This window comes from Acanthochromis polyacanthus, chromosome 3 (assembly GCF_021347895.1).
Source record: "Acanthochromis polyacanthus isolate Apoly-LR-REF ecotype Palm Island chromosome 3, KAUST_Apoly_ChrSc, whole genome shotgun sequence".
Lineage (NCBI taxonomy): Eukaryota > Metazoa > Chordata > Actinopteri > Pomacentridae > Acanthochromis > Acanthochromis polyacanthus.
The window spans coordinates 1818157-1959904 of NC_067115.1; the positions used below are offsets into that span (position 1 = coordinate 1818157).

Here is a 141748-nt window from a genome sequence, read left to right on the forward strand (position 1 = left end):
GTTCGTTCTTTTTAACCTGTTTCGTGTCACTGTATTTTAATGTGTGTATAGATGTTTGTTTTTCCACATTAATTTAGGAAACCCAAAGATTCAGTTTACTGTAACAGAGTTGTGGAAAAAAAAACCCCAATATATTCCCCATCTAAGAAGCTGCAATCATAGAATTTACTTCCCCCCAAAACATGATAATTATTAATCATTGCAGCTGTTAACATTAATTACTTGTCATTTATTAGCCGTTACTAGTGGTCATTTCTGACTTCATTCTCACCAAATGTTAAATTAAGTTTCTAATTAGTTTAACTAAAAGAGTCAGCTTTGACAATTCCATCAGGATTCATAAATGTTTTCCATCTAGCCTTAAATGTGAACTTTTTTAAATGGAGTTTGGTTTGAAGGTTCATTCTGGAGCTGAGACTAATCATTACCTTCACTGATTCTTTTTTCATATGATTTAGGCTCTAAAATGTCAGGAAATGCTTTAAAAACAAAGATCATTGTGTTGTAAAGCACTTTCAATTCCATCTTCAGAGCTTCTTTTAGACGCCTCATGAGCCTCCAGTCAGTCATAAAGACCAAGCATGTCAGAATCAGTTGTAAATTTGATATCCTGGAGCATTTGTTTTTGTGAATAAATGGTGCTTCAGATCGGGTTTCTTTGGGCGAGGTCGTCTCTGAGCTGCAGAGAACGAGGTCAGCAGAGTCGACTCGTATCAGAAGATGGCAAGGCTTTTCTCCTTCCCCTCCTCCTCTGGTTGGACGACGGCCGAGCTCTAAGACTCAGAACAAACGTCAGAACTAGAAATGACGGCGCCACAGTTGTGCAGTTTTCAAAACCAGACGAGGATCCATCTGGTTCTGGGACTCAGCTGATGGTGTGATCGGGACAAACGGCCCATTCTGACATGTTTAGGGGATAATTATGAGGATACACATGATAGACTTTGCCAGGTAGGAGCAATATAAAAGCCAGTTAAAGTAAAAATCCTGAGAGTTCAGTTGAACTGCAGGCAGAGAATAAATGCAGCGTGGCTCAGATCCAGTAGATGTTTACAGCAGGATATGTGTATGAAACTGATGTGCAGAGTAGAGCAAAAGCTTTGTAGAGGCTGTCAAAATGTAGTTTAATATCTGTACTTTAATTCAACAAAGATAAACAAAGCATGAAATGATTAAAACATGGAGATTCAAAATTGGAAAAGAACTTTCTGAAAGACACAAAATAAGATGGGAAATGAGACAATACAAACTGTAAATGGTTGGATAACTTTATTTTTGGTAACACACTTTAAACATGTTGCTGATTCCTGTTTTATTCTTTATTTTTGGACGTCATTCTGTCATTTCTGAGTTCTCTGCTCTTCTGACCATTGAGCTGCTGCCTCCATTTATTGAAGTCATGAAGCAGATTGTATTCTAGTGTTTGGTTGTGTTTTTGTGTTTCCTACATGCCGTCTATGTGAAGAACTCGTGCATCTACAGATCAGATCTTCAGCTCCTCTGGTCTGCTCCATGGACAGTAGAGCTGAACGTGATTAAATCACATGAAACTTGAACTGACGATGGGACGATTAAGGAGCTCTACAACGAGCAGGACGCCTGCTCTGGACTCTTACAGACTGCTGCATCGTCTCTGGCAGTTGTTGGACAGATGTGGACTTTCTGGCCAGCGTTTGGATCTCCTGTGGACTCACTGCGTTGCACTTTAATGAAATGGGATTGTTCTTTAGCTGAGGATGACTCCAAGTTTGATGTCCTGAAAGTGGGACGAAGACGCTCCCACTTCAGAGGACGGACGAGGAGAGGAACCACGTCTGGTTGGAGAGCTGGAGATGACTGGTCATGGTTGGAGGACTTGATCTGAGGCCTTCTGATGGATGAAGATGGAAGATGCTGAGGAGGAAGAGGAAGGCCTGATGAAGACGCCTCTGTGACCCACTGATGTCTACAGGTTGGTTTCTTTCTCACTGATCTATTTAAGTTTCTGCTTGTTTCATAGCGTTTCCTGTGTTTGGTTCAGAAAGAAGACCTCCCTGATGTCACAGTGCTTCCCCTTGGTGGACTCCTGCAGCTCCTTCCTCCCTCCCTGATGCACGGTCAAACCTCTGCAGATGATCCAGAATGCAGCAGCAGCTCGTCCTTCTGGATCAAAGCTCAATGAAAATGTAGAATCCAGATCTCTGATTCCTCCATGTCACACAAGTAAAGTGATTGTTGGTTCTTTAAGACGTTACTTTTCTCTGCTTCGTTCTTTTTCTTCATCTCAGTGTGAAGAATTTCAGAGGAAAAAACTTTGTTTGTAGCAGAGTCAGGATGAAGATGTTTGGTTGTTCTGATGTGAGCTGAAGTTATGGTTCAGTTTTCATCATCATGAGACGGAACAACTGCAACTTAATTTAATATGTGAAAGATGGTTTCCATCATCAGTATTCTCAGCTACAAAACGGTGTTTTACTGGAAGAAATGCATGCTGGGAAGTCTGCTTCCTGCTGAGGTTTCTTTGGAACCTTTTCAACATTTAATTGCTTCATGTTCACATTGAAACCGACATTTACAGTTGAATTAATATGAAATTAAATAATGTGATACTTGGCTTTTTGGGAGATGACGTTTCTCAGACTTTGATGTAAAGACAGATCTGGAAAATGGAAACTTCAAAAAAACAGTTTTTCTTCAAATGAAAAACAGTGTTTTGGTAGGCAAGAAAATCTGAGAAGTTGGACATTTTTCTGTGACATGTTTTGGGAAATTGGGACATTTTTTTTGAAACTGAAGGTGTTTTTGCCAATTTTTTTTTTTTTTGAACGTGGAAAGTGACCATATTTATTGGACATGTTTACATTTTGTCTAAAGTGTGGACATTTTTAAACATATTTAAAACCTTTATTTGACAAGGGAAACATTTCTTAGACATGAATTATTCCTGGAAAGTGTTTGGACGTTATTTTATTAAGGGTGAGAACATGAGAATGTCCTGAGAAAAAGGTTTAAATAAGATTGAGGACTTTTCTGGCACATGCTCAGAAAGTGTCAGCGTTTGTCATGAGTGGACAGATCAGCTTCAGAGACCAGAACTGTTTTAGTTCCAGGCTGTAAACGGGTTGGTTTCTGCTGTAAAGTTGTTCACTGGAACACGGAGGTCGATGAGGATGGACTCTTTAGGAGCCAGTCTCCAGTGAACGATTGTTTTTTGTCCCTCTGGTGTTGGTTTTAGCTCTCAGCTCCAGTGGTTGACACTTTGGTCAGAACAGTCCTTTTAAAATAATCTATCATGAGAAATGATCCACAGTTTTCAGGGATGGACTAAACAGTAGGTTTGTGTGTCCTAGAACAAGCTGCAGATGGTTGGATGCATGTTCCTCATCCAGGATGGAGTTTATCCAGCAGAGCTCTATAAATCTGAACAACAAAGGATGCAGTGTGATGATGATGATGATATCAGCAGTAATGTGTTCCACAGGCTTTCTGTCTTGGTGCTGGAGTTTTCTGAGTCCTGTCAGCAGAGCACTGATGCATTCTGACTCTGACCAAAGTGTGACGTTCCTACTCATCAGGAAGCCACATCACCTGTAGAATGATGATGTCACAGAATTACAGGTGATTTTATGCACATTTTAAACCAAACCCTCAAGGTGTTAAAGTACGTGTTTGGGTGAACATCTTGTGTGAATTGGCTTCAGAAACTTGTGAACTGATGTTTCAAAGTTTCCTTGGAAACCAGAAAGTGATGGTTGGCGTCAGAGCGCCCTCTGTTGGTGAATGAGTGAAAGCAAACATTTTCCAGAGGCTGCATGCGGTCCCATCATGAACAGATTAGATCTAACAGTGACCATCATCCTGCTTCTGCTTCCTCATCACGTCTTTAATCATCTCATATCATTCTAGTTCAGCATGTTGGGATGGACTCAGCAGAAATTTTATCTAAATATTTATTCACCCCCTAACTGTGGAGGCTGAATACTCAGTAAAACTCTGTTTCCACGATAATCCTCGCCTCCACTTTCCCATAAAACCTCCTGATGTACATAAGTCAGTGTAACATCTACTGAGAGTCTGTTTACTAGTGAAAGCAGTGAAGTGTTTCACTGAGGAGGAGGAGGAAACTGATCCTGATGTCTTCATCAGGTTAGTTGGTAAAATGACAGCAGCTAGTTTAGCTTGTCTTTGCATGTCCAGCGGCTGTGTTCCATTTAGGTGTTCCAGCTCTGACAACACCAGGACCAGAAACGACATGACGCACCTAAATGAACGTCTTTGTCCACTTCTCTAAGTATCAGAGTTGAAGTCTAACACTGGCCTCAAGATGTTCCTCTGCGCTGAGGTCTTTTCTCCACCAGCGACCAAAACTCTTCCACAACATGCAGCTTTGATGCTGCTGATGTTTCATCACTGCTAGCTGCTTTGCTGACCAACTTTGTGTATCAGTTGATATGTCACTGTATCCAATAGAGGGCAAAAATATTTAAGAGCAGGACATGAATTCAAATGTTGAGACGATTATTTAATTTTTAAAAAATCTCTCTTCGTCCTTCCTGGGTTCAGTGAAACTCTCAGAACAGAAGCTGAATGTTTGAGTGTTTGTGAGCTAAAGATCTTAAAGTCACGCTTCATGGAAGCACAACATTGGTCAAATTCTTTATTATTATTATTATTATTAGCACTGACACTATAGATTACTGTAGTTTAAGTCGCATGCTGTCACACTTTGCATGTAGTTTGGATGTGGAGTTCCTGCTTATGGGATGTTTTCACAAATGATTATTGCACGTCCAAAAGGAAATATTTCTGCAAGGATTTTCAGGTTAATCTCTTTGGAAAGCAATATATTCTAATAATAGTTGTAGTTTCTCACAAGTCCCTCATTTCATTTCTTTTCTGTGGCTGTTTGTTCTAGATGTCATTAAATCAGTTGAGGGTGGATCTTTGCATGAACAGGTTTTCTTTTTCCAAACTACACCAATTTTTAAGGCAAAGAGAAAAACAAATGACTCACTGAAGAAGATGAGAACCGAAAAATGGCTGTAATGGATTGAATTCTTTATCTTCAGCAGGTTTACATCCATGTTCTGTCATCAGTGCTTGTAGTTGTTTCAACCCATGGATAGTTGTGGTTGTTGTGTCAGTGCTGCAGTGAACTACACAAAAAGCCAACGCTCTTCCATCGTAGTGTTCTGGAGGAATCCCATCTACTGAACGTGACAATTTTTTTTTTTTAGGTGATTTTGTGATGTTTTATGGACAGCTTGGCTCATGAATTTGTGAACACTTGCTCTGTGTTTTCTGTTAGAATATCCTCTGTACGTGACTCTAACACAATGTTTTGTCGTGCTGCTTTTGATCCGTCAGTGCTCTCTGTAGAAGCCACAAGTGAAATATTCTGTTCACTTCTAGCAACACTGTCAAAACTAAGCTGCAGCCAATTCCAGCCATTTTCAGTACAAAAATCGCTAATATTCTATTTGTAAATAAAAAATATGATGAGAAATACAGGGAATATTGGACGGGCATCGCGAGGTGCATTTCCTTGAAAACGACCGATTCGTGGATTATATACCGACTTCAGGACATGTTTTGGATAAAATAGTTTACTGGCTTGTGTCGTCTGGATGTCCAAGGTTGGATTATGGCCGTTTTTTGTGGAATATTTTCATCTGTGTGTAATAATGAACCCGGAAATGTGAGTCGCGCTGTGTGCGTTGAAGCCGTGTACAGAGAATGGATGGATGGATATTCGTCGTTTGTCGGACAAATGTGTTTTTCTCACCCGCTGTGGTAATCACATCTGAAAGTGGTTTATACCGGCGGATTCATGAGAATCTAAGCTTTCCATCGGTGTATAGTGTTTATATAATCGTGTTTGCAGCCGTCGGACATTCTTTAAATTCCTATGCAAATTAGTAGGTGTACCGCCGGCGGGACACTGAAGTTTAAGGGGTTAAAGGAATCCACTTAAACGAGGCTGTTTGTGGAATAACACCAGTAACTAGTCATGGGAAGAAATGCTGGTTCCCTCTCATGCTTTTTTGTCTTTTTTCTTGTTCTTTTTTGCAGGGCGGGGATCATTTTGATGCTATTCATTGACATATTTTTATTTGCATGTTGTTCTCCACAAAGAGACAGACCAGTCGACAACTTTGGTCTTCTGCAATGCATTCCATTTACTGATGAAGCTGAAGATGATTCAAGTACTAAAGTCAGTTTACATCAGTAAAGGAGTTTATAATGATGGGAATTCCAGTTCTTTTAATGGAACCAGTTCTGATGGCTCAGCTCACTAAAAAGAGACAACTCCTTCTGCTTCCAACTGGCTCCTGAGATTTTCTGTTTCTTAAATTTATTTATTACCAACAATGATGTAGAATTATGTGTACAAAGAAATCTTAATGTGCAACATACATAATATCAAGTGTCTATTATTTGTATGGCTGATTACACTCAAGATGGAACAGCGGGCAGCAAGAAATTAATTTTAAAGTATGAAAACGTATACCCATCTCAGTTTGATGAAAAGGTCCAATCTCTGATTGTATCGTGTTCATAAACTTTTAACTCTTTACAGTGAAACAACAGAGAAGCTTAAAGAATCACTCATCAGTCATAGCCTTTTGCACTAAATGTCTCAGACGGTGGAGGTGGTTGTCATGGTTACTGGATAAGCTGTAGACAAACTGGCACTTCCATGAGCAGCAGCTTCACTTCCACTTGTAATGTCTCTGTGCAGGTTATTTGTAGATCCTCTATAGGGCTGGGTGATATGGCCAAAAAATGAAATCTTGATATTTATTTATTTATTTTTTTTTTTTTAGTCACCTTGGATGATTACGATTTTAATGGATTTTTGTTGTTTCTTTGCGGTCTGTTTGCTATGGCTAGTGCTAGCCATGCCGCACTCCCGTAGCTGCAGCACTCTTCCCATTCTTTAGGATGCCTCTGTCCGAGGTGCTGAAAGAGGTTAGTTGTTCTGCTACTCTTCGTTTTCACAGTACTTTTGCAAACCTTGCACATGACTGTAGTTTGCTCTGCGTCAGTCTTGTCAAAGCCGAACCACTTCCATATTAATCGATGTAACATGAGGCCCTTTTCTCGACACCAACTCTTCGTCTGCTGTTCTGTCCACCATGACGGGGGGGTGAGTGTTTTAGTGGAAGGAGATGAGAGGCGGAAGCAAACGCCAGCGCACAAGTCGTGAAAGGCAGAAGAAGAATCTGTATTGTTATATATTTAAGCTCGCCTCGATTTTATGATTTGGCAAATTTTCAAATCGTCAGGTTTTAAAAAGGTGAATTAATCAAATTAATTCGATTTATCACCCAGCCCTAATCCTCGATATGAGATTTTAACCTTTCATACTCCACATCCTGCCTTTGTATTTTCCATGGAATTGAAATGCATCCAAATTTTACTGTGTTGCCTCTCTGTCTGTGTGTAGAAAAGAAATGAAGGTGTCATGGAGGAGCTGCCTCCAGTCATTCAGTTAGAGCTCTAAAAGCCTACTGACACATCACTAGTTCAGTTGGTAAAACGTTTACTAATAACATGTCATGGCGTTGAGCTCTGGTTCTAGTTCCTCTACAAACATCCTGTGACTTGAATATTTTCTTACATGTTAACATACAGGACATACGCAAATATATATTCAACAGAGTGTGTTTCTATCCAGTTTGCAGTCAGAAATCTAAAGTTCTACGCTGAAACTGTCTGAGGTCTCCAGCTTTGTGTCGTCTCCATGGAAACCAGAAGCCACTGGCTCAGCCAATAACAGGCGGGGTTCTGCACAGTCGCATTTCCATGTGGCCTGTTTAAGGAGAGACTCTTCTTATAGAAGAAGAGACCTCTGAACTTTAGATTTCTGACTGTAAACTGGATTGAGTATAGCGCTTACATATACACTGACTGATGTGTTTCTGAGCGTCCACAGAGCAGATAAACGTCTACTCAGTATTCAGAAGGTCCAAAAACAGTGACTTTTTTTTGTTCCTCAGCAGCATCAACAGTCTGAACTCTGAGATTAATTCAACTCACAGCATGTTTGTAGAGGAGCTAGAACCAGAGCTCAATGTTAATATCAATACACGTTTTACCAACTGAATTTGTGAATTTCTCATTTTTTTTCACTAAAAAGTGCTTTGAAACTAGTTCAGATTGAGGTTGGGGTTCAGAAATACATTTTTCTTCACAGTAATTATTATAATTTTCTATTTCTGTGCTGTTTTTGGTGTAGACTGTACCATTACAGCCCAGGGGAAGGGTACAACAGCCACTGGAATGATGTTAAATAACATTCTGTCAGACTGCCAGTTTCTTTGTTCATGGAGGGTTTGCAGACTTCACTGATCCACGCTATGAAATATAATGTGGCTGATTAATTTTGACAGTGTGAATTGAAGAAAGAGCAGCTCTGATTTCTTCAGTCCAACATGATGTGTGAAATGTCAATGTAATGAAGAAAATAAATCAGTGTCCTGCTCTTAAACAAATAGAGCAGCTTCCTTTCCATGCAATACCGCTGAGACCTGAAGAGCACCAAAAAAAAAGCTCTTTGAAAAACCGCAAACATCGTCATGGCCGCAAACCGTCTCATCTATTTGAATATCACACAAACAAGAAAATATCTAACATTAATAACTGGAGTCCATATAATGCATAGAATCAAAGGAAGTGTCATTTCCTGATGGCACAGCTCTGTTAAGGTCAGATATAGTCAGCTTTATCCCAGACATTTTTACATATTTGAATCACTATCAGGGATGTTCAGAGGCTGATCTGTTCGTTACACTCTGAGCTGCAGTTTTACATTTAAATGGACCTTTTCTGAGCTCAGCAGTTTTGGTTGCATTAAAAAAAACTGTTTCACATTTAACTCTGACTTTTGTTCAACTCATACAATCACATTTCTGTCCTCCTTTTCAGAAGTTTAGTTCAATGAAACAATAATTTATTGTATTTTCTAAATTTAGCAAAGCTTGCTTTACCAGAAATGCTTTTATATTTTATAATTTATATCTTATCACCAGCGATAGTTTTCTTGGCTTTGCAGTTTTTGACAGTAACTGTGTATCTTAGCAGTGATCAGTGTGGGAACCCTTCAGTGTTTGAGACTCTTTCCACATTTAAAGAAATAGCGGTGAAACAAAATTAAAACTTCTTCTTTTTTCATGTCTCTCTTCCGTTTACTGGAAGTGACAAAGACGGTTCAGGTTGGTTCTAACAAGCCTCAGACTAGTTTCTAACGGTGTCTGAAACACATCATAAAAAACAGTTTATATTTCCAACACTGAAGAGGTTCATTTGTTTTTTTTCTAACAGTATCTGACCAATCATGCATACAAATGAAGAAAAGAGGAAGGAAATCAGGCATATTTATAGAGGTATAACCAGAAGTTCCGTCTTCTGCTTACAGGCCTCTGGGGAAAGTTATCTTTTTAAGAGAACCTTCAGCGGTGTTAGTCATTGATTTCAAATGACATTAGTAATGTACAGACGTGTTTTACTGACTCACACTGAGATGAGAGCAGCAGATATGAATGGAACTACGACAAGCAGAGGATTGATGGAGCTTCTTCTCACTGTGACAAGTACTGCAGATCATACATCTGATCATTAACGGCTCTTCTGCATGTTAATAAGGGAAAAAGGAAGGAAGTGTGATTTTATAGCAGCATGAGCTCTGATTTCTGCTCACAGTCCTGACCACAGAGGACGGTTACACTTCCAGTCACTCCATCTTTAAGTAGAAGTACAAGTGTTTGACTGGACGGATATCTCTCGTCTTGGTTAATTTCTTTCTGACATGTTTTATTGCTGCTGAAGCCACCGGAGGAACAGCTGAGAGGAGCAGCTATGAGTTCACCAGCAGGAAGAAGTGCCTTTACAGTTTTCCTTCTCTTGATTCCAGGTAACGTAGATCATCATTTACACTGGATTTAGCTCACTGATTCACAGCTGCCATGAGTGGGATTAGAAACAAGATGAAACAGATCTGATGATAAGTTTTGAAGCCTGTGTCTATTCTTAGGTCTCAGGTTCATATACTGTCATCAGTTTGTGTTATCAGATGTGAAGTTATTTAAAAGTGCTCAGATGCTGTGTTTCATAATGAACACCTTTGTGTCACCTGTTAAAGAATTCTGCGATGTCAGGTGAGGAAACCGGGAGGCGAACTCAGGAACACTCAGGAGACACAGATGGCTGATGTTGAGATGAATAAGTTTTACTGAATTCAGGAGAATTGATGTAACAAGTGCATTGCCAGTATCAACTCTGCAGAGGCTCTCTGTCTTTGAGGTCGTATACTGTGTCTGAGAGGAAAGAGGCAGGCTGAATCTAACCTTGTTATTGTTACACTATCAGCAAATAGTTGTCTGTCTGAGCAGCCGGTGTGCTTCTGTGCAATTGGATCAAGGGATGACCTTCTGTATGTTGGTCCAGCAAATCTGTGATGAGGACTTTGAGACTACAGTCTGGTTGGTCTCAGGCTCTCAGTGAGATGAAAATGTGGAATAATTTCACTTCTCCTGCAGGTTTATGTACTGATGCACCAACAGAAAACATGAAAATCTGTCATTAGATGTGATTGTGGTTTGTGCTCTGTGTTGCAGTGGTTCAGGGTCAGAGTGGCTGGAGAGTGACGTACACTCATACTCACATCTGTGCTTTGGAGGGATCAACAGTGAACATATCCTGCACCTACACATACCCATCAACAGGAAATTACAGAGTTGAGAAAGCAATCTGGTTCACCAAAGTGTTTTACACTGGCCCTGTAGATCTGAGAACAGACTCAGACTACACAGGTCGTGTTCAGTATTACTGCGACCAGAACAGCTGCACTGTGAGAATAAGAGATTTGAGAAAGAGTGACTCAGCTGAGTACAAGTTCAGGTTCATAACAAACTATGACGGTTATACTGGTTCACCTGGAGTCACTCTGTCTGTTACAGGTAACATTTATACTTAAATACTTCTTCTGTTCTTTTTATCTAAGTTTTCAGTGTCATGGAACAGAGCTGTTGATGTGTGGTGGAGAAAAACTAAAAGATTCATGTTTTGATGACTTTTGGCTGAAATGTGAACTTTTGTTCAAATGAGAACTGGATGAATGGCCTTTTTTTCTCAGTTTTTAAAAGGCCATTGGTGCTGAAAAATTGTTATTTTTCTGTAAGAATACAGTAAAATATTGTAATCATCTGTTTAGACTTATTCTAATGCTGTCACTGGACTTTCCAACAAAAATTACATTTATGTGGTGCAGCCACTGTAATGAAAGACTCAATCTTTAGCTAAAGAACCACTGAGATTACATTCTTTTCACTTTCTGCTGTTCTCAGGGGACAAAAATGAGAATTATTTTTATGGGTGCTGTGAAGATGTTTGTGTGTTTACACGTGCATATGAAGAAAACATGATGTTCTGTTCCTTCTTCATTAATTCAGGTCTGCAGGTGATCAAATCAGTAACGCGCCCTTCTGGCTGGACACAATTTTATTGTGACAACGACTGTCAACTACCTGATTCTTCCTATGTCTGGTACAAGAATGGACAGAACATCGGGAGAGAAACATTTTCTTTTTCAGACTCCTTTCTTTCCACTGACAGCATTTCCTGTGCTATAAAGGGACATGAAGGTTTCCCTTCTCCTCCAGTGTGTGAGTTCACTCCTCAGTCTTTCACTGATATAACACCATCTGGTGGCACATTCTGCAAATTATTCTGTTCCATCACTGCACATATTCACACTATAGATAACCTCTGTTCCTCATTCTACACCATCTTCTTCTATTCAGCTCTACTAATGCTGCTGCTGACAGTAACACAACAATCATATAAATGCTCTGTTTTACTGCTGTGACACGTTTTAAAAGTTCTATCCTTAAAAAGAGGTTTTGTCTTTCAGGTGTCCATGGTGAAACCTGTAACAGAGTGATTTATTCTGACAGAAGGATCTGTGCTGTCAGAGGATCATCGGTGGACATTTCTTGCACATATCAAAGCATCAGATCGATCAGATCAAAGTTCTGGTTTAGTTCTGAACAACGTCATCAGTGGTTGAATTCCTCTGAACCTGAAGACATCAGAAAAGACTCCCAGTATGCAGACCGTGTTGAGGTGATTGACACAGGAGGAAGACACTCCACTCTGAGAATCAGTGACCTGAGAGACACTGATTCAGCCCAGTATCACTTCAAATTCATCACAAACCAGGATGAATGGAAGAGCAGTTTACCTGGAACAACTCTGACCGTCACAGGTACTGAAACTATCTACCATTAACAGGGACTAGATGCAGGAATGTATATATTTAGTTGTAACTCATGTACAAATATTACTGGGTTTATGTCTTTATTTTGTCTTAGAATGTGTGTTAGTACGACTCTGCAGTAATTTATTTATGAATTACAAAATAATATGAACTATGTTTGTCATTCTGACGCTGTGTGTTCTGTGATACCAGTATTGGATAAAAGTCCAAACATTTTTATTCTGTTGTCCTCAAAAATACAGATTTACAAATTCTTGTGAGGAGATCATCTGAATACTCTTCTTATTGGTATACCTCTGCAACGTTGGAATGTCACAGCAGATGTCTTCTACCTGCTCATTATTCCTACGTCTGGTACAAGAATGGAGAGGAAACTCGGACCCAAACATCGACTTATTCAGACTCCTTTTATTCTAAAGACAGCATGTCCTGTGCTGTACGAGGATCTGAGGGTTTCCCTTCTCCTGCAGTGTGTGAGTTTACTGCTCAGTCTTTTACTAACACACAGAAACATCTGATGAAGCCTTTTCGCTGAGAATGGTGAAGAATGTCAAAGTTTTTTATTTACATGTGTTCTAAAAATGTCCTGTCCAGCTGATGCAGTAGTTTTCTATTCTTCAGTTCACTAGAAGTCACGGCTAAAGAGCTCAGTGAGCTGCTATGAAGGCACTGAGACAGAGTTGTTGTTGAGGATGCTCATAAGACAGAAAATGCCATAAACCAAGTTCAGGTGTTTTCAGGTTCCAGCAGCCACAGAGCAAAGCATCATAGACAAAGAGGTCCACACTGTGGAAAGTCTCTTCTAGAAGGTTTTTATACGCTTACAGTAAACCTGTTAATATCCTGAGTGTGTGTGCTCTAATTTCTATTTTTGTTTAAAAACACTGAAATATGCTTTTCTGTTTCATATTATTTAAAATGTCTTTAAAAAGAATCCCACTTGCAAACACAACCTCAGATAAACATGCAGTTAAAGTGATGGTTTAAAACGCTTTGGATTGTTTTTGCTGTTTTTTGTGGTCACTTCTGACACTTGGACAGAAGCTTCTGTACCATCAATGCACATTTCTTCTACTTATGACCATAAAAGTTCTGGTTCAGGCCTAAACTTAGTCATCAGTGGCAGAATCCCTCACAGGCTGAGGAGCAGCTCCTTTTATCTCTCAGTGCTGTATTCTTACACTGAGCCCTCAAATACTGACACTAATTCAACACAATGCTGTAGATATTTAGTCAGGAACACACTTTCCCCCCCATACCCAGGTCAGATGACCAATTTGCATGTCATTAATTTTTAGCAGCTTCACCAAATAGTGATTTTTAATCTGAACTTCTCATGTGGTTTCTTTAAAAAAAAGTTCAAATGATCTAACATCTCAGCAACAATCAAGCATCAGGTTTATAAATTCAAGTATATATGTGTATATATTTGTATATAAAAGTATGTGTAGATCCATCCATTCTCTATACACCACTTTATCCTCACTAGGGTCATGGGGGGTGCTGGAGTCTATCCCAGCTGACTCTGGTGAAGGCAGGGGACACCCTGGACAGGTCACCAGTCTGTCACAGGGCTACATATACAGACACACAATCACACTCACATTCACACCTACGGACAATTTAGAGTAACCAATTAACCTCAGCATGTTTTTGGATTGTGGGAGGAAGCCGGAGTACCCGGAGAAAACCCACGCATGTACAGGGAGAACATGCAAACTCCATGCAGAAAGATCCCAGGCCGGGATTTGAACCAGGATCTTCTTGCTGCAAGGGGAAAGTGCTAACCACTACTCCACTGAGCAGCCCCATATGTAGATATAGATATGTGTATTTATTGTTTTTTTGACAATGGTTATATTTTTTTTAAAATGCTGCATTCCGACTTTGTAATTCAAAGCGACGTTGGTATCCACTGAATTCTATTTATTGGACCCCAGGAAGAATAGCGACAGCTCTGCTGCTCTAATGAGGATCCCCTTCAATAAATAAATAAATAAATCAGAGGAAAAGTCTAAAAACTTGAAAACTGATTGAGTATCAGAACTTAGTTATCTTGTCTTGTTTCTCCTGTTAATCATGTTAAAAGTCCTCAGATTTATGTGCTGTCTCTGAATATAAAAGTGAACATGAAGGAGTTCAAACCTGCAGCAGCTCCAACAGTAACCTGCTGCTGACACACTGATGCTTCACTATTAATAACAGAACAATCTGTCAGAGCACCAAACCTCCACTTTAATACTTCAACTGCATTTTGCTGCTGATATTTATGTACTTTACTGATGTAGAAATGTTCTCACTGGACTTTAACTTGTAATGGAGCATTTTACAATCTTCTGTATCTAAATATGTGTGTCACCTCTGCTGCAGTTAAAGATGTGGATGATTAAAATCCATTTTATATTTCAGGTGTTCATGGTCAAACATGCAACAGAGTGGTGTACAGCAGCAGAAGGATCTGTGCTGCTAAAGGCTCTTCAGTGGACATTTCTTGCATCTACAACAGTCATGAAAATCCTGTTCAATCAAAATTCTGGTTCCGTCCTGATCGTAGTTATCAGAAGTTTCCTTCACAGCCTGAGAACATCAGAGGAAACTCTCAGTATGAAGGTCGTATTGAAGTCCTTGAAGTACAAGGAGGAAGTTCCACTCTGAGAATCAGAAACCTGACAGACGCTGATTCAGCTCAGTATCACTTCAGATTTAAAACACGAAGCTTTGAATGGAAGAACAGTTTACCTGGAACAACTCTGACCGTCACAGGTAATGTGAACACGACCATCTTGATGTAGGTTTCAAGTGCCTAGATGTAGGACAGACAGATTCAAAAAATCATGGGTCCCATTGGCCTTCTTAATACAGAACAGTTTTTAACACCTTTATAATGCACTCTTTGTGGTCATTTCAGCTTTCCTTAGGTTTTATTTTTATCTTTGTATCTTATTGCATTTTAATTGATTATTGTTATTGTTGTTGTTTCTGTTGTGTATTTTATTGTTGTGTATCACATTTTATTGTGTTTGTTTGTTGTGTTTGCTGCTGGCTGCACCAAAAATTGCCCTGCGGGGACAATAAAGATTTCTTGACTTGACTAACAGTCACAGCAGGGCACTTTTTACACCTCACCTAAAAACACCATCATGTAGAGGTTCCAGGTATCTCATGTTTTAGAGATAAACCATCACTTCACATAAATGTTTATAGGTTTGAAAACGAGTGTTTTTTGTGTTCAACGTTTTCTTTCCAGCTAAATCTGTGGTTGAAGTACTTCAATGATTGTGTCATGTGAAGTTTGTGAAGTGTCACTTTGAGGGAGGATCATCTAAATCGTACAGTACAGCACAATGTAAATGTTTTATAAAGTATACATCGTCAGAAAGTAGTTCACCAATCAGATTAGATGTTTTTAGATGATAATCATGTAAATCTGTGTTTCTGCGAGTTGTTTTCTTCTAACTTTAACCTCAGTTTTTTGCCTTATTAAGGGCATTAATGGCTTTAGTGAATGATGTCTGAGATCATGCTGTTCACAGCTGTTCAGATCATCTCATATTTGTGTTTTTTTTTTACTGTTTCCTCCACATGTTCAGCTCTGCAGGTATCAGTGACCAGAGTCTCAGTCCATCAGTCTCATACGGAGGCAGAGCTGAAGTGTCTCAGCAGTTGTAGTCCAGACGGTTCTCTTTCCTACGTCTGGTTCAAAAATGGAAATAAAGTCATGACTGAGGACATTTCTTATAAAGACCGGTTTAATCCTGGAGACGTCATCTCTTGTGCTTTGAAAGGACATGAGGACTACGGCTCTCCTTCAGTGTGTGGGTTGTCTCCACTTTGTAAATAACATTTAGAGAATCTGACCAACATAATGTTGTCTTGTTCATCCTTTAAACACCCTCATGTTTCCCCTTCAGATGTTCTGAAAGTGCCCTCTGTGTCAGTGAGTCCCTCTGCTGAAATCATGGAGGGAAGTTCAGTGACTCTGACCTGCAGCAGTGATGCAGACCCAGCAGCTAACTACACCTGGAACAAGAACCAAACTCTGGTGAACAAACAGCAGCAGCTTGTCTTCAGATCCATCCAGGCCTCAGACTCTGGAAATTATTCCTGTACAGCAGAGAACCAGCTGGGCAAGAGGACATCTGAAAACACATTTATTAATGTGGAATGTGAGTATATTTTTAAAAGAAACAAAACTATAACTTCTGCTCTGCCTGCTGCTCAGTCACTGTCTACTGCAGGATCTGACACGCTGAGACGTGACAATATGTGTCTGAGTTTTTAGTAATTTATGGTCCATCATCTCCTCCAGATGCTCCAAAGCTTCCCTCTCTGTCAGTGAATCCTTATGCTGAGATAATGGAGGGAAGTTCAGTGACTCTGACCTGCAGCAGTGATGCTAACCCAGCAGCTAACTACACCTGGTACAAGGAGAACCAAGCACTGATTAAAGGACCAGAACGTATTTATCGTTTCACCTCCATCCGCTCTGAGGACAGAGGGATCTACTACTGCAAGGCTGAAAACAAACATGGACAGATCAGCTCAACATCTCTGCTCTTAGATGTTCAATGTGAGCCACGTTTTCATTTTCTAATACAGGAGTTCTCCCAAATACTACAGTATAATATTAACACATTGTTTCTACACAAATTGTTTTGTTGTGTCTCAGATGCTCCAAAACTTTCCTCTGTGTCAGTGAGTCCCTCTGTTGAGATAATGGAGGGAAGTTCAGTGAATCTGACCTGCAGCAGTGATGCTAACCCAGCAGCTAACTACACCTGGTACAAGGGGAATGAAGACTCACCAATAGCATCAGGACAGACCTTCACCATCACTGGCGTTAGAGCTGAACACAGTGGTAATTATTACTGTGAAGCTCAGAACACCAGAGGACGTCATAAGTCCACCTTATATCTGACTGTATCAGGTAAGTTTCCATTCACTTTAACAGTCTGCAGCAGAACACATCAGTTATAATGCAGGGAGAAGTGAACCTCAGTAAAACTTTCTTGTGACATTCCACATGTCAACAATAGCCGGACTAAATGACATTTAAAATGCAGAATTTGTATCTTTGTATCTACAGCAAAAAAAGACCTTTTCATGAACAATCTCAAGCCATGTTTAGAATGAAGTCGGACAGCCCGTACAGCTTTTGTATAACTGCGATGGTACAAATGATGTCTTTTACCTGCATCTTGGTTTCTGTTGTCAGACTGGGTGCCAAGCATAAAACAGGGATTTTTCTCAGTGTAAGAGGGCAGCAATTAGAATTTGGCTGATTGGGAGGTAATAATGAAAAAATCTGTACTCAAATGGCTTTTTTTAAAATTTAGCAGAAACAGAAAACTTTGTAGACGAGAAGAACGCTGTTATAAGGTTGACTGTGTTCAAACAAAGGACTGATCATTGGACAGAACTTAAATTCATCGTAGTAATGAGGCTGTTTGTTCCCGTCTAAAGCAAATTATGCAGTATAAAATGTTTCTCAGCCAAAAAAGTTAAAAGAAGTGATTTAGCCTGAAAACGCTCACATAAACAGATTTCTCACATTTAGTCGACATTAACTGTGCAAGTTTTACCGTAGCTGCAGCCTTAGCATCAGGCTAGGACAGGCAGGTTAGCAAAAATAGCGTGATAGCAAAATAAATGCATCATTATGTTTCATACCTGAGTGAAATTAAGCAGATTAGTTGAACTCACATAGCACATGTTGATCATCACAACAAGATGTGGGTTTTTGTTGAGATAGATTGTGACTTGTAGAGACAGTGGCATGCTGTTGTTTTTGTTGCTGCTGCCAGTGCAGATATTCTCTACTTAGGAAACTGTTCATACAACAATTTCAAAATGAAGTTACAAAGTGCTTTAGACTTTAGCACTGCAGTGGGGAAAATAAGACAAATTTAGTACACGTCCTCTATGGAGGAGGCAGAGCCTGAAGACTCGGGGGGATCTTCGTCCATATCCGTGGCAGAGGTCGCTGAGGTAGTTAAGAAGCTCCTCGGTTGCAAGGCGCCAGGTGTGGACGAGATTCGCCCTGAGATGCTGAAGGCTCTGGACATTGTTAGACTGTCTTGGTTGACAAGTCTATACAATGTCGCGTGGGCATCGGGTACAGTACCTGTGGAGTGGCAGAACTGGGTGGTGGTCCCTATTTTCAAAAAGTTGGACCAGAGAGTGTGTGCCAACTACCACGGTATCACACTTCTCAGCCTCCCCGAGAAAGTTTACTCCAGGGTGCTGGAAGTGAGGATCCGACCGATAGTCGAACCTCGGATTCAGGAGGAGCAATGTGGATTCCGTCCCGGTCGTGAAACAGCGGACCAGCTCTTTACCCTTGTGGAGCTGCTGAGGAGGTCATGGGAGTTTGACCTACCAGTCTACATGTGTTTTGTGGATCTGGAGAAGGCCTATGACCGTGTCCCCTGAGGGGCTTTGTGGGGGGCACTACGGGAGTATGGGGTACCAGGCTTGTTGCTACGAGCTTTTCGGCCCCTGTACGACCAAAGTGAGAGCTGTGTCCGCATACTCGGTACCAAGTCAGACACGTTTCCAGTGGGTGTTGGACTCCACCAGGGCTGCCCCTTGTCTCCAATCCTGTTTGTGGTTTTCATGGACAGGATTTCGAGGCGCAGTCGTGGTGGGGAGGGTTTTCGGTTTGGGAGCCTCAGGATCGCTTCTCTGCTTTTTGCAGATGATGTGGTTTTGTTGGCATCCTCAGACCGTGACCTCCGGCACGCACTGGAGCGGTTTGCAGCCAAGTGTGAAGCGGCAGGGATGCGGATCAGCACCTCCAAGTCCGAGGCCATGGTTCTCTGTGGGAAACCGGTGGATTGCTCCCTCTGGGTTGGGTGGGGGGAAGGGGTTTCTTCCCCAAGCGAAGGAGTTCAAGTATCTCGGGATCTTGTTCACGAGTGATGGGAAAATGGAGCGAGAGATGGACAGGCGGATTGGTGCGGCATCAGCAGTAATGTGGGCATTGTACTGAACCGTCGTGGTGAAGAGGAAGCAGAGCCGTAAAGCGAAACTCTCGATTTACCATCCATCTACATTCCAACCCTCACCTATGGTCATGAGCTTTGGGTAGTGACTGAAAGAACAAGATCGTGGATACAAGCGGCCGAAATGAGCTTCCTCCGTAGGGTGGCTGGACTCAGCCTTAGAGATAGGGTGAGGAGCTCAGACATCCAGAGGGAGCTCGGAGTAGAGCCGCTGCTCCTTTGCATCGAAAGGAGCCAGTTGAGGTGGTTTGGCCATCTGATTCAGATCCTCCAGGGAGACTTCCTTTGGAGGTTTTCCGAGCACGTCCATCTGGGAGGATTTCTTTCACAGGTCTGGTTCTGATCAGGTTCTGTGTTGTTGACATTTGCCACAGATGGATTTATGAGTGAAGGATTACAAACATCCCAGCATCCTCTAAATGATAACTGTGATTTTCTAACCACCACCCAGGATCATGGAAAGCAGCAGCAGCTGGAGCAACGACTGCAGTCATCCTGCTCGTCATACTCCTGGTTGTCTTTGTATTGATTAGGTAAGCAGTTTATTGTCTTTACATGATTGTTTATTGAATGAATTGTGGTGTTTTACAGCTTGGATTGCTTTTGTTTTTCTTCTTAGAAGTAAAACCACCAACGTAATCTGTAAGCTCTGAGAACGTTGTTGTTTGTGAAGAGACATGAGATGCAGACACAGTGTTAAACAATCCAGTAGTTTAGATGATTTCTTCATTGCTGTGGAAAGCGACATAACTGAATCATTTTTGAACATGTGACTGGTGAAAACTGAAACAGAATGTCAGTTTGTAACCAGCTGTGGATGTTTTGGACAGATGGGGTATTGATTTTCCTTCATTTTTAATTTCCACTTCTAAATGGTTGGTACTCTGGACTTGTTCCTGAAACAGCATCTGTGTGACGTGTTGACGCTTAAAGCACAATATGTTCCCTGAAATTAAAACCCAAGTGTCTGAAACTGGAAGTTGTGTTTCAATGGATTTTTTTGTTGTTTCTGCCCAGAAGAAAGAGGAGCTCTGAGCAATCATCTGATCCTGTACAGAGAGCAGACAACAGAGGACAGGTGAGAAGAATAACTCAACTGCTGAAGAAGAATCTCCTCCTGTTTCTACAGTTCAGATCAGACTACTGGGTCATTCATAATCTTCCTGATAAACAAAAATATTTTCTTGATTTCAAAATGACCAGTTGAATATGCATCAGTTGTTCACATCTGCAGTATAACCTCTAAGACTGCTGGAGCTTTGCCCAGACTGCTGCTAATATCACGCTGTCATCTGCTCGTCATAGAATTACATAAAAGCTGCAGAGGTAGACTGATGTTTTGCTTTTTATAGTGTGCTAAACTCTTTGGTCCACCAGGCATAATTAAGCTGTTACCAGTCACTACCTTTGGCTCTGACACCATGACAGGCTAGGGCTGGGCGATATGGCCAAAAAATAAAGTCTTGATTTTTTTTTTTTTTAGTCATCTTGGACGATTACGATTTCAGTCGATTTTTGTTGTTTCTTTGCGGTCTGTTTGCTATGGCTAGTGCTAGCCATGCCGCACTCCTGTAGCTGTCAGCACTCTTCCCATTCTTTAGGATGCCTCTGTCCGAGGTGCTGAAAGAGGTTAGTTGTGCTGCTACTCTTCGTTTTCACAGTACTTTTGCAAACCTTGCACATGACTGTAGTTTGCTCTGTGTCAGTCTGGTCAAAGCTGAACCACTTCCATATAATCGATGGAACATGAGGCCCTTTTCTCGCGACCAACTCTTCGTCTGCTGTTCTGTCCACCATGACGGGGGTGTGAGTGTTTTGGCGGAAGGAGATGAGAGGCAGAAGCAAACGCCAGTGCACAAGTCGTGAAAGGCAGAAGAAGAATCTGTCTTCTTCTTTTCCTTTCAGCTTTTCCCTTCAGGGGTCACCAGAGTGAATCAATTGCCTCCATCTAACCCTGAGAAGAAGAATCTGTATTGTTATATATTTATTACCCTGTGCTCTGCCTTACGGACCCCCCAATCCTAAGACACCACACATACTTGTATATACACTTGGGTGGGTCACATTCACGGTGCAGGGCGAGTATTCACCAGTTGGGGAACTGGTGAACTCAGTAACAGGGCAACTCACAATAGTTTTACTGGCGTGATCTCCGGGGCTTCTCCCTGCCGGGCCCGAGGGCCTGGGTTGTTGCGCCTCCCCTGGTGCTCCTTCCTCTCCCTCCCTCCTCCCCTCCCTCCCTCCCTCCCTCCCTCAGGGTCACGTCTCTCTGGGCGGCCGGAGGTGGGCTGGGCTCGTCTGCCCTTTCGGTGCCGTTGCCCGGTCCCTTGGTGCTGTTTTCCGGTGAGCGGGTGGCCTCCCGGATTTGGGTGTGGGAGGGGTGGCGTGGGTGGTGTGGTTGGATGGGGTGGGGTGGGGTGGCTGGGCGAGGGGTGGGGGGGTGGCTTGGTGGGGGGGCGGGGGGGTGTTGGGGGTGGGTTGTGGGTGGGCGGCATGGTGGGGGAGGGGGGTGGCGTGGGTGGGTGGCGGGGGGGTGGGACGGTGGAGGGGGCGGGGGTTTGGGGTCTGGGGGGCGGGGGGGTCGGGTTGTGGGGGGGATGGGGGGGAGGGCGGGTGGTCGTGGGGGAAGTGGGGCTGTGGGCCGGTGGGGCGCCGTGGGGGTCCGCTATGGCCCGTTCTGCTGCCCGGGCCTTGGGGCTCTGGCTGTGTCGGGGGGGGGTCGCTCCGGGCTCCTGGGCTGGGTCTCCGCTTGGTGGCTCCTGCGGGGGGGCTGGGTGGACCTCCTTGGGCTGGAGGGGACAGCTCCCTCCTTTTGGTGGAGGTTTTCATGCATGCCAGACCCACCACACCGGCACCTACCAAAACTCAATAGAGTGTGTTCCTCCGGTTGCTGAGTCAGTGGAGGTTGCTGGGTTAGTGTCTGTGGATCTCACTCTGCTCTATCTATCCTTCTTGTGGTCTCCTGACATCTTCATGATTGATCCGTTGGGACTTTGTCGTATTAGGTGTTTGTGAAGGGTTTTAGATTTGTAAATGGTTTTAAGGTGTGAATTAAAGAGTACAAACAAATAAAATGCACCTTTTCTCTTAGAACACTGTCTATGCCTCACCTTTCTGTCTGTCCTGTGTTTGTTTAATGTTTCACTTGGGTGTGCACAGCCCTCAATGGCATAATGTAGAAAACAGCTTGAAATAAACATGATAGGTTAATTTGCCATGAGGGCCGGTGATGGTCACAGTCACAAAGAAGAAAAAAAAATTGCACATGAAGCTTAGGCAGTGGCACCATGAGTGGTTGGTGTCATTTTTTTTGAGCGGACTTGCAGACAAACAAAGAAAAAAAGAAGAAAAAAAAAAAAGGAGATGAGAGGCGGAAGCAAACGCCAGGCCCCAAGTCGTGAAAGGCAGAAGAAGAATCTGTATTGTTATATATTTAAGCTCGCCTCGATTTTACGATTTGGCAAATTTTCAAATCGTCAGGTTTTAAAAACACGAATTAATCGGATTAATTTGATTTATCATCCATCCCTGCAGTCTGGTGTTCAACAGACCGAAAATCTGTAGTTTATAAATGAGGACAGATGTGAGACTGTCAGAATCAGTGGTCATGCAGGCAGCAGCAATGTGGGAACTGTACTTTGATGCATTGATGAAGAGAGGACTCCTTGATCAGGATGAGCAGCGAAAGACTGATGAATAAATGACATAGAAGAAGTCATACAATAAGTCTCTAGACACTTAACAGGTGATTGGTAAGTCTGTTGCCTTCTTCTATTGGCGACCATGAACTGTAACGATCACCAAGAGCATCGACGTCCCTCACAATATTTAACAATAACTCTACCTGTAGCCCTTAAATTCAAGTTGACCTGAATTTGTGTTCATCAGCGCATCAATTCCAAATGTAAAATGTGAACATCGTCTTTCTTGGTCATGCAGGATGATCTTCACTATGCCAGTGTCCACTTCACCAACAACCAGGAAGAGTCTCTTTACGCTAACATCATGTCGACTCAACCCCAGAGACACGAGGAGAAAGAGGATGAAGGTGTTGTCTACTCCGCTGTCAGATGTAACGGTGGCAGCAGGTGAGCAGCTCTTCAGATTATGTGATTTTAATGACTTGGCGTTTAGTCAGACAGCTACGTTAGCGTTACATGTGCTTGTTGTTGTTCAATAATGTATTCCAAGATGCTATTTAATGTCCACAATATTCTCACCTGGTTGTTTTATTTCCCTAGTGGAACCAGAAGTCAAGAAGCTGGAGAAGATGCAGATGCTTTGTACAGCACAGTGAAGAAAACCCGCTGAGAACAAGATGAACCTGCAGCCTGGAGTTTAGAACCACCAGTTTGATTATTGAAGCAGGAAACCAGTGATTTGATATGTTGCTGTCTGAGAAAGCACCACTGAGATAACATTTAGACAACAATGTAAATAGAAGTTTTCAAATGAAATAATTTTACATTTCTGAAAATGATTTAGATGTTAGAGAATGTCTTTGAATAACCGCCTGTATTTCCTGTTCATATTTACTGAACTTTAAACTTCAGAGACTCTTTCAGCTTGGTTTCCTCCAGTATGCCATGCAACGAACAGACTGTTCTGCTGTTTATTATAAGTCCTTCTATAAAAGATGTAACACCCATGTGGGGGCTGCTCTGTGTGCTCTGATTACTTTTTGTTGTCATTTAATTGTTCCTCCTGCTCATCACAGCAGAAAAAAATCTTTGTTTGTTGTTATAACCAGTTGTTAAATCCTGGACGAGCCCCCACTTGTCATAAACCGGCTGCATGGCCATGACATACAAAGGGAAGATGCACACAAAACAATTATGGCCAAAACTTTTATTAGATGGCAAAAGATTAACTTAAACTAACAATGTGATGAGTCATCAGTAAAATCAGTAGTGTAGGTGAGTGCATGAGTGGAAAGATGGTGTTTGCAGTGTTGAACGGTGCAAAAAAGCAAATCATACCAACGCAAAGCAAGTGGCCATCTCAGGAGAGAGCCAGAATGATCACCAGAAAGGCTTTATAAAGGCCCTGACGCACACCGGGCTCAGGTGTGGCCAATGGCTGATTGTCAGGGACACCTACTCCTCCACTACCTGCAGGGAGAGGACCACACACACAACTACAGGCAGGATAGGGGAAGGGTCGTCACAAACACTCTCAGTTTTTAAAAAGAAAACACCAAAAAAAAGATCCCTAATGCACAGACTGTGTTAAATGAATCTGTGTACACGGTCAGTTGTCATCCTTACTCTAAATGTCACAGCAAAGTGTTGTGTTTGGCTGCTCAGGCGTCTCTACAGCCTGCAGGCGTTCACAGACAGTTCATTGGCAGCAGCATTCAGACTCTGACACTTGTTCTGCAGACTGGGACTGCTGGAGCACTCTGCAGCCGACGGCCAGCGCTCCACCCAGGTGTCCTTCCCCAACATGTAGATGAATCTGACACACAAAATGGAAACACAAGGAGTCAGTGAGGTTGTGTTCAGATCGGATTCTAAGACGTCAGAACGCTGTCGGAGCATGTTGGCTTCAGTGAGATGTAATCTCTTCATCTGGCCTTTAGGGGGCAGCAGCAACAATAATGTGAACAAATGACAGACGTCATCTTCTACAATGACAGAAATAACTCATTAGAGACTGTTAGCATCTAGTGGTGAGGCTGCAGATCAGCACCAACCAACAGCTTTTCCTCTCCAAGTGTGTAGAACCTGCAGCAGCTTCCACTTGAACATAAAAATGGGAAAGGCCCTCTCTGGTGCCAGTGTGTGGTTTGTCCATTCTGGGCTACTGTAGGAACACTGCACAGAGGAGGAGGTGCTCACTACCCAGACATGAAAGCTGATTCTAAGCTTCAACGAAAAGTCACTGACAACATGTCAAATCCTAAACACTGGTCCTTAAAGTTCAAGTTTCTTCAGTTTTTTGTTTCTGAGACGGTAATAAATAAAACATGGCTGCAGTTCCAGCTGCCATTTCATTAATTTACTGATATATTCTGCATGGAATTCATTTTCTTATGGTTTGGAGGTGTTAGTTTAACCTTTACAATTCAAGATTTCCAGTATTGTGATCAGCCACTTTACTGCAAGTGTCCCACTATTTTTGTAACCACCGATGTACTCAGAACATCAAAATGTTTCTTATACTGCAGGTGAACTTCCAGTCATAGTCCCCTGTCATGTCTATCAAAACAGCGTTTTTTTTTTTGTTTTTTTTTTAAAGTAGAGATTTTGCTGGTTCTCCCCACCTGTTGGTGTCAGTGTCAATGTTCCACTGGTCCTCTTTGGGGCCGATGATGAGGTACTGGGAGCCCTGCTTCAGACTGAGTCCATCTCTGCAGCCTCCATGAGACATGAAAAACCTCTTCTGACCCACTTCAACTCCAGCCTCCACGCCTGGAACATGGAAGATGAGGTTATTGTATGCAAAGTAATTTCATTATTGTGCATAAATCTACAAAAAAACCCATCTCTGACAAACAAGTGGGTCAAGCTAATCTAATTTTGTTTTTGACTACCAGAAAATAACATTAGGGGTTTGAGTGTTAGTGGCCTCATGTGTCCACTAACCCTGTATAAAGTACTAGTGTCTAAGGTGGAAAAGCTGGAGAGACTGGTTAGCTTCTATCCAAGGAAATGGCTTGGCCTTCCCAGGTGCCTCAGCAGTATTGGGCTCAATGGCAAAGGAATTCTAGATCTGCACATCTCCACCTTATCTGAGGAGTACAAGTGCACCAAAGTAAGAATGGAGATGATGCTACAGGATTCAAACGATCCAATCATAGATCAAGCTGCCCCAAAGTTGGCAAATGCAGGGAGGTGGATCCCATCAGTGGCAACAGAGCAGGCAAAGGCAGCATTCAGACACAGGGGCATTGTAGGTCAAATACAGCAGGGGAGAGGTGGTCTTGGTCTTGGGGTCAGCACCCTGGACTGGAACAAGGCCACTCTGTCCCAAAGATGCAAGTTTGTGGTGCAGGAAGTACGACGGCAAGAAGAAGCAGACAGGTGCATGAAAGCCATCGCGCAGTGGATGACATGGGAAGGACTGGAAAAAAGAAAGATCTCTTGGCAAAAGCTTTGGGACATGGAGATATTTTGAGCAATCTTCACCATCAAGGCAGCCTGTTATGTCCTGCCATCATCTAAGAACCTCAACCAATGGTATGGTGGACACTACATGCTCAGTCTGCCCGACTCCAGCTACACTCAGACACATCTTAGTGGGCTGCAAGACCAGCCTCGTTCAAGGCCGTTACACCTGGTGGCACAACCAGGTGCTGAAGTGTCTGGCATTAGTGCTGGAAACGCAGCGCATGAGTGTTAACGCCCTTCCACCCACGTCAACCTGAAGGCAAGAAGTAACGTTTGTCCAGGAGGGTGAGGATCCTCTTGGCTGTCCAGATCCTGGGTGGTTGAGAGGGTGCTGGTAGACCTGGACCAAAAGCTCTGCTTCCCACCTGCGATCACATCCACCAACCTGTAACCAGACCTGGTGCTATGGTCAGCTTCCCTTAGGCACGTCTACATCATGGAGCTCACAGTGCCCTGGGAGAGCTCAGCAGAGGAGGCCTACGAGTGCAAGAAGCTGAGAAATATGGAGCTTGCCCTCGATGCAAAACAGCGCGGCTGGAAGGTGAAGGTCTGACCAGTCGAAGGAGGCTGCAGAGGATTTGTAGCCATCTCGACACCCAGATTTATTCCTGGAGATGGGAGTACTTTGGAAGGCCCACCGGCAGGCGATCGAGGATCTCTCCAGAGCAGCTGGAAACAGAAGTCAGTGGCTGTGGATGAAGAGAAAGGACTCCACCTGGGCCTCCAGGTGAGTAGACGGCATCTAGGGGGTGGACCTGGGATTCACTGCTGAACCCTCTGGAGGTGTCATGGATCTATCAGTGAAACACAGATGAAGGAGGGTGCCCACTTGATAACCCAGAGGATGAACTCACTCATAGGACCATCCCACAGAGTGTGAGGTGTCTCGTGTATGCAAGAAGGGATATTAGCATTTAGTCCTACAAACTGACAGGTCTCCAGTGATTCTTGTTGTTTCAAGACTGTTTCTCCTTTAAAAAGGAAATTACAAAGCAAAAGTAAAATACTTTCGCTTTACTAAATTCTATATTGGTATAACCTTGAAATAAAAACAGTGGGGTAAGAAATGTTTCTCACAATCTTAGTTAGAATCTATAACCAGCTGTTTGTCGACCATGTCCAAGCTAGTAACTAATAAACAGGGTCACACAGTTTGGTGTTCTTGGCTGGCTTTCACTGAAAAAGCTGAGAGATGCTAATGTTTGACAAGGAATGCAGTGAACTGATTCTCAGCACCATGAGCCTGTGTGCATGTGAGACAGAAAGTGAGAATCATCACCGGGACTCACCCAGTTTGATCACTTGTGTAATCTGCATCTCGTATTTGTCATAGTAGCTGTGGCTGACGCTCAGCACCTTCACCTGGAAAACTGAAGCACAGGAACAGTCAAGCATTCACATTCTAAAGAGCAGTTTGCCATCAAATGTGCAAAAAACATGATGAATTTCTGTATCACTGTCATACTAAGCTTATACTAATAATAAATAGTGCAATACATATGCATATTATTACCACTATTAACTGCTAAACACCCTCTCAGAGCTGTTTGTCCATTACTGTGAAACCCTGTAGAACATATCAACACTTGCAAAAGAAAAGTAGCTAATGCCTGTTATGTGCAGATAGACAGATACTATAGATAGACAGATAGATAGATACTTACTTCATTCATCCCCTTGGGGAAATTAAAGCAGGTCTGGACAGGTGTAAATACGAAAATGACCAGTGAGTGGACGGTATACATACTGGTTTTTCCACTAGTAATGGAAACCATTTCGGTAGTAATTACCCAGTGACACACATGAAGCTGCCTCTAGCCAACTTTCAACTCAAAATCACTTCAGCTGTGTGTGTTCGTGTTAAATCTGTAAATGTGACGGTGCATCGTACCATGGTGTAAGCTCTTGCAGGCAAACGTCTCTCTTTCGTTGTTGGGGAAATTTTCGCTGTCAGTTTTGGAGACGCAGCAGTCACCTGAGGATTGTGGACCCACAGAAAGTCATCAGAAGCTGAAGCATGAACACACGTATGCACTGCATGCTGCTGCAGACACATGAACACTTTACCCTGCGTGCAGCGGCAAACGTTGTCTCTGCAGATCTGACTGAGCTCCTCTTTGTTCTCTTTGGGAGTGTAAGTACGACTGCAGCGGTGGTCTGTGGCAAAGACAGATGCTGTCACACTGAACGTTGCAATGAGTTTCCGTCATCACAATAACAATGAAACGTTCACGGTCCTCCTGATAAATGCTCGTGGTAAGGGCAGAATGTGCTCATTCTGTCTCACGTTTGATTTTCATGAGTGTTTGAGATGTTTTTGGAGTGTTTTACTGTAATTCTATCTGCAGTGGATCTCCACAATCACTGAAATCTATCAGCAGCTTATGTTGGGTTCCATAGAAAACTCTAAAAAAGCCTTGTGTTTCAGGTGATTCCCTGCTTGTGTTTGCCTACCTGGGTTGTAGTACTCGTACACTGTGACTGAGGATGGCTGCAGGAGGCCGACTTTGAAGCTCTGCTGAAGCCTGAAGACCAGGATCTCTGGCTCTTTGTGAGAAACCTGAGAGGAGGAGGATTTAGTGCAACAGAAACAGAAACATTACAGAAATACAGAAATACTTTTCATAATCCTTGTCTCTTTTGTGTTGCTGCTTTGTTTAGTGTGTTCAAGGCGGATCAGGTACACAAACCACGGTAGTATGCAATGTACAACTGTGTATGTCACAAAAACATTTGATTTGATTTAACACTGATTTAGCAAGTCTGAGTTGTGGACTGTGGGTTTGGTACCAAAAAGCTGGTTTTGTGTAATAGCCTAAAACTGCCTCAGATTGTTGACTGTGGTCATAAAGACTTACGTAGCATTCAGAAACCTGCTTCTTGAAAAAAAAGCATAGGAATAATGTAAAATACTGTGATATATAACAACATGTTTTGCCTGCATTCAGATCAATCAGACTGTGGTCCACAGTGGTCTTACCTTGAACAGGTGAAGGATCAGGGAGCCTCTGTCGCTCAGGTTGTCTACAGTCTGGAAGTTATTAATGTAACGATCCACTGAGTTGGACAGCTGGACACACATGTAAACAGAACCAGTTAGCAACGCCGTCCTAAACATGAGATTATTCATATCTCATCCATTAGAAGGTCATTATCATGATGTAAGCTTTTTACAAACTTCTACTTAAAATACTAAATTCATTTTAAAGACACTTAAATAAACCGTTGACACAAGCATTCACTAGAAGGTGTTTACCATCTCCAGGTCAGAGTTTTCTGGGGTGAATCCAGTTGGTAGACTGATATCAAGGACCACCATCCTGACGTCTCTGGGTCCTAAAGCCCTGTGAAAGAGAAAAGAACAGCACTGTGAGGACATGTGATATGTAAAGGTTTAATGTACAGTCGCTAATCAGATGAAAGTCTTGGAGTGTGTGAGTAGCAGCAATTTAAAATGAGTCTGAAGAAAAACATCCATCACATGAAAGCCAGAGGAAGCAGTCTTTACTGAGACACACCAAGAATCCATAAAGAGCTCCCTGCAGCACCAAGTAGAACAATCAGACTAACAGATGGTGTTCTCCCACAGAGCTCTGATCTAAACACCATTTGGACTTCAAATACTGGATTTATTGTATGATGAACTCTTATCACACTCTATTTTTATTACACATAACACCTATTTGCACTAAATATTAACATTTTTGTTGCACACTTCTGTAAGTACCAGCATTTTAGGAGGCTTGAGGATGTCTGTTCCAGGCTCATTTGTACATTGGCCCTCTGTCTTGTATGTAACGTGTGAGCTAATGGATGCCTTGAATCTCCCTAGGGTATGAAAGTGTCTAAGTGTCTGTCCACTCTGCCCTGCAATTTGTAGTAAGGTAATCAATATTTATAGATTATTGCTGATCTACCACTTTGCACAGCCGTGTACATGTCTAACAACAACTCACCTCACTTTGATGGTGATCTTGTAGGACTTTTCTACATCTGCTGGAGGCTTTTCTGGTCCAGGACAGTAGCAAAGCATTAATTAATGCACAGCTGTAGATACTATACGGCAGGCTGGATTGTATGTAATTTAAGTGTATTTTTATGTAATTATGCTCCAATATGGCTTTGTGATCTTAAAACTAATGTATTCATTTATTTAAAATAATATTACTCATAAAAAGTCCCTGAAGATGCTCGGTGTGTGTTGTGATGTACAGGCACTGTCAAAAGTTTTAGGACGCATTCTCATTCAAATGAATGAGAATGCGTCCTAAAACTTTTGACAGGGGGTGCATGTGAGTGTTTTATAAATTCAACTTACTACGTTGACTCAGGTCAGTAGTTTAAATGCTTTGTTTTTTTTGTTGCGTCTGAAGGACGTCGTGTAAAATATGTGAGACGGTGTGAGAAGTTCATCTACCGCTGGACTCTTCAATAGTGACGTTGAGATCAAAGTGGCTGCAGGGCATTTTCTCCTCCACCTCATGCAGCTGGTTGTAGTAGGTCACAACCTGATTCAAGTAAAAGGAAAGAGACACAGAGGAAAAAACAACAAACAAACATCACAGTCATCTGTCACAGTCATATCACTAAATCATTCTACAGTTTATTCCATGCATGTATTGTGACAGTACCTCCAGAATTCCTTGTCCGTTTCCTCGAGCCTCTATTTCCAAATCAAGATTAGCAGGCAGCTGTGAACAGAAACACCAGAGAAGAAGAATGTTTGTGAAACGCATGTGGAAAAACTGCACGAACTGATGGCCTCCAATCTGACCGTTCAGTGTTCTAAAGCTCAACCCTAAGCTGTGTTCACTTCCTTTAACCCTCCTGCTGTCTTCATTTACGGGCAGCAAAAAATATTGTTTCTTTGTCTAAAAAATCCAAAAAATTAGTGAAAAAAAATTCCCAAACTTGTGAAAATTTGCAAAACCTTCAGAAAGAAAATTCCAATAATTCATTAAGTTGTCCTTAAAAGTTTTATTTAGGAAAAAAAAAACAAATTTGACAAGAAAATTCTTGTAAATATTTTCAAAAAATGAGTAAAAATCTTCCAAAAAAATTCTAAAATTGTCTAAAGTGATTACATATAGATCAGTAAAACTTTTTTGGGAAATCTTTGAACATTTATTGGTGGGGGGAAAAAGAAATGTTAAAAATGTTTCTTAAGAACATTCACAAAAAATCAACCAAAATCCAGTGAATTTTGCTGAATTTTGGTTGATTTTTTTGTGAAGGTTCTTAAAGAAAATATTAGAAGTTTTACTGATATATATGGAATCACTTTAGATATTTTTAGGATTTTTTTGAAGATTTTTTTTACTCATTTTTTGTAAATATTTACATCAGTAAAAGTTCTAATATTTTCTTGAAGAACATTCCCCAAAAAACTATTGAAAATGTGGACATGAGACATTTCACTGTGAAAATACTTTTTCTTCTCCACATTTTCAAACCTTAACACGGGTCATTTTGACCCGCAGGATGACACCAGGGTTAACTCATCTGAACGGTCTCTCACCCTGGAGGTACGAGCAGCATAGGCTGTCTTCGGGTTAAAGTGGTAGCGGATTTCTTTGCGTCCTGTTACCCTGACGTCTACATCCAGACTGAGGTCATCAGGAGGGGGTTTGTGGATCAGATACTCTGACAGCGCCTGGAGCACCACCATGGTGGGCTGTGAAAGGAGAAACAAACAGCAGCATGCTTCATTTCACACATTTTACCTGCCACTGAATTAATGCCACTAATCAAACCTGACTGAGAGTTCTGAGACCACCGTTTTTTAATTGTGGGTCATTCTGTATGAAATCAACCAATTTTAAGAAGGTCAAAGGTCAGTATCAGCATGTGGGATAGGTGGTGTCAAAAAATAAAAGACATCATGTGAAATTACAGGAATCTCCCTAAATTTTGACACCAAGCACAACTTGCTTCTATAAACCTTCTATGTTTAATGTTGACCTTTGAATTCGAAGGTCGGACAGATATTTTTGATTTTTAGCTGTTCATATTTCATGCATTACATACCATAGCACTTTCATTTTATACAGATCCAATCCTTAGATAGCCAAATTATACCACATAAAATCTCTAATGGATATGATGATTAGTTTTTGTGTAATGGGAGGCCAAATGTTTAGAAGTTCATGATGGATAAAATCGCAACTTTGTCATTCTCTGTAACATGCAATTATAAATATAAAGTAGATACTTTCACATTTCTGAGGACTATAGGTCACTGTGAAATGACTCTGGACATGTCAGATCTCTATCTTTTGTTGTTCAGAAGTTATAGAAGTCTGAAAATGGTCGAAAATTTCAAGTCTTAATTTTGGCTGCAATAATAGGGTTCCCCCTACCTACTTCAGATGGCCATAACTTTGAAACTAATGACAATAAAGCATTCACATTTTGGATTTTCCCATCATATATAATGTACTAAATGTACGTAAAAACTTAGAAAAATCTGAGAGGGTCAGGGGGAGACCACTGGTTGAAATGATATGGAATGACCCAGGTGTATAATAACATAGGTAAAGTAAATTATGCCCTCTGTCTCTCAGCTGACAGGACTTCACTGCTGGTACCTGGGTGGAGCCGAAGCCTCCTCCTCTTCTTCTCTGGCTGTTCAGCCATTTGAAGGGTGCAGCAGCTTCCTCCATTCGTCCCCACTTGACCAGAGCCAGCAGGGCGTAGCCGGTGGCCTCCAGCGTGAACAAGTGGTTTTCCCTGTCAGGCCAGTTGCTGAAACCTGGAGGAGGGAGAAGGAATTACAGTAAGATGTAAGAAGTAATCTGTTCTAACTGAGGCCTTGAAACGTCACTGTCCTCAGGTCTTGACCTTACAAACTCGTTTATATCCAGGAACTTTCTCATGTTAACTTCGAACAAAACACATAAGTAAACTAAATGACCTTTGAGTCAGTATCGCTGTCATCAGCCTGTTAAACTGTGACTCTCTCCTGTCTGAGGTGAAGAAAGATACACAGTGTGGCTTACATTGATCCTGATCCATCCAGTTTAAATGTCAGGATCATTTATGATTAATTTGTGTTGTATTGCGGGTCAAAATTCACCTGTTTTAACATTTGAAAAAGTGTGTATGTGGAGGGGATCTAATTTCCCAGTGAAATTTCTGATGTCCACATTTTCAACATTTTTGGGAAATTTTGGAACATTTTTTGGTGGAAAAAAAGAAATGTTAAAAATGTTTAAGAACTTTCACAAAAAAAATTGTTTAAAAACTTTTGTGAATGTTCTTAAAGAAAGAATTAGAATTTTTACTGATATATATGAAATCACTTTAGATATTTTTAGGATTTTTTGGAAGATTTTTACTCATTTTTTGATCACAGATAATTATGCTAATTTATCAAACTCCTCTGTTGATTCTTGTGCACCAGACTTCAACAATACTGAGGTCTGACATTTGAATTCAATAAACTAATTGTACCAGAGGAAAAAAAAATGCAGTTTAAAAACCAATGAATGAAGAATTGAAGCAATAGTTTGACATGTTGGGAAAATAACACAAGTTTCCATTTCTGCCAAGACTCAGATGAAAAGATGAATTTCATTTTAAGGACTTTGCAGGAAGGTATAGCTCTCTCCAGAAAGTAACAAGTAAAAATTCAAACTTGTAGTTTAATTATTTATGTTTTTAGAAGGGAAACTAGGCACACCTGGAGCTGCAGCTCTGAGTAAATGTTCATGAAGACTGGAGGGCGAGCCGTCCAAAGCCAGGGCATAAGAGGCGATGGCCACCGTGTACGGTCTCCTCCTAGGCGTCTTCAGAGCCTTCTTCAAGTAGTCTGATGTCAGACGGATCGCTTCCTGCAGCAGACAGGCAGATGAGAGCTTTGATACAACCACAATAATAATACACAGCAAAGCACAGCAGACCAAAGACAGCTGCTTTCTTCTGTAAATGACTTGCATAATTACCTCCACATTTACATCTGAGCTGCTGCAGAGGATCCCTGCCTGCTTGGCCTCGGTCAGCGCAATGTGGACGAAGGCAGTCAGGGTTATCTGTGGGTCGTCACCACGGAGACCACCCTGGAGACACACACAGCAGAAGAGGCTTTTACTAAACTCTGGAAAGCTTTTAGACACCACGTCAAGTTGGTTATAAGTTGTGAATACCAGCTGATATTCATGTTTTTTATATATTTATTCCTCAGACTGCTTTTTGAACGTCAGCTTCAGCATGTAATGTTTTGTGTTTCTCAGGATGACTTTTAAATTTACGGGCACCAAAAAATATCGTTTCCTCATCTGAATAAAATTCAGCAAAAAAATTCCCCAAATTTCTGAAAATTTGCAAAACCTTCAGGAAGAAAATTCCAATAATTCCTTGAAAATTTCCGTTCAAGGTTTTATTTTAAAAAATCCTCAAATTTGGTAAGAAAATTCTTGTAAATATTTTCAAAAATGAGCAAAAATCTTCCAAAAAATCTTTAAAATATGTAAGGTGATTCCATATATATCAGTAAAACTTCTAATATTTTCTTTGATTTTTTTGTGAATGTCCTTAAAGAAACATTTTAACATTTCTTTTTTCCACCAAAAAATGTTCAGAGATTGCATTGAATTAAAGTATCTTTTCCAATTATTTTAACTTATAATACCTGATTTCCTTATTCAATTGTTAAATGAAATTAGATGAATTTTGGTTGATTTTTATGTGAATGTCCTTAAAGAAAATATTAGAGGTTTTACTGATATATTTGTAATCGTTTTAGATATTTTTAGGATTTTTTTTTTTATTTTCACTCATTTTTAAAAAATATTTACAAGAATTTTCTTGCCAAATTTGGGGGATTTTTTAAAAACAAAACTTTGAAGGGAATTTTTTTAAGGAAGTGTTGGAATTTTCTTCCTGAAAGTTTTTTTTGCTGAAACAATATTTTTTGGTGCCTTTAAATGCAGACGGCAGGAGGGTTAATAGAGGTCAGTTACCATGACCTGCATGTCTTTGCAGTGTCTCAGAGAGCTGCAGCATCCGGTTAAACAGCGAGACAACATGCAAACTTCACATCAAAATCAACAGACACTGATTTAAAGACAGGCCTCTTTGCTCAAAAGATATATGACCAGTGTGATATTGTTTTTGTTTATTTCTTTTGTTTGAATCTTCAGCATCATTTGTTTTAAAATTTTCTCAGATGTCACAGCTGTCTCTGTTTCTACTATTTAACATAAGATTTATGGGCCTTAACTACATAAGGTCCAGAGGATTTGATAACAATGAATTCCAATAATGTAGAGTGCGTGTGTGCCTCTAAGTGTCTTACAGTCATGGTGGTGCTGTAAACAGGGTTGTCTTCTACGTAGATTTTCTCTCTGCGTTTGAATTTATTCTTCACCAGGTAGAGCAGAGGGTCACACACTTGCTGCTCGTTGATGCCGACGATGGAGTGAGCCATAGAGAACACCTTCACCACGTACGCTGTGATCCTGACATGGAGGTAGCCTCAGATTAGCCGACATTTGGTCACTCATCTAATGTACACTGTTTATCAAAAAAAGGGGCTTAAATTTCTTTTCTCCGTCGTTCATTTGGTGCATGGACGTATTTAATCTGTTTTTTGTCCAGTGTACCTTAAAATCTACATTATGGGATCAACCCAACTCTCAGGTTCTTAAAAAATAAATTCAATGTCACCAATGAAGCTGAAATACTCTTAGCTTAGAGAGTTAATTAGAAATGGAAAATGTAAGATTTGGTAGTACCATGTGCTTGCTCCTACGCCCCTGTATGGCGGGTAAGAGCCATCGCTCCTTCTGTAGGCCAGCTGGTTCTCATAGCCTGAAAACAACACAAGAGAAGATGTGAGGACTGAGATAGTTTGACCTGCTCCGAATGAAAACAGAACTTGCTCCAAAATCATCCATCCTTCTGTCCATCATCTAGTTAGCTAACAAACGTGTAACTACCAGGCTGGAGTTCACCTTTGAAATAAACTGATGATCATCCATCCATCCATCCATCCATCCATCCATCCATCCATCCATCCATCCATCCATCCATCCATCCATCCATCCATCCATCCATCCATCCATTATCCTGTCTATTCTTTTATCCATCAACCTATCCATTACTTCACACATCCATCCATATATCTATCTATAAATCCATCCGTCCATCCATCCATTCAACATCCAGCCATCTATGTAGCTCACCCTTTGTTCAGCTATGTATCCAACAGTCCATCCATCCTTTTTCCACATACACCACAAAATTAATACATTTATTTATGCCCATCCAGTTTACTATTTCGTTCATTTCATTTTCTGGTAGATATCCTGTTTGACTTGTAACAAATGTCTTCTCTCTCCATTTCACCTCTCCTGATGTATCGGATAGCCTCAGCCTTGCGTTGGACTCCCACACTCTCCCAGCTGCTGCTTCGGTCCAGGTACAGGGTGGCGATGAGCGGCAGAGTGATGGAGGCCAGGTTCTGCTCCACACAGCCACCAGGCATCCGGATCAGAGACGCCAGAGAGTCCTCGCTGATGGAGTTATCAATGCTGTCTGCCAACACGCTGCCTGGAGAGGCAGGGAGAGGAGCGATTAGGAATCAGTCCAATCACTACAGTTAAGTTTTAGTCCTCATCACCTCTCCATCAGTGACCAACCTCTGACGTTGATGAATGTCTGTGGCACAGAGTTTGGCACAACTGACTCCAGTTCCGGCTTGCCGCTACGAACTGTCTGCGTTCCTGCAGTGGATGGAAACATGATGACAACACAATGACGCTTTTGTACTTCTGTTTACTTTCTTAAAGGTGCATCACCTGTTACTTATGTTAAGATTCTAAGATCTTTGTAGGCTCAGCAAGGCTTCATGTAGGCCTAAAATTTATGAAAATTCAAGTCGGACACCAAACCAAGGTGGACTACAAAGTATAAATACAGGGATGGGCCAAGTTTCCACATGTAGGAAAATGTATAATGTATATGTTTTAGGTTTCTGATACCCTAGAAGATGCGTTTGACATTATCTTTGGTGTATCAGGTGAAGATACGGGACATAAATCCTCTCAAGGAACGCATCACCAACGCCATTACAAGCAGAACTTCAAGTGTGGTAATCTTCAAACAATGGTAATCATATAGAGCACATCATATAAATAAAAACGGTTGTCCAGCATAAAATGTTTATTTTTCCTGTGTATGGAAACTAATGGTCCACCCTGTAGTATGGTACAAATAAATAGAAGAATAAAAAGATTGTGACTCAATGAATGGAGAGACAGACAGCAGAATCCCATGTTTGGAAACTCGCTGAATCAACTCAAGTCGAGCAGGAAGGATGGAACGAATTGAATCTTACAAATTTGGCATATTGAGATACGACTGATAGGACATAATAGAGAATCATTAATCACTGCAAGCTTCTTACCTCCCTCAGCAGAAGGGTTCAACACTACACTCCAAACTTCAGTCTTCTGCACTCCATCCAACTGTTTTAGTCAAGAAAGAAGTTATTGTAAAGAAACTTAAAAATACATAGACGCCAGAGTTTTGTTTATTCCGAGCTTTACTGCTGTCATCAACATCCACAGGGACTCACCACCACCCGCAGACTCTTCTGGATGCGGTCTCCTCCCGTCAGGTCTCTGCCAGCCACCATCACCTCCAGAGGAAGCGCCCCCACCACCAACGGTACGATAGTGTAAGGCACCGCCACCGAAGAACCAGCGCTCACGGTCACTTCCTGTGTGTGTCTGTCCTTGAAAGCAATGCTGCACATGCCTTCCGTCTTCATCAGCACCACCCTTACCTGAACGGAAACCGGTCACGAAAAGCTCAGCAATGACAGAAATACCGGAGGAATCGATTATTTACCATTTAAAGAAAAAAGAGGGTCTTCTTACATGCAGGTCATCATCGCCGTAGTTGTGGACCACAGCCTTGATCTCCACCTGTTCGTTCCTCGCCACTGAATGCGGTAGCTTCAGGTCCACAAAGAAACGCTTCCACGCTCTGACGTTGTAAGGCTCGGCAACACAGAAACCTACAGATGTGGAGCACTTTGTGAGGGATTTGGTCATCCTTTAGTCACATTCCTCAGCCTTTAACCCACTGTAAATTCAGTAAAATGTGTGTTCCTTTCGCTTTTTCATTCCCAGCAATGCATTTATGAAGCCACAATAAAAGTTTATTTATTCCCTGCATAGCTGAGAAACTGACATGACGTTGTTTAAATTAATGTTAACGAGCCTGCTGGCAACTTTTCCTGTATACGCCAGTGGAATTTATAGATTTTCAAATAGTCTTTAGACAACAGTTTAAGCAATTTCTGATTTGAATCAACAATTATTGGTCATTCACGTAAGACTTTGCAGTTCTTTGTTCAATTTGCACCATCAAGATGAAGGAAATAGTTCATGTAAACACAAGACACTTGTGCTCCAAGCAAGAAAGATGAGTGAGCAGTGATTCTAACATCTCTGGGGGTCATCAGGTGGAAACCTTTCAACGGTGTTTCTCCTATTTAGTCCTACAACACCTCCAGGAAGCTAAGCGGTGAACTCTGGTGTCCCAGATTCACACTGCTCCCACACAATCCAAACAGCACCGCCATGTTCAGCTGACCCAGGCCCGTTTAGGAGATGCTTCAGGTAGGGACCGATGCTACCTGACAAAGAAACTCTACATGTAGACCAGAGGTGCCAAACTGATCTTAGTTCAGGTTCCACATTCAGCCCAGTTTGATGTCCAGTGGACCGGACCAGTAAAACCACAGAATAATAACCGATAAATAACAACAACTCCACGATTTTCATTTGTTTTAGTGCAAAAATGTTCACTGTTAAGGAATTTTTTTTGACAAAATATTATGAACAACCTGAAATTTCTTCAGAAAATTAAGTTCAATTTCAGCAGCATTCAGCCTCAGTTTATCATTTCCACATTAAAAAACTCCCAGATCACAGAGTGTCTACAAAGGAACAACATTTAGTAGTATCTGGAACTGAATGATACAGTATTTTATTTTATGATCAACATGACAAAAGTCAGAACAAAACAAGACCAAAAAAACACAAAAACAAGAAAAAATATTCGAAAAACGACAAACAAAAATGACAAAAAGTAGACAAACGACAGGAAACAAAAAGAGATTAAAAAAATTGGACAAAAAAGTTACAAAGCAACAAAAAAATGGACAAGTGACAAAAATAAGACAAAAAATAAACAAAGCAACAAAAAATAGACTAACAACACAAGCGAGACAAAAAATACAAAAACAATGAATAAAGCAAAACACAAAATGACAAAAATAAGAAAAAAACATAAACAAGACAAAAGGGAAACACAAAACGACAAAATACAAACAAAAAGAGACAAAAACAACAAAAACGAGACACAAAACAACAAAAGAGCAGTGAGCAATCTAGTATTTTACTTTATGAGCAAAACAACTTGTTAAGGTCTAGATATTAATTTAAATTTATAGTTTTACTAATTTACAATTTACAGTTAATGTCTTCTCTGTAATTTTTACACTTTGTGTCCCGGTTTTGGACCCTCTGGAGGACCACTGTTGGCCTGTGGGCCTCATGTTGGACACTCCTGATAGACTCTCCAAACCTGCTAGTGCTAACGCTAAATGCTAATGCTAGCTGCAAGACTACTCCAATGTCCAAAGCAAACTTACCACTAAAAGAAACTTCACAGTTCAAACAAATATGCATATTGATTGTCTACCATCGCCTGGCCCTCCTCCTCCTCCTACCTGTCTGAGGTGATGAGCTGACTGCCAGAACTCCCCACTCTGTGATGCTGTCAGGTAAGACGGTGTCCACATCCTGAGACGCCAGCCTGTCGGATCAAATTCATCAGAAAACAGGCCCAAGGACAAAACCACAGCTTATTTTTGAAGACTGCAACATGATTTTCATTCAGTTAAAGTCAAATCTGCTGTTTATTTAATTATTTAGCCCAGTAAAGTGGAAAGGTTTTGGAGTTTCAGAAATTAACTTGTAAAACATTAAATTGGTCATAAAGAGTAATGGCATCTTTGCGGTTTAAGTCAACAGATGCTTTTTACAGTACAATAAAGGAAAAGAGCAGGAGTTTGCTCTAGCATTGAACAGGAGGCAGATCAATGTCATGCTGATGTTCTGAATTTCGAGCTGTTTGCTCAGTGACTATCACTGAACAAATGACATGATGCACACAGTGAAGCGTCCTTTAGTACATGTCAGTGTGCTGGGAGTGAATGGAGAATTATTGCCCCACTCATTCTCTGCATCATCTGTCAGGAACAGCTTGTATTTTGGGTTTCTCCTTCCGTGAAAATGACTAATGGAGCCAAGCAAACTGATTCACATCGTGCCAGTAAAGCATATCCTTTAGTAACGAGCTTCAGTTCAGATCTTCTCCCTGATCCTCATACTACGGTGGCCCTGAAGTGCAAACCACAACAGCAAATAACTAAACACAACAGCAAATTAAAAACACAACAGCAAATTAAAAACACAACAGCAAATTAAAAAACACAACGGCAAATAACTAAACACAACAGCAAATAACTAAACACAACGGCAAATAACTAAACACAACGGCAAATAACTCTGTATACCGGAAAAGGTAGGTACTTGTGGCGGTATTAATCGTCAGTGACTGGACGAGAGAGAGAGAAGGAGAACTTGCTTGATTGGCCAGGCATCACGCCTATCGAAGGCTCTTGAATGAGAGATAAAAGCACAAAATAGAAGTCCAGCTGCCTTCTACTCAAGCACTCATCCATTTCCACCTTCCTGTGCAGCAGGGCAGCCAGTAGGATGAAGATCCATCCATCCATCCTCTATACACCGCTTTATCCTCACTAGGGTCATGGGGGGTGCTGGAGTCTATCCCAGCTGACTCTGGTGAAGGCAGGGGACACCCTGGACAGGTCACCAGTCTGTCACAGGGCTACATATACAGACACACAATCACACTCACATTTATACCTACGGACAATTTAGAGTAACCAATTAACCTCAGCATGTTTTTGGACTGTGGGAGGAAGCCGGAGTACCCGGAGAAAACCCACGCATGCACAGGGAGAACATGCAAACTCCATGCAGAAAGATCCCAGGCCCAGGCCGGGATTTGAACCGGGGATCTTCTTGCTGCAAAGCAACAGTGCTAACCACTACTGCACTGTGCAGCCCAGCAGGACAAAGATCATCAATCATAAAGACAGAAACTCTTCTGTTGACAGGATGTTTGAAATTAACTAGCTCATATGATGCCAACTGACTGTCTGAAGACAAAAGTGTCAAAGTTCCTTTCTGGTTGTTTGTCTGTCTGCTAAAACACAATCTTTGTGATTTAAAGTTTTAACAAGTTAAATCTTAAAATAGCGTAGAAGCAACCGGTTTGCTGTACATGGATCAAGACGATGTTTTAATAGAAATCAAATCTAAACAGTAAAGATACTCCCTCAGTAAGCTATGGATGTGATCTTTCACTCACCCGTTGCTGTCTGCCTGACTGGGCAACTTAACATCATCCATCCACAGCCAAGACTCATAGAACTTGGATCGCAGATACACTTCAGTCTCATCCAGGTACTCCCACTCTTCCTCCTCCTCTTCCTCCTCCACTGCCTCTCTCCCCATTACCAACACTTTTTCCTCTTCTGTCATTTTGTTTACTTTGGTATACATGTACAGATCAGGTCCAGGTGCTCCAGATAGGCCAGGTAGTCCTGGTGGTCCTGGTGGTCCTGGTGGTCCTGGTAGTCCAGGCATTGTTCCAAGTCTACGTCCCCAATCTATTGGAATACATCCATATGTGATTCGTGGGTAAACACAAGAAAATTAAAGTTATCTACAGATTTTTTTTCTCACTAAAACTCTACATGTGTAAGTCTGCCCCTGAGGTCCACCAAACGTCTGAGGTGTGCTTCGTCCTTCTTGATACATTGGCAATGCTAATTTCTACATTATTTTTATGTGCTACCTTCCATGAATTCTCCCTTCTGTTCTTTCTTGATGCATTGCTGCATTTTGTGGCACTACATTTGTGAATCAGTGAAGAAGTCTGAAACCACTGGTAGGAAAGTGAATCACTCCAACATGCTCCAAAACTTCATCCAAATTAAACGTCTTGGCATTTGTCGTTAATGTATCGAACACTTTGGTTTGTGATAAAACCTAATCATAAGTCTCAACGTGTGTTAATTAGAAAAGGTTTTCCTGCTGAAACATGGTGAACATGATAAATATGGCATTAAATGTAAAAGTATTGTGTTAAAAAGTTTCAAGATATCCAGCTAACTTAGCGTCTAGCAGCTAGACGCTAAGTTAGCTGATGAAGGTGAGGTCAGGAATAATTACCAAAGTTGTATCGGGAGAGCTGTATTTTCTCTCGTGTATGAGTGACAGTCCAGGGTTGAGAGGAGGTGGTGGGAGCTGCAGTGGTGGGAGCTGCAGTGGTTGTTGGTGGGGTGGTGGGAACCTCGGTGTCGACCACCTGGTCCCTGTACGTGGCGCAGCAGTATCGGAAAGCTTGGATGCATTCCCAGCCCTCAGTGATGTAGAGGGAACGTCGCGTGCAGGAGTACGGCATCGGGATCTCCCTGAGGCCGTCCTTACAGCAGCGATGCTGCAGCTTCTCCTTGTAGTGGCTCTCTGCAGGCACAAGGAGACGAGCAACCAGCCGTCAGGACCAGCAATGTAGCACTTTTTTTTCTTTTTTTAAATCAACAGTTAATAAAAGTTCAATGGTTAACATGCTGCTGTTAGTGCAGAACCTCAATAGACCGAAACGCTAGGCAAAGTTAGTGACTAGTGGGTGAAGAAAATGAAAAATTAAGCAGAAAAAAAGACAGGTACTTGGTTCTACACATGGAAAAGACTCTTCCAGACTAAACGCATATAAATATTAAGCATTAGTGTGTAAAACAGCAACTGTTTTTTAATAGAACCCCATGGCCTCAAAACATTTCCATGTCAGCTTGCTGTGGGGTTCTTCTCCCCTGAAGTTTGTCAATTTATCCTCCTGTTGACCTCATTTATGGGCACCAAAAATATTGTTTCCTTGTCTGAAAAAAATCCAAGAGTTCAGCAAAAAACATTCCTCAATTTTACAATTTTGCCAAACCTTATGGGAAAATTTCAATAATTCCTTAAGTTTCCCTTCAAAGTTATATTTAAAAAAATCTCCCAAATGTGGCAAGAGAATTCTTGTAAATATTTTCAAAAAATGAGTAAAAATCTTCCAAAAAATCCTAAAAATATCTAAAGTGATTACATATATATCAGCAAAACTTCTAATATTTTCTTAAGAACATTCACAAAATAATCAACCAAAAACCAGTGAAATTCGTTGGATTTTGGTTGATTTTTTGGTGAATGTTCTAAAGAAACGTTTTTAGATTTCCTTTTTTTCCACCAACAAATGTTCAAAGATTTCCTAAAAATGTTAAAAATGTGGACATCAGAAGTTTCACTGTGAAATTAGATTTTTTTCCCCACATTTTCAAAATTTAAAACGGGTCAGTTTGACCCACAGGACGACACGAAGGTTAAACTAACGAATTATCCTCTGAGGCAAAACATCACAAGCCAGCCTAAATGTAGAAAGCACTGAGAGATGTGTAGAAATTATATACAGACTAACCTCAGTTAGTGCAAATCACCCGTCAGTAGGGAGAAATGAGAGGACACTCACCCAGCTGAGCTTTACGCTTCAACAGTTCAGCAGAGCGCCTCCTTCTGGTGCTGCCTGGACACTGCAGGGCTGCCGAGATGAGAGGAAAAACACACTCAATATAATATGCAATCTTCACACAAGGTTTCATTGCACTCTAACAGATGGGCAACAGCAAATAGTTATTTAAAAAAAAGATTTGGACAGCCAGTGTTACCTTGGAATAATATTTAGGATTCAATGGACAAAATGGAAAATTGTAAATGGATTCGCCACAGCTTTTTAGAACAGTTTTATCATTCTGTAGAGCTCATATTGTTTCACTGTGTCCCACTTTAGTTCATGTACAGTGAAGAAAATTGTTATAAAAGCAAGCGACAGTCCAAGACAACACATATTTTATTAGTCTTTATAATGAGTTCCTTTTTGACACCAGATGTGGGTTTTGCAAAATATCAGCTTAGCACCAGACTTTTCAGCAGTGAATACCACCTATATTTAATAAAACAACATTCAGTATTAGACACAAACCAACTTATTAAGAGATTTTAGTGGAAATCCAGCCAAAGCGACTCCAGGATTGCCTCACTTTCAGCAAACACACAGTGCAAACACGGCCTTGAGCTGCTACAAGGGGGAAAAACGGGATTCAAAGTGTAGACAGCTACTGCCCAATGAAAGCTCATTTTTAATGTTCACTACAGTTTTTTGAACTTGTGAACTCGTTAGACATTATAAAACTCTGTACATTTGGAGGCACTAGTTTTCGTTCACTGTATTTCACACACGCTAACTTCAATTGTTAGGATTTATTTTTGGACCAAAACTATAGGTTAGAATCTCTTTGTGTTTTCATTTTGTATTTTAGTTCCCAGCATTCATTTAGTTATTGCCTCATTTTATTTGTGCTTGTCACAGTTTTATTCTTTGTTAATAAATATCTTCAACACCGTTAACAACTGGCTTTATGTTACTTCCATTTTCCCCAAAATGAGCTCTGTTGTAACATAAATGGGGGCTCGTCCGGGATTTAAACCCAGGACCTCTCGCAACAAAACAGTAACAGGTCGCCTCCTAAAGGCGTAGGTTTCATAAAAACTAAAGTCTAATGCTATCTCTTCTGTCTGCCCAGTAAAGAAAACACAGAAAACACGTACACTGGCTTGACGGTGAACAGCAACAAAAGATCAGACGGATCACATTTAGAGAGGCTTCATTAAAATCACTGCACATGAAGCATTCCTGTGGACTACTCTGTGTGTTGCTCAGCAGCCTGACTGGAGAATCTAAAACAAGCATATATACGCCTTCACGTGTGAACACGCTAACAACATGTACGATGGTGCCAACTCGGGAAGCTGCTCAGGTGAGAAACGGCTGAAGTTGTGCAAACAGAAGGGGCAGCTGTTCCGTGCTCGTACGTACTTTGTCTGGTCGTAGTTTTGAAGCCGGTGCTGGAGGAGTAAAGCAGTCCTGCATCTGAAAACACCCCCTTAGCGTCTCGGCCTCCCCCGCGGGTGCAGCCGATGTCTCCGTGCTCCACCACGCCCCAAATCTGAGCAGAAGGTTTAATCAAGAATGAGGTAACACGGTTTTAGATTTGAGAATGATGCTTGTTAGTATGGAGCAAAAAAACCCAAAACAAAACGCTGCATTCCAATATGTGTTAAATGATGTCAATTAAAAACTAGCTTTCAGGAATATTATGCATGTTCACAAAGAAGGCATTCACCCTCGTGTCGTCCTGCAGGTCAGATTGACCCGTTTTAAAGTTTGAAAATGTGAGAAAAAAAATATTTTCACAGTGAAACTTCTGATGTCCACATTTTCAACATTTTTGGGAAATCTTTGAACATGTTTTGGTGGAAAAGAAGAAATGTTTCTTAAGAACATTCACATAAAAATCAACCAGCAAAAAATAAAAATCAATTTCGCTGGATTTTGGTTGATTTTTATGTGAATGTTCTTAAAGAAAGTAATAGAAGCTTTACTAATATATATATATATATATATATATATATATATATATATATATATGTAATCACTTTAGATATTTTTAGAATTTTTTTGGAAGATTTTTACTCATTTTTGAAATTATCTACAAGAATTTTCTTGCCAAATTTGGGGGATTTTTAAAAAAAAAAAATAAAACTTTGAAGGGAATTTTTTGAAGAATTAATGGAATTTTCTTCTTAAGTTTTGCAGATTTTCAGAAATTTGGGGATTTGCTTTTGCAGAATTTTTGGATTTTTTTCAGACAAGGAAATTATACTTCTTGGTTCCCGTAAATGAGGACAACAGGAGGGTTAATTCTTGTTGTTGGTTTTGGTTCTATGGCAACAAAATGTGTCTGTTTTATGAGTAACGCTTCAGGTAACTCTACTTTAAACCCTTCTATTGAGTATTTACATTAATGATAAGTTCTTGAGGACATTTCTATCAGACAGAAATTCTCACACCTTTCTCTGTGTGAGTCTGTCCTTGTTGAGCAGATACACAGCGTTGTCCACGGCCACCAGGCTGATCTTTGCTCCCGGGTCACCTCTGATCTGAAACTTGAAGATTTTCCCAGGCGCATAGTCTCTGTGGATGCCGTCCACCGGCCCCACTTTGAGCTGTAAGAGAAGACCAATAAACATGCTTCAACACAGCAGTAAACCAAAATGTCCCTCTCAAAACAAGAAAAGAAAACTTCTTTCAAGGAACTTTTACCCTGAAATAAGTGAAAAAAAAATCTGCCAATAGAACAAGTGAAACATGTCTTGGTAAGATTTCTAGAAATAAGATGTGATATTTTGAACATTGAGATCATAAAATTAGCTGGAAAAACTTATTTTAAGCTCTATTTCACCAGGACTGTCAAGCTTAGGTGTCTTAACCCTCCTGTTGTCCTCATTTACGGCACCAAAAAATATTGTTTCCTTGACGGAAAAAAATCAAAAAATTCAGCAAAAAGTTCCCCAAATTCATAAAAAATTGCAAAATCTTCAGGAAGAAAATTTCTGAAAAATTTCCCTTAAAAGTTTTTACTTAAAAAAATCCTAAATTTGGCAAGGAATAAAAATTTAAAAAATGAAAAAAAAAAATCTAAAAATTGTAAATATTTTCAAAAAAAAGAATAAAAATCTTCCAAAAAAAATCCTAAAAATATCTAAAGTGATGCCATTATGTCAGTAAAAGTTCTAATACTTTCTTTAAGAACATTCGGGAAAAAAATCTACCCAAACTCAGTGAAATTTGCTATTTTTTTTTTAACATTTCTTTTTTTCCCACCAAATAATGTTCAAAATCCCCCCCCCCCCCCCCCCCAAAATTAAACCGGGCCAATTTGACCCGCAGGACGACACGAGGGTTAAACTTATATTGAGATTTCTTGTAAAATACGACTCAAAACAAGATAATTTCAAGATTGTTTGATATTTAAGATGCATTCTCTTAAAACAAGTCCCTCTATCTGCTGAAATGTCTCTTGTTAAATGAATTTATCTTAAATCGAGTGGGATGAGACATTTGGATCAAAAATAAGACAAACAGACTTGGTAAGATTTGGAGTTTTTGCGGTGCACTCTGTCTGCCTCCTCAGACTCTGAACACTCACCCCTCCAACACAGGAATCTGCCACATCTATCCAGATGGAGTCTGACACCACCTCTTCAGCTGCGAGCCAGGGAATGCTGTAGAACGCCACAAAGCGAAACGACGGCATCATCTCCGGTGTCACTACGAGTCCAACGCTGGTGACCGTTTGGCCGGTCACATTCATGCGCCCAGCAATTATGATTCTACCTTTATTGAGCACCTGGCAGAGTTTGGAAGAGAAGGAAAGCTTTTGAATCAGAGTTAGTTCCATTTAGATTCATCTGCTGATTTCCAGGTGCACTTCGGTGTCTCACAAGGTAGCTGACGTGTTTCACAAATTCTCTGTTTGTCTGATCGGCCAGAGAGATGCTGAGCTGCAGGGACAGCCTGTCTCCTACAGACACCGTGTTGGTTCCTGTGGAGATGTACAAGTAGTTTCTCTGTCGGGAGGTGAAAGTCTGGTAGGGCTGAACAGTGATCTGTTGTTTGGCCTGCTGCTCTGGTCTGAGGCCGGCCTGCGTGGTCTCTGCCTGCAAAACACATGAAATACAAAACACATGAGAGTCTGTGGCAGTTTTGTCTTCATAAACCCAAAACTGGACGTCCCATTGTCCAGCAGCATCATAGGCAGATAACATAAAGAACCAAAAGCAACGATACAAACACATGACATTACAAAATCAGTTCTTGAATCATTCTAAACTGCTGGTTTCAGGAATTTATCAGTCATCAGAGCTGGTCCTACCTAACTGGAAAAAATGCCCCTCTCAAAACAAGGAAAAAAACTGATTTCAAAGAACTTTTACATTGAAATAAGTGGAAAAATCTGCCAATAGAACAAGTGAAAAATGACTTGGTAAGATTTCTTGAAATCAGATATGATGTTTAGAATATTGAGATCATAAAATTAGCTGTGAAAACTTATTTTAAGCTCTATTTTACCAGGATTGTCAAGCTTAGGTGTCTTAACCCTCCTGTTGTCCTCATGAACGGCACCAAAAAATATTGATGCCTTGTCTGAAAAAAATCCAAAAATTCAGCAAAAAAAATCCAAAAATTTATAAAAAATTTGCAAAACATTCATTAAGAAAATTCCTTAAAAGTTTTTTTTTAAATTCACAAATTTGGCAAGAAATTAAAATAAAAAAAAAATAAAAATATATATAACAATTGTAAATATTTTCCAAATATGAATAAAAATCTTCCAAAAAAATACCCTAATAATATCTAAAGTGATTCCATATTTATCAGTAAAAGTTCTAATATTTTCTTTAAGAATATTCGGAGAAAAAAATCAACCAAAATCCAGCTAATTTCGCTGGATTTTGGTAGATTTTTTTCTCGAATATTCCTAAAGAAACATTTTTTTCAACATTTATTTTATTTCCACCAAAAAATGTTCAAAAAATTTCCCAAAAATGTTGAAAATGTGGAAGCCATCCCTGTGATTTTTTTTTGTCCACATTTTCAAACTTTAAACGGGTCAATTTGACCAGCAGGACGACAGGAGGGTTAAAACAAGATAATTTCAAGATGGTTTGACTTAACAAGATATTAAAGATGTGATGTCTTAGAACAAGTCCCTCCATCTGCTGAAATGTCTCTTGTTAAATGAATTTATCTTAAATCAAGTGGGATGAGACATTTTGACTAAAAACAAGACAAATAGATTTAGAGTGTTTACTAATCATCTCAGCTCTACAGTAACACAACGTTCAGTCTTTCAGTGAAATACTAGATGACATCCAGCGGTAGGAGCTCTGCTGGAGTGAAGGCAGTCCTACTAACAGTGATGGTCTGTGCTTGGTGATCTCTGGGCATGTTGATGGTGGCTCTGGCGGCGCCGGAGGAGACGACCAATGGTGTGTCCAGCAGGTTCAGCTTGATCGGGACGTTTCGGGCCGGGGAGCCGTCGTGGTGGCTCACCTGGATCTGGATGGGACGGACAGAACTCCTCTCTGTGACTTAAAGCATTTTATTTCACCAACGCTGGCGTTCCAAAAGGACACAGATGAAGATCCTTACCGTGAAGTCCAAAGGCAGGCCTGGTTTGAAGTACTTTGGCATGTCTTTGAAGAGCACGACGTAAGGAGACTCTACGATTTTAATCCCAGTCTTTTCAGCCTCAACCAGATCGCTTCCTGGTAAAACAAGCGTCTAGTGTGGTTAAGAACTTCCTGTGTAATTTGATGAACATAGAATGAAAAGTCTTTTATTTATAATATTTGCAAGAATCTACAGAAATTTTTGATCCAAATGGAAAACAAAATAACTAAACTTTGGGTGAATTGTAAATTGTTTGTACTTGAGGTTAGTTCTGGACTGTTTCATGATCACGTACGACATTGTACGATCTTTCAGCTGAAACTACCTTTTACCCAAACAGCAGCAGCATGTCCCACATTTCCCAAAAGTATGACGCATTGCCAAGTTTCTGATGAGTTTGGTTTGCCCACAGGGCTGAAGGGCATGTTGACACACTTCTGACTGCAGGCCACATTGTGTAATTGCACAAATAACACAGCAGAGACCAACAAACTCATCTGTAATTAAGACATATTGGAGAGCTGGTCCTTCCATGCTGTGGTAACAAATTCAACCAGCTGAACATAGAACTGACATCACAGCAGTAAACAGGCCAAGTCCTAGTTTGTTTAAAACTTCCACTCAGATTTTTGAGAGATTTGTGTGCCTTTTGAGATTATTTCCTTTGACCAGTCATTAAAAGAACAGGTCAACCCTCCATACTGTGACACACACACCGGAAAAAATGCCCCTCTCAAAACAAGAAAAAAAATGTATTTCAAAGAACTTTTATCTTGAAATAAGTGAAAAAATCTGCCAATAGAACAAGAGAAAAATGGCTTGGTGAGATTTCTTGAAATAAAATGTGATATTTAGAATACTGAGATCTTAAAATTAGCTGGGAAGTTTTTTTAAGCTCTATTTTACCAGGACTGTCAAGCTTAGGTGTCTTAACCCTCCTGTTGTCCTCATTTACAGCACCACAAAATATTGTTGCCTTTTCTGGAAAAAAATCCCAAAATTCAGCAAAAAATCCCCCAAATTTATAAAAAAATTGAAAAATCTTCAGGAAGAAAATTCCTTAAAAGTTTCCCTTAAAACTTTTATTTAAAAAAATTAATTTGGCAAGAATTTTTTATTTCTTGCCAAAAAAATCTTCCAAAAAAATCCTAAAAATATCTAAAGTGATTACATATTTATCAGTAAAACTTCTAATATTTTCTTTAAGAACATTCGGGAAAAAAAAAAATTTTAATTTTATTCCTGAATGTTCTTAAAGAAACTTTTTTTTTAAATATTTCTTTTTTTGCCATCAAAAAATGTCCCAAAAATTTCCCCCAAAATTTTGAAAATGTGGAAGTTTTCACTGTGAAAATATTTTATTTTTTCCCACATTTTCAAATTTTAAAATGTGTTGATTTGACCCACAGGACGACAGGAGGGTTAAAACAAGATTGTCTTAAAACAAGTCCCTCCATCTGCTGAAATGTCACTTGTTAAGTGAATTTATCTTAAATCAAGTGGGATGAGACATTCTGACTAAAAATAAGACAAACAGACTTGGTAAGAGTTTGAGTTTTTGCAGTGCATCTACATTCTGAGCAGCAGGAAGCTCTTACCTGTGCTGGTGAGCACAGAAACTTTGACATACACAGAGTTTCCCACCAAAGATCTGAAGTTGGGATAAGCTCTCTTCAGCTCGTCCATACTCAGTGTGACGCTTCCCCCATCCAGCTGCAGAAAACACACGATAGAAACGGTTCTTTTGATTACAAAGTGTCTGACAGAAACACAGCGGTGGAAAAAAGGTTCAGGACACCGCATGGATTTGTGAAATATTGCGTTAAGAATCACTCGAACATCTTCGAGTGCAATTTTTTTTAGTACAGTCACAACCAAAATATGAAACAAATCTTTAAAAAAAAGTCCCCCTCCATTGTGAACTTACATTTGACACCTGCTTCACTGACGGTAATCTATTCATGTCTTTGTTGATCTTTACTCCAAACACAACGTAGGCCTTTCCCTGGACCGGCTCCCCATACAGGTACCTGGAACACAGCCACAAATATGGTTAGCTGGCCACACCCGTCTTTATTAGCCCTCATGTCGCCCTGCAGGTCAACTTGACCTGTTTTAAAATTTAAAAATGTGGGGAAAAATATATATTTTCACAGTGAAACTTCTGATGTCCACATTTTCAACATTTTTGAACATTTTTGGTGGAAAAAAAGAAATGCTAAAAATGTTTCTTAAGAACAATGACAAAAAAAAATCAACCAAAATCCAACAAATTCTGCTGGATTTTGGTTGATTTTTATGTGAATGTTCTTAAAGAAAATATTAGAAGTTTTACTTTTACTCATTTTTGAAAACATTTGCAAGAACTTTCTTGGCACATTTGGGAGATTTTTTTGAATGAAAATTTGGGGGAAATTTTCAAAGAATTATCAGAATTTTCTTCCTGAAGGTTTTGCAAATTTTCAGAAATTTGGGGAATTTTTTGCTGAATTTTTGGATTTTTTTCAGACAAGGAAACAATATTTTTCGGAGCCCGTAAATGAGGAAACAGCAGTGTTAAGAAACATTTTTTAAAAATATTTCTTTTGTTTTCCACCACAAAATGTTAAAAGATTTCCTAAGAATAAAAAAAGTTTCATTGTGAAAATGTATTTTTTGTCCTCATTTTCAAACTTTAAAATCTGCAGGATGACACGAGGGTTAATTCTTCAAGTTCCTCTCCTACAATTGTTTATTTCATCAAAGTGTAAGCATGGGTTTGTTCTCATGGTCATGGAATGAGGATTGGAGTCCTTAAAGAGACATTTTGCAACTCCTGACTATTTTAAGAGGCTGTTTTTAGGTTTAGATGTATGTCAGAGATAAAATTAGAAAAGGTTTTGGGTTAAACATTGCACCAGATCAGCAGGATTTTAGAGCTAATTGTTAACTGAAGTAACATTTCAACAGCAAGAGGCGTTCAGGTTTAGTTTAGGTAAATGAATATGGCTAAAAGGCTTATAAAAATTACAGAAAGTAAGAGTATTTGTTTGTGTATTTGTGTGTATTGAACCAACCGGGCTGTGATGTCCACCACCAGTTCAGTGTCATCCAGGCTGAGGAAGGACTTTTTGGGCGTCAAGGTGACGTTGAAGGCAGGCAGCACTGAAAAAACGTGCATTACATTTACAATCAGAGAGCTATTTCCAACCATGGCATTCAGAGAATACACAGAGAACGTAAAACTGGAACTTTACCCACCGTATTTCTTCACCTCAAACTGGGAGGTGAATGTGTTCTGCTGCCAGTGGTCAAACTTTGCAGTGAGAATCCATGTTCCTTCACTGCAGGACATTCAGTTATATCACAAAAAGTCCACAGAAAAGCAAACAAAACTGACTTTTAATCTATAATCTTTAGGTTCTATGTGTATCCTTAAAATCTACACGAGAGAACGCTTCGGAATGATGCAGTTTCTCAGAGATGTCGATGTCAAAATTTAAAACAGAATATCTTTTAATCCTTACAAGTAAACCTCTTGTTTATTCCATATCTGGTTTCCAAAGTCTGAAATTTTAATTTACATCAGAAGAAAAGTACCATTCTATTACGACTGAAATTACACCGTTATGTTCATTGCGCTGCTCATAACCTCAACCTTGCTCTCAACGACTCTGTTAAAAATATCCCTGGAGTGAAGCAGTTCTATGACACTGCAGAGAACCTGTACAGCTTTTTTGGTCACAGTATCAAACGATGGGCGCTCCTCAGTGAATTAATGAAACCGGAGAGCAGAAGTGTCACATTAAAACGCCTCTATCCCACTCGCTGGTCATCTCGACATGATTGCATTCAGGCACAGATATGGAGACATTATAAAAGCCCTGGTCAACATATCCCTGAGCAGTGACAAAAAAGAGGAACGTAGTGAAGCAAGTGCGCTCAAGGATGCAAATTTTCTTTCATATTTTTGGTCAACGTGCAAACCAAGATTCTTGAGTGTATAAACGCTGCCTCAGTTACTCCAAGCTAAGAATGCGGACATTCTGAAAGCATCTACTCTTCTGCAAAACGCCATCAGTGTTTTGATGGAGCTTAGGGAGCATTTTGATGAGGTTAAGTCTGCCACTCTTGCTCTAGCTACAAAATGGGGAAGTCAAACGCAGTTTGAAGCAACCAGGGCCAGAAAAGTTAAGCAGCACTTTGATGAACTTTCTGAAGACAGCCGCCTCACTGATGCAGAGAGCAACTTTCAGGTGAACGTTTTCAATGCCTGTCTTGACATTATCATCCAGCAACTGTCCCAGAGATTCAACAGCTTAAATGGAACTATGAATATGTTTGAGGCAATTCACCCCAACACACTGCTGCAAGCAGGAGATGAGGATTTACACCAAGCTGCCCAACGGCTGTGTGAGCACTACCGTCGGGACATCGCCCACAGCTTCCCTGGCCAGCTGCTTTCTTTTACAACCTGTTTCAGGGACCAGATAACAAAGCAAACGTCTGTTGCGGATCTGGCAAAAATGCTCCTTGTTAACCACCCAGCAGTAACTTTTACATTCAATGAGGTTTGCACCGCCCTCCTTTTATTTTTGACTCTTCTCGTCACTGTTGCAACCCCTGAGCGCTCACTCTCCAAGTTAAAACTCATTAAAAACCACTTGAGGAGCACAGTGGGACAAGACAGACTGAGTTGTCCATAGAGAATGAGAGAGCAAAGACAATGGACATACAGAGCATCATGGACGAGTTCACAGAGCGCAAGGCTCATCATCCGCCCTTCAGATAGTGGTGAGTAGGTCTATAGTACTTCACAGTGAAACTGTTTGTGAACATGTGGGCCGCTGTGCCAGTTTTACTAAACTTTATAGCTACTGATACAGGCTCTGAGTTGAAATAGTTAAAGTGGGTGTCAAAATGATGCGGTCGCTATCCGTGGTGCTGAACTGCTTTGAATTTGTGTTTTATTAAGAGTGACCATATGGCCTAAAGTTTTTGTTGTTCTCTTGGTTTGTTGTACTTCATGTCCATTTAATGGACTTCTAAATGACAGTCGCTCTCCGTGGTGCTGAAGCTTGTAAGCCTCGCTGTTGCGGGCATGTGTATGTTGTAAAATGATGTTATCATGAGCTTTATTATTTGGGTTTAAAGTGCCCGGTCATTTGCCCCGCACCCGGCTCTGATTTGTTCCACTAGTGATGGAAGGATGAATTGTGGAGTTGTGGTTATTTATTGGTTATTATGCTGTGATTTTACTGGTTCGAACCTGAAATATGATGAGTTTGACACCTCTGATCTAAAACAACTCTGAGACTGTGGGTAAACTTTCACAGGTCTCTAGGAAGTTGAAAGATGAGTTAAACAAACCGATCTTACTTGACGATTTCAGAGAGAGGAAACGTGTCTACAAAGACGCCGTCGGGAGTTTTAGTCCTGGAGATGTGTTTAACCACCACACCATCTGGATTCTACACAAAAAAAGCTGAGAGTTAAATGCCAAACAAACAGGACATCACATTAATGCTACCACCATGCATCATTCTGACAGAGATATTTTGTAGATCCACTGTGATCTTTTTATTCAGATAGGACTTTTGCATTAGCATTTTTTTAATCTGAGGATTTAAAGTAAGATTTTATACTCTACAGTTAACAGTTTGCCATTTGTTTACCTGGATGTCTATTGTGATGGAGCTGTCAAAGGCCTTAAAGGACGGAGAGGACACAAAGGCTCTAAATCGAACTAGTGAAGGGAGAACATTCAAAATGAAAGACCACAACAAAACAAAGACCAAATATTCAGACTTTTTGCATCGAAGGGAGTTCTAAAGTGGTATCAGCCAGAACACTCTAGGGTTTGTTTTTGATCTACTGTACACGTCGTTCATGCAAACGTTTGAAATCTTCCGTTCTCACCGGTGTCTCCAGGGTTGTAGATGGGCTTGTCTGTCTGGATGAAGATGTAGCCAGAGTGAAAGGACACCATCAGCACTCTCTCCTCAGAGTGGAAACTCCCAAAGTTCACTTTCAGATACACAAACTTGTTTTTTTTCTCATCACGATTCAAATTCTCCGAGGAAAGCTGAAGAGAAAATGGAGACACAAGAAAACCATGACTGTGAGGATCAGTCCTGACGATCTTCAGCGTTCTCTTGGTCTGGTCAGTATTTCGATTGTTTAGCTCATCTGACACAAAGAAATCAATAAGAATGGACAGGGATTAGAAATAATATCCTTGTCTTCGCAGTGCTCAGATAGTGGAGAAATGATTTAACTGCCAGGGAGATGGTCAATTAAATATTGCATGAGCTCAAACTTTAACTGTCAGGCTTTCCAATTAAAACAGCGGGCTAATGTCTGCTTGTTGTTTTGCTGTTATTTTATATGCACTAATAATTGTTTTTGATTTTATTTTAGCCACGGCGAACAAAAATCCAATTTAAACGGTGATTTGACATTGATCATGAACAGCTTTATGTACACCCCCTGTCAAAAGTTTTAGGACAGTTTCTAATTCATTTGAATGAGAAAGTGTCCTAAAACTTTTGACAGGGGGTGTATTTTCAAGAAGCCACATTACAAAGACACGTGTATGCAAGGAAAACTTCAACCTGAGCATTTAACATTCTGCAATGCTCCTATTATGAATGTTTGAGCCGATGACTGTAAGTCAACATCAGGTAACAAACAGGACATGTTTAATGCACACCCTTTAAAGTAATGACCCTGGATACTCACCTGAAAAGTCTTTAGGGCCTGGAAGTTGTTCTCTAGGTTGAGTGTGACGGATTCCAGGAGGAGCAGGACGGTTTTGCTGAAGTCCCAGATGGAGACGGAGACAGTGACGGGTGTGGACAGACCGTCGGCCTGTAAGTAGATGTTCTCCTGACTGTCTGTCCTCAGCAGGTCTGGAGCCAGGAGGGTGAACCTGTAGGGAAACACCAACAACATTTAACCTTTCTCAAACTCTACTGAGTGGAATCCTCAGCATTACTACAGTCACCACAATCTGAGGTACTACAGAACTTATTACATGCTGACATTACCGCTAATTTTATTCTTTTGAAGATGTAACTGTTAGTCCATAGGCCTGGACCCACTCAAGGTGACCGATTCTTTTTGATATTTTTAACCTGCTTTATGTCTCTATTTTGCATTTTGATCTGATAGCTGTTGCAGACTCACAGCTTAATAAATGTTATCACTGGTTTAATGGACACAATGAAAGGTCCAAGCCAAAAGTGGAATTCGATAGGATTATTCCTCATTATGAAAAAATAAAAAGTGCTACACACCACACATCACCATCTGTGTTAATGATTTTACAACACAGAAAAACACTACAACAAACCTGAGTCTGAGAAAGATTTCACTGCTATGGTAACAAGAACGTCTGTGACCAAAATAAGAAACAGAACGACAAAGCAAGGCACAAAACGACAAAAACAAGACATAAAACGACAAAAACAAGGCACAAAAAGACAAAAACGAGAAACAGAATGACAAAGCAAGACAAAACGACAAAAACGAGACACAATATTATAAAGCAAGACATAAAACAACAAAAACCAGACACATTACCAAACAAGGCACAAAACGACAAAAACAATACACAAAACAACAAGACACAAAACGACAAAAACGAGACACAACATGACAAAACAAGGCACAAAACGACAAAACAAGACACAAAACAACAAAACAATACACAAAATGACAAAACAAGGCACAAAATGACAAAAACAATACACAAAACAACAAAAACAAGACACAAAACGACAAAAATGAGACACAAAATGACAAAACCAAGAAAAAGAATGACAAAGCAAGGCACAAAATGACAAAAACAAGACACAACATTACAAAACAAGACTTAAAACAACAAAAGCGAGACACAAAATGACAAAAACAAGACACAAAACGACAAAAATAAGACATGAAATAACAAAACGAGACACAAAACGACAAAAACAAGACACATTATAAAGCAACACAAAAAACAAAAACGAGAAACAAAACAACAAAAACGAGACACAATATTTAGATCTTTGGAACCCCTTTCATATAAGGGAATGAAAAAAAAAAACAGGAAGAGCTGGTGAATTATGAGAAGCTAGGTTTGACTATAATGCGAGCTAAAAATGACCTCTCCATCTAATACCAGTACAGTTTGCTTTCATTTTTAGATCATGTGTACCTTGGTGAAGAATTAATGCTGCTCTTTTGGGTTCCTAAGCTGCAAATAAATGGCAAAGCATTAATTTCAGTTGTGACACAGAGCTGGAAAGGAAAGCAGAGATAAAATAAACACGCTTTATTATAAATAATGGTGCAGTATGTCACAGGGTAAAGAGCTTCTGGAGGGCGACATTTCAACAACAAAACAAGGAGGTTGAAAAACGTAGCAGTGCTCATGTGGAGTTGAATATGCAGTATATAGAGGTGATATAAATGAATAAAGCAGACACAGTCTACCCTGTTGTTTATCTTTTAATCCTCATGTTGTCCTCATTTACTGTGGAGTCACAAGAGTGCCACATCAAAATATAAATAAATAAATAAATAAATGTGGAAATATAAAGAGAAATAAATAAATAAATAAAAAGGAACATTTTGTCTTAGCTTTTACCTTTTCTGTTTTTTCCTTTTATTTATTTATTTCTCTTTATATTTTCAACTATGTATTTATTTATTTATTTATATTTATATTTCCACATGTATTTATTTATTTCTCTTTATATTTCCACATTTATTAATTTATTTCTCTTTATATTTCCACATTTATTTATTTATTTATTTAAATTTTGATGTGGCACTCCTGTGACTCCATATTTTACGTGCACCGAAATATATTGTTTCCTGGTCTGAAAAAAAAATCCAAAAAATCAGCAAAATATCCCTTAAAATTTTTTATTGAAAAAAATCCCCCAAATGTGGCAAGAAAATTCTTGTAAATAGTTTTAAAAAATCAGTAAAAATCTTCCAAAAATCCTAAAAATATCTAAAATAATTACATATATACATATATCAGTAAACTTGTAATATTTTCTTTAAGAACATTCAAAACAAAAAAGAAATGTTAAAAAATGTTTCTTAAGAACATTCACAAAAAAATCAACCAAAATCCAGCAAAATTCGCTGGATTTTGGTTTATTTTTGTCTCACTTGAGATATTTTTAGGCCTTTTTTGGAAGATTTTTACTCATTTTTCAAAATATTTTACAAGAATTTTCTTGCCACATTTGGGGGATTTTTTAAAATAAAACTTTTAACGAATGATTGGAATTTTCTTCCTGAAGGTTTTGAAAATTTTCAGAAATTTGGGGAATTTTTCAGACGAGGAAACAATATTTTTCGGTGCCCGTAAATGAAGACAACAGGAGGGTTAACTGAAAAGTGTCTGAGTGTTCTAAAAAGCGCTATACGAATAAAATGCATTATTATGATTAAAAGGTGACTCATTAATGAGGGTTTTGCTGGATCGAGCTGTGGTTACTCACTTATGGCGATCCACATAGCTGTCGAAAGACTCAAATCTGGGGAAATAATCAGAAATAACAACTCAAACTGTCACACATAATAGATTGGAAGCGTCTAAACTGATTGATCTCTGTGCACACGTACCTGAAACGCAGGGGAACTCTGTAACAAACAAAGCTTCATTAGTAACCACAGCTTCAAAGAGGTAAAGCATCCTGGCAGTGTGAAGAAACTGGAGAACAGCTTACCTCCTGGACTTGTCAAACTGGCCATGTGACTCGCAGAGCAGCACGAGAAGCAGAACGCTGTGCAGCTTCCACCGAACCATGTCGACCGCCTGCAGTCTGCGTGGACTGTGGCCTCCAGAGAGACGATCTGCTGCTAAAACACACTGCAGGCCCTCGTCATGTTCGATCAGGAAGGGGAGGTTCAGTTTGTGATCAATAACGGAGCACGAACAAACAAGAACAAGAGGTCAAAGTCTCAGGCATGGAAACCTTTCTAACAGATGACAAGGACTGCTGTGTTCTTTTTTAAGAGATGACCTGAACTTAAAGTATAAATTTAAAATCATTTCTAGATCATGACAATCTGTTTTGATCGTCAAGTAAAATACTCGACTGCTCATTGTTCTTTTGTTGTTTTGTGTCTCGTTTTTGCCGTTTTGTGTTTCCTTTTCATCTCGCTCGTGTTTTTTCGTCAATTTTTTTAGTCATTTTGTTCCATTTTGTGTCATTTTTTTCTTCGTTTTGTCGTTTGTCCATTTATTTATCACTTTTTGTCTCATTTTTTGTCTCTTTTTTTGTTTTGTTTCTTGTCATTTGTCTTTTTTGTCTGACTTTTATCATTTTTCTCACGTTTTTGTTGTTTTGTTTCAGGATTTTGTCATTGACATCTGTCCATTTTTTGTTGCTTGGAACTTTTTTGTCAAAGTTTTGTCAGTTTTTTTTGTTTCGCTTTGTCTAATTTTTGTCATTTTTGTCGTTTGTCCATTTATTTGTCACATGGGAACTTTTTGTCTCATTTTTTGTCTCATTTATTGTTGTTTTCTGTCATTTGTCTTTTTTGTCTGCCTTTTATCATTTTTCTCACGTTTTGTCGTTTTGTTTCACACTTTTGTCATTTTGTCTCATTTGTCCATTTTTTTGTCACTGTCGCATTTTTGTCAAACTTTTGGTCATTTTTTGTGTTGTCTATTTTTTTGTCATTTTGTCTCATTTTTGTAATATTTTAATACTAACAGCTTTTTGTTTTTTGTCTGACTTTGAGCATTTTTCTCATTTTTGTCATTTTGTGTGTTGCTTTATTCATTGCTTTCTCTGCTGTTTTTGTTTTGTTTCATGCTTTTGCCATTTTTTTTGTCTCATTTGTAACTTTTGGTCAAATTTTTTGCCTTTGCTTTGTCTATTTTTTTTGCCATTTTGTGTATCATTTTTGTACTGCTTTGTCTTGTTTTTGTTGTCTGACTTTTCTCATTTTTGTCATTTAGCATTTCCTTTTGTCTTGCTTTTTGGTTTCATTTATTTGTCACTTTGGAACCTTTTTGTCTCTTTTGTCACTTTGGAACTTTTTTTTGTCTCTTTTGTCACTTTGGAACTTTTTGTCTCTTTTGTCACTTTGGAACTTTTTTGTCTCTTTTTTGTTTCATTTATTTGTCACTGGAACTTTTTTGTCTCTTTTGTCACTTTGGAACTTTTTTGTCTCTTTTGTCACTTTGGAACTTTTTTTGTCTCTTTTTTGTTTCATTTATTTGTCACTTAGGAACTTTTTGTCTCATTTTTTGTCATTTTTTTCATGTCATTTGACTTCTATTTATTACCTTACATTCCAATGCATCACATTAAACTCCATCATCCACTGCAGGCCGTATCAACCATTACATAAACCCTGAATGAGAGGATTGAGGAGCTGTCGCCTAAAAAAAAGGTTCTATTCTTCAGGACTAGAGCTGCTATAACTCATGCACACCCACACAGGTGACTTGTACTTCAGTCCGGGCATGTACCGGCTATGCTTGACTGGTTTCTATATTATTCTCATGTTATCTCTGTTGAACGTGGCTCTGGGGCCCCTCCCCCCTCCATCGTCCTGAGTAGAAACCAGTGACATCACGAGATGTAGAGATGAGCTGAAACCCAACAAACAAAACTTGCTCAGAGCTAAAAGCAGTATTTTACATTTATTTGAACAAGGTTCCTGGAGTTTTAACAACAAATCACACGCGTGTTTGTGTGGGTATCTAAAACCAAACATATTTATAACTGGGCTGGACACAGATACGACACACTGAAGCACATTCTGCAGGTCACTAAACTTAAATCTTACGTTTATTTTCAACAAATATAAAGTATGACACTGTACAGCACACGTCTGCAGCTGGAGCATGCATTCCACCCCCATTACTGCTCAGAAAGCAGACACAGTCCCGTGCAGCTCATCGTCCGGCTCTGAATCTGAGTCGCTGTAGTCTGCTACCAGAGACGTGACTCCTCCTGAACGTCCGTCAGCATCTGTCCGCCGTTTGTCTGCCTCCTCTGTGGTTCTGACCTCTTTGAAACTCGCTCCATCTGTCTCTGCTTCCTCCTGACCTCCTCGTGTAGACGGGGCTTCATGCGTCTCCGTGGTCTTGGGAACCTCCCCGTCAGGCTGTGATTTTCTGCGTGTGACGGTGGAGCACTGTTCGGCTTTGATTCCAGTCCGTCTGTGGATCAGAGGGCTGTGTGAGGGGCCCAGGGCTTTGGCCGCTGCTGCCTCTTTCCCCTGCAGGCCGAGCTTATGGAGCAGGCTGCCTGCAGCGCCTCCTGCTGGTGCTGCAGTGGAGCTGAACCATGAACGAGAGGAGATCTCTTTGCGCTTGCTGTGCTTCTTGTCCTCGTAGGCTGAAGTGACAGAGGGGGGAAAAGAGGAAGACATTTAGGAGAATTCAAACTTTGCTGTGTTTGCTCACATGTGGACTGAAGGTGGTTTAATGTTCTAGAAGAATCTGCAGCACATGAGGCAGGCTTCAGGGTTCAATTCAATCAGTAACACATCCGGCTCTGTGAAAAACTTCCATTAAGATTACATTGACTGCAAATTCTAAAATTGTAAAAGTGTAATTTTAAAATAAACTCTAAACCGAGACAAGTTGTTTGATCATAAAGTAAAATTCTAGACTGCTCATTGTTCTTTTAGGTCTCATTTTTGTCATATTTCGTCCTGTTTTTGTTGCTTTTTGTCTGATTTTTGTCGTTTTGCGTTTCCTTTTTGTCTCGCTTGTGTTTTTTCATAAACATTTTAGTCATTTTGTTCCCTTTTGTATCATTTTTTGTCTCGTTTTTGTCGTTTCTCCATTTATTTGTCACTTTGGAACTATTTTGTCTAATTTTTTTGTCTCTTTTTGTTCTGTTTTGTGTCATTTGTCTTGTTTTTTGTGACGTTTTTCTCACGCTTTGGTCATTTTTTGTCGCTTTGTGTTCTTTGTCTCATTTTTTTGTCATTCTGTGTCTCACTTTTGTAATATTTTGTCCTGTTTTGTTGCTTTTTGTCTGATTTTTGTCGTTTATCTCGTGTTTTTGTCGTTTTGGGTTTCCTTTTTGTCGCGCTTGTGTTTTATCATCAATATTTTTAGTCATTTTGTTCCCTTTTGTGTCATTTTTTTGTCTCGTTTTTGTCGTTTGTCCATTTATTTGTCACTTTGGAACTTTTTTGTCTAATTTTTTTGTCTCTTTTTTGTTCTGTTTCATGTCATTTGTCTTGTTTTTTGTCTGGCTTTTATAAGTTTTCTCATGTTTTTGTCATTTTGTTTCACACTTTTGTCATTTTTTGTCACTTTGTAACTTGTCGTTTTCTGTTTCCTTTTTGTCTCTTGTGTTTTTTCGTCATTTTGTGTCATTTTTTGTCTCGTTTTTGTCGTTTGTCCATTTATTTGTCACTGGAACTTTTCTGTCAAATTTTTTTTGCCTCTTTTTTCTTCTTTTTCGTGTCATTTGTCTTTTTTGTCATGTTGTGTCTCATTTTTGTAATATTTTTAACAGTAACAGTTTTTTTGTCTGTGGTCTGATTTTTAGTATTTTTCTCACATTTTTGTCATTTTGTGTTTCGCTTTATTCGTCGTTTTCTGTTTTGTTTTTGCTGTTTTGTTTCAGGCTTTTGTCAACTTTTGGGTCGTTTTTAACTTCTTGTTTTGTTTTGTCTAATTTTTTTGTCTAATTTTTGCACTGCTTTGTCTTGTTTTTGTTGGTTGGTTTTTTTTGTTGGCATTTTTTCAAGTAAAATATCCTTCAGTTCCAGATAGCTCTGACTAAATGTTGTGTTGCTTTGTAGACACTCTGTGATCTGGAAGTTGTAATGTGGAAATGATAAACTGAGGATGAATGCAGCTGACATTGAACTTATTTCCTAAAGAAATTTCAGGTTGTTCTTAATGTTTTGTAAAAAGATAATGCCTTAAATGTGAACCTTTTTGCACCAAAACAAAGGAAAAATGTGGAGTTGTTGTTATTTATTGGTCATAATGCTGTGATTTTACTGGACCGGTCCACTGGAGATCAAACGGGGCTGAATGTGGAACCTGAACTAAGATCAGTTTGACACCTCTGATCTCGACTCGACAGTGAACAAATCCTGATCTATTGTTCAGTGGATGTACTTGTGGGAAGTAAAAGCCCCTTTCTTCTGCTTACAGTCAGGCGTCTGGTAGGTTAGCAGCGCTGCCAGCTTCTTGTCCTCCTCCTTTTCTGGCAGCAGTGGGATGGACAGGTTGGTCCTCATCCTCACTGCGTTGTCCTTCTCCTCCTGCTCGGCCAGAACTTTCTTCTCCGTCTGAAGAACCAATAAAAACACAGATATCAGCTGAGTAACTCCACTTGCAGATGGAAATTAGCAATAGCTATAATCTGGTGCAAAGCATCTTTTCTTTTTAAGATTAATGTGTTTGTACGTTGTCCCTGTTAACTAAATATGAAACGTGGCTGAACGCTTCACGTGCTGCTCGGGCTTATGTTTATTTTTATCTTCTTTGGAGCCGTTTTGTGTGTCATGACAAAAATGCACTTAATGTATAGGACACGTTTTAAGCATCACTTTAAATTTGATCGATGCTAACAGGAGCCTGAAAGGAAACTTGTGTTGCTTTAACACAGGAGTTAACACTAGAAACTTACTCTGAACTTCCTGCGGAGGGTGCTGTTGAGCTGGAAGTCATCCTTCCAGCCGGACTGGTAGTCCTGGATCTCTGACAGAGAGGGCAGAGCCTTTTTAAGCTTCTCCTTGTCTTTCCCTCCGTGGTCCAGTTTGTACATGGCATCCGTCTCCAGCTTCTCCTTCTCCGTCCGCTCTGTTCCGACAGGCAGAGGAAAGGTGAAGAAGAGGTGGCCCAATAATCTCTCTTTTGTTTAGTTGTTAGAATGGCTGTTTTGCTGTTGTCACGGTGCTTTTTCTCTGTCTCATTTTCACTGAGAACAGCGTCTGTGAACGCTTTACCTGTGGTGAGGATCTGCTCATTCTCAGCCATGTCCCAGCGTTCCTCCTTTCTGCGGGCTCCACTGACTATAACATAGTCGCAAGTGGCCGGGTCTGTCTGCATCTCTATGTAGTTGACGCACAGATGGCACTTCATCCTGAACCTGGTGGAGGAGACAAAAACACGTAAAGATCTGAGACATCATCATACATTTCTGAGATACACTACTGTTTGTTATTATGATTTCTCACTGTTTTACCCGTGAGCCACATGTTTGTTTACCTGTAGATTGGAGTGGTGTAGTAGTTCCCCACCTTCTTCTTCTCAGCGTTGTAACGGACCCCTGCACACACAGAAAGGACATCCGTGTCACAGACACGAAGAGACACTCGGACCCACTGAACATTCTGTGACTGACTTCACCCTTACCCATGCCGATGTGGTTTTTGCAGCCGTCACACCAGATGTTGTAGGGCATTTCAAACCTTAATGAGCAAAAACAGAAACATTAGCGTCGGAGCCAATGAGGACGCTACATTATAAATAGGAACTAATGTTTGTCCAGGCAGGAAAAAACAGTTTGACCGCTGAAGAAGCCGCTAATAATGAACTGTTTGCTTTAGATAAAGACTGTTGGACTACACATGCTAGCAGCAATAAAGCACAGATCATTGGAACCACAAGCATTTGTCTCGGCTCTCTTCTCTAAAGTTTGTCAGCGGGGCGACTTTTTAAATCCTGATGAAGCACGTCAGGGGCTTCAAACATCCGCTCAGCCTCTACATTCAAGTTTCTTTGTGTGTTAATAAAAAAACACGAGTTCTTGTAAAGACCTCAAGCTCTGCCGTGCCCTCCTTTGAGACTGCAGCATTTCATTTCTTAGAATATTTGATTTAAACTCATTGTCAATAATTGGAATTCTACTTGTTTATCAGAAATGGACATCAGTCTCTTCTAGGTTTCCTTATTTGTGGCAGTAAAACAGATTTCATGAAGGTACAGCGGCACAATAGCGTCTGTTAAACTGTCTTTTGATTGTTGTTTGGAAATGATAACTAACCAAAACAAATAAATGTAACTTAAGGAATAAAATGTCCACTAACCTGATAATGAGGATGCCCTGGGACAGTTTCCTGGCCCTCTCCCGCAGGGCGTGAGTCTTATGATAGCCATTGAGGGATCCATGCTAAACACAGAGAATGAAACGGATGTAAGTCAGCGTCCAAACACAGAAGTCGAACCAAAAGGACCGACACACAAAGGTCTGTGTGGCTGCACTTACTTTGGCTGGATCAAAATCCGGAGGGTAGTATTTGTTTGTTCCTTTTCTTTCACCCTGTCAAAAAAAACAGAACAGGTCACACTGTTAATAAAGAGCAAACGCTGAGCATTCAGAAATATATCTTTAAGATTAAACAGACATCAGAGCTTACCATAGTGGCGAATGGATCTCCACACCAGTAATGGATTCAGCCTGTCTTGCCTGGATAAAAAAAAACTAATTTAGTCACTGACAGTGTCTCGAAACAGCCAAAAACATTAACTCTCAAAAACACAAAACCAAAGGCGTTGTGAGCAAATGTTTTTTTCATAATTGCTATAAGAGTTGCTGTGGTTGTTTAACCCTCCTGTTGTCCTCGTTTACGGGCACCAAAAGTATTGTTTCCTCGTCTGAAAAAAAATCCAAAAATTCAGCAAAAAAATTGCCCAAATTTCTGGAAATTTGCAAAACCTTCAGGAAGAAAATTCAAATAATTCCTTAAAAATTTCTCTTCAAAGTTTTATTTTAAAATATCCCCCAAATTTGGAAAGAAATTTTTTGTAAATATTTTCAAAAAATTTGCAAAAATCTTTTTAAAAAAATCCTAAAAAATATCTAATGTTACAACATATATATCAGTAAAACTTCTAATATTTTCTTAAAGAACATTCATTGAAAAAATCAACCAAAATCCAGCAAAATTCGCTGGATTTTTGTTGAGTTTTTATGAATGTTCTTAAACATTTTTTCCTTTTTTTTCCCCCACCAAACAATGCTCAAAAATTTCCCCAAAATGTTGAAAATGTGGACATCAGAAGTTTCACTGTGATATTTTTAGTATTTTCGACTTTTTAAACTTTAAAACGGGTGAATTTGACCCGCAGGACAACACAAGGGTTAACCAGAATTATTTAGAGTTGCAGATGAAATATATTTGAGCTACTGAAGACCAGAGGTTTCAGAATTCATTAAAAGTAACTGATTTACTATTGATGTGAAAAGGTGAGAAACCACTTCAGCATTATATACTAAAATCACCTGCTCCCTGATATTTTCCTTTAAACAAATAAAGACAATTCAGCCATGCACTGATGTGAAATGGGAATTTTACTTGAAAATGTACATCAGTCTATTCCAGGTTTTCTTATTCGTGGCACTAAAATGTATTTCACAAAGGTACAGCTCGTAACATAGGAATTCAGTGAAATTCCTTGGTGTTAATCTTACTTTATTTTAAAAAAAATGTATGATTAAAATAGAGGTATTTAATTTAAGCCTAACAAAGCAGACATATTTCATTAAAAGGTGCCATTTAAAGCTTAACTTTGGAGTAGCATTACAGGAAAACAAAACCTACAACAGTGTAATAGTGTACAATACTGTAGGGTCACATCCAGGCAGAGTTTTGCTTTGCAATGTGTAATTTCCTGGGGTAAGATCTCATTATAAATAACACTGTAGGCTTTTAGTATCCCCATCTAAACGTGTTAGGTTAATTCCAATCACGTTTCTCTATTTGGAAGCACTTTGGCTGAACGGCTGTTTACTTTTTAACTGAGCTTTGTGAAGCTAATAGCGGGTACTTCACTCCACTAACGTCCAACTGAAACATTTGGCTAAACGTCTAATAAACGGTACCCTTATCTAATGACAGTATATGAGGTTTAGTACCGTTTAACGCTGAATTTTGGCATTATTTTTACGCTGTTCTGGCATCACTGCAGGGGAACGAGCTAAAGCTAGCATTAGCAACAGTTAGCTCACTGAGTACCGTTAGCTTCTTCTTCGCTTAAATATGAAGGATACGTAACTAAAAAACTGCTATGAATAAAAGTAACTACACAGTCACTTTAAACGTTCAGCTGACATGTTTTTACTTACTTCAATATACGCCTGAGCTGTACTTATGGATGCTCCACTAGCAACAACCAAACTACAACAACAGAGGGGCTGATGGGTAATTTCCCTGCCTGCGGAAGTTGCGTCTGCAGAAGAGGATTGTGGGTAATACCGGTGTGGACAGAAAACGTGCTCCGAGAAGAGTGATCATATAGCTGTCGTTCTCAGTGCCGCAGATATGGAGGCTAAAGCGGAGCGTTACAAGCGGTTCATCTGCTCGTTCGGCGACTGCTCTGCCGCCTACAACAAGCAGTGGAAGCTGGACGCCCACCTGTGCAAACACACCGGAGTGAAGCCGCACTCCTGCGGCCACGACGGCTGCGGGAAGTCCTTCTGCACCCCCTACCACCTGGCCAGGCACGAACTCAGCCACAGCGGCGTGAAGCCCTTCCAGTGCGACGTGGAGGGCTGCTCGGAGGCCTTCACCACCAACGCCAACCGGACCAGACACGTCAGCCGCGTCCACGCGCAGGAACACAAGAAGTACGTGTGTAAGTTTGAGGGCTGCGGGCTCGAGTTCAGGAAGAACAAGCAGCGCAAGTCCCACATGTGTGAGCAGCACACTCAGCTGCCACCCTACAAGTGCACTTATGAAGGCTGCCACATGCGATTCACCTTCCCAAGCAAGCTGAAGCGACACGCGAAGGTGCACAGAGGGTATCCCTGCAAGGAGGAGGCCTGCACCTTCACAGGGAAGACCTGGACGGACTACCTGAGGCACAGGAAGGAGCAGCACAGGCTCCTCCTGAGGTGTGATCGCTGCACCAAGGTGTTCAGGGACTCCTGGTTGCTGCAGCAGCATCAGCGCGTCCACTCTGACATAAGAGTGGTTCTGAAGTGCCCCAGGGACGGCTGCAGCAGGTCCTTCACCACCGCCTTCAACCTGCAGAGCCACATCAACTCCTTCCACGAGCAGCAGCGGCCCTTCGCCTGCACCCACGCTGGCTGTGGGAAGACCTTCGCCCTGAAGAAGAGTCTCCAGCGTCACGGCGTTGTCCACGACCCACAGAGGAAAAAGCTCACCAAGCCCAGAGCCAAGAGATCTCTTTCTTCCAGGTTGAGCGGCTACAGTGAGACAAAGCGGGTGGTCTACAAAAAGCGCCGGGAGCCTGAAGCACACAGAGGGTCTGATCAGAACAACATGGAGACGCCTGGTCCTGTGGAGCTGGTGTCCCTCCTGCAGGACACGTCTCTGCTGTGCAGTCCAGCTGTGGACACACATGGACTCATTAACGCCCTCACTGCGCCTTTACAAGAGCATTTATAACTCCTAAAGTGGTGTTGTCGCATGAAGTTTGTGCTGATACTCAGAACTTAAGACTGTTTACAGTTTTCCTAAAGCTGTATTTAGAATGAAGGACCTCCTGCTGCTGCTCTATTAAAATTATGTTTTTGGGGCATTTTTGATTTCTCTGGAGCCGTTACATTCAATATATTTGTGTCATAATTAAAAATGTGTATATTCTAATTACAAATCCAAATTGAAAAATGTCACAAAATGTGAAGTTTTTCTTTGTGCAATATCAAAATCTGCCTTTGCAGAAGCACAATGTTTGAATAAAGACTGTGCTGTGTTTTGTCTAAACGTTTTCTTGTTTGTTTTCATCGGTTTAACCTAATGTGGTCCTCTGTCTGGGAGCCCAGTTTAAAGATTTTCATTAGTTTTGATTGATGTGTGTGGCTGTTGCAGGGTTTATAAAGATACGATTTGATAATCTTAAATCTGTGGTAAAGTGTTGGTGACCGAATAATTCATCAATAAAGTTTAAAAACAGCAATAAAATATAACATCTAAAAGTAATAAAATGCCACCTTACCACCGCTTGCTATGAAAAGCCATTTTAACAGGAAGGCTTTGAGTTGGAGTTTAAACAGACTCAGGTCAGTGATGGGGCGTGTCGGGGGGGAGCTGGTTCCAGTCTGGGTTCTACAGAGAACAGCCGGTCACCCCAGGGTTTGGGTTTAGACCGGGGTTCTTCAAGCAGCCACTGACTGGAAGACGTCAGAGCTCTTATGTGGTCCTTGAAAGTTGAAAGCTCTGATAAATAAGATGGAGGAAGACTGTTTAGTATGGAGTCACAGGAGTGCCACATCAAAATATAAATAAATAAATGTGGAAATATAAAGAGAAATAAATAAATAAAAAGGAAAATTTTGTCTTTGCTTTTACCTTTTCTGTTTTTCCATTTATTTATTTATTTATTTCTCTTTCCACATTTATTTATTTATTTATATTTTGATGTGGCACTCCTGTGACTCCATATTTAGAGCTTTAAAAACAAAAGCTTAAAAAGCATTCTGGACTGGAAGCCAGTGGAGAGCGTTCATTATCAAACTTTTTTATTAACGATAAATAGATGTCAGTAAACTAACAAAAAGTATGAAATAATCCTAAAATTAGAATAACGTTACTTTTTAAACAGACAACTAAATAAGGAAAGTATGGTTTTAACTTGCTGACTTGTTTCATCTGCAGTCTAATTCAGAGCTTCATCCCACGTATGATGATGTGTCTTTTTTTTTTATCAGGTGGTCTGACAGATCTGTCAGAATCTGTCAGATCGACCACTTCCTCCGCCGTCTGCTGGTCTCTGCATGATGGAGTCTCAGGTGTTTGAGGGTGTAGCTCCTCGCCCCGGTTCATGGAACTGCTCACCTTTTTCCTGATCTCTATGGCCTCCTTAACCCCCCTGTTGTCTTCATTTATGGGAACCAAATAATATTGTTGTCTTGTCTGAAAAAAATCCAAAAATTCAGCAAAAAAAATTCCCCAAATTTCAGAAAATTTGCAAAATCTTCAGGAAGAAAATTCCAATAATTCTATAAAAAATTCCCTTAAATTTTTTTTAATCCTTCAAATTTGACAAGAAAAGTCTTGTAAATATATATATTTTTAAAAATGAGTAAAAATATTCCAAAAAAAATCCTAAAAAAATATCTGAAGTGGTTACATACATATCAGTAAAATTTATATTATTTTCTTTAAGAACATTCACATAAAAATCAACCAAATTCCAGTGAAATTTGCTGTATTTTGGTTGATTTTTTTGTGAATGTTCTTAAACATTTTTAATATTTCTTTTTTTTTTACACCAAAAATGTTCAAAGTTTTCCCAAAAATGTTGAAAATGTGGACATCAGAAGTTTCACAGTGAAAATTTATTTTTTTCCCACATTTTCAATCTTTAAAACGGGTCAGTTTGACCTGCAGGACGACACGAGGGTTAATCCATCGTTTATGTTTGTTGGTCTCTGATGTTAAAATCCTGTCACAGATCATGATGTGGTTATTTCTTTTGCAGTGGTCCGTGATAGCTGAATGGCTTTTTCTTTTTGTGTTCTTGTGGGTTGTCTAAATGTTTCCCTTCCGCATTCTGTCTGGTGTTCTTTTCTTCTTGTGTTGAATGTTCCTATTTCTCCAATCTATGTTTTCTCACCTGATTTGAACAGAGGTTCATAAATGATGTTGCATTAACTGTCCGGTTATATTTTTTTATCTTTTGGATGAACTAATAGCTGCTGGAGTTTTGTTTGTGGTTTTACCGCCTTATTTAGTAACGCCATTCTACAGTAAGAAATGACAAAATGAACGTAATCCAGCTAAATGTTTAGCCAACCGAATGTTCCTACAGACTGCAGTATTTCAGACAACAGTGTCCTGGAAGCTTGTGGAAGCAGTGTGGGTTTGGCCTGTTCCTTTTCTTGCGCCGTGATAGACCTTTTGTCAGTGCAGGTATGTTGACAGGATTTCCCCAAATAAGATGCAGCCGTCATTAACTCCCCTGTGCTGTTCCTGCTGTAACACGTCAAACCGTTTACTGTGAAAAAGATCTTTGTCCTTGTGTACAAACCCAAAATCTATGAATAATCTGAGGGCTGTTGGCTCGAGTTCAAGAATAAATTTCTCAGTTTGATGAGAAAGAATGTCATTCCATCCTCATCAGCAAATCACTGATTTGGACCAAGGACTTTATTTTCTAAATTGACCTTCAGGACTTTGAAATTACAGGCTCATGAAGGAAATGGATGAAATGTTCAAGTTTCCACATTCTTTGGGTGTGCCCACGCTTAAAATCATTTCATCCTCATGTCATCATTGTCCGGGAGCCTTCAGCTGATGTCCCTGACGTCCACATCCTCGGCCAGAAGGAGGGCGTGGCTTCGTGAAATCACCTGGAATGAAGACCTGCGCATTCCTGTGCCTGGATGACAAACGGCCGAGCATCTCGGCTCTCACCCGCAGATTTACGGCGTAAACAGGAGCAGCTTCGGGAAAGTTTGAGATTCCAAGGCTAAATCCTCTCTGAACACTTCCAGGTACAGGAAGGCTGCTCCTGCATTCCTGCCCCGCTCGGCTCAGACGAGCCCTATATGGACTGACGTGTCTGACCAGCTCACCCAGGAACGTACAGCAGGCCTCATCCAGCCAGTATTTAGAGAATCTCAGTGTAACGTGTCTTCAAATCATTTCCTCTTTCAAGAGCTTCCTACACTGGTGTTATAATTAGAATTAGTCATATTTACTTGGACTGCTTCCTACCTACATTTGCTCCTTAACAGCACAGACATGTTGTGATCGTCACAAGATCATCTGTTACTTTCAGTTCCACGTGTTCGTACTGAGCTGGGTAAAAAGGCTTTTCCTTTTTATGCACCTTCTGCCTGGAACATGTTGCAGAAAGACTTCAGATTAACTGAGTTCATCTCATTGAGTGCCTTTAAATAAAACAAAAATGCAAGTTCTTCAGGCCATTTCCACAACTTGTGCTTGTTTTTTATAACTTGTTTTGTAAATGTTATTATTGTTGTTCTTTTCATTTATTTTCTTATTCTTTTTTCATATATTAATCATGTCTTAACTGTGTGATTTTATAACTGTTTTGTATCTGCTGCTGCCTATCTTGGCCAGGACTCCCTTGGAAAAGAGGTTTTTAATCTCAATAGGATCTTTCCTGGTTAAATAAAGGTTAAATAAAATAAAATAAAATACATTTAGCTAATTTGTCTTAATGACCAGCTGCAGAAACAGTGATAATACTGAATTAACCCTCGTGTCGTCCTGCGAGTCAAAAATGACCCGTTTTAAAGTTTGAAAATGTGGAGAAAAAAAATATATTTTCACAGCGAAACTTCTGATGTCCACATTTTCATTATTATTTGGTGGGAAAAAATAAATGTTAAAAAAATGTTTCTTAAGAACATTAATTAAAAAAAACACATTAATTAATGTTCTTAAAGAAAATGTTAGAAGTTTTACTGATATATATGGAATCGTTTTAGATATTTTTAGGACTTTTTTGGAAGATTTTTACTCATTTTTTGCAAATATTTACAAGAACTTCTTTGCCACATTTTTGGGGATTTTTTCAAAATAAAAGTTTGAAGGAAAACTTTTAAGAAATTATTGGACTTTTCTTCCTGAAGGTTTTGCAAATTTGGGGATTTTTTTGCTGAATTCTTGGATGTTTTTCAGACGAGGAAACAACATTTTTTGTTGCCTGTAAATGAAGAACATTACTTGCTATGCAGTTTCTTCAGAATGGCGACTATTCTTTAATTTCTGGGCAGCAGATGGAATCCATCTTTCTAGCTATCACTGTAAGATTAACACAATTTGATGAAACAGATCAGGACATAAAGAAGAGTGATAAACTGCAGAAGGAGAAAACAAAAATGAAGGAGAAGAATAAAAATTGGAAGAAGAGGAGAAAAATGCAGCCGGAGAAAAAGGAGGAAATGAAAGAAAAGGAGAAGAATGACTGAATATAAACAGTATTACTTGTTGAAGGTGAAACAGCAGAAGCTTGAAGAACAACAGAACCATCCCAAAGTTCTTGTCTTAAATGTAAAGATCAGGTTCATAGAGGCCAGGGATGTACTGCACGTTCATTCTTCTCATTTTTGAATGGACAGACTCAGAGGAAGCAGCACATCGTGAAAGCAATCTATTTTGATGTATATGTCTGCTGCGTGAGAAAACGTGCCGAACGTGCAGGAATGCAGAGCAGATGTAGTGCTGAGAGCAGTAAGTCTCACCTTCAAGATCCTGGGAAAAATGCAAAGATGGGCGAGAAACCAGGCAGTTCTGACGTTTACGTAAGAATCCAGCTACAGAATAGTCGTTATTCTGAAGAAACTGCACAGCAAGTAATGTTCTCAACCCTCCTGTTGTCCTCATTTATGGACAACAAAAAAATAGTTTCCTTGTCTGAAAAAAAAATCCAAAAATTCTGCAAAAAAATCCCCAAATATCAGAAAATGTGCAAAACTTTCAGGAAGAAAATTCCAATAATTCCTTCAAAGTCTCCCTTAAAAGTTTTATTTAAAAAAATTTGGCAAGAAAGTTCTTGTAAATATTTTCAAAAATGAGTAAAAATCTTCAAAAAAATCCTTAAAATATCTAAAGTGGTTCCATATATATCAATAAAACTTCCAATATTTTCTTTAAGAAAATTCACATAAAAATAAACCAAAATCAAGGGAAATTCACATTTTTATCATTTCTTTTTTCCACCAAAAAATGTTCAAAAATTTCCCAAAAATGTTGAAAATGTGGACATCAGAAGTTTCACTGTTAAAATATGTATTTTTTCCACATTTAACAACTTTAAATTTGCAAAACCTTCAGGAAGAAAATTCCAATAATTCCTTAAAAGTTTCCCTTAAAAGTTTTATTTAAAAAAAAATATCCCCCGAATTTGGCAAGAAAATTCCTGTAAATATTTTCAAAAAAATGAGTAAAAATCTTCCCAAAAAATCCTAAAAATATCTAAAGTGATTTTATATATATATCAGTAAAAATTCTAATATTTTCTTTAAGAACATTCACAAAAAAATCAATCAAAATCCAGCGAATTTCGCTGGATTTTGATTGATTTTTTGTGAATGTTCTTAAAGAAACTATACTACATATTTCTTAATTAGATTTTATTGTCACATGAAGAGCAGGGTACATATGAACATTTTATATGGTCAATTTGGGAAGAATTACAGTCACAAAATCATAGAAAAGTTCAGAACTTGGGTCAGACACGGCTCAGGTGATAGAGTGGGTTTGTCCACCAGTGATCAGGCGACCGTCTTACACAGCGCTTTGTAGAACCTCTCTAAAGACACCACATAAGACGGTATGGCAGATTTACTGCCATCTGAAGCTGCCCTGCCTTGTTTGCTGGCATGTCGTGTTGTTACAGTAGGTGACACAAATGAAGAGCATCTAAATATGGAACAGCATCAAGCAGTGGGTTCAGATCTGACCAGGTTTTCTTTTTTGTCCGGTGCCACGTGCTTCCCATTCCTGCCTTCTGACAGCGCTGAATTCCAGACTGCTGCTTCAGGCCCTAATCCAAGAGGATTGCTCTATCGCCGCTGTATTTCTCCCACCACCTCCTCTGCTCTCCCTCTGTCTTTTTATCCCTCGTCCTGCTGTCTCTCTCAGAGGTGGAAGGAATGCGTCAGGGCGTTTGCCCTTTCTTATTCTCGTTTTCTGTGCAAATTACCAGAAAATGAAAGCTTTTTCTGACAATGGTTTTGATTGTCTGAGAGCGGCTGAGTTTAGTGGAACTCTCTGCAATCTGACAGTGAAGAGAGAAGCTACAGATGTGGTAGGGTACATGTGGATGGAGTTTTATGTGCTGACCCCTGCACTGCTCTTCACCTGCGCTACGTTTACTTTTCTGCAGTGAATTCTAAAAAGTAGCAGAAGTGATGTAAAGAAGTTATGCAGCAGTCCACATGGAGGGTTCAGTTCTGTGCTCTGGATCCAAAATGCCAGCTTACTCCTTAAACAAGGACAATCCATCCATCCATCTCTTAATCCTCATTAGGGTCACTGGAGTCTATCCCGGCTGACTGAGGGTAAAGGCAGCCAGTCTGTCACAGGGCTACACATAGAGGCAAACAATCACACTCACATTCACACCTACAGATACTTTAGAATCATCAGCTAACCTCAGCATGTTTCTGGACTGTGAGAGAAAGCTGGAGAACCTGGAGAAAACAGGGAGAACTCTACACAGAAAAATCTCAGACCGGGATGCACCGAGGATCTTCTAGATCTGAGTCCACATTGCTGACTGCTGAGCCAGTGTGCAGCCCCAACGAAGACAAAAGTCATTGTGTGGAGGAAAACAAGTCAAATGTCCATCTTCTTGGCGCTTTCAGCCACACCTAACATCCAGCGTCATCATGTGATAATATGTGACCGCAATTACTGGGAGATATTAACTTTAGTCTGTGTTCAAACAGACTCCGGCTGGGAACAGACTTCTAGATTTTTCTCCAGCTGTTCATTTATTGATTAGATCAAATAATGACAAACTGAGAGGTAGTGTCATGTTTGTCAGTCATGGACAACGGTTCACTGATTTTTTTAATCATTTGTGAAGTTTAGAAATAGCCTAAATTTTGTAAAAATGTCCATCCATCCATTATCTATGCACTCCTTAATCCTCATTAGGGTCACTGAAGTCTATCCCAGCTGACTTCAGGGGACACCTGGACAGGTAACAGTCTGTCACAGGGCTACATTTAGAAACAGACAATCACACTCACATTCACACCTACGGACAATTTAGAGTAACCAATTAACCTCAGCATATTTTTTGGACTGTGGGAGGAAGCCGGAGTACCCGGAGAAAACCCATGCATGCACAGGGAGAACATGCAAACTCCATGCAGAAAGATCCCAGGAAGGTGGGGACACTGGCTGGAAGCTGCAAGGCGACAGTATTAACCACAACACCACTGTGCAGCCCCTTTATACTTTATATTCATTATAAAATAAAACAGCACCGGCTGTTTTTTCACTGCTCATTGCTTTCTCATGGATTCTTGCCTCTTCGTCTGGAATTTTATGCGTCTGGAATTGATCAGCATAAAGAAGTCTGATTCTGAATTTGTCGCACACTGTTTCCAAGGTCAAGAACTCATTTTCAGACTCAAATCCAGTTTTATTTTTGTTGGTTTTTGTTCTTACTTTTTGTCCAGGTGTAGTTTTTGCTTTTGGAAACTGAGTGTTTGCATGAGATGAAGAGAAACTGAAGACATTGTCTTTCTGTGGTCTCCTCGTGTTAACCAAGTCGGATGTTCGAAAACTGTACATTTCAAGTCGTGTCAGTAAAATATGTGTTCAGGTGACCAATTAAATGTTTAAATCTAAACTAAAACCACTGAAATTGTGCTCCAAAACCTGTCAGGCTTCTTATAAAGACATGAGATAAAAGGAGTGGAAGACATGAAGTCAGTGCTGGCAGACATTTAGCAGGTATAGTACACAGTTAGTGATCTATAAGGAGGAAATAATGCCGTTTGTTCAGGTCAGAATCAGACTAACTGAGCAGACCAGGTCCTCGCAGAGAGAAGGCCTGTGTAAAAATACATTTTTCATTCAAATCAGTTGACTCATACAGAGTCCAAAACTTTATCCTTAAAAGAATTCCTGGAATTCCTGGCAGTAAATTGTGTGAGCCATTATTAGTTCAAGATTTAGGGATGATTCCTCAGTAATTCATATCAACAGAGCTCTAATACATGAGGAATGGGGCTGTTTAACAGTCATAAATAAACCTAAAATCTCATTGGACACACTTCTCTTGTCTAAATATAACTAAGTGAAGCCAGGCCTCAGGTATTAGGAACACCCTTTGACATGATTCCTGTATTTACTGCCCGCACTGTGATGTACATTTCGTTCAGTCAGAAACACAATCTGCTTTAGTCTTTGAGCTAAATCTCATCATTTACCGTGTTTCTCTTTGACCCGTGTTGTTTTCTTTGTTCGTCTTACACGTTCTCTTTTTGATATTCTGGTAGGTAATCTAACATCGTTTTGTGTCTTCCTCACACTGCAGATGATTGTTGTGTAGCACAAAATACAGCGTGTCCATAAAGTCTCTTTACAGTTTTATTAATTTATTACAAAGGCAGCTGATGAGATATCTTAACCAGACTTGTTTTATTGTTTTCAGTGGTTGTCAAAGTTTTTTCTACCTCATTTAATACACCTCTCCATGGGCGCCAATAGTTGCATGAAGCACATCAAGACGGGACTCGATTTCTTGCCGTGTTCGCTGCAGCAGAGCCTCATCAATGGTGGCAACAGCATCAGAAATCTTTTGCTTCAAGTCAGTAATGTCCCGTATCTTTGTTCAATACACGATGTCTTTAACGTAACCCCATAGAAAGAAGTCCACGGGAGTGACATCTGGTGAACGAGCAAAGGATTGTCTGACACCATCGATGTTTTCCTCAGATTTTCTTAGTCGCCCACTCCTCCCTTTATCCAACCCTGTCTCCATAAATTTCTTGTGCCGTGCATGAATTGAAGGACGTGATGGTGGATCTCTTCCATACTTAGGTCTGATTTTGTCTCAGTAAACCATTATACACATTGTGGCTTCTCTTTAGGGTTTCATTGAACAGTACCTCGTTCACCAACAGGATGCATGAAACACATAATTCCAATGTGATTACAAACTTTAATAAACACTGATTGCAATAAAACAAATCTGGTGAAGATATCAACAGCCTCTGTAGTAAATTCTTAAAATTATAAACTTAACGGACACCTTGGATGTGTATTTAAATGCCCTCAAGAGGAAAAGTCTGGGGCAGCTTGGGGATTAATGACTGACTGGATAGCAACTTTCAAACTTCTATTAGCTGTATCAAAACATTTCAGAAATAACACATTAATGTACGGTCATCTGTGGCAAATATATTCTGGGAAAAGAAGCAAAAGCACATTGAAAGAGATAAAAGTAAAATACAGCAATGTAATAGACTCAACTACTAGTGAAAGTTATGGATGAGAATCCTATCAAAGTAAAAGCATGTAACAGAAGCATGGAGTTAAAATGTCAAAGTACTGATGTGTTGCCTCTGAATGTGACCATATATGACATCATTAGATTATTAAGGTGGTAGTCTACCCTAATTTATTAAACAACTTATTTTGTTCTAATTTCTAAACAATGCAACCAATCAACACAAAACTTGGCACAAAGAAAGACAGATTTAGTAGAAGCATTTTACATTTAGCTAAAGTCTGCCACATTTTATAGTTTCCATAGCAACAGATTTGGAGAGATACAAAAAATCTTTTGGAACTAATATCTTCGAAGGGAAAATAGCTATAAGCACCAGATTTGGTACGATGACTCCTTATGTTATTACCTCCACCAGGAGGTTATGTAATCGTCGGAGTTTGTCTGTCTGTCTGTTTGTCTGTTAACAGCAAAACTCAAAAAGTCATGGACGGATTTTCACCAAATTTTTACAGAATGTCCGGAAGAGCAAAAGTAGCAATCGATTAGATTTTGGAGGTGATCCGGATCACCGTCTGGATCCAGGATTTTTTTGAAGGACTCTGTACAATTGAGAGATGGCCGCCTCTCAATTGTACAGAGTCCTGTTTTCCTCTCTATCCTTGGCGGAGGTCTGCACTCTCTGAGTGCTTTTCTAGTTTATTATATTTTCATTTCATTAATTAGGTTTACCTCCATAGTTAATGACACTGCAGGGTCTAGTACAGTCAGGTACAGCAGTGTTTTATGTACTTTTTGTAACATGAAACTAATGGGTATGATCACACCTTAAATAACACTACATGGTCTTATTTTAATGATAACAATCCTAATCCTTTTCACTGGAACTCTTTCTGGTACAGGACCTGTCTTGACCTGACTTTGTTATTTTGTTGCATTTTTGTGAGCTCATGTTTCTGCAGAATTTGCCTTCTAACTTCATGTTTGTCTTGTTGTGTAAATGCTACACAAATAAAGTCATTGTTACTTTATGATTGGATACGTAAATGCTGTTTGGACGTGCTGAAAACACGGAAACAAGCCACAGTTTTTACAGCACACGTTTGGATGTGGTAACACTAAAACACTAAAAATGATCCCGTTAAATGGAATAAAGAGCCGAAATAAATTCCAAATGCTTGGCAGCGTCCAAATGAGCTCGTGTTCATCCTGATAACATCGGCTGCTAAATAAGGAACGCTGAGGTGTTGCCCTGCTCCTGGATGGTAGAAACAGGGTCCAAATATGCACTTTCCTTGCAAACTTCACATTCCATTGACTGCCTGTTTGGGCCTTATAACCGTTGCATAATGCATATTCTACATATTCTACATGTCAGCCACACGTTGTTGAGGAAATCCCTCAATTTATGGACCAGCTCAGGACGAGTCCCCCGTTGTGGAATGTCTGCTGAAACAGGCCCGCTTCTGTTCTAATTATAAACTCTGCTTGTTCTTCTGGAGTTTTTTGTTTTGACCCACGGATGTAAAATTTATGGCAAGAAAAGCGACAAAAAGCAGAATACAGCAGGGATCTGTTTTAGGACATTCCACAATGACTCAACCGGTGTTTCGGAACATTTCACCGCACTTCTTCCTTTACATTTCCTACTCTGATCACTGTTGTGTTTGTGCGTTGATAAAGTTCTGCTGTGTCCGTATCTCTTGGCTGTCTGCTCTCCCAACACGTCTGTCTAGCTGCCTATCTACTGATTCATTCATCACACATGCTTCTCAGCATCATCAGCGTGACATCACTGTCCTCTTCTCGACGGCTTAAGAAGCCCCGAGCGTTTGGGAATCCATATTGTCAGGGGCCAGCATCCTCTGGAAAAACATCTGGGGGAAAGGCACCAATAAACCGGTGATTTACATCAATTAGATAATCCCAACAGGACAAATTCTGGGTCAAGCGCCCGCCTGCCCTCCTACGCTCCCTGTCAGCCTCAGGTGAGTGGAATAGTCTGTTGGCAAGTAACGGGTTAGTGTCTGTCTCCCCTCTACACCTCCTCATCTCACCCCTTCACCCCCCTTCATCTCCAAGGGCTATATATTGGAGGTCGTGACTCGTCTGCATCTTAAGCATCACTCGCACCCGCAGACTCACAAACGCAGACGCATCTGGTTCGTTTTGAGACGAAGAGCAGACTAAGAATGAGGTCCTTACTGAAGCTCGTTGTGATTCTTTTCTGTGTCCAGAGGGGAGAGGCCCGTTGGCTCAGATCACTCATTGGTAAGTGACGGTTGGAGGGAAGCTCGTGACCTATGACCTTTTGTTTTGAGCTCAACATAAATGCCCATAAACATGCCGGTAATGTCGCACATCACATGTATAAATAACCCTCTCTTTTTCAGATCAGACACGAGAAACAGCGTCTGCACACACGTCTCCAGATGAGGACCGGAGGAGCAGACATCCAGCCGTAGAAGACAGCCAAACAGAAGCTTCTGGAGTCGGGCCATCCATCAGCCCCATCGTCCCAGTCCGGTCGCGTCGCTCGGCTCTCGACTCCCAGTGCGGCCTGCGCTCCATCCTGCTGCAGGTTCGAGACCTGGGGCTGGGCTACGACTCGGATGAGACCGTCTTATTCAAGTACTGCAGCGGGACGTGTCCCCACGTTCGCTCCAACCACGACCTCACGCTCGCCAACCTGATGCTCAGTGGGGTGCTCTCCCACCCAGCCCCGGGGCAGCTGTGGCATAACTCCCCCTGCTGCAGGCCCACCCACCACGAGGACATGGCCTTCCTCGATAACTCGCACCGCTGGCACAAGGTGGAGAAGCTGTCGGCCGCGGGCTGCAGCTGTGTGGGCTAGACGGCGAATAACAGAGGTGAGACGGAAGCAGCGCAAGACAGAGCTTTTCTGAAAGGACAAATTTGCTGTCTCTAATGTCTGTAAATGAAGAGTTTCATTCCAGAATGGAACAGGAGATTAAGCTATTTTTTTCTGTCAGTTCTGAGTTTGTGTTCATGTTGGAGTAATGTGGCAATAAGGGTGTTAGACGTGAGCTCTTCAAATGTACATACTTGACTCGATCATCTTAAAGGCTAAAATTGAACATGATTCTACAACAACCACTTGACCATTTTGCTCAGTAAGCTGTTGTGTAATTTGGGGGTTAATAATAAAGCCGATAGGCTCGAGGCTGCGTAGACACACGAGGCTGTGGTTCGCTGCTGATTTAAGCTCTTTACAAAAAGCATGTATTTATGTAAAATAAGTTATTTATTTATTTGATACTGGGACCTTTTTTGTCATGCTAACTTATTTTGTAATGAGCTCATTTCTCTGTTCATTGTGTGTCCAGTCCCTGATAAGAATAAACTTGTACAGAACGATCGGTTTTCATGAGAGTTTGTTTTGAGTCTAAATCCAAAACACAAAATGATGTGGTGTCATTTTCACAGCGTTTATTTAAAAAAAAAAGCATAAATGTTTCACACACATAAAAATCCTCCATCATCTCGTTAACTTTGATGGTTCACTCATCAAATCGACGTTAGGATCATGTAGTCTGCTCATCTGTGAACCAAAGTGCAAAATGCTTTTTGGTCTTTATAATATTTGCATCATCTGGTGTGCTCAGCATTAGTTTGCCTCTCTGAAGAACTAAATCTGTGGGAAGCTAACAGCCACAGAGACAGACTGATCAGACAGATGTAGAAAAGAATTCAGCTAAATATCTACCAAGTTTACTTTAGACCACGGCAATTTGTAACTTTAACACAAACGGCAGGTAGAGTTTTATTCAGGCCTTTGACACTTTCTGATTCATTCTGGACTGACCAAACACCAGCACAGAAATAGTGATTAACATGGGAACCCGTGTAAGTTTCCGTGTAACTCTGATAAATGTCCAGCCTGCCAGGGTGCAGGTTCTGCTGGAAATGTTCTCATTATTTACTGCTGGTTCCAGCACTAAGCCTCTAATGACAGCTTGTTTGTACACAAACCCTGAATGTGGGATGTTTTCACAGCATCTTATGGTTCATCACGTTTGTTACTGGAGGAATAGAAAGCAAAGTCCTTTATCCCATGAATGCAGATTTGAACCTCTTTTACTATTTGGCCATGGCTTCCTCGTCCGTGTCCTCGGGCTCTGACGCCCACACCTGGACTCGGCCCTCCATGGCTGTGAGGAGGCAGGTCTCTGAGGGATGGAAGGACAAGGACTGGACCACTGCTTTCCCCACAGGCAGCTTCAAGGACAAAGATCCCTGGAAATGAGAGAGGCAAAAAAATAAAAAAAAAGCTTTGAAGGTAGGTGGACAAACAGCTTTTTGTTTGTATGATTTGACTTTACTGACAGATTGAAATGTTCAGATCTTAGGCTACGTGAACTGAGAGCATCCAGCTCTCTTTTCTCTGTATTTCTTTGCAAAACCACCAGGCACTAACCTCCACGAGGTCCCAGCAGTACACGTGGCCGTCCTCTGAGCAGCTCAGGACGTGGGTGTCTTTACTGGACAGGCAGCAGTCCAGCTTGTAGCCCTTCATCTTGTGTCCTGTATACCTACACAAACATCAGTCACCGTTAATCCTGACCCATTTAGACAGAGAAAGATGCCAAAGGTTCATTGCTTTTGCCTTTTGAATTTTAAGACAGAGTAGGAAAGATTTGATGCTGTTGTGCGTCCAGCAGCTACAGGACATCGTTCACCACGGCGTTCCGGCATAAAAAAAACGCTTTTGGGTGAAATACAGCAGCTGATCAAAAAGTTCTGAAACCGTTCAGTACGGAACACGTCACAGCTGTAGACGTGCAACATGTGTGAGCATTATCTGTCATTATGAGCAGCTGGACCTGTACTACATGTGTGTTCACTGACTGATGCCCATTTGTCATCTCTCAATGCTCTGCAAACTGGAGCAGAGAAGGAAATGTTAGTTTCTGTGTCAGTCAGAGGCCTGGATGGTCAGATTAGACTGATTAGAGTTTCTCTTTTTGATTATCTTTGTAAGAGATTTTTCAGCTGTTTCATAATATCATAAAAGAACCTCCATCCATCCATCCTCTATACACCGCTTTATCCTCACTAGGGTCATGGGGGGTGCTGGAGTCTATCCCAGCTGACTCTGGTGAAGGCAGGGGACACCCTGGACAGGTCACCAGTCTGTCACAGGGCTACATATACAGACACACAATCACACTCACATTCACACCTACGGACAATTTAGAGTAACCAATTAACCTCAGCATGTTTTTGGACTGTGGGAGGAAGCCGGAGTACCCGGAGAAAACCCACGCATGCACAGGGAGAACATGCAAACTCCATGCAGAAAGATCCCAGGCCGGGATTTGAACCGGGGATCTTCGTGCTGCAAGGTGAAAGTGCTAACCACTACTACTAAAGAACCTGAGAAAATGAAATTCAAAACAGATTTCTATGTGAGCTGACTAGTAACTGAAGGCCTGTGAGAGCATGTCACACTGTCAAGGAAAAGCAAAGCGTACTCACTCTCCCAGCATTTCCCCGGTGCTCTTGTCCAGAAGTCTCACTGTTGAATCTAAACTGGAGCTCAGGGTGCACTGACCGTCCTGACTGAAGCAAACACAGGTAATAGGACCTGGAAGATACGGACACACGTGGAACTTAGAGAGCTGCATTTCCACTACTGTCTCTACAATCCCCACTGCTAATACCAGTAATAGTTATTGTTATGGCGAGGTCATAAAAAGAAGACTAACTGCTGATGAAGTCCACATGCAGCTGTCCCATTCTGAGGTCGTAGCGCCTCACTCTGCCGTCCACCGACCTGAACACAACACGATTATTAAAAACTGCCAGAGGGAAATCCACAAATCCCAGAGGACTTGTACTAGCTTTCAGGGCTAAACTGACGTGTGCTGCACTGACCCGGTGAGCAGCTCGTGTTGTGCCACCTTGAGGCTGCTGATGCTGTCACGAGCCTCGTCCAGAACCTGGATGGGTTCGTATCTTCTGGATCTGGTGTCCCAGCATCGCACCGTCCCATCTATGGATCCTGATTTATGACAGAACACATACACACAGCAAATACACTCACAAACAGACCACCAATAAAAAAGTAGAACGTGACTGTAAAGAAATAAGGGCTAAAGCTGGATGATTGAAGAATTGAACCTGAAGTAAAAGACTTCACATACATTTTATTTTATCACAAGAAATGTTAAATAACTTACACAAGTTTCAACATCCACAAAGCAAACAAATCCTAAATAAATGGTGTATGCATTGTGCACGGGAGGGATTTTTTAGGGGTTACTACCCACCAGACAGGATGACGGTTGCTTCTTCATTGAACTGCACACAGTTAACTTTCTGTTGAAGGAAAATTTCAGAAACACATCAAGAAATTCAAATAAATGAAAAGGTATAGAGACAAAAAACAAGGACCGCGGAATGATGCAGGAGCGACAAATGCACATGAAAGTGTTTTTTTAAAATAAAAATCTTAAAAACAGAACCGACCCCAGCGTGACCTCTGAGTTTGCGTGTGACCTGGCCGGTGGCTACGTCCCAAAGAATCACCGTCTTGTCAGAGCTACAGGAGCAGATCTGGCTGTTGTCATAGGAACTGCCAAAACAGCCAACGAGGAAAATGATCAGTGTCACAAACTTCAGTATTAATAGAGCGGTGGATCGAATAAATAACAGAAACAACATTCAGCACCCAATCAGGAAACAAGCCTGCTGATGTGACTTTGCGGTTGGGTCATTCCGTATGAAATCAACCAATTTTAAGAAAACTTCCCACCTAGCTGTTCATATTTCATGCATTACATCCCATAGCACTTTCATTTCATACAGATCCAATCCTTAGATAGCCAAATTATACCACATAAAATCTCTAATGGATATGATGATTAGTTTTTGTGTAATGGGTGGCCAAATGTAGCAGTTTAGAAGTTTTTGATGGATAAAATCACAACTTTGTCATTCTCTGTAACATGCAATTATAAATATAAAGTAAATATTTTCACATTTCTGAGGACTATAGGTCACTGTGAAATGATTCTGAAAATGTCAGATCTCTACCTTTTGTTGTTCAGAAGTTATAGAAGTCTGAAAATGGTCGAAAATTTCAAGTCTTAATTTTGGCTGCAATAATAGGGTACCCCCTACCTACTTCAGATGGCCATAACTTTGAAACTAATGACAATAAAGCATTCACATTTTGGATTTTCCCATCATATATAATGTACTAAATGTACGTAAAATCTTAGCAAAATCTGAGAGGGTCAGGTGGGGACCACTGGTTGAAATGATATGGAATGACCGGGTTGCTTAACACCGATGATGACTGTGATGTGAGATAGCCATGCTGTGGGAAATGCTCTCTCACCTGTCGGCATCCAGAACCTCGTATCCATGGCCGCTGTACGTCTTCAGCAACGTCCCTCGGCTCACGCTCCACAGCTTTAAAGACTTGTCACTGCCACAGGACAGCAGGTAGTTTCCATCACCTGGCCAAGCAGTGACACAGGAAAGAAGCCGACGATCACTGATGAACGACTTATGGTGGAGTTTGCAGGCAAGCTACTTCTAGGGGTGTCAGACTCAGCTTAGTTCAGGTTCCACATTCAACCAGTGGACCGGAGCAGTAAAATCACAGCATAATAGCCTATAAATAACCACAATTTCCTTTGTTTTAGTTCCAAAGTACATTCTGAAAATGTTCACACTGAAGAAACAATCTTTTTAGAAAACATTATGAACAACCTGAAATTTCTTAAGAAAAATAAATTCAATTTTAACAACATTATGTCTCAGTTTATCATTTCCACATTACAACTTCCAGATCAGAGAGTGTCTACAAAGGAACACAACATTTAGTCACAGCTATCTGGAACTGAACGATATATTTTACTCTAAAAAATACAAAAAAACCCCAACAAAAGCAAGACAAAATAGTACAAAAATCTGACAGAATGGCAAAAAATAGACAAACAACACAAAACAAAACAAAAAATTGACAAAAAAGTTACAAACGAGACAAAAAATGGCAAAAGTGTGAAAAAAAACAACAAAAACTACAGAAAACAATGAATAGAGCAAAACACAAAATGACAAAAATGAGACAAAAAACACAAGCGTCTACAAAAAGGCACAAAACTTTTAGTCACAGGTATGTGGAAGTGAATGATATAGTGTTTTACTTTATGATCAAAATGACAAAAGTCAGACAAACAGTAAAAAAACAAGAGAAAATATTACAAAAATGAGACACAAAATGACAAGAGAATGATGAGCAATCTAGTATTTTACTTTATGACCAAAACAACTTGCCATGGTCTAAAAATTATTTTAAATTTACAGTTCTAATAATTTAAAATCTACAGTTAATGTGTTTTCTGTCATTTTCACACTTTGAGGGCCGGATCAGATCCTCTGGAGGACCTGTTTTGGCACGCGGGCCTCATGTTGGACACCCCTGCTCTAATCCGGTAGAATAATACGTGTTTCGGCTCTTTCTTACAGTTGAAGCGAACAGCCCTGACAGCTCCTTGCTGGCAGTCTATGGTCCTGAGGAGATGCTGAGGAAGCTGAGGAGCCTGAGGTCTGGGCTGAGGAAATGCCATAACACAACCTGTGTGAAGAAACACAACACAAACAATTATGTTTTGTTTTGGTCAATGAACAGGTACTTCATAAAGAACATCTTCAAAATATAGAAAGTCGAGAGCCAGTCCGACAGAAGTGAATACACCTGTGATCACTGCCACAAAATAAAGAAACCTGTGTTTTGTAGTTCATCTAATTATAAAAAATAGTCTCTGAAGTATAACAAAACATCTCTCCAGCAAGCATCAAAAACAAAACCAAAAAAAATGAAAGATTTAAATCACAATAAGGAAAGGTGTGCTGAATCAACTGCACAGAGTTCCCACTGTGGGGCCTGTATTTTTTTATTTTAGGAACTCTAAACTGTAAGTTTTTAACATCAGGGCAAACATCCAACTGTTCAACTTAACAGCAATGCAAGAATTTAGACGTGATCCACTTTTGAATCGTTTCACATTTTAATGAAACTGTACAGGACGCTTCTGTTGCAGGCTGAAGTGAATGTGTTCAATTAGCTTTCACAAACAAATAAATAAAAATGGTATCAAAGGAATCAACAGAAGTTTATCGGATACATTTTGGTCACTTCTCATTAATGCATCCATGGCTAAAGGACCATTCAGACAAAACTAAACACATTTAAATAGGTACACTGAACTTTTTTTAACTCACTTACTTATTCCGTTTTATCACAGTGCAATTTTAGAGGAGTTACATGTTAATATTTAATTTATAAAGTAAGTTTATCCCCAGATATTTTTTTTACCATCACCATGTACTGTAGTTCACCCGTAATGTTTGCTAGCAGGCGCAATGCCTGCTGGGATCAAATATTCCTGTCAAAATAAAAGTTCGAAAATCACCCCAGCAAGCAGGAGCCTTCAGGAAACGTTTTGTGGAGTTTACTGTTTGCTAAGCTTACATGGAATCTCCATGAAATCTTTTGTGGAGGTTTGTCAAACCTTCGTAGGACGTCAAGGGAATGTTTCATGGAGGTTCTCTGAAGGTTACTGCTTGCTGGGCTTTTATTTTGAAGGACAGCTTAAACGACTCCCCGTTTCCTCCTTTCACGAACAGGGCAGTCAGCTGTCTGTCGGCCACGGTTTAAATTTCTTCTTATCAGTTTACTATAGGACGACATTGGACCTTATCATGTCTTCTAACAATATGGCAGACCCGAGGAGGCAAAATAAGATTTTAAGGTGAGTATGTTATGACACAGACAAGCAACAATAAGGCTATAATTGTCAGAATTAGCCTGTTAGTTCGGTTAGCTCACAGCTAGCTTATCCTTATCACATCATGAGTGCAGCCTGAAGGGATTAGCTGATTTAGCTATAGGGCACATTATACACCGCTGACAAGTATCAGTATGATCATAAACAACTAATACTTAGTCCGTACAGTTGTTCTGTTAGTCAAACTTGTCGTGTTTAAGTAAACAAATACTTTTACTGTCTATCTTTTTAACTGTTATTTACTTTCTGTTCGTCGATTTGCAGATTTGTTTGTCATTGGACTTCACTGTAGTTAGTTGTCGCTGATTTATATAGTCTTTTTTTAACAGAAGTACTGTTTTAAAGGTCTACCTCAGAAAATCCGGTGGTATTGCTGTGTATACATGTACAGTATAAATCCAAGAGGATATTGATACCTTTGTCTTTAGATTTTAGTTAACATTTACTTTTCACTGAGGGTTTTAGTTCAGGAATGATGATGTTTTGGACCATATCGTATTTCAACTTTGTGCCAACATGTTGGGGTTGAGTCAGAATGACACAATAAGTCATTCAACATGTTTTTTGCAGCGTGGGGTGGAAGAATCTGACTGCACTATGTCGAACACTCTTGGGATGAACTGATCGTACAACTGCAAGCTAGGCACTAGACTAATACTCTGATAGCTACAATCTCTGTAGATTGGTCCAAACTGTATTGGGAAGCCTCCCTGGAAGTTTGGTGGCTGTTGTACCAGTGGATTCATGCTTATGGTGTTAGATTGAAGTGTTCAGTGTTCACTTGTGGATGTAATGTAACACTGCTATAGTAACATTGGAGCTGTGGACTTAACCATGCCAGCATTTTTTCATCAAAATATGTCTTACATGAACTGTTTGGTTATATGCCTGACTGGTGTTGCAGGTACAAGCCCCCCAGCACAGAGACCAATCCAACACTGGAGGACCCCACTCCCGACTACATGAACCTGCTCGGCATGATCTTCAGCATGTGTGGGCTGATGCTCAAGGTGACCTCCACACACATCCTCACAGTAGACCTGTTTGACTCTGTCTCTGCTGTCCTCTACCCTCTGTGTCCACATTAAACATACGGTTGGGATGAACCAAGGGCGTGCCTTGGTTTATCCCAACCGTTCCATTAAGAAGATTAAAGGTAAACTCACCTTTAAAGATGAAAGGATGAAGGGCAGCTGCTGACTTTCAACACTAAGGACACAATAAACAAAACAAATAGGGGGCAGCAGTTCACAGTCCAGCGGTAGGAAATTTGTTTAATTCATTGTACTTGATCAACGATGAACAAACTTTACTTGTAGGAGTCATTTTTTTTTTTCCTAAAACAAAATTTCTTTAAATGTTTCAGAATTTATCAAGCACAAACTAGCAATGACTTTGATTTGGTGTTTTCAAGCCACATTAGAAACACTCAGGGAGAATAAACTCAAATGACTGAACATTAAGCAACACTTAATCTATGACGGACCATCAAGGCGGTCCTTTGTCTTCACGTGGGCTTCTTCTGAGGGTGTTCTCACAGTTGGAACATCTCGGTGCTGTTGGGCAGGTATGTTGTCAGTAACTAGGGCTGGCCTGAATAGTGGTTTCTGGCCTCTGAATTTTCGGGCCCTATTACAGACGAATATCCGAATATTCGTTCCGCCCCGTAACGTCCTGGGTCCAAATTTTGTCTTCAGTTAAACTGAAGAATTCCCAAACAGCGGAGGTCTTCGGCATCTTGTCTTGTGTTTATGCAACGAATATTCGGATGCCAAAATTAATATCCGGATACCGTCGTAGCGAACGAATATTCAGATATTGGGGTCCAGCGCTATCAGTAACTATCCGTTTCTTCACAAAAAATCAAGTCCCAGTCATTGACTAAACTCCTAAACTCTCATCTCTGTATAAAAGTTTGTCCATGAAAAAAATAAACTGCCCGTCAGTGGCTTAGACGTAACTCTGTTGGATCTCGCCAGCTTCCTCCATCCCTGTTTCCCACTCGCTAGCTCACCTACAACTCAGGCTCTGTGAAATTACTCTACAAAATTGCAAGTTATGATCTTTAAAGAACTGAGCCATGCATGTTCAAACCACAAACAAATTCTCAAGGTTAAAAATGATGTGGAAGGTCCATCCCTGAAAGCTGATTGGTTCCATCAGTCATGGATGAAACCCTGGAAGGCCGAATCTGTGTTTTTTTCAGACTGTCATTGGTGCACTGCTGTGTCGATGTGGGAATGCTTGACATTGACTGATTGTTTCACTCATGATGCGCATTCCAGTATATAAAACAACACCTCATGGACATGTTAAGTAAAAACTTCAGAGGAGAAATTTGAAGGCCGACTCCTGACCGTCTTTGCTAAAACTGTTTCTCTGTGTTACAAGAAATGTTTGTTTCCTAGCAGACCACCTGATGCCCTTTTTAAAGAATTTTAAGCTTTTCAATCTTCAATAAGCTTGGCTGTAGATAAAAGATGGAATTAGCCTTAAAGTGCAGTACCACTGCGTGCCACCAGGCTGTAGTCATTAAAAGCTCTGGTTCCCATAGACTCCCATTCAAAAATCAGCATGAAAAGCGAAGTCAATACATTTTTCCCACTAGTCATTATGTTGTTTTTTTTCTATATTTCCTTCAACTGATCAAAAAGGTCTCGAAGGCTTCAAAGGGTGTAATTTTGGGGAATGTAGCTGCCATGATGTCTGGTCAGGAGTGATGTTTTCTCAGGTTCTCAGTCAGCTCCATCTCTGGCCTCCACTCAGATCTGTTCATACACTCCAAATGCTCCAATATCTATATTACAGTACTACAAAGTATGTTAAAATAAAGATCTAGGATGTACAATTGCATGGTATTTTGAATGTACAAAGCTAAAAAATACCCAAAAATCCGATTACATCATGTCGAATTTTGCAATCCTGCTTTTCTGGTTACTCAGACCCACAATTGTCTGCACACCTACATCAGAAATGTCAGTGTCTCACATGAGTATTAACAAATTTGAGCTGTTGGATAACACACAGATGACAGCTTACTTCACAGTATGGACTGCAGCCATCAAAGCTTAAGGTGCATTATTTTGTCAGTATGTCCCATTTGTATGCATACTACATGGACTAGTACATACTTGGTAAGGGAAGCTGTAGTACTTGCTGAAAGTAGAATAAAAATGTGATTTTTAACGCAGCCATGGTCACTTTTGGTGTTCCACAAACCAATGGGTGAGATTCCAGCGGCTGCGTCCATCTTTTATATCCAGCCTGAGGTCAAAACACGGAATCAGTTTAGCGCTCCGTGAAGCTAACTCTTTTGTTTATGTTTTAGCTGAAGTGGTGCGCCTGGATCGCGGTCTACTGCTCTTTCATCAGCTTTGCAAACTCCAGAAGCTCAGAGGACACCAAACAGATGATGAGCAGCTTCATGTGAGTATCCACCCCATGTTCTGTAAACACAACACTAGGGCTGGCCCGAATAGTGGTTTCTGGCCTCTGATTATTCGGGCCCTATTAACCCGTTGCGCTTCAGTGTCCCGAACGCGGTACACTTTGAGATCTGCATAAGCAATTTGCTAAATGTCTGAAACTGCAAACGCGATTATACAAACACTATACGCCGATGGAAAGCTTAGATTCTCATGAATCTGCCGGTATAAACCACTTTCAGATGTGATTACCACAGCGGGTAATATAAACACATTTGTCCGACAAACAACGAATATCCATCCATCCGTTCTCTGTACACGGCTTCAACGTACACAGCGCGACTCACATTTCCGGGTTCATTATTACACACAGATGAAAATATTCCACAAAAAACGGCCATAATCCAACCTTTTACATCCAGACGAAACAACCCAGTAAACTATTTTGTCCAAAACATGTCCTGAAGTCGGTATATAATCCACGAATAGGTCGTTTTTAAGGAAATGCACCTCGCGATGCGCGTCCAATATTCCCTGTATTTCTCGTCATATTTTTATTTAAAAATAGAATATTAGCGATTTTTTTGTACTGAAAACGGCTGGAATTGACTGCAGCTTAAAGGGTTAAAGACGAATATCCGAATAATATTCGGATCCGTTCGTCTGGTCTCCCGGGAAGACAGTCACGCTGCATATTCTTTCCGCCTGGTATTCGGATACCAAAATTAATATCCGGATACCGCGTAGCGAACGGATATTCGGGATACTCGGGTCCAGCCCGACACAATATGCAGTATGTGTGTGTTCCTGCAGTGCACCGTTCATATAATACTGTGTGAAGGACACGCTGTAAAAGGTTAGCCTAACATGACAGTGGCTCAAAGTAGCATTAGTGAAAGCTGTAATTCAGGACCTGTATCCAGGCCTAAATTTAAATGAATCTGTGGGGGTTGTACCGTGGACACCTTGGAGAACAGAAGTATAGCTTTGATTGATGAGGATAGTGTTGATGGTTCTTCAGTCAGTTTGGCTCATTTCCCAATTCCACCCGAAAACCTTAATGTTGGACAAACTCGGACTATGTGCAGACTGTCAGTATTTTGGAACGTGTCCCTCTTTCTGCTGTAACTTTTAGTGCTGGGGGCTCAGAAAAGAAACACGTGAACAGGTCTAACATCGTGCATTTTTTAAAGCTGGAGGTTAGGTCTTGTTTCTGCCTGCTATTGGGACTCCAGACACGCCAGCTTTAATGTCCAAAAGCTTTTAACCGTGCGACCTCTCTGGGTGATACATTTGCTTATGAAGGAGCGTTAGAGCAGGGCACCTGTCCAGGCTTCACACACAGATTCGCAATGAGGAAAAACCTTCTTGTCCATTGTCTAGATGAGGCTGTATTAAAGAGACGCTCGATGCACTCGTAGCTCAGTAACACAAAACGTTTGGCTCAGCAAGTAATGCCAGACGACAAACTTAATGCACCGGCCGTGAAGCTGGTTCAAGGTCAAATGCCAAGACATGATTTAAGAAAGCCGGTGTTATTAAACAAAGGTGAGTGCCTATACAGGAACAAACAAGCTGCGGATGGTAGGCGTGTCATTGACGTTATCAGTTGGATCTGAAAATGAACCCTATAGCAGCTTCATGTGTTCCAGGAATCAGTGTTTTAATCCCACCTCTGCTGAACTGTAATGTTTCACAACGAGTCAACAAAACGGCAAAGTGTCTCACTGGGTAATTAAAAGCCAAGTGTGATGTGTATTTGCTGTGTTTATTAGCCCTATATTTTATTCTCAGACTGTTTTAGAATTAAATCTCTGCATAGTTATGCTCTTTACTCTTTCAACAGTTGATTTTACTACAAACAAATCACCTGAATTTACTCCCTTTACACCGACCTGAACACCAGTTTGAATTTAAGCTGAAGAAGCGCTCCTACATATTGGATTTTCAGTGTGATTCTGAAACTATAATTGCACTATTTCCATGGTGCTTCCTCCTACAGGTTGTCCATCTCAGCAGTTGTGATGTCATACCTCCAGAACCCACAGCCGATGTCGCCGCCATGGTAACCGAGGGTCAGTCTCGGAGAAGAGCAGAAGCTGGAGTGGGTGACAAGACAACTGACTGATCCCCCTGGCCATGTATAAGGAAAAACAGAGATGGAGAGGAGGATAATGTGATCGAAAGAGAAGAATGGAGGGAAAACAGATGACCAGGAAAGGTGGACAGTTAGGAGGACACGGCGTCAAGATGGAAAGATCAGCTGTCTTTGACTTTGTTCTCAGATTTCTCTGTTTTTAACCTTTTCTACATCTTTTGTTTGTTGATGAAAACGTTTAAATTGGACTGCTGGGCTGAACTGCTGCCTCATGTCGTTAATAAAGCTGTATGGTGTAAAGTGATCGGCCGCATTTCTTTTTTTGTTTGGCAAAGAAAAATATTCACACATAACGTTGCATTATTTACTCATCTTTAACTCAGAGATACTGTTCCTGTCTACATCATAGTGGCATTTATAGCTTGGGTTCTCATGTTTTTCTCAAATTTCCAGTATGTTTGACCTCCTGCCTCTCAATAATCACATCCCTTATACAATGTCAGTTCATTGCTTTCCATATATTAAAATAATAAGGCAATTGAGCAAGACATCAAAGAATTACTACGGAATACTAATTAAGAATTCAAGTCAATTCAGGTAATGCTATAGCCTAGCCGCGCTAGACCCAGCTCTGAAGACACAAGGGTCTAGAAACGCTCGACAGGGAGGGAGGCGGGCTAAAAGGTTGTCTATCAAATCACTCTGCAGCAATTGGGTAGGTATACAACCAATCAGCGCAACGAATAGGCTGACGGAGTTCCTAGAGCACCGGCGGATTGTGGCTAAGTCCCATTAGCTTCCCAACCAGCGGAGTCAACTGGTATATTAAGGATTTGCCATATCCCGTCGGCATAAGTCCAAATACATCTTTCTTCTCAATGAAACACTTCAGTGCCGTCCTTTGTTTATCTTTCAAGTTGAATTTTAGCTTCAAATCTTTAAGGGCTGTGGCCAAAGCCGAGTCCAAAGATAACTGTTTATTGTGCGCCGGTTGTTTCTGTCAGAATCGTCGCGCCTCTGTCGTCACTTAGTTATGCCCGCCTTCTGACTCTACACTTCATGGTGATTGGTCCGGCCAGTTTTAGGAGAATCCAGCCTCGAGCCTTATGGAGGGTAACTAGACCCACCCTGGCAGAGAATTAAATTCGTTGCCGTGGGTTGTCTAGCGCGGCTAGGCTAGTAATTCTACACTTAAACAGCCAACTTTGTTTGTCATCTCAAAAGAGCTTCATTAAAGCTCAGTTTTATTTACTCATCAGTTTTAAACAGTCGACAAAGATGCTTCACAACAAATCGAGAAATAACAGATTAAAATCAGTGTCAGCTTAGGGTGTCTGACTTTGTGAAGGTCCGCATTGAGTAAGCAGGAGAGCTTTTACAAACGCTGATCTTTAGTTAAGGCTAAAAGTTAGGAAGTTGGAGTAAAGCCACCCCATCCACAATAGACGATGTAGTAGAGTTTTATTTCTCTGTTACGTCTGATTAACGGCACCTAACAGAGAGTTGTGTATCCACAACTTCAGAAGACATTACAATCACTTGAAAATATTTCCACCTTAATCCGAGTTACCACTTACCCACACCTAATCTTACAGGAACCCCTAAGACAGAGTGATTTACATTACTGAGGACTTTTTGTCCCCATAAGGCAGACGTGTCCTCATAATGTGACTGTCGACAAATCGAGGTCTATCCTTCTGCGGCTTCTCGTTTAGTCCGGACACTGACTCCTACACCATTAACTGCTGCTGTGTGCTGATGACAGCCAAGAAGCTGGGGAGTCGGCTGGATGTGAGACTGATTTAGTGCCGTATAACTCGCGTCCCTCCAGACCTGGCTCCACTGCAGCCACACCAAACTGGCGCTCAAGCTGCTTGGCTGGCTGCCACATTTTTAGCAATCTCCACTGGATTTTGTCCTGATTTTGTCCTGACTCAAACTGCTAACAGACTCATTTTTTCCAGCCACTTAAGCTACACCCTTTATCCCATTGTTGTGTTTTTTTGTCCATGCCGTCCCCCCCATTCATAATGGTACATTTGTTGTTGATTCCTATCAGCGGAGAGGATATTGGATTTGTCCGAGTCAGCAGTCATCGTCAGAGCTGATTGGTGAGCTGCGTCATTTGGATATTAAAAACTGTCACAGTTTGCTGAATGGAGATGCAAAGTTCAGTGGGTGACTGGCTGTAGGCGGTTTTAATTAAATCTAATCTGGGTATTCTGCTCTGCTGGATCTGCATGGGGCTGCACAGTGAACTAGTGGTTAGCACTTCAGCCTTGCAGCAAGAAGATCCCTGGTTCAAATCCCAGCCTGGGATCTTTCTGCATGGAGTTTGCATGTTCTCCCTGTGCATGCGAGGGTTTTCTCCGGGTACTCCGGCTTCCTCCCACAGTCCAAAAACATGCTGAGGTTAATTGGTTACTCTAAATCGTCCGTAGGTGTGAATGTGAGTGTGATTGTGTGTCTGTATATGTAGCCCTGTGACAGACTGGTGACCTGTCCAGGGTGTCCCCTACCTTCACCAGAGTCAGCTGGGATAGACTCCAGCACCCCCCATGACCTTAGTGAGGATGAAGCGGTGTATAGAGGATGGATGGATCTGCATGATGAGAGCAGAGTGCAGACAGACTGCTGGTCTCCAGGTCCATCTAACACTAGAGGGCACAACAGCATCACAAATGAGTTGTCAGCAAGTAATGCAAGCCAGTTTATAAATGAATACATGAAAGCACATGGCAAAAGTATCCTCTGTACTGCTGAAGAGATAAAATATCAAAAGTTATAGTATCAAGCCATTATACCAAGTTGTATCTAGCTGTTCATACCTCGTCATACCTTGGTATGCAAAACTGCAGGAAATGATAGTCTACACATTTCACTGAGAGTGAAAAAATGTCAGTAAAATGGAATGTAATCTTCTCCACAAATCCGTAAACCCAAGTTTAAAGTACAGTTTTCAGAAGTAGCCACTATGCAGGAAGCCGTATGCAAAAAATAAAACTGTAATAGAGTGCTGGTTTCCCAAAACTGCTTTAATTACAGTGTGGGAAAACAGCTGGTGTGGAATTATACTTAATACTTTTCATTTATTTGTCAGGAACTGTGCACAAAAAACATTTATCTCATGAAGGAAGAGATGCATTGTACCATTTTTAGCTGCTGGTTAATTTCCATCTGTAGTCCCTGGACAGGCAAAAGTAAATATAAAATACAAATTCAAGACGCTTCATAGAGATGAGATGATTTGATCAAACATGCATACACAGTCTAATAACACTGCACTGCACATAGATAGCATAGAACATGCACATTCAATCCCAACATTATCAGTAAATAAATACATACACTAACAGTCCAAAGTTTGGACACACCTTCTCATTTAATGATCCTTTATTTTCATGACTATTTCCTTGTAGATTCTCACTGAAGGCATCAAAACTGTGAATGAACACGTGGGATTATGTAGTAAACAGAGAAAGTGTGAAATAAGTCAAAACATGTTTTATATTTTAGATTCTTTGCTTTGATTCCTGCTTTGAACACTCTTGGCTTTCTCTGGATGAGCTTCATGAGGTAGAACTTGAAATGGTCTTGAAGGACTTCCAGAGATGCTGAGCTCTTGTTGGTCCTTTTTCCTTCACTCTGCGGTCCATCTCAGCCCAAACCATCTGGATTGGGTTCAGGTCAGGTGACTGTGGAGGCCAGGTCGTCTCCATCATCTCCTTCTTGGTCAGATGGTCCTTCCACAGCCTGGAGGTGTGTTTGGGGTCATTGAATCTACAATGAAAATAGTCACAAATGTAAAGAAAAACCCGTAAATGAGAAGACGTGTCCAAACTAAAGACTGGCAGAGGATAAAATCAGCATAGGTTTAAGGACAGTGTGTTCTTAAAATCCGTTATTTTAGCATCCTGTGAATAAAAAGAGTGACATCTACATGCTTTCATCACTATCTGTGACTTTATTAGCTTGGAAAATCCAAACTGAATCTCCATGTAATCTCCTATCTCCATGTTAGGAGATACAGGAGAGTCAGTTTGGCATTGGGCGAACTGAATCGCGTTTCCCTCCCGGTACAGTTTGGTACGACCAATCATAGCACGGGAGGCGGGAGTTAATGCTGCGTCATCTTCAGCACCTGGATTACCCATAAAGATGATGCCGGAGGAGGAGGAGGGGGGCCAAAGCGAATCTTTTTGTGGTCTCTTGGCGTTTTGGATGGCGTTAGTCGTTGCCTCTTTTCACTTGACGTTTCCGACGATGAGGAGGCAGTGGATGGCTCGTTACTTTCGGCTTCTTGCCATTGTTTGTACAGACGAAAATCCCGTTCCAAACGTGTGAGTAAATTTAAGCAACTTTTACACATACTTGGTTTGGCTCCGATTTAAAGTTATTCCTAACACCGCTAATCGTTAGGAAGGAGTCTTTTGTTGCGTAGCCTTTTCAAAAATAAGTGTTGTACTTGAGAGTACCCCATGTATTCACAGATTTTTGTGACAAAAACGGCAGTAATCATTCACCGCGACGCTTTCTCGGCTGCATGCCGTTGTTGTTTGGACTACATGGACTTCAAGGTCGATTTGTTTGTGCGTCACATCCGTGTTACGCTGATTGGTTCTTTCTCGTTCAAGCTGCATTCGTTAGCCCCTCCTTTTTGAAATCGTCTCCTATCATCACAATGCCAGACTGCCTTTATTTGTATTTATATTAATACATAAATAAAGTCAGTCTGGATTTTCCAGGCAATGAGTTTATTCCACTCCAACACGGCCTTAAATGAAAAGGCCAACCGTTCAAAGGTGGAGTTTCTTTTAGGGACTCTGTATTCTCCTCCAGCAGTTGTTTTTGAAGCGTTTTTTATTCTTAAATTGTAATTTTCTGTATTTATCAGGCTATCACGATGATGATGCATTTGTGTTGTCCTCTCACAGACTTAAAAAGCTTGTTTCTAAAGTTATCTTATAGGTTTTAAAGGCGTCAAAGATGCAGCAGTTAATATGAGAAAATACCATCGCATTTAAATACACCGTCAACGCTTTGTAAATGAGTTTCAAGTGAATTTCAATCCATTAGCCGTCCTCTTGATTTGTTTTTTGTTTTCTGTAGGATCTAAAATGACACTTAGTGCATTTATCTTCCTCTATATTGTTCATTTTTTGGTCATTAACATTAATATTTGTGACGGTCTTTTGTTTAAACTGTCTTGTAAAATACGTCGTTCCAGTTATCTCAGTGTCAGATGCAATGAATAAAAATTGAAGCCAATTTACAATGGTGTGTGTCTCTGCACACATCAGGATTAATTATTGCATCCTCATGCACAGTGTCAGGTTGTTGATGTTTATGGTGAAAAACTGTGGCCTCACGAGGCAATATTTAACGTGAATTCCTCCCTTTATAGGGTCTCTGTGTCTTGTTTGACTGATTTTACACCAAAGAGGGCGTAAATGCATTATTAGTTAAGCAGTTATAGTTCTGACAATCACAGAGAGACGCTGTCATCTCCTCTGTGACGTAATCCTCTGTGTCACCTTGGAAACCTCACCGTCACATCTGTGGGGTGAAGCAGATCATTTCCAGTCATGCTTTGCTTTCAGAAAGGAATAATATCGAGCAAACAACACAGAAAAGATGGCAAAAATCATAAGCCAGACATCCTGAAGGCATTTGTGTTCCTCGTGTGTTTATTTTTAATTTCAAAGCTTCCTTTTAACTCCAGGGTTCTGACACAAAACTGCAGGTCTATAGGCGCTGAAGGTCGAGCAAATCAATTAAGACCCAGCCCAGACAAGTTCAATACACAACACTGGAGTCAAGCTGCAGTGGTGAAATGCTCAGCAATGATGAAGAACAACTTCTCTGATCAGGGAAGGTTGGTTCTACCTGTGCTTGTATTATTTTAGCACTGATGTCTGACAGATTTGCAGGTGTGAATGTGAGCGTTCTCGGTTGTTTGTCTCGTTATGTGTAGCCCTAAGTCAGCCAGGATAGCCCCTTGGTGACCCTACAGAGGATTAAGAGGTGTCTGCCACAGATTTACAGCGTTCAGCTCTGACCTGTGTATAACGGTTAACACTCTGGATGCACTGTCTGTCTGCTTGTACGATCAAAGTTAGGATTTTAAAGGTTAAAAAACAAAATAGTGCAAACATGTTCACATTTAAGGATTATATTTTTACAAAACATCATGAACAACCTGACATTCTTTAAGACAAATTAGTTGAATTTCATCAACATTCATCCTCAGTTTATCATTTCAACATCACAACTTCCAGATCACAGAGTGTCTACAAAGGAACACAACATTTAGTGACAGATATCTGGAACCGAACAATACAGTGTTTTATTTTATTTATGATAAAAATCACAAAAATCAGACAAAAAAAGACAAAATATTACAAAAATTAGACACAAAACAACAAAAACAAGAAATAAAATGACAAAAATGAGACAAACGAGAGGAAACAACAAAAAAAGACAAAAAGTTAGAAAGCAACAGCAACAAAAAATGGACAAAAATGATAAAAGAGAGAAACAAAGCAACAAAAAATAGACTAACAACACAAGCGAGACAAAAAACCACAAAACAACAAAAACTATGAATAAAGCAAAACACAAAATGACAAAAATAAGACTAAAAGCATAAACAAGACAAAAAGGAAACACAAAAAGACAAAAATGAGAAACACAACGACAACAACGACACAAACGACAAAAATCTGACAAAGAATCCCAACAAAACAAAAATGACACACAGGGAAACAATGAGCAATCTGGTATTTTACTTGTCGTGGTCTAGAAATGATTCTAAATTTATAGTTTTACTAATTTACCATCTGCAGTTAATGTCTTCTCTGTAATTTTTACACTTTGAGGGCCGGATTGGACCCTCTGGAGGACCGCTTTTGGACCACGGGCCTCATGTTGGACACCTCTGGTTTCTAGACTTGGAAATTACTGAAATCAAATGCCATTTTATTCCATTTTTTAAAGACATGTATCTGCCTGTGAAATGTTACTGACCTTTTGAACTCTCCATGTCTTAAAAGTCTAAATCTATAACGGTTTATAAATGCACATAATCGGTAAATGACACAGGTGTTCCCTCACTAACAGGAATGACACAAACACAAACTCTGATGTTTGCTTAGATCACCATTATAGCACGTAATAAGGGGTTACAGCCAAGCTGGACTGCTTCTGTTGCCTCAGCATCTGTGTGGTTTGTGAATATATGCATGTTTGTGTGGAAGTGTGTTTGTGTGTGAGTGTGTGTGAGTGTGAGTACGTGTATGGCTACAGGCTTTCATTTTCAGGAGTAAGGTGTTGTTAGAAACACCAGCGCTGTTGAAGCTGCTGAGCTGGGCAACCTTCGACGTCAGACTGTCGTGTACACACACACACACACACACACACACACACACACACACACACACACACACACACACACACACACACACACAGATTTGTTACATATAATATAATGCACAAAAACTGGAGAGCTATGCAGAAATGCCACATCCTGTAAGCACAATTCATTCAAATGTTCTCACAGTGTCTCCAGCAATCTGAGGTGAGTTTTACCATCTGCAGCACAGCTTGATATTGGATTTTAAAAGAGAGACACAAAGTCAGATCCCTGTGACATTGGTCCTGCAGCTTTAGCCTAGTTGCCTAAAATTATCTCAATATTTCTCAATTGCCCTCCTAATCTCCTTTCTGTCTCCTTAAAGATACACACCTATGAATGGATCAGAGGCGACAGAGTAAAAACCTGAAACACAGAGAGAAGTAGAAAAAAATGAAGTTTTTATTTGTAATTGGAAAAATCAACAGAAAATAACCTAACATTTGTCATTTGTGTTTCACTTGAATCTTTGTAGCCCAAAAGAGGGTTTAGAAATCTGTGCAACAATGACACCCAATATCCTTATATCCTCCTTTTATCTAACAAACACAAAAAAGCCCCCTGGAGAATAGGGCAGAAACTCCAGACTGGGACACGAACCAGGGATCTTCTAGCCATGAGGCAGCAGTGCTAACCACTGATGCACACGGCATCATATCAATGTCTGTTTTCTTTTAAAATACACATTATTATATTATATACATAAATAGATTTCTTAGGTGAACAAATTAATAAAATATTTAAAATATAATAAAATAAAAGTTGTTTTTTTCAAAAGAAAAATATGGACCCCTCCCAATCCAGGAAAAGATCCCCGGGGTAATCTTACCTCACAAGTCATCAACACAATTGTCAATACAAACGTGTTGCTTGTAAATAATATTAATGTGTGTGTGTGTGTGTGTGTGTGTGTGTGTGTGTGTGTGTATATATATATATATATATATATATATATATATATTGCTCATTTTCTTCTATATTTTGGTTTAAATATTATTATTATTATTTATTTTCATTAGATGTTTTTGCTTTTTTTCTGCATGTGAGTCTATCTATCTATCTATCTATCTATCTATCTATCTATCTATCTATCTATCTGTCTGTCTGTCTGTCTGTCTGTCTGTCTGTCTGTCTGTCTGTCTGTCTGTCTCCTCTACATTCATTCAGCAGCACCATTCCTAAATCCCAGCCAGCTCCTTCAAATTTCTATGTTTTTTTTGTTTTGTTTTTGTCTCAAATACACCACCACATGTCCTGAAAGTACTAAAATAAGCTACAGATGACTATCTTGATCAGTATCTACACTTTGATACGTCGGATTCATATCACGTCAATTACTCTCGAAAGCGCGGCGTTGAAAGTGACGTCACGTCAAGCGGTCAGTCGCCAGGTCAGAGAGTCAGAGGAGTGTCCATCCATCCATCCATCCATCCTTTATACACCTTCATCCTCACTAGGGTCATGGGGGGTGCTGGAGTCTATCCCAGCTGACTCGGGTGAAGGCAGGGGACACCCTGGACAGGTCACCAGTCTGTCACAGGGCTACATATACAGACACACAATCACACTCACATTCACACCTACGGACAATTTAAAGTAATCAATTAACCTCAGCATGTTTTTGGACTGTGGGAGGAAGCCGGAGTACCCGGAGAAAACCCACGCATGCACAGGGAGAACATGCAAACTCCATGCAGAAAGATCCCAGGCCCAGGCCCGGAATTGAACCAGGGATCTTCTTGCTGCAAGGCTGAGGTGCAAACCACAACCCCACTGTGCAGCCCAGAGGAGTGTCATCTGGGAAAATAGGTCAGCGACTTACCGGAGAAAAGTTAAACGCTTAAGATAATTCATAATAGATTTTACAAGTTCAGTAGACCTTCACAAAATATTAGCTAACGGTGCGTAACGTATCGGTAGTTTCAGTTCATTGGGCCGGAACGAAATCAGTGCGCTAGCGTGAGTAAACTATTGATAGCATTCGGCTAATAGCTACATTCCATGATGTAACTGCCTGACTACATCTTCGGATGAGCAAGTTGTAAGATGATTATTTTTTTACATTTAGCCTTTAAAAAGCTATTTTCCTTGACCATTCAAGTAAAATCTGCAGTCAAGTGTCATCTGTTTACGCTGCCGCTGCTGAAAATAATCCCAGAGGAAACATATAGTTTTGTTTATTTTTTTACTCATTTTTTTTCTATGTATGGTCTTACAGGGTTAATTAAACACACAGTTACAAGATAAAAAAATCCAATGCAATAATTTAGACAAAGCCGCGAACTTAATCTCTTTAGGTAAGTTGATTACCTCTACTTAGTACTGCAGTAATTTAATCTGCATTAGTTGATTTAAAACTAAAGTTGAGATAGTTAAATTGGCTTGATGACATAAGTTTTCCTCTTCTATGGTAACATCTGGACATTTTTAAAACAGTTAAGACTGGAAATTAAATTATAATTCCCCAAACTCAGTGCAGTTTGTTGGTGGAACATCATTTTTGTAAGAACGCTGACTACTGAGCCCAGACATGAGTGATTATGCATATATATGTACATGTATGTAGCCTGTAGGCTCAGCAGATCAATGCAGTAACCATGAAGGAGCAAATCACGGTGAACATTGCAGCACCTCTACAGATACTGCGTGCACACACTTTATCAAAACCCTGCAGCCTGGGAATTAAACTGATGTGAATGTAGATGAAGAAGGAGGGGTGAGGAGGGGGAGGAGGAAGGGGAGACAGAGAGGCACAGATAGTAAGGCTGCAAGTTGAAGGGAAAGGACAGAGAGAGAGGGGGAGAGAGGGAGAGTCCGGTGGGTGAGGAGCAGTCAGCGCACTGACCGCAACGTCCTTTTAGGAACAGCAGACCGCGACTCCACCCAAAAAACAAACCCCTTATAAGCGTTCCAGTTACCGGGGCACGGCTCGGTTTTTGGCGTCCTCAAGTACTGTCGGATCTACTATACATCACGTCGACTTTCAGTGACCGGCGGACATGACTTTTGTCGGGATGTTCTGGATGTGAACATGGAGTTTTCCTCCCCTCCGGTGGTGGACGCGTTACTGCCTCTCCTCCGCCGGTCCAGTCCTCCCAGCTCCGCTCACTGGTTTCCAGCCGCCGGACAGGTGAGCAGGTCGGGGCCAGCGGAGACCCGGTGGGCGGGTCTGGAGTCCCAGGAGCCCGCAGGTTCACTACTCCCTGGCCAGCAGAGCACCTGACAGGCAGGTAAGGATGATTTCCTTTTACTGCAAGAACGCCAGGTCACTTCATGAGGAGTGAACTCATGCAGTATTTACCAGGAGAAAATGTTCCCGCATGAAGCTGGACAGAAGATGACTCAAAATATTCCTAGACTACTTGAGAGCCTATCACTTGAGATTAATATTCTTTGATTTACCCTCTTTGATCCATAGTCTACACTCACAAAAGGCGCTAACTGGAACCAAGAGTGGTTCTTCACAGTGATGCCATCGTGGAACTTTTTACTTTTGTTCCTCGAAAACGTTTATCAGGAGGTTCTTTAAAGTCTCTCCAATGGTTCCTTTGATTAAGAGAAATGTGCAGTGACAATGGGAAATGTGCAATACAGTTATATGCAATAGAGTCAGAGGAATCTATAGTGACAGAAGGAAAAGTGAAGTATAGCAATATGCAATAACAACAAAGAGATATTTACAATATGATCAGGAGTAAATGTCAGTTAATTACTGCTTGGTAGCTGCCTTGGTCCCCAGTTTTTTGTCTGTTCTGTGCACTCTGTGTTATCACTTGTTTGTTTTTCTTTTTTGCATGTCTTTGTTCAGTTATGGTTTTATGTTATTAGTAATTTGTCTAGTGGGACTTGAGATGGAAATTAGCTGTATGGCAACAATTTCTCATATTTATGAGGAAATATACATTAATATGAACTGTCGTGTTTAAAAAATAAATAAGAAAAGCAAAATAAACAAAAAAACAAACATCAAAAGTGATTCTTTTGGTGGCTCTCCAAAGAACTTGAGCAAAAATAGGTTCCCTATGAAAACATTTTGTGGATTCATCTCTATTTTATTTTTCAATTTTTTAGAAATAACTCATATGTGGGAGTTTGCAGCATTTCTGGGCCTGCCATGATCATCCATTTGATGCTGAAGGGTCCAGATTGTTGGTCAGACAGAACAAGACATGACGAGCGTTTCTCAGTGTTTTCTGATGTTTTAAACACCAAATAATTAATCGATAATGAAAACAATAGCTGGATGCAGTTCTAATGTTATGCTGTTACCTTCCTCCAAATCAAATAACTCCAATAAAAATGAAGAACTTTTAGTACTTCGAAGAACGATAGCAGCGTCTCCATAATAAATCCCTCAACTGCTGATGACATTTTGAACAACCAGAACCAGTATTTACCAAGAGTAGTCTGGATGCTCTGTTTTTAAATGGCCAAATTTAGATTAACAACTAAAATGCGCATAAATCGTACCTGGCTATGACGTTGGGTGGGTGATTAATAGCCTACAGTGTGATTATTGGGTAAAAAATGGTACTCAACTGACACGTCGGCCTTCCAGACCTTAGCATTGCTTTAAGGGGTCTGAATGTCTTTGTGGTTGACGTCACTAATTATAAATTGCACATCTGGCCAAGAAGTAATATCTCAAGGTTGGATCCAGTTTTTATGACAAATCTCCTGAGCAATCTTGAGTATTGCATCTTTACACATGCAGCCAGTGTGATTTCTAAACTTTCTTTTCTAACTGAAGCACAGGAAGTAGATTTAATTAGGATCCTTTGACCCTTGGACGTATTTTACACATTTAAAGGGTTAAGTTTGAGTGATTGCTTCCACCCCTTTATCAGATGCCCCTTTGAAAAATCCAACTAGTGGGTTCTAGATGTGATGGACAAGGCTATAACCCGTCTGAATCAGAGAGCAGAGAGCCATGCAGGCCCTGGAGCGTCGTCTTCTCAATGCAATAATAACTGTTTGCCTTCTGCTCAGTCACTGTTGGAAAAAGACCCGCAGAGGAGCAGTTTATTTACTCTTTTTATCGGTCCCTTGATTCATGGATCAAGGAAAACAAACCCGTTTTCACACAAAAGGTGCTCACACTAAGAGCAACAACTGAATATTTAAATGTATAATGTAATTATCCTAACACAGTATTGGGCTGGAGGTTCTAATCTTGTGCCTGATTGGTTTATTGTCACCTTTTGGCTTCTTATTTGCCAGCAGACAGAATGAGCGCTGCTAAAATGATCGTAAAGCGTCATTATATCGCTCTACAGCTTCTCAGAAAACATTTACATTTAGTCTGACACCTCCAAGTGGAAAACTATTTGATGGTTTTGTTCATTTGTAGCGTCTCCGACTAAAATCTAGTTCTCCAGATGAAGGAACCGCAAGGTGGAGTCAACAGATGCTTCGAGTCCACGACCCTGCTGTAGCTATACAAAGAACAAATGGTTCACCTACTCTCAGATCCCTCAGCTCTCCTTCTGAAGGAGTCAGCATCGTGTTGGGCAATGTGGGGTTCTTCCCAGGCTGTTATTGAACGCATTCAGAGAGTGTCAAATCTGCTACTGGATGAGTGAGTTATGTAAAATCTGCCTCTACAGATCACTCGAAAGCACTACAGTACCGATGTGCCAAAAATATCGCCTCGTCTCTCTGTTCCTTTACTATTTCGGCCTGGGTTGGCCCAAACCTGACATCAGCCGTCAGATCTGAATGTTATTGAAGCTTTGCAGGAAGTAGGATTCCTCCTGATTCTCCCACCGCTGGAGGTTTTCTTCGTTGTTGCAGAGAGGATTAGACTCATTCTGACAGACGTGTGAACATGTGAAATCTGCACACCTGCACTCTTGCCTGTTGCTTCAGGGTCATCTGTTTCTCTTGACCCTCTTGTCTCCGTATAGCATCCATCTCTCCATCTCTATATCTCTCAGTCCATCTCTCTGTTTGTCAGCTTGACTCCACTGAAGAGAAGCTTATTGCCTTATTGGTATGAGACAAAGCAGGACTTTTGTCAGAGTTTGTGGCTGTCAAACCGAACCAAGACTACACAGAAGGTCTCAAAGAGGAAAAGACAACAGTGTCCCGCAGTAGGGACACACCGTAGATTCAATATGCTTTCTGAGAAGTAAACAAAGATAAAAAACCAAAAGGGACTGAGTGCAGATACACAGTGGAGTCATATTATACGATTTTTGGTGCGGTAGGTAAAGATCTTACCAACACGGACCTTTCCATCAAATCTCATCATTTTGACTAGCCTAGCCGTGCTAGACCCATGTTTCTGAAGGCACAAGGGTCTAGGGCCACTCGACAGGGAGGGAGGCGGGCTAAAAGGTTGTCTATCAAATCACTCTGTAGCAATTGGGTAGGTATACAACCAATCAATGCAACGAATAGGCTGACGGAGTTCCTAGAGCGCCGCCGGATTGTGGCTAAGTCCCATTAGCTTCCCAACCAGCGGAGCCAACTGGTATATTAAGGATTTGCCATATCCCGTCGGCATAAGTCCAAATACGTCTTTCTTCTCAATGAAACACTTCAGTGCCGTCCTTTGTTTATCTTTCAAGCTGAATTTTAGCTTCAAATCTTTAAGGGCTGTGGCCAAAGCCGAGTCCAAAGATAGCTGTTTATTGTGCGCCGGTTGTTTCTGTCAGAATCGTCACGCCTCTGTCGTCACTTAGTTACGCCCGCCTTCTGACTCTACACTTCATGGTGATTGGTCCGGCCAGTTTTAGGAGAATCCAGCCTCGAGCCTTATGGAGGGTAACTAGACCCACCCTGGCAGAGAATTAAATTCGTTGCCGTGGGTTGTCTAGCGCGGCTAGACTACATTTCGACACCAACAGCCGCAGAATTACTTGCAGATGTAGTGATGGAATTTTTGGGTCCTTTTTGCATCAAGCTGTCTACTCTTGGCCTGAATTTATCCAGACGGCAAGTTCTGCTCAGAACGCCAGTAGTCTGAAATCTGCACCACTCATGGATGGTTTGAGTCTAACGATGGATCTTTTTAAATCCATTGTTAGACTCATGGGCATCCATGTCTTTATCAGAGAACTCTTTAGAGGCTGAGCAGCAGATGTCAGAGGTTTAAATACTGTTCCACCTTTCACTCCCTAAAAAGTTCAGAATCATCAGCACCTTAGCTGAAATCCTTCGTTTTAATTTTTAACAGTGTGGTAAATATTTTAATTTCAATTTTCCACTTGAGTGATCTGTTATTTTGTTCAGTTTTTATCTATTTAAATTATGAAAATGTGCAAAATTAGATGTGTCATTATGTGAGCATATGACAGATATCAATAATAATTCTGACTGGCACGAGCACTTATAGGGAAACAAGGAGGAATGTTGTTGAAAAATCCATAAAATCAACTCAAAGATTTGAGAAAAGCACGAGTCGAAAACACTACAGGGTACAAAAATAGATTATAAAGAGTAAGAAGAGAAAAAAAATATCCACAGCATTTGCAAAATGACTTTAAAGAGGCACAAAATCACCACAAAGAGATAGAGACTGACTGCAAAAATAAACAAAATAAGTCCCAAAAAACACAAAGAGAAACAAAAGAACACAGCAAGGCAGCAAAAATACCTGCAAAGAGACACAAAACCTCTACTTAAACAGGATAAACAACTACAGGATTATGACAGAACACAAAAATCAATGTACCCAGCATCTTCATGAACCAGTTTGTGTGAAAATATATCAATGCTTTTCTCCTCAGACAGGGTAGGATCAAGAAATACAGTCATGAAACCCTAGATGTGAAATTTTAAACCAGATTTGTGTCTTTGTGACAACAAAAACAGCTCTCAGATGAGAACTGATTGCAAATAAAAAAAACTCTAACAAACAAACCTTAGAATGAAAAAAAAAAGAAACATTTTTAACAGCAGCTGGTTATTATTTATGCTACCTGGACTTTGAATCGCAAAAATGTATATTTAACATTTTATGACTGCACTGTAGTGGAAATTAGCTTGATGTTTATACCTTATGTGTTATCTCTGTACGTTCACTGCTGGGTGGCTGGTTTTCCTCTGCTGACATCCCCTCTCTTTGATCCACGTAGTAGGCCTTCCAAATAAGAGCGTGACGTAAATCAGAAGTGGTTGTCATGGGTGTACCGGGCTCAGCCAAGCAAACAACATCCTGTGTCCTGGGTTTTCTGCAGTAGTTGTGATGAAAGCAGGAGTGAGTCAGTGTGTCGGTGCACCCCTGAGTGAAACCCAGAGTAAATGCTTCCGCCGCATGGTTCAGAAGAGCGCTGACACAGTCGGCCGTCATATGTCTATCTTTGTGCAGTTTGTTGGTGAAAAACCGTCCTCTTTTGTCTGACTTTGTCTGCCTTTGTGCGTCCGTCAGTAATTCCGACTCATAAGCTGCGTTAATGCTTCTACCGCCCCATAATTTTGGCCGCGTCTCCCACCAGGATAATAGATCTCTGCATGATGCCACCGGATTTTATTCATGTCCCGAGCCGGCGTGGTGACTCATTCAGACAGTTTACAATTTATACGCTTTCCCCCCGTGCCAAATCACTTGATCTCCATTTGTTAACTGGAAGCAGCTTTTATGTTTTTGCTTTTTTGAGGCACATGGGTGGTGTGATCTGTGTGCAACTCATTCTGACTGTGAACGTATTTAATCTAAAAACAGATATATCATAGTGTCTGGTCCCTGGACGAGAATAGAGCTGATGAAACATCCTGTACTGCTAATTTCGTTTTTTGTAAGCCCAGTGTTTATGTATGCCTCTCCTAATGGATTGCACAGAAATCTTGCACCTCCCACCTACCTGTTACAGCAACACACACACACATGAACACACACTCTGTAAATGTGTACAGGTGCTTTCACAGTCCAGTGGTCCAAGAGAAACACTCACACTTCATTTAGCTTGGTGCATTTGCTCCTCAGTGTTTCCACCTGGGACATTTCTGCAGATGTGAGACGTACATTTTAATGCAGGCAAGGCAAAACAGCCGTTACCCCGCTGAGGCTGGCATACAGAGGCAATAGCTAATATAGATGCAGTGCAATGGAAGCGCCCTGTGACGTAAATGAGGTGGACAAAACATTAGAAACTCTCAGTATGACGCCACACTACCTCTGTGATGAATATAAATTTAACAACTGAGTGCAAATGTGTTTTAAAGTCAGAACAGAGCATGTGATTATCTTTGTGTTACAGGACTGCAACTTCTGTTTTGGGTTACTGGATAAAATGCTGTGCTCTGTCTGGAACATCATCACCATGAACTGCTGTCTGTAAAGAAAAAAAAGTGCTGTTCTGCAAATTGAGAACACACTGCCTTCAGTTTTATTTATCCCTAAATAGAAAAGAGGACAATATTGCTTAATGGCCTTTTGTCTTCTGCAGTTTGAGGTGAATGCAGACTCAGAGCCGCCAAGCTCGCAATTAATCTCAGTTAAATGAGCTAAATGTGTATGTTCAGTTTCTCATTTGTAGCACTTAAATACTCGCCACGTTTACACGAGACCTTTAATTCCTCTTTAATTCAGAATTAAAGTTCATTCCGCTTTAAAATCTCCTTGTAAACACTTAATTCCGAATATACTGCCTGGTTTATTCCGATGTTCATTCAGAATAAACTAATTCCTGTGTACGTTCTGTTCATGTAAACAGTTCATTCCGGTCAGTCTGCGCATGCAGTTAATTCTGAATTAAAAACCTTCATGTAAACGTGGCCATTGTGCACGGTAGTTATTTTGAACATACGAATGTCATCTGTGAGGGGGAAGAGTGGCGCTACACTGGAAAAAATGCCCCTCTCAAAACAAGAAAAAAAGTTATTTCAAGGAACTTTTACCCTGAAATAAATGAAAAAAATCTGCCAATAGAACAAGTGAAAAATGGCTTGGTGAGATTTCTGGAAATAAGATGTAATATTTTGAATATTGAGATCTTAAAATTAGCTGGGAAAATTTATGTAAAGCTCTATTTCACCAGGACTGTCAAGCTTAGGTGTCTTAACCCTCCTGTTGTCCTCATTTATGGCACCAAAAAATATTGTTTCCTTGACGGAAAAAAATAAAAAAAAATTCAGCAAAAAGTTCCCCAAATTTATAAAAACAAATTGCAAAATCTTCAGGAAGAAAATTCCTTAAAAATTTCCCTTAAAAGTTTTACTTAAAAAAAAAATCCCAAATTTGGCAAGAAATAAAATTTTAAAAAATTAAAAAATCTAAAAATTGTAGATATTTTCCAAAAAAAGAATAAAAATCATCCAAAAAATCCTAAAAATATATATAAGTGATTCCATTATATCAGACAAAGTTCTAATATTTTCTTTAAGAACATTCGGTTAAAAAAATCAACTCAACGAAATTCTCTAGTTTTTAAAGAAACCCTTTTTTTTTAACATTTCTTTTTTTCCACCTAATAATGTTCAAAATCCCCCCCCCCCCCCCCCAAAAAAAAAAAAATTAAGAATGTTTTCACTGTCAAAATATACATTTTTTCCCCTCATTTTTGAACTTTAAACCGGGCCAATTTGACCCGCAGGACGACACGATGGTTAAACTTATATTGAGATTTCTGGTAAAATACAACTCAAAACAAAATAATTTCAAGATTGTTTGATATTTAAGATACATTGTCTTAAAACAAGTCCCTCCATCTGCTGAAATGTCTCTTGTTAAGTGAATTTATCTTAAATCAAGTGGGATGAGACATTCTGACTAAAAATAAGACAAACAGACTTGGTAAGATTTGGAGTTTTTGCAGTGTAGGCACGCCGTCTCTGGTGTTTTTTAGATGTGAGAGCAGAAACGGTGTGGCTTGTTAGCATTCACCTGCTCTTTGATGGACGCAGCAGTCAGAGAGCTGTGACCTGAGGGGTCAGAGTTTTTAGGGGGGCTGACAGGCAGAAAGAGGTCAGCGGCAGTCAGACAGTCAGAACACCATGAGACCAGAAGCTGTGTTTGGCTGCTAAACGGAAGGCTGGATCGCTTTCATCCCCGCTGAATGAGTGATGGCTGACCGAGTGGCTGTCTGCTCTGTTTAGGGCTAATATGACCGATGAATGCTGCTAGCTGTGATATACCGAAAAAGAGTTTGTCACAAGCTTGTATGGGGACATGATAAATGGTGATATTAAATTATTGTCCTGCCCCAGCCTGATATTTACACTGAATGGCATTTCAGTGACTTTACCTTCCTGTTGGTGGTTAATTTCCTGTGGTGGGAGGACTTCATTTTGGCCTCGTTAATCACTAAGAGATTACAGACACGACTCCTCTGACGTCATCTTTCATTGGGAGCCAAAGGTGTGTTGGACGGTGTAGCATGTGGTCAGAGTTTGGGGTGATACATTACGAAGGAACGTGTTGCTGGAATTACATCATATTTGTCTGTAACTCAGTAATGTAACGCATGACTGCTCCATCATTCAACAGCCACATTACAGTCACTTATCAGTTACTGTTGCTACTTTTTAGGCAGGAAAGCCAACTGTCAGTGCCACCTTTATTCTCTTAGACTTGCAGTTGTTCTCTCCACAGCATATTTCTGTAAAGTACTCTTTGTATAGACGTCAGCCTTGTCCTACCACCACACTTGCAGCGAACCCGACTCCAGCCCTCATCCCTGCAGGTTGTGGGTCCATTCAGGCTCTGTGCGAGTGTTCCCAGGTGGTGTTGTTGTAAATGAACTCAAAAGTAACGTAGCCGGTAGTGTGACAAATTACTTTCTACATGAAGTAAATAAATTAAGTGATGCATTAGGTTGTCCTCATTTACAGGCACCAAAAAATATTGTTTCCTTGTCTGAAAAAAATCCAAGAATTCAGCAAAAAAAATTCCCCAAATTTCAGAAAATTTGCAAAACCTTAAGGAAGAAAATTCCAGTAATTCTTTAAGTTTCTCTTCCAATTTTTTTTTAAATTCCCCAAATTTGGCAAGGAAATTCTTGTAAATATTTTTAAAAAATAAGTAAAAATCTTCCAAAAAAAATCCTAAAAATATCTAAAGTAATTGCATAGTTATCAGTAAAACTTCTAATATTTTCTTGAAGAACATTCACAAAAAAAATCAACCAAAATCCAGCGAAATTTGATGGATTTTGGTTGATTTTTTAGTGAATGTTCTTAAGAAACATTTTTAACATTTCTTTTTTCCCACGAAAAAATGTTCAAAGATTTCTCCAAAATGTTGAAAATGTGGACATCAGAAGTTTCACTGTGAAAATGTTTCCCCCCCCCCCCCCCCACATTTTCAAACTAAAACGGGTCAGTTTTGACCCGCGGGACGACAGGAGGGCTAAAAAAAACCCACACAGTGTAAAGAAATTGCAAATGCAGTAGTTTTTCTTCAACCAAAAATCAATCTAAAATGACAGAAACTGATTTTGATGTGTATTAAATGTACTGATAACACATTACAAAAGATAAATAAATAAAAATATTTGCATGCAGTGAAATAGAAAGTCAAACCTGAAAGGTCAAAGCAAAATTTGACATAAGTTATGTCAGTGTCAGGTTTATTTATAAAGCAGTTCTAAAAGGCCAACCAAAGTGCTTTACAGTAAAATAAATCATCAACAATATGAAAACAGTCAAAGCAAAACAATAAGACAGTAAAATAAGAGAGATAAAGGATCCATAAAAGGTGACTCTGATCAACCTTTCAAAATTGAGAGGCTATTGGCAGACCTAACAGAAATGGGTGATGCGTTCAAAGGCTCCATCTCCGCTGGTTTTCATGAGGGATGGAGGAACGTCCGTCTGGTCAGCTGACCTCTGGGGAGTTGATGCACCTTATAAATACGCTAAATATTCTGAATCCAGTCCACTCAGAGACTTAAAAGCAAATTTTATGTATTTAACCTTTATTTAACCAGGTAAAAGACCCATTGAGATCGAGACCTCAATAAAACAATCTTAAAATCAATCTTGAACCTAACCGGAAGCCAGTGAAGTGATGAAAGCACCGGCGTTTTGTGTTTCTCTGTTCTGGTTAGGAGACGAGCTGCTGCATTCTGAACAAGCTGCAGATGGTTGAGTTCTGACTGGTCAATGGCGACGTACAGGGAGCGACAATAGTCCAACACCATGTAATAAAAGCATGGATATCTTTTTCTAGATCAGCCCTTCTTAGGTAGGGTCTGACTTTGGCTAGAAGACGAAACTGTGAGAAGCTCGCCTTGACCGCTGAGTTGATCTGTTTGTCTGATTTAAACGCTCCATCAATAATAACACCAAGATTCCCAGTCTGTGATCGTATTGAAGGTGCTAATGGGAAGAGTGAGCTGGTGTGGACCTAGACCGGGTCAGGGGGATTGAACACGACAATCTCAGTTTTGTTTTCATTTAATGTTAAGAAATGAAGTCACTGGACACACCCAAGAGATCACAGTCTTCAAGGTCAGAGAAATGATCTGTAGAGACTAAAACAGTTTCTTTGTACCAGCCTGTAAACGTGTTTATTTCTGCCGTGTGGAGCCAGCCTCAAGTGGTCATTTACAGAACTGCAGCCTCATTTTTTCATGCCCAGAGGTTGCTGTTGCTGTATTTATGTGTTTAGCATAAATGTGTTTATTTTCTGGTTGAGTGAAGTTTGCAAGCTCGCTACCTCCCCCGTCAAAGAATGGTCAGCCGCTTTAAGAGGGTTTGCATGGTCAATAGCTGTTCTGCTGCCAGGCTTGCAGGTTTCTGCCGTCGTTTTCAGCAGCCTTTGTACAATTACCAGCTTTTATGTGTCTTAGTTCATATGGGGTTAAAAGTTCTGTAGAGCTCAGGAGCAAACACAAGGGTTGTCAGTGGTTATATGTTTGCTTCCACTGCAGGGAAAAGCACTTTTTGAGGCGTTAAGCTGTTGGTTGACATCTCAGCTGGACCAGGCAGGACAGGCATGCTAGCAGGTTACAACTAGGGCTGGCCTGAACAGCAGTTTCTGGCCTCCAAATATTCGGGCCCTATTAAAGACGAATATCCGAATATTCGTTCCGCCCCGTAACGTCCGACGGGGGGGGAGCGAATATTCGGATGCCAAAATTAACATCCGGATACCGTCGTAGCAAACGAATATTCGGATATTCGGGATATTCGGGTCCAGCCCGAGTTACAACTACAGCTTACAGCTAGATGATACAAAGGTAACAAAGTCTTGTGTCTGTAGTATTTTCTCACAATGAAGGGACTTTTAAATGTGATGACATGGAGGAAATCAGTCAGAGCTGTAGCGGTATCTATCACCGGCTCGGCTAGGAGCAGACATTCATTTGTGATAAGGTCAAGCAGAAAAAGTTGGGTCCAGACATGAGCAGGGCTGGAAAGGCAGCAAACATCTAATGAGCTGACATAGGCAACTAGCCAATCTGCAGAGTCAGGCTTCCTTAATTAGTGTGTGTCTGCTGCTAATGCTCTGCCGTGATAAACTCACCTCTTCCAAAAGTGTGAGGCTGTAAATGCATTTGGTTTCCAACTATTTCAGTAATTCTGGGCCGTTGTTGAGCCTCTGTGATCCCACTGTTCCCATTCATGAAATACTGTAGGAAGCCAGCCAACAGAGAAGTGTTTTTCTTTTTTAGTAAGAGAAATAAAACACAAACTCCACTTCCTATTACATGCAATCAGCTATATGTTATTTGTTAGTCTTATCACCAAAGCAGTGTTTAAGAATTACCGATGTTTGGTTCACTTTCATGCCGTAAACATACTCTCATGCCAACCTTTAGTTAAAATGTCCTCTCCAGACCAAATCCCGTTCCACTCCTTACTGTATGACGTTGTCTGTCGCTGTAAATTTAGAGAAATCCCTGTCCAAATACACACGTGGACAAAATTGTTGGTACCCCTCAGTTAAAGAAGGAAAAACCCACAATTCTCACTGAAATCACTTGAAACTCACAAAAGTAACAATAAATAAAAATTTATTGAAAATTAAATAATCAAAATCAGCCATCACTTTTGAATTGTTGATTAACATAATTATTTAAAAAAACAAACTAATGAAATAGGGCTGGACAAAAATGATGGTACCCATAACTTAATATTTTGTTGCACAACCTTTTGAGGCAATCACTGCAATTAAACGATTTCTGTATTTGTCAATGAGCGTTCTGCAGCTGTCAACAGGTATTTTGGCCCACTCCTCATGAGCAAACAGCTCCAGTTGTCTCAGGTTTGATGGGTGTCTTCTCCAAATGGCATGTTTCAGCTCCTTCCACATATGTTCAATGGGATTCAGATCTGGGCTCATAGAAGGCCACTTTAGAATAGTCCAACGCTTTTCTCTCAGCCATTCTTGGGTGTTTTTGGCTGTGTGTTTTGGATGGTTGTCCTGTTGGAAGACCCATGACCTGCGACTGAGACCAAGCTTTCTGACACTAGGCAGCACATTTCTCTCCAGAATGCCTTGATAGTCTTCAGATTTCATCGTACCTTGCACATTTTCAAGACACCCTGTGCCAGATGCAGCAAAGCAGCCCCAAAACATTACTGAGCCTCCTCCATGTTTCACCGTAGGGACAGTGTTCTTTTCTTCGTATGCTTGGTTTTTGAGTCTATGAACATAGAGTTGATGTGCCTTACCAAAAAGCTCCAGTTTGGTCTCATCTGTCCAAAGGACATTCTCCCAGAAGCTTTGTGGCTTGTCAACATGCATTTTTGCAAATTCCAGTCTGGCTTTTTTATGAGTTTTTTTCAGCAGTGGTGTCCTCCTTGGTCGTCTCCCATGAAGTCCACTTTGGCTCAAACAACGACGAATGGTGCGATCTGACACTGATGTACCTTGGCCTTGGAGTTCACCTTTAATTTCTTTGGAGGTTGCTCTGGGCTCTTTGGATACAATTCCAACGATCCGTCTCTTCAATTTGTCATCAATTTTCCTCTTGCGGCCACGTCCAGGGAGGTTGGCTACTGTCCCGTGGGTCTTGAACTTCTGAATAATATGAGCCACTGTTGTCACAGGAACTTCAAGCTGTTTAGAGATGGTCTTATAGCCTTTACCTTTAAGATGTTTGTCTATAATTTTTTTTCGGATGTCCTGGGACAATTCTCTCCTTCGCTTTCTGTTGTCCATGTTCAGTGTGGTACACACCTTTTCACCAAACAGCAGGGTGACTACTTGTCTCCCTTTAAATAGGCAGACTGACTGATTATGAGTTTGGAAACACCTGTGATGTCAATTAAATGACACACCTGAGTTAATCATGTCACTCTGGTCAAATAGTTTTCAATCTTTTATAGAGGTACCATCATTTTTGTCCAGGCCTGTTTCATTAGTTTGTTTTTTAAATAATTATGTTAATCAACAATTCAAAAGTAATGGCTGTTTTTGATTATTTAATTTTCAATAAATTTTTATTTATTGTTACTTTTGTGAGTTTCAAGTGATTTCAGTGAGAATTGTGGGTTTTTCTTTCTTTAACTGAGGGGTACCAACAATTTTGTCCACGTGTGTAGCTGCTTCAAGGGCCGGAAGAAGGTTTTGCTCACCTCCTTTCTTTGGCCAGATTTTTCCAAGGTTGTCCAGTGATTCAGTTCAGTGATCTTCCAATCTAAGTTCTGCTTCTGTGACATTCAGGCGTTGCTGTCCCCTCAGTTTTCCTTAAAAGCACCAAACCCTATAAACTTGTACTTCCTTTTTGCTCAGCCAGCAGCTGCGTGCCTACTCACATAGCAAATAGCATAATTTATGATCGTGATCGTACCGGCTTTACTACCTTCGAGGCGAAGGACAAGAAACTGGAATCGTTCCATGAAAAATGACTTTAAAGCAGAGACACAAATGCAGGCTGAGTCATGTTTAATTGGGTGAGATGAGTCTGGCTGTTCGTCTCCACTGCTGTTTTTATTGGTGTCACATTGGACGGAGCCGGTTCTGACGTCAGCGTATCAGGAGGCAGCACGACGGACGAATTTAGCCAGCTAAGTGTGATAGCAGGTCCTCTCCTAATTACCAACTGAGCAGTTTAAATGTTCCGGAACAAAATATCAATTCATTTTTTAACAAGGCGATTAGCAGATCACAGAGATTGCAAATTAGGATATGACTGTTAATTACCGGTACCAACGCCGTAGTTTAATTTTATCTGGTTCTAGATTGTCCGCTCATCGGTGTACATTGAGCCATCCCCCCATAGTTTGATTTACATCGTCATCATTTACTAGTCACACCTGGTGCATTTGGCAGCACATCTGACTCAGAGTTTGAAGTGTCACGTGAGAGGTTTTACAAATTCATTCTCTTTGTGTGACAGTCAGACTCTTGGTGTTACGAGTTAATGCTCCATCACTCCGTGCAAAACTGTGATTAGATCTTTCTCCCAAACTTTCAGTCCTAGTATGAACAGAAGTGAGTTGTTTGTAGCCCCAGTCTGGACAAAATCTGAATCGTTAAACCTCGAGTCACGTAAAAGAGTAAGCACATCACAAAGAAATCGTTGATGTTTTTTGTAGGGCTGGACCCAAGTATCCCGAATATCTGAATATTCGTTCGCTACGGCGGTATCCGGGTATTAATTTTGGTATCCGAATATTCGCCCCCCGGTCGGACATTACCGGGCGGAACGAATATGTGGCATTACTTTCTTCCCTACGCCTTTGGCCACATCGGCTCATCCCGTCCTGTGATCACATAAACATATACACATATGTCTCTGTGATCACCCCCTCCTCCCCCCAGACAAAAATATTCGGAGCTCGTCTCTTCCCTTCGCCTTTGGCCCAATCTCACCTCATCCATTCGTGTTTCTTACCACCACCCTAATGGCCGGGTGGCTGCAGACTCTGACGTCACGCTTCACTTCGTTACATAAATACAAGACAAGATGCTGAAGACCTCTGCTGTTTGGGAATTCTTCAGTTTAACTGAAGAGTAAACGAAGGCAGTGTGCAAAATTTGCATCTGGGAGACCAGACGAATGGTTTTCGAACACCCCCCCCTCCACACACACACACACACACACACACACACACACACACACACACACACACACACACACACACACACACACACACACACACACACACACACACACACCCCGTCAGACATTACGGGGTGGAATGAATATTCGGATATTCGTCTTTAATAGGGCCCAACTATCCGGAGACTAGAAACCACTATTTGGGCCAGCCCTAGTTTTTTGGCATATCTGGACAAACAAATATCTGATCCTCTTTGAAAGTTTGTCTACAGACAAGGATGAAACACTCAAAGAAATGACTCACAAGACTGACATTTTGTAGTAATTTTCATCATTTTAACTTAAACTCGTCAGTTAGAGGGGAAAGCTAAAAACTTCAAGTCCTAATCAGAATCATTTAAAGTGAACGTTTTGGCATCTGCTCAGTTCCTTTTACACTATGTGGCCTTCATTGTTTCACCATCTTAAGAGCTCTTCAGGGTTTTCAAAAATGGTTGTCAGTCAACTGTGAGAAAAATCATCACCTGAGCCCTAAAATCTCATCACAGGACCTGCAGCTGTTGGCGTCAAAGTGCTGAGTCTACAATCAGAAAGAGACTGTGCCGGGAAAAAGCTGTCGCTGTCCTGAAAGAACATTAGAGGAAAACCACAGTTTGCCAGCGGACGTACAGGCAAAGAGCAGGTCCTTTGGGATAATTAGCTCTGAACTGGAAAACCAAAGGCAGTTTGGTGCAGACCAGTAGAAGAACCTCAGAACAAATGTGAAGCATCGCGCTGGAAATGTTGTTTTCACGGTTCACAGTTCACGTTCCCATTCTGTCCTGATGAAGAGTCGTAGTAAATACAGGAACCTTCGTGTCTCCTCTGCCGTCAGTCCTCGAGGGAGAAGGACTGGACATAATGAGCGAAAGAGGGAAACGACTTTGCTTCATCTGCTCGGCTCTGCGCTGTCGTTCTCTCTCTCAGCAATCAGTCATTCCTCCACTCATCTGTCATGTCCGCTAATCTCTCCCTACTCTTTCTCTCCTGCTGGCTTTTGCCGCCTCTGTGCCTTTTATTAACCCTCCTGTTGTCTTCATTTACGGGCAACAAAAAATATAGTTTCCTCGTCTGAAAAAGATCCAAAAATTCTGCAAAAAAATTCCTCAATTCCTCCACATTCCTGAGAATTTGCAAAACTTTCAGGAAGTAAGTTTTAATAATTCCTTAAAAATTTCCCTTTTGGTATTTGGTAATAAAATTCTTGTAAATATTTTAAAAAATGAGTAAAAATTTAAAAAAAATCCAAAACCATCTAAAGTGATTACATATATATCGGTAAAACTTTTAATATTTTCTTTAAGAACATTCACAAAAAATCAACCCTAATCCAGCAAAATTTGCTGGGTTTGGGTTGATTTTTTTGTGAATGTTCTTAATACACTTTTTTTTTTAACATTTATTTTTTTCCACCAAGAAATGTTCAAAAATTTCCCCAAAAATGTTGAGAATATGGAAGTTTTCACTGTGAAAATATATTTTTTTTCCACATCTTTAAACTTTAAAATGGGTAAATTTGATCCGCAGGACGACACGAGGGTTAAAGGTTTCCCTTAAAAGTTTTATTTTAAAAAAATCCCCCAAATTTGGTAAGAAAATTCTTGTAAATATTTTCAAAAATGAGTAAAAAACTTCAGAAAAAATCCTAAAAATATCTAAAGTTATTCCATATATATCAATAAAACTTCTAATATTTTCTTTAAGAAAATTCACAAAAAATTTTTATGTGAATGTTCTAAAGAAACATTTTTAACATTTCTTTTTCTGCACCAAAAAATGTCCAAAAATTTCCCAGAAATGTTGAAAATGTGGACATCAGAAATTTCGCTGTGAAAAAATGTTTTTTTTCCACATTTTCAAACTTTAAAACGGGTCAGTTTGACCCACAGGACGACAGCAGGGTTAAAGCGCTCTCTTTGGGGTAAATGCTGGTTTTCCGTTTCACTCTTTATCTGTCCAACCCTCGCTTGCTTCCTGTTTCTGTCCCATTCTCTTTCTTCTCTGCTTTTTATCTGTCCATCACCCTCTGTGTCTCCCCCATAATCTCCCTTTCTCCCTCACTTCTTCTTTGTGAATCCTCTGCGTCCTTGTTAGTTCTTTAGTTTGCCCTTTCTCTCTGTTATGTCCTGAGTTTGTGTGTTCTCTGCTGCTTCCACTAATACAACTAGACCTGTGTTATTCAAGCCCTGCGGCGTGTGCACACACACACACACACACACACACACACACACACACACACACACACACACCCTCAATCACCCAGCAAAGCCCTTACCATAGCAGTATGTCTCATCATTGTACCTGCAGCGTGTGAACGTAAATCTGTGTGTGTGCGGCTGTCTCTGTGAATTAGTTTTCACTTTACACCATGTCAGGGAGAAATAATGTGTAATGCACTCTCAGCAGATAAGTGGTGAGGAAAAAATGCTGTTTCCAGTGCGTCTGCACACACACACACACACACACAGACACACATGAACCGGGCGTTTTTGTGTGTAATTATTTGGTAAAAATGAAAATGCCATGTTAGCGTCATTACTCTTTGCAGGCATTTCATTAAGAGTCCACCCTTGTTTACTTTCCACTGTTTACCTCCACGCTTCTCGTTGTTCTTTGCCCTCTGCACTTGTGTGAATGTCTGGTTTATTAATGCCCCTCCCAGGCTCTCTTTTGCTGTACAGTTTCATATTTTGTTTGTTTTTCTTCACCAAGGGCAAAAAAACATCATTTTACTATCCTCTGGCTTGTACGTGTTTCTAATATAGAGTTAAGAGTCTGAGGAAAATTATATTTCTTCATAGCCAAACTGCATTCTCAGTAGGTTTGAAAGAAGCATAGTTTGTCCCTGAAAGATAAAGACTGTGACGTTAACCTGGCAATAGCCAGATTAATAATTGTGTAGTACTTGATAGTACTCCACAATATCAATCTGGGACCGCTCCATGTAAATCCGTTCGGAGGAAAGAGGCACGGATTGGACAATGCAACAGTATGTCCCACCTCTGACAGGTTTGTTTTTAGCCAATCGCGGGATCTTCACAACGAGCGGAGCCAATTGGTAGATTAAACTCTTACCAAAACCCGTAGGTTAAAAAGCACAAACATCTTTACCATCCAGAAATGCGCAAAGCGCCTCTCGTTGTTCTTCCTTCAAAGAAGCGATAGGAGATTCAGCTAAAACTGACTTAATAGCAGCATCTACACGATCGTTGTCCTCCGTTGCCGTGTTTGTTTTGATCTACTGGCGCTTGGTGTCGTCTTCACACCCGGATATCCCGCCCCACACACGAATACTGCTGTGTGATTGGCCCGAACCAACTTGGTTCTGTACGAACAGTGAAGGCGGGAGCGGAGCAAGATGGTTTCTTGAGAGATTTGTGAACTCACAAATATCGCGAGAAATCAACTTGCTGGCAAGGTTACTGTGACGTAGTCCATGTTAAGAAGCTGGAGGGGAGAACAGGACTTTAACTCACTTTTTGATACCTGAGATCCCAAACACTGCTGGGTTTATTAATATGTTGAAGTGGCAGCAGTCTATCAGTCAGACCTAGGGCTGGACGGCATAGTGGTTTCTGACCTCCGAATATTCAGGCCCTATTAAAGACGAATATCCGAATATTCGCTCCGCCCCCGATCCGGTCTGGTCTCCCGGGTCCAAATTTTGCCTTTGTTTTGTCTTCCGTTAAACTGAAGAACTCCTCCTCCAGGATGACCGACTGCCTCTGCATGTTCACTTTAGCCTCCAGGGCTAAATATCCAGATACCACCGTAGCTGACGAATATTCAGATATTCGGGTCCAACCCTAGTCAGACCTTGGTCATTTTTTACACTGACGTTCCTCATGGCTTTATTCAGACTTACCAGTGATGGCATAGGTGCAATATATGACTGGACAGTACCTGAAGATTCTAGAAATGCACAATAAGGTGACATTAAGCTAAAGAAGACATCTGAATGGACCACATAACCAATAGCCTAGCTGTTCATGATGAGGATGACTCCTACTGTCAGATCCTCACCAATCCTAATTAAAGACATTACCACTGTTGTACCAGGTTCATAGCTGTGCACAGCTTTCTCACTTTGAACAGGAACCTGTTTGGTGTTCTAAACCAAGGGTGTCCAACATGCGGCCCACGACCCAAAATCGGTCCTCCAGAGGGTGCAATCCGGCCTTCAAAGTATAAAAATTACAGAGAAGACGTTAACTGCTGATTGTAAATTAGTAAAACTTTAAATTTTTAATAATTTCTGGACCTGAACAAGTTGTTTTGATCATAAAGTAAAACAACGGATTGTTCTTTTGTCATTTCGTGTCTAGTTTTTGTTGTTTTTTGTCTTTTTTGTGTGACTTTAGTCGTTCGTCTCATGTTGTCATTTTGTTTCTGCTTTTTGTCTTTCTGTGTTTGCTTTTTGTCTCACTTCTGTTTTTTTTTTGTCATTTTGTATTTTTACTTCATTAATTTTGTATATCATTTTGTCTTTTTGTGTTTTTTGTCTTGCTTGTCCGTTTTTTGCTGCTTTGTTTCTCTCTTTTGTCATTTTTTGTCTTATTTTTTGTTGCTTTGTAACTTTTTTGTCAAGTTTTTTGTCTCTTTTTTGTTTTGTTGTTCTTTTAAGAACATTCACATAAAAATCACCCAAAATCCAGCGAAATTCGCTGGATTTTGGGTGATTTTTATGTGAATGTTGAAACATTTTTTAAGGTTTCGTTTTTTTCCTTAAAAAATGTTCAAAAATTTCCCCAAAAATGTTGAAAATGTGGAAGTCTTCAGTGTGAAAACTTTTTTTCCCCCACATTTTTAAACTTTAAAATGGGTCAGTTTGACCCGCAGGACGTCACGAGGGTTGAACTTATTTTGAGTTTTCTTGTAAAACTCACCTCAAAACAAGATAATTTCAAGATTTTTTTGACTAAACAAGATATTGAAGATGCATTCTCTTAAAACAAGTCCCTCCATCTGCTGAAATGTCTCTTGTTAAGTGAATTTATCTTAAATCAAGTGGGACGAGACACTTTGACTAAAAATAAGACAAATAGACTTGGTAAGATTTGGAGTTTTTGCGGTGAAAACCTCCGCCACCATCACCCCAGCTGTTCTCCTCTGAAGCCCAGTGAAACCCCTGAAATCATTCCTTCTGTTGTCTTTTCTAAACTGTGGAGTCTCAGCTGACTGTGGCTACGGTCTGACTCTGATCTATGCTGGTCAACAGTAAAGAAGCTAAAAATATATTTGGTTCAATCTGCGACAGAGCTGCGGCATATTATCTGTCTTAACGATTTAAAGAAAGAGCGATGATTGTGTTGTTGTTCTTGTTTGTTTTATCCTTGCACAGTCAGCAGCTTGATTTATAGTGGGTTTTAAGTAGAGGCTGATACAATGAGATGTAGAGTTTTTGCTTACTCCACAGGGGCCGGCGTATATCCAGAACAACAAAATTTAATTGAAACTTTTGTTTGAGGAAATTCGTCTTGCGTTGTGCAGGGAGGAGGGATGGTTTGGCTGCACCACATACAACTGTCATGTGAGGATGCAACTCCCAGTTCCTTCAAATTCTCTTCAAAATAACTGCAATTATAACACATTTTATGAGAGATTAGGAAGGAAGGATGTAATCTGCCCCTTACATGACCGTCATTTCTACACGGCACACTGTGCTGTGGAGTCATTAACTATGTCTACACTGGATTTATCATTCATTTAAGGATATCTTCATTAAAAAAATGCTTTTCTTTTGAAAATAAGGACATTTCTAAGTGACTCCAAACTTTTCAGCGGCCGTGTGCTGTCCCATGTTTGTTTGTGTTAATGTTATGTTTGCATCCATCATATGGAGGATTAAAGGAAACCACACAGCCAGATTAGTAGTAGTTATCCTTTATGAAGCTACAGGTCAAATGTGGTTGAATTGTTTGTTCTTTTGTTCAAACAGACCTTTCTTTGTTCCCTTTTTCTGGCTCACCATGCAGGACTAGTGCTTAGGAGGAGGCCGGCCCAGCACTTCCTGACTTTATGGTGTTGCTGATGTCACAGTGACATCACTGGAGCAGACCAAGTGGAGGTTTTTTTTTCCTTCGGATGAATGTTTCTTTTGTATTAAACAGCATCAGTCAGTACTGGTTTTACATGTTTAAGTTTTGGGGAGATATTTAGAAAGGCCTACAAGTTTGTAGTGTGCACAGTGAAGCTGTTTACAGATTTGTTTGTGTCGAGGTTAAAGAACAGGTCACCATGCTGTACGATGGTAGAGCTGAAGTGAGGAGGTGTGAATTAACCGCCCTATAAAAGGGGCAGAGAGTTTGTGCCCCTGTGCTGCTACAATGTGATGGTTTGGTCTCTTCTGAGGAGCTTTTTCTTTGTAAATTATTTTTAGAATGTTTTGTAACTTAAGAGTCACATCAGTGGAGAAGTAGAATAAAATCTGTGCCTCTTTGCACTCGCTGAGTCTGCCTGCCTTCTGCCTTCCTCGACTTTTTTGGCCAGACTACTCTACATATCCAAAACCAGTCAGCCACAGCACTGAAACCACTGACAAGTGACTTAAATAATACTAATTTTGTTGTTACAAAGCCACACGGCAGCAATGTTTTAGGAAACATGATGAAGAGTTCATGATATTGAATCCCCCAAATCTTAATCTAATCAAGCATGTGGCTGCTGGATGAACAAGTCTGATGCGTTCAGGTCCCACCTCACAACTTCCAGCATCTTCTGCTAATGTCTCTCTGCCTGATCCCACAGAACACCTTCAGAGGTGTATGGAACAAATGATAGCATCATTTTTAAAGGAATTGGAATTCTTGATTGAAACAGATTGATCAAAAAACCAACTATTGTCACCCATCTGTTTTTTCTCACTGTCTCCCTCCTCTCTTTCCCTTCCCTTTATTTCTCCCTCACCTCCATGCCTCCCTTGTTCCTCCCCCTGACCTTCTGCCCCAGCTCCATGCTGTCCCCCCTCTATCAGGACCATGGCGGTTCGGTGGTGTGGCCGCAGACTTCGTCCTGTTCCTCGTCCTCTCAGGGCCTCCACCGGCCGTTGCGCTGCCACCCTCCACCGATCAGCGGGAGCAGCGTGGGCCCAAACCCCACCTACTATCACGCCGTGTATGACATCCGGGTGGAGCAGTACCGAGACGTGCCCTTCAGCGACGGAGGCGGCGGCGGCTATGGGGTTCGCTCCAGCCGGGGCTCCATGTCCTTCGTTACCAGCAGCAGCGACCCCACGGTCCCCCTCATCCGTCGGAGGGGAGGACTGGTGGATTACCGGGACGTCATCCTGGCCCACCAAGCGCACAAGCTGCACAACACACCGCAGGCCAGGAGGAAGCAGTGGGAGTGAGTACGCTTCACTTCTTTAGGTCACAAATCATTGGTCAAAATGCACAACATTTTCCTATTAGTTTGGCTGGTAAGTGGATCTAAATACTGCTTAACCCTCGTGTCGTCCTGCAGGTAAAAACTGACCTGTTTTAAAGTTTGAAAATGTGGAAAAAATATATATTTTCACAGTGAAACGTCTGCTGTCCATATTTTCAGCATTTTTGGGAAATCTTTGAACATTTTTTGCTGGGAAAAAAAGAAATGTTAAAAATGTTTCTAAAGAACATTCACCAAAAAATCAGCTAAAATCCAGTGAGTTTCGCAGGAGGGTTAACTATCAGAAAGGCTGTGATTCAGTGTGAGGATAGGAAGCATATTAGTGGATGGACTGTTTAAGTATTTAACCCTCCTGTTGTCCTTATTTACCCAAAAATATTGTTTCCTTGTCTGAAAAAAATCCAAAAATTCAGCAAAAAAATCCCACAAATTTCTGAAAATTTTGCAAAACCTTCAGGAAGAAAATTCCAGTAATTTCTTTTAAGTTTATCTTAAGAGTTTTATTTAAAAACAAAAAAAACAAAACAAATTTGGCAAGAAAATTCTTGTAAATATTTTCAAAAAAATGAATAAAAATCTTCAAAAGAAAAATCCTAAAAATATCTAAAGTGATTACATTTATTTTAGTAAAAGTTCTAATGTTTTCTTTGGGAACATTCACAAAAAAATCAACCAAAATCCAGCGAATTTCGCTGGATTTTGGTTGATTTTTTTGTGAATGTTCTTAAGAAACATTTTTCACGTTGACTTTTTCCTTCCTTTCATTTCCAAAAAATGTTGAAAATGTGGACATCAGAAGTTTCACTGTGAAAATATATATTTTTTCCACATTTTCAAACTTTAAAATGGGTCAATTTGACCCGCAGGACGACACGAGGGTTAAGGGTTTTAACTGGCTAACCGGAGCTGAAAACAATGTGTGAAAACCCCGTGTGGTTTCAGTTAATCAGCTTCAATCAGAACATCAGCTCGTGCTCTGCCGTTACCTTTGTATCCGTCTGTTCATCCTCCTATCTGCCTCTAACCCCTCCTCCTCCTCCTGTTTCCCATAGAGACATTATTTATTATCCTGCACACCTCATATCTCATATGTACAGACCATTTTCCATTTATCTTTCACCTACCAAGCACAGGACTCAGTGTACGGGTTACCTAGGGACGGGGAAGATCCATAATCCATAATTACAATTGTCCAACACTAATTGCAGTAATTATATCTAGGATCACGAATTAACAAGCTGCAAGTTCATCACGGCTTTTATTATCAAGTACAAGGTGTAGACAAGCCCTTCATGGAGAAGAGTTTAACGAGGAAGTGTTGTGGAGGAGGGTCATGTTAGGTTACACGTCAAACAGAAGCATGTGAAATCTGTCTGAAAGAAAAATACAAAGCAGCTGCAAATCACAGCGTCATCAGTTAAACTTTTTAATCCATTAAAGGAAGCATCTTCTAAAGACCAAAAACTCCTACTTTTATCCGACATCAATGAGTCTTTCAACAGCATTAGCTAACACAATGTAGCATTAGAACACAGGAGTGATGGTTGATGGAAATGTTCCTCTGTACCCCTATGGAGATATTCCATTAAACATTTCCAGCTAGAATAGTCATTTACCACATTAACAATGTCTACACTGGATGTATCATTCATTTAATGTGATCTTCATTGAAAAAAACCTTTTCTTTCAAAAATCAGGACATTTCTAAGCGACCCTAAACTTTTGAGCGGTGGCGTATATTTCTCTTTGGACATCCAAAAGTAGTTTAAATCAATCCACTGGACTTTAAGAAAGTTCCTTGAAGACGTTTCACCTCTCATCCAAGAGGCTTCCTCAGTTCTGGTGGTGGTTGGCTCAGTCTTCCTTCTTCTTCTTCGGCAGTCATCCTTCACCTTAAGGAAGAAGGACACTCGTTTCAGGACACCAATGTTCAGGTTTTGGACAGGGAGGACAGATGGTTTGAGAGAGGAGTGAAAGAAGCCATCCATGTCAAAGTAGAGAGGCCATCTCTGAACAGGGGGGGTGGTCTGCGACATCATCTTTCGCCAATTTACAATCAGGTCCTTTCAAAACTCCCCAAAAGATCTACTCAGCAGACTCATGCTAATGACCACCATTAGCACACGAGGGCTCAGTGACATCTGTGCATTTCAACGACCCCCACTGATAATCACGACGACCATCGTTGAGTAGTCAGATGAGTTTTGGTATCGGTCGTTGGAATAACAGCCCTGGACACACCTCACAGAGGTTTAAAAGCTGAGGTAACACCAACCACCACCAGAACTGAAGAAGCCTCTTGGATGAGAGGTGAAACGTCTTCAAGGAACTTTCTTAAAGTCCAGTGGATTGATTTAAACTACTTTGGATAACCATGACCTGGATGAATGAGAACCTACACAGACATCTCTTTGGACAGTTTTGCTCAGTTGTGAGTCATGGAGGACTGAGAGTCTGCAGGTTTTTCTTGCAATCAAACCCTACAGCAGTTAATTTGACTGAGGAGCACACACTTTCAGAGAAGAGGAAGTAATCAGTGAGAAGAAAGTGGTTGAACACGCTCGTGCCTCGTGATGCCACACGGCTGATAACGGTTCACAGCAGTCGCTTTAATCGTTACCTGAGCTGACCCTCACCGGCTAAAAGTTCACTTCTTCCATCACACGTCCTTGAGCCTGCCGAGTGCGCATGGTGACAGAAAGAGACTTTATACTGCCTTGTTTTTCTGACAGACAAACAAGCAGAAAGGACAGGCAGGCAGACAGCTGCTGACCCAGTTGCAGATCAGACCAGGTGTGTCAGCGAAGCCTGGGGGGCCACGCTGATTCTTATTGCTTATGACAGGTTAAAACCCCACTTACCCTGTCGTGCAGTAGATCCGTGGATGGAAAGGTTGCCAATGGGCTGTAGAGTTTTTATTACCCTCTGGTCCTGTGTGTCTGACTGTCACTCCATCTCTTTTAGTGCCCCCCAGTCTCTAAGGTAGCAGGACTCCACTAGATGATCACACCCAAATGGCAAATATTGCAACAGGACCAGTAGCTGCAGCAACCGTCTGCTAGTATTCCTCCCTAATTATGATTGAGAGCATGTTTATGGCTTCTGTGTCGCTCTTTCTGGCACCAGTTCAGTTCAGGAAATTTATTTTGGGAAGAAAACAGAGCTCCATATGTGCAACCAAGTAACACGCAACGATTTAATAGGAACATGTTAGCTCATTTGGATGAGACGATAAGTCCCTACAGGGAAATAGAAATAATAAAGCTACAAAGGGATGACAAATTAATGGAAAAACTGAGGGGATTGTTGTTGGAGACATTTTGTGGACATGTTTCGAGTCCACATGAGGAAGGGTCACCGTGAATTAACCCTCCTGTTGTCTTCATTTATGGGGACCAAAAAATATTGTTTCCTTGTCCGAAAAAGTCCAAAAATTCAGCAAAAAAAATCCCGAAATTTCTGAACATTTACAAAACCTTTAGGGAGAAAATTCCAATAATCCCTTTAAAGTTTCCCTCAAAAAGTTTATTTAAAAAAATAGATCCCCCAAATTTGGCAAGAAAACTCTTGAAAATATTTTCAAAAAATTAGAAAAATTTTCCAAAAAAAATTTTTGGTTGATTTTTTTTATGTGAATGTTCCCAAAGAAAATATTACAAATTTTACTGATATATGTAATTACTTTAGACATTTTTAGAATTTTTTTTTAGAAGATTTTTAGTATTTTTAAAAAAATATTTACAAGGATTTTCTTGCCACATTTAGGGATTAAAAAAAAAAACTTTTAAGCAATTACTGGAATTTTCTTACTGAAGGTTTTGCAAGGTTTTGGAATTTTTTTTGCTGAATTTTTGGATTATTTTCAGACAAGGCGACCATATTTTTGGTGCCCGTGAACGAGGACAGCAGGAGGGTTAAGGTAAGGAAGTGTTTGCTGTTCATGGCTCTGTGGTGCTGTATTTAGACACAGCTGTACTTTGAATCAAATGCTAGCATCAGCGTTCTCTCTGTATTTGGCTTTAGGGAACTCTCGGGGAAAACCAAGGTGATCTCCATAGTTCTTTGGATTCTTGCTATTTTAACCAACGGATTGGAGGTTAAAGGAAAAGCACAAGGCTTTCAGTGTATTTTTATGCTCCATTTTAATGATTTAGGTACATTTCAGATATTTTAAAAATAAAATAAAGCAAAGGGATCTTGGAAAGTCATCTTCATAACACGGCACAATTTGTGGTTGACTGTGTGATTTGCTTTTGTGTGCAAGTGACAAGCAACATTCTATCCTTCTATTTTTTTCCAACTCTAGCCTTGAAAGTCAAAGGAGGCGCTGTCCTGGTCCACTCCTCGGTCTCTGGGCTGTCAGCAGCACTCGCTTACTGTAGATGTGTTTTAGGCTGTGACATTGCCCGAGGTCACAGTAAGCTGAGACAGCCTGTGGTTTGGAAAGCACACGGCAAAAATGGGCAAAGGCAGGGTCAGAGGGAAGAGTTGACGTCTGATGGCATTGACCTGTCAAGGCTGGTATCCTCTGACGTTTCCCGGGCTTTTTTCCCCTCAGAGTTGTTGTTGTATCTACCAGACATGCAGCCACAGCTGTCATCGACTGTAGTTGCTCCTGTTGGTGTGAAACATCATCTGTCTGCAAGTGTTGGGAAAAATAGAGAAACTTCCATGGCGCTGATGGGATTAATCAGCATTGTGTGAAGGGTTTCATTGTGATTGATGTCTCACTAATACTGTGCCACTACAGCAGCTCTGACCCATCAGGGCTTTAACACAGCGTCTCTGGGGGTGTCCTGTGGCGCTCGGACGCTGGCAGCGGATCCTTTGGGTCCTGTGGGTTGTCAGGAGGCGTCCAGTGGATCCTCAGCTGGATTGTTGTCTGGGGAATCTGGAGGCCGACTCTGTGTGTTGAGCTCTTTGTTGTGTTCCTGAGCAGTGAGGTGCGTCGTCCTGCTGAAGGAGGTTGTTTCTGTGCTGCTGTTGGTGGTGCAGGTCAAAGTAGCATCCACAGGTGAATGCCAACACCTGAGCCAGCAAAACGTTGCATCGTAACAAGACGGTCAGTTTCATTCATTTCGCTTTTTAGTCATGTATGTTAACCCTCCTGTTGTCCTCATTCACCAAAAAATATTGTTTCCTTGCTTGAAAAAAATCCAAGAATTCAGGAAAAAAAATCCCCAAATTTATGAACATTTGCAAAACCTTCAGGAAGAAAATTTCAATAATTCTTGAAAAGTTTCCCTTAAAAATGTTATTTTCTAAAAAAAATCCCCCAAATGTGGCAAGAAAATTCTTGTAAATATTTTCAAAAAATGAGTAAAAATCTTCCAAAGAAAAATCCTAAAAATATCTAAAGTGATTCCATATATTTTAGAAAAATTTCTAATGTTTTCTTTGGGAACATTCACAAAAAAATCAACCAAAATCCAGTGAATTTTTCTGGATTTTGGTTGATTTTTTTTTGTACATTTTTAACATTTCTTTTTTTCCCACCAAAAAAATGTTCAAAGATATCCAAAAGATGTTGAAAATGTGGACATCCTCATTTACCAAAAAATATTGTTTCCTTGTTTGAAAAAAATCCAAGAATTCAGGAGAAAAATTCCCCAAATTTATGAAAATTTGCAAAACCTGCAGGAAGAAAACTACAATAATTCCTTTAAAGTTTCCCTTAAAAGTTTTATTTAAAAAAAAAATCCACAAATGTGGCAAGAAAATTCTTGTAAATATTTTTTTAAAAATTAGTAAAAATTTTCCAAAAAAATCCTGAAATTATCTAAAGTGATTCCATATATATTCGTAAAACTTCTAATATTTTCTTTAAGAACGTTCACAAATAATCAAACAAAATCCAGTGAATTTTGCTGGATTTTGGTTGATTTTTTGTGAACGTTCTGAAGAAACATTTTTAAACTTTTTGTTTTCCACCAAAAAATTTTCCCAAAAATGTTGAAAATGTGGACATCAGAAGTTTCACTGTGAAAACATCTTTTTTTCCCACATTTTCAAACTTTAAAACGAGTCAGTTTTGACCCACAGGACGACAGGAGGGTTAACATAACCCCAAAGAAAGAAGTCAAAGGGAGTGACATCTTCATAGCTTCTCTTGAGGAGTAGCCGCTTTTAAGAGTTTCATTTAACAGCACTTCTTTCACCAACAGGATACCTGAAACACACAACTCCAGTGTGATTACAGACTTTAATAAACACTGATTACAATAAAAACAAATCTGGTTAACATATCAGCTGCCTTTGTAATAAATTATTAAAATTCTAAAGAGACTTTATGGACACCTTGTATGTTTGAATGATATGAAATACACAATATACTGAATCTGTGAAGCTTAATATCATACGACAAAAGAATATGGAAATGCTAACTGAACGGGTTTCATGATGAGACTGAAAACACTGACATTAATGAAAAAGAAAAACTTTCTGTCTCTCTTTCCTCGAGGCAGTCTCCCTCCTCCCAGATCACTTTTCATTTCTCTCCTCTCATTCCTCATTGGCAGCTATTTGCAGTGTCCTCACGCCAAAGCCACGACGTCTGGCCAAAATCGTCACCCCAACACCACCGTCAGACTCCCATAAACCACTCTGAGTGTGTGTGTACATCTCTGGATGGTGCGGTCACGTACAGCGCTTGCTTCTTTCGGCTGCATAATAATAATCCGTCTGCATTTGTGTGAAGGGCCCAGTTTAGTGTGAAACGAGGCAGGTTTGTTCAGTTTTGTAAAAGCAGAATTTTAAAAATAATTCCTGGAGTGAAATACGATGTTGCTCATTGTTCTTTTGTCATTTTGTGTCTCATTTTGTGTTGTTTTTATTGTTTTTATTGTCTTTTTTTGTCGTTTGTCTCATTTTTTGTGCTTCCTTTTTGGCTCGTGTTTGTCATTTTTGCTTCGTTGTTTTGTGTATTGTTTTTGTCGCTCCACGCTTTTGTCATTTTTTTTGTCTCGTTTGTGTCATTTTTCCATTTTTTTAATCATTTTGTAGCTTTTCTTTATAATTTTTTGCCTGTTTTGTTTCATGGAGCTTGTCTCATTTTTTTGTCATTTTGTTTATCGCTTTTTTAATATTTTCTCCTATTTTTGTCATTTTACGTCTCATGTTTTGTGTTATTTTTGCTGTTTTTTGTCTTTTTTTATCCGACTTTTGTCATTTTTCTCGTGTTTCTGTCATTTTGTGTTTCCTTTTTGTCTCGCCTGTGTTTTTTGTCTTATTTTTGTGATTTTGTGTATTGCTTCATTCGTTGTTGTGGGTTTTTTTTTGTCTCGCTTGTGTCGCTTGTCCATTTTTTTTGTTGCTTTGTAACTTTTTTGGCAATTTTTTTGTCTCTTTTGTTCCGTTTTGTATCGTTTGTCTCATTTTTTTGTCATTTTAATTCAAGGACATCCTTTCAGGAGAATTTTTCCTGTGAGTAACTCTTGCTCCATGAGTGCATCTTATTGGAAAAACCTTTTGTAGTTGCTTTTCCATCATGTGCAATTTTTCAGCACAGTAAGGATCGATTTAGTTTTAGGTTTCTGCATTGCTGTTAAAGATCTCCTTTTGTAGCTTTTTCCAGGTTAATGCAAATCTTACATGTCCTGATAGTATGTGTTTTAAGTTTCAGCTGAAAATTCTGCTCCGATCATTAATTCTGCCGTGCTCATTGCTCATAATACCCCTGGTTTTCAGCCTTGTTTCCGTGTCTGTCAGTGACTGTGGCACTCAACGCTTCGCCACAAGAACAACATGAAATACTGATCATGAAACCGTACATCATTTGTAAGAGCGGCTGTCATACGCACTTAATGTAATAAGAAGAAGTATGCTGTTTGGAACGCAGCTTTACTCTGTTCAGTGAGAGGCAGAGATGAGCCTGGAGGAGGAGTCCTGTCCTGTTGTGATGTCACACCAGGTCGTAAACCCGAACAGCTCATCCAGTGACACTGAGGACGAGATTAAAAACAAAGAGACGCTGTGTTTTGTTTAGTACTCCCCTTCAATCGCATGGTAATCATTACCGATGCAGGTTTACATCTTAATTAACGTTAATAATCAGAAATATCTGTCAGATTGTACACATTATAAACTTCACTGTGTACGGTTTACTGCAGCACTTTTTCCCCCAATTTACACACGCATCCACCTAATTATGTGCAATAAATGATACCTCATCCTGTTGTAGTCTTCTCCAGAGTATTTAAAAAAATCATCTGTATATGTTTTCTGCAATTTTTGCACTGCGTTTTTTTCTTATTTATTCCTGTACTGCCTTTATATGTTTTCTTTTGGAGCTGCTGTAACGGTGAACTTTCCCCACTGTGGGATCGATAAAGTTTATCGTATCTTGTCGTATCTTGTCTTGTCTTGTCGTATCGTATCTTATCTTATCATATCTTGCCTTGCCTTGTCGTATTGTTTCGTATCATGTCTTATCTTGCCTTGCCTTGAATTGTCGTATTGTATCGTATTGTACGATACCGTATCGTATTGCACCGTACCGTACCGTATCGTATGGTGCTGTGCCGTGCCGTGCCGCACCACACCGCACCGTACCATACTGCACGTGCCGTATCGTATCGTACCATACCATATCGTATTGTATCGTATTGTACCGTACTGTAGCGCACCGTATAGCACCGTACCATACCGTATCGTACCGCACCGTACCGCACCGTATCGTATTGTACCGTACCGCACCGTATCGTACCGCACCGTACCGCACCGTACCGCACCGTATCGTACCGCACCGTACCGCACCGTACCGCACCGTATCGTATCGTACCGTACCGCACGTACCGTACCGTATCGTATCGTACCGTACCATACCGCACGTACCGTACCGTATCGTATCGTATCGTATTGTACCGTACCGTATCCCCGTACCGTATCGCCGTACCGTACTGTACCGTACTGTACTGTGCCGTGCCGTGCCGCGCCGCACCGTACCATACCGTATCGTATCGTACCGCACCGTATCGTTTCGTATTGTACCATACCGCACCATACCGTATCGTATCGTATCGTATTGTACCGTACCGCACCGTATCGTACCGCACCGTACCGCACCGTATCGTATCGTATTGTACCGTATCGTATCGTACCGCACCGTATCGTATCGTATTGTACCGTATCGTATCGTACCGCACCGTACCGCACCGTATCGTATCGTATTGTACCGTATCATATCGTATCGTACCATACCGCACGTACCATATCGTATTGTACCGTACCGCACGTACCGTACTGTATTGTATCGTATTGTACCGTATCGTATCGTACCGTACCGTATCGTGCCGTGCCGCACCGTACCATGCCATGCCGTGCTGCAGCGTATCGTATCGTATCTGACACAGAACTGGGCACATATGCAGGCTTCTGGACATACATCTGCAGTTCCTCATGTGACAGACCGTGTTTAGGATGAGATATGGTATTACCTTGGAGTGACCTTCTCCCTCCAGACACACCGATTGTAGTCAAATTTCTGCAGTTTCTACACCCACCATCCACACCAACCACCTCCCTTTGGCATCCGCTTGGTAAGGTGTTGCCTTTGAGGTTGATCATAACGCAAAAGCAGTGATATAAATGGCAGACATCTTGTGCTTCAGAGGCAGGCCTGAGGAAAAAACTGAAGAGTTCGTCCCCACGTCTGTCTCTGTCCGTCCCTCAGCGGCTGTCTCTCTGTTGTGTCGTATTAGTGCCAGCATCAGTCAGTTTGCTGCTCTGCTGCCAGCTGCACTTCTGACTGGAGAGTGCACATCATTCATTTTAATATTTACACTTCTTCTGCCTCTCTCCTTCCACCTCTCCTTTCCTCTTCCATCCATCAGCTCTATCCACCCATTTCCTCTTTTTCTTCCCCTTTCCATCCCTCCGCTCTCATCCTTCACTCTTTCCTTTCATGTCCCGTCCGCTCATTCATCCGCTGTCACCCTTCCCCTCTGCCTTCTTCTTCTTCTTTTTCATCCCTCCTTTTCTCTCTCTACCTCATTTGTTCACGGACACCACTCTCTTTAATTCGTCGGCTCTTTTCTCTGTGTTGCCTCTCGTTTTTTCTTACTCTTGTGAGCAGAAACAATTCAGGTTTTGTACAAAATATTATGAACAATCTGACATTTCTTAAAAAAAAAAACTAAGCTAAATTTCAACAACATTATGCCTCGGTTTATCATTTCCACATTACAACTTCCAGATCACGATGTTTAGTCACAGGGATGTGGAACAGAACGATACAGTATTTTATTTAATGATCAAAATGAGACCAAAAAATCAACAAAAACTAGACAAAATATTAGAAAAATGAGACAAACAACGTGAAACAAAGGAAAAAAGAGACAAAAAATTACAATGCAACAAAAAAATGGACAAACGGCAAAAATTAGAGAAAAAATGACAAAACAGAGAAACAAAGTGACAAAAATAGACGAACAACACGAGTGAGACAAAAAACATACACAAAACAGCAAAAACAGCACACAAAAACAATGAATAAAGCAAAACACAAAATGCACAAAAAACACAAACGAGACTAAAAGGAAACGAGAAACAAAACGACAAAAGCATGAGACAAATGACAAAAAAGACGGAAAAAACAACAAAAGCAAGACAAAATATTACAAAAATGAGACACAAAAGGACAAAAGAACAATGATCAATCTAGTATTTTACTTTATGATCCAAACAACTTGTGAGGGTCTAGAAATTACTTTAAATTTATAGTTTTACCAATTTACAATCGGCAGTTAATGTCTTCCACCTTGAGGGCCGGATTGGACCCTCTGGAGGACCGCTTTTGGCCCACGGGCCTCATGTTGGACACTCCTGGTTTGGACCATAGTTCCTTCACCTCCAATGTTTCTGTTCCCTGGAGAAAATGCCCCCATAGAAGCCTTCATCCCTGTTAGTCCAGCCTCTCTTTCTGCCTTTCTGCATGAAACATTTAAGTCCTCAGTGAACCACCCGTCTTCCTCTGCTTTGCTGCACTCCACACACACTCAGCACACCCCCTGACGAGTCAACCTGATCAAAGGTGTGACGGCTCTTTGACCGAGGACGCTCTGACCAGCACAAACACAAACACAGAGCTGAGCCTCGGTGTGTGGACAGCCGGAACTCTGCTGCCCTCTGGTGTTCGTGGCGATGAAGCGCTCTCATTACTGCTGATGTGCCTGGCCTCTGATTTTATGTGCTCCAGAGAATAAATCAGTGTGTGTTTGTAACATCAAGGTGATGCAGGACTAAATGCGTCACGCTGACACATGCGCTGACGCAGGTGGGCTCCATGCCTGCACACTGGACATAATTCATGGATTAGAAAAAAAACTGCTGTGAGGCAGGGCCGTGTCTTTGGTGTTCTGAACGGGGATGGGGCTTATCTATCAGAATGGGAAGAACTTTCCATTGTTCTGACTTGAAAGTGAAGTGTACACTCAGTTCTTCACAAAGGGTTACCTCCACGGCCTCCTTGGTCGGTTTAAATCCCCTGCAGCCGTGGCTGAGGATTCACATTAGTGTGTTAACCCTCCTCTTGTCTTCATTTAAAGGCCCCCAAAAATATTGTTTCCTTGTCTGAAAAAAATCCAAAAAAATTCAGCATAAAAAATTCCCCAAATTTCTGAGAATTTGCAAAAACCTTCAGGAATAAAATTCCAATAATTCCTAAAAAGTTCCCCTTTAAAGTTTCATTTAATAAAATCCACCAAATTTGGCAGGAAAATTCTTGTAAATATTTTCAAAAAATATCCTAAAAATATCTAAAGTGATTACATGTATATGTCAGTAGAACTTCTAATATTTTCTTTAAGAACATTCACATAAAAATCAACCAAAATCCAGCGAAATTCACTGGATTTTGGTTGATTTTTTTGTGTGGAAGATTTTTCTAATTTTTTGAAAATATTTACTAGAATTTTCTTGCCAAATTTGGGGGATCTTTTTTTTTTAAATAAAATTTTTGAGGGAAACTTTTAAGGGATTATTGGAATTTTCTCCTCCCTGAAGGTTTTGCAAATGTTCATAAATTTGGGGATTTTTTTTTGCTGAATTTTTCAAATTTTTTTTAGACAAGGAAGCAATATTTGTTTCATTTTTTTGATTCAATTTGATTTTTATGTAAATGTTCTTAAAGAATCATTTTTTAACATTTCCTTTTGTCCACTAAAAAATGTTCAGAGATTTCCTAAAAATGTTGTAAATGTGGACATCAGAAGTTTCACTGTGAAAATATGTTTTTTTTCCCACATTTTCAAACTTTAAAACGGCTCATTTTTGACCCGCAGGACGACAGGAGGGTTAAAAAGTGAAAGAAGAAGTGTGTAACTCCGTTTAAAAACAGTGTGGATGCAGAGTTTTACTGCTCGTCTGTCTTTACGGCCTTTTGTCCACTTTGTTTACGTCAGCTACGAGGCTGCACCTCTGTCCTGCAGAAGTGTGATCGAGCCCTTTTTTGCTTGCTGTAAGTTAGATTTTTTTTCTCTTTCCAAGCCTTTGAGGAAACTTTATTTGATCTTTTAGCGCTTTTCTCTTTCCCTACGTTTGTGAGCTGCATTTATCAACTAAAAACGTGCAAACAATGCAGCCTAAGTAAACAGAAAGAGGCACTAATTTCACTTTTGCCCTAAGTATCACACAGGTTCATCAGTCTCATTTCTTGAGGTCACTAAGTGCATCCTGTGTTGTATATCAGAAGGGAAACTGAAAGAGAAACGGAGGAAAAGCAGCACAGTAACGTATAGATAAATTACAGGAGAAGCTTAACTGTGGGCAGCTAAGCAGAGTGTGAAGAAGACGACGTTGGTGATGGGTCTGTAAGAGCGACACAGAAGCACACTGATCTATTTCTACCAGTTGTAAATGCAGTGACACATGCACACACATGCAGCTGTGATTACAGTCATCCTTGGTTGCAGAGGAAGGTAACTGTAGCGTACTGCAGTAGTTTGTGAGACCACTAGGGGTCAGCAGATGCTAATACATGGATTCTTACACTGAGCACTTATTCTGCCAAGCTAAAACTAATGCATTCTAATCCAAAAATCCTGCAATAAATCCGACCTTTGTAAGGATTTTAACATCTTTAAGAAGTGTTGCATCAACTGTATGGTCATGATATATCATTAAGCATTTACTAACTGTTCTACTCGTTACATCTAAGGTCTATTTTTAAGATTGTGCACTCTTCAAACACACTGATATCCCATGCATTTATCTTGATATACTGGAAGAAATACAGAAACTCAAACTCCAAACTTCACGTCTGATATTGTTTAAGAGAAGACCTTAAGTGCAGATTGTAAATTAGTAAAAATATAAATTTAAAATCATTTCTAGACCATGACAAGTTGTTTGGATCATTAAGTAAAATACTAGATTGCTCATTGTTCTTTTGTCTTTTTGTGTCTCATTTTTGTAACATTTTGTGTTCTTTTTTTGTCTTTTTGTGTCTCATTTTTGTAATGTTTTGTCTCGTTTTTTTGTCCATTTGTGTTTCCTTTTTGTCTCACTTGTGTTTTTTGTTCTATTTTGTCATTTTGTGTGTCGTTTTTTGTCGTTTTGTGTGTTTTTTTGTCTCGCTTGTGTTGTTTTGTTTCTCTGCTTGGTCATTTTTTGTCTAACTTTTGTGAATTGTCGATTTTTTTGTTGCTTTTTGACTTTTTTGTGCATTTTTTGTCTTTTTTGTTTTGTTTGATGTTGTTTGTCTCATTTTTTTGTCATTTTGTTTCTTGTTTTTGTCATTTTGTGTCTCATTTTTTCTAATATTTTGTCTTATTTTTGTTGTTTTTTGTCTTTTTTTGGTCTGACTTTTGCCATTTTGGTCATAAAGTAAAATACTCCATCATTCAGTTCCAGATGACTGAATGTTGTGCTCCTTTGTAGACAGATCTGGATCTGTAGATCTGGAAGTTGAGAGGCTGTAAGGATGCAGAATAAGCAGGAAAACTCAGCGCTTTCCTTTTCTGGACAAGCAGGTTTAGAAATCATTGATTCGTCCCATATTTTAATGAGCAGAAATCTGCTGGGAACATTCTTGTTCTCTCTGAGGAGTGAACTGAGCAGCAGGCAGCACTTTAAACAAATATCCTCTTTCAAATCCACGCAGAGGGAAATACATGTACTTCATGCATTAATAGACGCCGTCATGCAGCACTGGCACACTGTACCCACACCATATGACAACTTCAGCACACGTTTATGATCAACAAACCCCTGCTTCCACTTCTGGGTGCTGTGAATCAGACTGAGGACTTGTAGTTGGAGGGTTTTGGGTTCCAGCCCAGCGAGGGTTGGTGGGAGGAGGGATTGTTTGGCTTCATCGTCTACATCATGCCCATTAGGCTCTATTCTCATTTTGGCTTTTGAGAGCAGGCAGGGCCGGCCGCTGGCATAAACACTCTATGCCGTTGTTTATAACCACATCCACTAGAGGGGCCACACGGTGTGTCATTATTGGTAATTGTCTCCATCGTTTTAAGGATACGTTTTTAAAAAAATAAATATTTGCTGTTAATCATGTGCATGTGTGTTTTAACCCAATTACAAGCTGTGCACGTGATTTGGTAGTTGCCCTGTGCATGTTTTGGGGCCACAGAAAAAATCTTGCTTAGGGCCACCAAAGTCCTAGGGCCGGCCCTGAGAGCAGGTTTTGCATTTTCAGCATTTTTAAATGTTTTGTTCACTGTGCTGGGACTTTACTCTCAAAATAGAGGGGAAAAAAAAGCAAAAACCTCTCTGACACATGCGTGTTTTTCTTTCTTCAAAGGAAAGTGGGCGGTCTGAAATGATTGCTGCAGAAGCCGGGTGTGTTTTATTTTGTTGTGTCAGCTGAGACGGACAGCCACTGCGCAGTCAGCCTATCAATTAGCTAATAGTCTCAGTCACAGCTCTCTTCCTGTAATGACACAGGCATTTCTCTGCTTGGAGTTGGATGGTGGTGCGTTTAGGGTTGGGCTTGTGCAGCGGTGGAGGCCGTTTTTTTTTTCTTAATCAAACTGGATAGAAAAGCAATTAAAGGAGTGCAGTCCACAATCTATAACAGCACAATTGTAGTCTACACAGAGGCTTGCTGCACGTTTATCATTCAGTCACGAGACAAAACGACATGTACACCCCCTGTCAAAAGTTTTAGGACGCTTCCTCATTCATTTAAATGAGAAAGCGTCCTAACACTTTTGACAGGGGGT

General features: G+C 40.4%; 7 protein-coding genes and 3 long non-coding RNA genes across 11 annotated transcripts; 6 read left to right on the forward strand and 4 right to left on the reverse strand.

Annotated features, from left to right (window-relative positions):
• The first annotated feature begins 1467 nt into the window (after positions 1-1467).
• Positions 1468-3878, forward strand: LOC127533055 (uncharacterized). Of its 2 annotated transcripts, XR_007940628.1 has the most exons (3): positions 1569-1951; positions 2025-2165; positions 3461-3878. It is a non-coding gene; the product is annotated as an uncharacterized LOC127533055 (long non-coding RNA). The 2 variants fall into 2 exon arrangements; XR_007940627.1 differs by lacking the exon at positions 3461-3878 and having other exon boundaries at positions 1468-1951; positions 2025-2226.
• An 11974-nt stretch (positions 3879-15852) lies between these two features.
• Positions 15853-17315, forward strand: LOC127530247 (B-cell receptor CD22-like). Its single transcript, XM_051945894.1, has 5 exons — positions 15853-16074; positions 16171-16425; positions 16569-16829; positions 16929-17186; positions 17296-17315. The coding sequence occupies exons 1-5, from the start codon at positions 15978-15980 to the stop codon at positions 17313-17315; spliced, it is 891 nt and encodes a 296-aa protein (XP_051801854.1). The 5' UTR covers positions 15853-15977.
• Positions 17316-19853: 2538 nt separating this feature from the next.
• Positions 19854-24537, forward strand: LOC110971147 (uncharacterized). Its single transcript, XR_007940632.1, has 3 exons — positions 19854-20341; positions 23203-23351; positions 23505-24537. It is a non-coding gene; the product is annotated as an uncharacterized LOC110971147 (long non-coding RNA).
• On the reverse strand, positions 24097-59502 carry LOC110971149 (complement C3-like). Its single transcript, XM_051945085.1, has 44 exons — positions 59366-59502; positions 59262-59279; positions 59138-59173; positions 57835-57873; positions 56376-56565; positions 55554-55719; positions 55310-55380; positions 55014-55105; positions 52896-52978; positions 52712-52799; positions 51583-51685; positions 51254-51368; positions 49635-49750; positions 49398-49541; positions 47924-48139; positions 47629-47829; positions 46490-46645; positions 45456-45585; positions 44052-44120; positions 42716-43009; positions 41850-42150; positions 40120-40205; positions 38258-38397; positions 37954-38163; positions 37783-37843; positions 37016-37099; positions 36723-36926; positions 36110-36185; positions 35671-35833; positions 34319-34432; positions 34057-34207; positions 32963-33126; positions 31894-32049; positions 31007-31066; positions 30793-30883; positions 30332-30383; positions 29632-29719; positions 29356-29445; positions 28830-28935; positions 28443-28532; positions 28267-28350; positions 27665-27745; positions 25529-25676; positions 24097-24720 (listed from the first exon to the last, which is right to left on the reverse strand). Exons 1-44 carry the CDS (start codon positions 59443-59445, stop codon positions 24576-24578), a joined length of 5352 nt encoding a protein of 1783 aa, XP_051801045.1. The 5' UTR covers positions 59446-59502; the 3' UTR covers positions 24097-24575.
• Positions 59503-61277: 1775 nt separating this feature from the next.
• yju2b (YJU2 splicing factor homolog B) lies at positions 61278-67777 on the reverse strand. Its single transcript, XM_051945101.1, has 10 exons — positions 67703-67777; positions 65994-66043; positions 65843-65896; positions 65664-65746; positions 64990-65045; positions 64843-64903; positions 64581-64723; positions 64262-64434; positions 63782-63920; positions 61278-61996 (listed from the first exon to the last, which is right to left on the reverse strand). The coding sequence occupies exons 2-10, from the start codon at positions 65994-65996 to the stop codon at positions 61524-61526; spliced, it is 1185 nt and encodes a 394-aa protein (XP_051801061.1). The 5' UTR covers positions 65997-66043; positions 67703-67777; the 3' UTR covers positions 61278-61523.
• A 15-nt stretch (positions 67778-67792) lies between these two features.
• On the forward strand, positions 67793-69305 carry gtf3aa (general transcription factor IIIAa). Its single transcript, XM_022220365.2, has one exon. The coding sequence runs from the start codon at positions 67899-67901 to the stop codon at positions 68985-68987; it is 1089 nt and encodes a 362-aa protein (XP_022076057.2). The 5' UTR covers positions 67793-67898; the 3' UTR covers positions 68988-69305.
• Positions 69306-80829: 11524 nt separating this feature from the next.
• On the forward strand, positions 80830-81340 carry LOC110970151 (artemin). Its single transcript, XM_051945895.1, has 2 exons — positions 80830-80835; positions 80885-81340. The coding sequence occupies exons 1-2, from the start codon at positions 80830-80832 to the stop codon at positions 81338-81340; spliced, it is 462 nt and encodes a 153-aa protein (XP_051801855.1).
• A 581-nt stretch (positions 81341-81921) lies between these two features.
• On the reverse strand, positions 81922-87884 carry wdr83 (WD repeat domain containing 83). The gene is made up of 10 exons (XM_022220364.2): positions 87749-87884; positions 86987-87097; positions 85853-85973; positions 84979-85084; positions 84780-84828; positions 84385-84511; positions 84216-84283; positions 83986-84094; positions 82925-83039; positions 81922-82743 (listed from the first exon to the last, which is right to left on the reverse strand). The coding sequence occupies exons 2-10, from the start codon at positions 87087-87089 to the stop codon at positions 82588-82590; spliced, it is 954 nt and encodes a 317-aa protein (XP_022076056.1). The 5' UTR covers positions 87090-87097; positions 87749-87884; the 3' UTR covers positions 81922-82587.
• Positions 87885-88116: 232 nt separating this feature from the next.
• wdr83os (WD repeat domain 83 opposite strand) lies at positions 88117-94137 on the forward strand. The gene is made up of 4 exons (XM_022220363.2): positions 88117-88274; positions 89215-89320; positions 91639-91736; positions 93738-94137. The coding sequence occupies exons 1-4, from the start codon at positions 88225-88227 to the stop codon at positions 93802-93804; spliced, it is 321 nt and encodes a 106-aa protein (XP_022076055.1). The 5' UTR covers positions 88117-88224; the 3' UTR covers positions 93805-94137.
• A 39696-nt stretch (positions 94138-133833) lies between these two features.
• On the reverse strand, positions 133834-136513 carry LOC127533057 (uncharacterized). The gene is made up of 2 exons (XR_007940633.1): positions 136004-136513; positions 133834-134509 (listed from the first exon to the last, which is right to left on the reverse strand). It is a non-coding gene; the product is annotated as an uncharacterized LOC127533057 (long non-coding RNA).
• Positions 136514-141748: the final 5235 nt, after the last annotated feature.

Coding starts and splice junctions, on each gene's coding strand:
- LOC127530247 (XM_051945894.1), top strand. CDS start 15,978: ATGACTGAGGACATTTCTTATAAAGACCGGTTTAATCCTGGAGACGTC. Junction 16,075..16,170: donor CTACGGCTCTCCTTCAGTGT/GTGGGTTGTCTC, acceptor TTTCCCCTTCAG/ATGTTCTGAAAGTGCCCTCT. Junction 16,830..16,928: donor TCTGCTCTTAGATGTTCAAT/GTGAGCCACGTT, acceptor GTTGTGTCTCAG/ATGCTCCAAAACTTTCCTCT.
- LOC110971149 (XM_051945085.1), bottom strand. CDS start 59,445: ATGGTTCGGTGGAAGCTGCACAGCGTTCTGCTTCTCGTGCTGCTCTGC. Junction 47,830..47,923: donor TGAAACACGTCAGCTACCTT/GTGAGACACCGA, acceptor AAACTCTGCCAG/GTGCTCAATAAAGGTAGAAT. Junction 27,746..28,266: donor CTGCAAGAGCTTACACCATG/GTACGATGCACC, acceptor CCTGTGCTTCAG/TTTTCCAGGTGAAGGTGCTG.
- yju2b (XM_051945101.1), bottom strand. Junction 65,747..65,842: donor CGGATTTTGATCCAGCCAAA/GTAAGTGCAGCC, acceptor CTCTGTGTTTAG/CATGGATCCCTCAATGGCTA. Junction 61,997..63,781: donor AACCTACCAGACGCCTGACT/GTAAGCAGAAGA, acceptor CTGTCACTTCAG/CCTACGAGGACAAGAAGCAC.
- gtf3aa (XM_022220365.2), top strand. CDS start 67,899: ATGGAGGCTAAAGCGGAGCGTTACAAGCGGTTCATCTGCTCGTTCGGC.
- wdr83 (XM_022220364.2), bottom strand. CDS start 87,089: ATGGCATTTCCTCAGCCCAGACCTCAGGCTCCTCAGCTTCCTCAGCAT. Junction 85,974..86,986: donor CAGGGCTGTTCGCTTCAACT/GTAAGAAAGAGC, acceptor CTGCTTGGCCAG/GTGATGGAAACTACCTGCTG. Junction 84,095..84,215: donor GCATGTGGACTTCATCAGCA/GTTAGTCTTCTT, acceptor CGTATCTTCCAG/GTCCTATTACCTGTGTTTGC.
- wdr83os (XM_022220363.2), top strand. CDS start 88,225: ATGTCTTCTAACAATATGGCAGACCCGAGGAGGCAAAATAAGATTTTA. Junction 88,275..89,214: donor AGGCAAAATAAGATTTTAAG/GTGAGTATGTTA, acceptor CTGGTGTTGCAG/GTACAAGCCCCCCAGCACAG. Junction 91,737..93,737: donor CAGATGATGAGCAGCTTCAT/GTGAGTATCCAC, acceptor TTCCTCCTACAG/GTTGTCCATCTCAGCAGTTG.